This window comes from Choloepus didactylus, chromosome 10 (genome assembly GCF_015220235.1).
Source record: "Choloepus didactylus isolate mChoDid1 chromosome 10, mChoDid1.pri, whole genome shotgun sequence".
NCBI classification, from domain to species: Eukaryota; Metazoa; Chordata; class Mammalia; order Pilosa; family Megalonychidae; genus Choloepus; species Choloepus didactylus.
This window is the reverse complement of record NC_051316.1, coordinates 85,447,621-85,566,532: the sequence shown is the minus strand read 5'-3', so window position 1 is coordinate 85,566,532 and position 118,912 is coordinate 85,447,621. Positions and strand designations below refer to the sequence as shown.

General features: G+C 40.1%; 2 protein-coding genes and 1 pseudogene across 7 annotated transcripts; 1 reads left to right on the top strand and 2 right to left on the bottom strand.

The window, feature by feature from the left end:
- Window positions 1-22,510: 22,510 nt before the first annotated feature.
- LOC119505416 lies at window positions 22,511-23,577 on the bottom strand (annotated as a pseudogene).
- A 15,220-nt stretch (window positions 23,578-38,797) lies between these two features.
- Window positions 38,798-90,145, top strand: GNE (glucosamine (UDP-N-acetyl)-2-epimerase/N-acetylmannosamine kinase). 4 transcript variants are annotated; one of them, XM_037851057.1, is made up of 12 exons: window positions 38,798-38,939; window positions 49,229-49,434; window positions 66,038-66,489; window positions 70,089-70,241; window positions 72,344-72,556; window positions 75,748-75,835; window positions 76,528-76,738; window positions 78,952-79,081; window positions 79,439-79,660; window positions 84,209-84,391; window positions 87,036-87,152; window positions 88,078-90,145. In XM_037851057.1, the coding sequence occupies exons 1-12, from the start codon at window positions 38,889-38,891 to the stop codon at window positions 88,311-88,313; spliced, it is 2,262 nt and encodes a 753-aa protein (XP_037706985.1). In that variant the 5' UTR covers window positions 38,798-38,888; the 3' UTR covers window positions 88,314-90,145. The 4 variants fall into 4 exon arrangements, 3 of the variants coding, with proteins under 3 accessions (XP_037706985.1, XP_037706987.1, XP_037706986.1); XR_005219101.1 differs by having other exon boundaries at window positions 38,801-38,939; window positions 86,982-87,152; window positions 88,078-88,109; XM_037851058.1 differs by lacking the exon at window positions 38,798-38,939 and adding an exon at window positions 43,849-44,043.
- A 1,006-nt stretch (window positions 90,146-91,151) lies between these two features.
- CLTA (clathrin light chain A) lies at window positions 91,152-113,020 on the bottom strand. 3 transcript variants are annotated; one of them, XM_037851060.1, is made up of 7 exons: window positions 112,662-113,020; window positions 106,344-106,381; window positions 104,152-104,269; window positions 98,371-98,482; window positions 93,778-93,831; window positions 92,526-92,561; window positions 91,152-91,589 (listed from the first exon to the last, which is right to left on the bottom strand). In XM_037851060.1, exons 1-7 carry the CDS (start codon window positions 112,876-112,878, stop codon window positions 91,418-91,420), a joined length of 747 nt encoding a protein of 248 aa, XP_037706988.1. In that variant the 5' UTR covers window positions 112,879-113,020; the 3' UTR covers window positions 91,152-91,417. The 3 variants fall into 3 exon arrangements, with proteins under 3 accessions (XP_037706988.1, XP_037706989.1, XP_037706990.1); XM_037851061.1 differs by lacking the exon at window positions 92,526-92,561; XM_037851062.1 differs by lacking the exons at window positions 92,526-92,561; window positions 93,778-93,831 and having other exon boundaries at window positions 112,662-113,016.
- Window positions 113,021-118,912: the final 5,892 nt, after the last annotated feature.

Here is a 118,912-nt window from a genome sequence, read left to right as displayed (position 1 = left end):
ATGTCTGTAAAATTCTGCTTCTTGACCGGTGTGCTTGGTCACACAAGTGCTTCAATTTGAGAAATTCATTGTGTTCTATACTTATGACTTGTGCTTTTTTCTGTATATATCATTTTATAGATTCAACTTAAAAAATACTTGGTAGGCCCTGCTTTGTGACTACCTTAACAGAATTACAGCTATACAATGCATGGAGGCAAACTAATTATCATCTTAAATGAGCTGATATCCCCAATGTTGTCTCCCATGAAACCTAAACAAGCAATCCAAGTCAAATACTTCCTCCACCCCCAAACTTGTATGTTTTAAAACTACTTTCTAAGTTAAACAAAAAGTATCAGAGCAACAATTTCTAGAAAATTGCCTCCATGCTGAGATGCCTGACCTCGACACTAGGGGGCACTGTTGTATAAAATCAGGCCCCAGATAAAAGCCCTTTAATGCACAGATTAGGACTGATGTTATTATAAACATCTGAAATGTGTTTTGATACTGCTTCTATTCACTGAAAAGGATAAATAGGAAACTCTCCCCCAAAACAGTATGGGAGCACAGCAGCTTAGAGACTCATTTCCTCCTGAAGCATTGTTCCATACAGAATAGGGCTTCTAGAAAGTTTAAATGGTTCTTGAATGTTTAACTTTTACAACTGTTTTTCTTTTCTTTTTCTTCTTAGTTCTATTTTAAATTGCATCTTTTTTTTTTTAGGCTTAAAATAAGGCTCCCTCTATATTGAGCAAGACTGGTAACCTGCATATGAACTCAATTCCCATGCTCCTTCCTCACACGCAGGTACTGGTGAGACTGGGCTATTTCTCTCCCAAGACCTGCCTCCAGCAGTCGCAAGTTCACCAGTGACTTCCTAAATGTCAAGTTGTAGCAGACCCTGACCAGTCTTTCATAAACAACACCCCACCCCCTCCACCCCCCACCAAGGCAGCTCCCTCCCTAACTAGGTTGCAAAAGTTTCCGTTTCTCTTTTCTCCAAAATTCCCACCTACTCACCCCATAGATAAGTTCTTGCCTTGACAGTTTTAGCCAGACTAGCCAGACCAGCCATAATTACCATTAACTGAGACCTAGACTTAAAATGACCCCAGGACAGAAAATACCCTGCAAGCAAAATCAGAATGAGCAGAGACAGCAGAAAAGAACAGTGGACCTGGAAGAAAGCAAGGGGTCCGCCCATTACAAATTCTGGCAACGTCACTAGCCCACTCCTCAAGATAACAGAACCCATCAGCCAATGATAATAACCAACTTGCAATCCCTAATTTAAATGTAGCCACAGCCAATGATAGCCAACTTGCAATCCTAATTTGAATGTTTACCAGCCAATCCCAATGTGCAAATAGCCCTAACCTCCCTAGCTCCACCTCCCTTTGTTTAATCCAATAAATATCCTCCACTTATCAGCTCAGGGAGACAGTTCTGAGGAACTATTTATCCTCCTGTCTCCTCAAGACTAGCCTTCGCTAAATCTTGTGTCAAAATCCCAGTGTGTACTGATAGATTTTTGTGTGCCTTGGGTGAGGACTTAATTTAAGCCACAAAAAGTCTCCTAAACAACTTCCTAGTCTTTGTCTTGCTGGACTTCTTGCAGTATATGACTCTGCTCATCCCTCCCTCTGCTTTAAAGTTGTATCGCTTTCGCTTTCATGATACTCTTCTCACTCTGTCCTCCTTGTATCTCTCTGAGTTTCTTCTCTTTCCTAGCTGGTTGTCTTTCCTTTGGCTTGCCCCTTTCCCATTAGGATTCCCTAGCACATGTCCCTCACCCTCTGGTTTCTCATTCTGCATCTTGCTCTGGTGTGACTACATTCTTTCCTACTGATTTAACTGCTTTAATCAATTCTCATGACTCAGATTCCTATCTCCAGCCCCAGGCTCTCCCCCACAGCTTCCTCCTGTGTTTCCAGCTTCATGCTGTACATCTCCTCAACTTCCACCCAAACCCTCACCCCCATATTCAAGCCATGACACAGCCTCCCAAGTGGGTCATTCAAAATACAAATCTGACTATGGGTCCCTTCACCACCCACCACACACCCATGGCTCCACACCTTTAAAGTGCCCTCTGTTGCCTAAAGGACAAAGACCAATCTTATTAACATTTTTCCTTCCCCAACAAAAGCCCTCCTCAAGGAGTGAAGCTGTGAGACATGCAAGGCAACAAGGTGAATGGATCCTATAGACAGCATTTTGAGTGAACTACGCCAGAAACCAAGGCAAACACTATAATGCCTCACCAATATGGACTAACTACAATGTGTAAACTCAGAATTGAATCTTAGAGCACGGCTTATTATGGGAATGATTATTGTAACAGTCCCTAGATTGTTAGCTCTTACAGCAGTCAAATCTATTCTTGAATTGTAATGGCTGTCTCCGAACTCTGAGATGCTGATCCCTTTGTGTATAACCTGATTGGTCTCTAGAACATTGGGTATCCGTTGTGACACCTGAAACTCAGAGCTAGAGCTCAGCAGATATGAATGTCAGTATTAGCGCATACAGCAACTGTTAAAAAAAAAAAAAAAGAAAAAAGAGCCCAGATTTCAGTTAGCAGATCTGGCTAAGACTAGGGCAAATCGGGCCAAAGGGTGAAGGTGGGAAGTGTGTTAAAACTTCAACTTCCATGTGAGACCAAGGGAAGAGATGTTTATTTGGTGTAGGATCTATATTTTCTAAACAGTATAACTTCTACAGTCAGTTTGTTCAAACAGCACAATTACATGGAACTTTGAATAGGAAGTGAGATATGGTAGGTTTGTATAGGTTAGAGTGAAATAGTGATATATCCCAAAGTAATTTGGCAGAGAATAAAAATATATATGCAGGGCCCCCCTGAAGAGCTGGGGGAAAATGCAGAGGTGTTGGGCTTCCTCACCTGGATTGTTGCTGATGTTCTCACAAACATTGAGGACTGGTGGTTTGATGTGCTGAGCCCTCTATCATGGGACTTGCCCTTATGAAGCTCCTTACTGCAAAGGAGAGGGTAAAACTGCATATAATTGTGCCTAAGAGTCTCCCCCTGAGTGCCTTCTTGTTGCTCAGATGTGGCCCTCTGTCTCTAGCTAAGTTAACTCGGCAGGTGAACTCACTGCCCTCCCCCCTATGTGGGACCTGACTCCCAAGGGTGTAAATCTCCTTGGCAATGCAGGATATGACTTCCGGGGATGAACCTGGACCCGGTATCGTGGGATTGAGAACATCTTCCTTACCAAAAGGGGAAGCAAAATGAAACAAAATAAAGTTTCAGTGGCTGAGAGATTTCAAGTGGAGTCGAGAGGTCACTCTGGTGGACATTTTTATGCACTGTATACATATCCCCTTTTAGGTTTTAGTGTATTGGAATAGCTAAAAGTAAATACCTAAAACTATCAAACTGCAATGATTGTATAACTTTGTAGCTTGCATGGGGTGACAGTGTGATTGTGAAAACCTTGTGGATCACATTCCCTTTATCCAGTGTATGGATGGATAAGTAGAAAAATGGGGACAAAAATTAAATGAAAAATAGGGTGGGATGGGAGGGAAGGAATGCTTTGGGTATTCTTTTTTACTTTTATTTTTAGTCTTATTTTTATTCTTTTTGGTGTAAGGAAAATGTTCAAAAATAGATTGGGGTGATGAATGCATAACTGTATGATGTACTGTGAATAGTTGATTGTACACCACAGATGATTATATGATATGTGAATATATCTCAATATAACTGAATTTTTTAAAAAAGCCTGCCTGAGGCAGTGTTTATAACAGCACACCCATGTACACATGTGCACACGTAACATATGCCCTGGAAACCACCCAAATGCTCATCAATGAGAGCTGGTTAAATAAATGTTGGTACAGCCATGTGTGGTTGGATGTTAAGATAGGATTCTTTCTGTCTAAGTTTTGATTGAGAACCCAAAGGCTGAGAATACGTAAAAATACTTAGTTTCCCTCCATCCCAAAGGATATGCTGGTCTACATAAGCAGGGTTGCTAAGATAGTATGAAGCCAGATCTGCCGGCATTCACGCTCACTCCCACCCAGCCTGTAAAAGGAGGGAGCAGTGGAAGAGTTATTGAAGTGAGGAAGGGAAGGTGCTTTCCCCTCACATAAAGCTACGTGACAGGAGCTTTAAGGAGACCGCTAGAAGATTTACATGCCAGCCCCTGGGCTTTGGGGGACGTGAGGGACAGCTGTTGGACACGTGCCTGAGAACTGGAGCTGCAGGGGCTGGGGTGAGGCTGGGCCTGGCTGCGCGGGGAGGAGAGCAAGGGTGCAGAGAACAAGCCATCTGCTTTCGCGTGTCCAGAAGGACACAAGCCAGAATAGGAACACTAATTTTCTCTGCAGAGGGGAGTGGAACTAGGGAGGAACTCTCTGGTATTTTAATCTAAATTTTTCTACATTGTCCCAAATAAGCATTTATATATTACATTAAAAAACAAAGAAAATTAAAGGAATAAAAATCAGCACACAAGTAACACAACACAATAAATGGATAGCTCTAGGGGTAGCACTGGGAACACTTTTGCAGCATTTGCATATTTTTGTTGTTTGAATATTTTACAGTAGGCACGTTTCATTTTTAGAAGCAGAAAAAAATGTCCAAAGTTAGCATTTTGGAAGTAAATAAATAAATAAGTAAAATAAAGCTGCCCGAAGGATCACAGGCCCCTCCCCTTGCTGCGGGAGAGCCCCAGCCCCAGCCCCAGCCCCAACCCCAACAGGACTCTCCTCTTCGCGCATCCAGGAGGAGGCTTCCTGCCAAGACAGGGAACAAACAGGTCCGGCATAGTCTCCCTAGCCAGGACTCAGCCGCCCGCTCAGAACCTCCCGATTCACCTGATTTCCCGACCCCGAGGCCCGCCCACCCCCACCCCCGCCAGCCTCCTTGCATTCACACCACCCACCCCTTCCTCCCTGTCCCCAATCCACGGAGCTCCAGCAGGTGGCTGGCTGACTCACAGATAAGGCGGTTGAAGCACAGAGGGGAGGGGAGTTCCTACTGTCAGGCAGGGGGTTGGACAGGGGCCAGGATGGAACCCAGGCCTCTGATGGGTGGGTCCAATGTTCGTTCCGCGACACCATTCACCTCATAGCCTCAGGGTGACCTGTCCACCCCTCAATATGTTAGTTCATTAGAAAGAAATTAAAATATGTGACATACTCTACAAAAAAAAAAAAAAGTGCAGGCTTTTTCCATGTGCAAAATCAAGTTAGAAGGCAGGGTATGTGGAGCAAAAACACATTTCTTAACTTTTCCAAGCTTTATATTCTTCATGTAAAAAATCAACTTAATGGTGCCCTCCTTATAGCATTTTTTGTGGAGGGTTTAATGTAACATTAATATGTAGTAAGTACATAAAAGAAATGGTAGCTGTTAGTATTTCTATTGAAATCAACAACTCCATTCCTCCACCACTCCAGTGTTCCTGTGGGGATTCGGGGAGGCAAGGAGACAGCTTGTTCACTGACACTTTCCTTAACCCTCCGCCAACCAGCCACTATTTGTTATTTGCTCTTCAGCAAGTAAATGGATTTGGCTTTTTTTTTTTTTAACATCACTGGATTCCTACGAAAAATGAAGAGAGCAGTTTTTATTTACTACCTCCCTATGTAAACCTCTGCTTTACCAGACGTTAGAGAAAACCTCCACGCTCTGTTGACACTGCAATTGTCTTCCTGGAACATTCCTTAATCTATCAATTAGCTGGGGGTTACTCAGGGAAAAATAAATTCCTGGTTCAGTAAATTTGGCAAAACAGCCCTATAGCCAAGAGTTTTGCCCCCTTAGAGGCCAGGGCCCGAGCCATCCAAGCCAGTCCCGGGGCAGCCGCCTCTGCGCAGAGCACCCCCTGTCAGAGCTTCCTGTCGGCCCCGCGCCACACCCCCTGCTCCTTTCCCCTCGGAGGCGGAGAGCTGTGGTTTCCCTGAGATCCGCGTGTCCTTGTCTCCCCGCCAGAGTCGACAATAGCCCTCTTTCAATGCAACAGGAAGATTGCCAAGTGCGTGTTAATACTGAGCATTGGCACATACACTCAGCGGTCAAATACCGGTAGAATCTTCAAATCTTCAAATAAAGACCAAAAAGGTCTTCTCTGCCTGATTGAGGAAAAGCTGTTTGGGGTCTGAGCGTCTTTCAACAGGCGGGCAGCCCCCGGGCAGGTGGGAGAAGCCGCTGGGAGTTTGCAGGCTGACGGCTGCTGACACCTAGAGCTCGCTGGGGCTGGCGCAGCGGAGCCACCCGCTGGGTCCGGGCTCTGCGGATCCGCGCTAGCGCCCGCTTAGACGTGTGGGTCCCTGGGTGTTGGGGGGCGGGGGTGGAAAGTACCAGCCATGACCTTTCTTTTCTTTCTCTCCGTGGCCCACCGCCCATTCCTCTCTGGTCTCCATCCTGATATGTAAGTTGACCCTTGATCAACTTCAGAGGGCAGCAGCCACGAGCAACAAAGGTCTTTGTGTCTTCTGAAAAGGATGTCGAAACGGAACTTAACCTATTTGGTGTTTTCAGAGGCTCTCGTTTGTGGGCTGCTTTTCTGGGTTCTTAACCTTTTTGTGTGCCCTGAACTCGCTCCTTTGGCAGTCTGTTGAAGCCTAGGGACCACTTCTTGGAATAATGTTTTTAATGCATAAAATAAAGTAGAAAGAACTGTATAGGAAAGCAATTATATAAAACAAACAAATTTGGGATATGGGATATATGCTACTTTATACAACTGTGATTTTGAAGAAGTGATGAATCTAAGAGATATTTTGAGGTATTTGCAACAAATATATGATATGAAAGTATTAATGACTCTAGTGGTGTGAAAGGGTCACAGGTGCCTCTAATATAACTATGATTTGTTGCCTACATTCCCTATTCCCTTTTTTTGTTTGTCTGAAAGTGTTTTTATTTCTTCCTTCATTTTTGAAAAATGCAGTTTTATTGAGATATATTCACACACCATCTTCTTTCATTTTAAACAGAATTTTATTGCGATATTATTCACATGCCATACAATTCACCCATTTATAGTGTCCACTCAATGGTTTTTACAGTATTCACAGATATGTACAATCATTGCCACAGTAAATTTTAGAACATTTTCATCACCTTAAAAAGAAACAACATATCCTTTAGAAATTGGCCTCTTTTTTTGCTAACCCCCAGCCCTAAGAAACCACTAATCTTTCTGCCTCTACAGATTTGCCTATTTTGGATATTTCATATAAATGGAATCATAAAATATGTAGCTTTTTGTGAATGGCTTCTTTCAGTTAGCAAAATATTTTCAAGGGTCATCCATGTTGCTTTCCTGGCTTTTTTTTTTTTTTTTTAATGTTTTTCTTTTTTTCTTATTTCTTTTTCTTTTTCCTGACATTTTTGAAAGATATTTTTGTTAGCAGTAGAATTATAGTTTGACAGTTTTTTCTTTCAGTACTTTTAAATCCGTTGTTCTACTGTTTTCTCCCTTGCATTTTTCCACATAGAAATCTGCTGTCACCCTTACCTTTGTTTCTTTTTTCCTAATATGCCTTTCTCCTCATGGCTAAATCTAAGATTTTATCTTTACCACTGGTTTGAGCGATTTGACTATGATGCATGTAGGTGGTGTTTCTTTTCATGTTTCTTGTGCTTAGGATTCATTTGAACATCTTGGATCTGTGGGTTTGTTGCCTGCATTCTTAACTGAAGGAATTTTTAGAGGTTAATGAAAATAAGGGTGCTGTTTTTTTCCTAAATCTACAGACCCTCCCAGTTGTGTATGTGGACCCAGCCTCCTTCCGGTCAAGACTCCTGCCTGGGACATCCTCATGGTGTGAAGACAGCTGATGGGCTGGTAGAGCTGATGGGCCTGGCAGCCAGGCTCCCGCCATTGTTCTCCCAAGGATCCGGGAGGAACAGGGGGTGTCAGACTTCAAATCCAGTCTCCCAAATAATGTTTCTACCAGGCGGGGCTCATCCAGTCCCCAGTGTGCATTTCCCCCAGAACAGCAGCGATACCCCCTTCCTGCCTCTAGCTCCGGGAAGGGTTCATCCATACACAGGGCAACCATTTGGACCTGTGATGCCGAAGCTCTCAAACGCTGCCAGGTGCTCTGCTGGCCTTGGAGTCCAAAAGGCCATTTGGCAAAGATTGCAAGCCCTCCCCTGTCTCAGGCTTTACTAAAACTGGAGAAAGAGACCCAACCCCAAACCTCTTCCTGTCAAGGCCAGACATTTGCTTATGTTTATTGTTGCTGTGTCCTGCAAAGCTTAATAATACAGCCTCTTTGATGGGACATGGGGAAATAAAGGTCATGTTCTCTCCTGTATGTGTAGTGCTGTGTCTGAGCAAAGGCTTGTGCACAAAAGTCAGATGTCTGTTTCTGCATTCTTTCCAACTGATTTAAAAACCTGTCCATCAGAAAGACCACTATCTGGATGGCTCATGTGGACCCCTTACCCCTCAACTGTCACCCTGCTCCAGCTCACTGAAGGAACCAAGATAGCCTCAGGTGTTTCATTCATTTATTCATTCATTCAGCCATACATCAAATACTTGTTGAGTGCATAGCTGTGTAATGAGACCCTGCACTATGTAGGTGAAACCAACCTCAGCGCACAATCACTGATAAGCTATCTCTTTCTTTAAAATGTTTATTGGTAACATATTGTGGTGGATTTAATTGTGTGCCCTTGTTTGGACATGGACTTGGTCCACCTTCTGGTGGGTGTGGACCCACTGTAGATACGATCTCTTCAGATGGTACTTCAGTTAAGCTGCGGCCCAACTGAATCAGGTTGGCTTTAATCCAGATTACCAGAGTTCTTCATAAGCAGAGCAAAAGTCAGATGAAGAGAAAAGCCGTGGGAAGCAGCCAGAAGCCAGAGGTCAATGGAACCCAGAAGAGAAAGGAGAAGATATCACAATGTGCATTACCATGGGATAGAAAAGCCAAGGAACCCCAAAGATTGCCAGCCAGACAGAAGATACCAACCTCAGGAGGAAGCAAGCCGTCTAGCCTCTGAAATCATGAGCCAATAAATCCTTTTATTAAGCCAACCCATTATATGGCATTTGTTTTAGCAGCTAAGAAACTAAAACACATCTATACAAAACAAAATTTCCCATTTTAACCATGATCATGTGTGCAACTCAGTGATACTACCTACATTCAAAATATTGTGCTACCATCACCACCGTCCATTACCAAAATGTTTTATCACCAGAAAATGAAACTCTGTACCCATTAAGCAAAGACTTCCCATTCTCACCTCTCACCCTTGGCCCTCTGGTAACCTGTAATCCATGCTCTCTCTCTATGTATTTGCTTATTTCAGTTATTTTATATCAGTGAAATCAAAAATATTTGTCCTTTTGTGGCTGGCTTATTTCACTCTCTATCGTGTCTTCAAAGTTCATCCATGTTGTCGCATGTATCAGTATTTTATTCTCCTTTATGGCTGAATAATATTCCATTAGGTGTATACACCATATTTGTTTATCCATTCATCTGTTGATGGACACTTAGATTGCTTTCATCTTTTGGCAATAGTGAATAATGCTGCTCTGAACATCAGTGTGCAAATATCTGTTGGAGTCCCTGTGTGCTGGTTTGAATCTGTTATGTACCCCATAAAAAACTATGTTCTTTTTTAATGCAATTTTATTAAAATATATTCACATACCATATAATCATCCAAAGTGTACAACAATTGTTCAAAGTATCATCATATAGGTGTGCATTCATCACCACAATCAAACATTGATAAGGAGGAAATAAAACTGCTAGGATGACTTTAATTAAAAAAAATAGGAAAACGACAAGTGTTGACAAGGACATAGAGAAGCTGGAACCATCATTCATTGCTGGTGGGAATGTAAAATGGTGCTGCCACCTTTGGAAACAATCTGACACTCCCTCAAAAGGTTTAACAGAGTTACAATATGACCCAGTATTTCCATTCTTATGTGTATACCCAAGAGAAGTGAAAACATATGTCCGCATAAAAACTTACACATGACTGTTACTGCAAAGGAGAGGCTAGGCCTGCTTATAATTTACCTAAGTGTCTCCTCCTGAAAGCCTCTTTGTTGCTCAGATGTGGCCCTATCTCTCTAGCTAACCCAACTGGGCAGTTGAACTCACTGCCCTCCCCCATATGGGGATCAGACACCCAGGGGTATAAATACCCCCAGCAACATGGAATATAACTCCCAGGGAGGAATCTGGACCCAGCATCGTGGGATGGAGAACATCTTCTTGACCAAAAGGGGGATGTGAAAGGAAATGAAATACATTTCAATGGCTGAGAGATTCCAAAAGGAGCCGGGAGGTCACTCTGGTGGGCACTCTTACGCACGATATAGACAACCCTTTTTAGGTTCTAATGTATTGGAATAGCTAGCAGTAAATATCTGAAACTATCAAAGTACAACCCAGAACCCTTGAATCTTGAAGACGAGTGTATAAAAATGTAGCTTATGAGGGGTGACAATGTGATTGGGAAAGTAATATGGACTACACACCCCTTTGTCTAGTTTATGGATGGATGAGTAGAAAAACAGGGGCAAAAAAAAAAAAAAAAAAAGCACCAGTGTTCTTTTTTACTTTAATTGTTCATTTTAACTTTAATTTTTATTCTTATTACTTTTGTGTGTGTGGAAAATGTTCAAAAATTAATTTTGGTGATGAACGCACAACAATATAATGGTACTGTGAACAACTGAATGTACGCTTTGTATGACTGCGTGGTATGTGAATATCGCTCAATAAAATTGAATTACTAAAAAAAAAAACTTGTACACGAATGTTTATAGCAGCATTACTCATAATCACCAAAAAGTGGAAACTCCCCAAGTTTCCATCAACTGATAAATGGATAAATAAAATGTTGTATATCTATACAATGGAATATTATTTGGCACTAAAAAGAAATGAAGAAAAGAAATATATATAACATTGATGAACTTTTAAAACAACATGCTAAGTGAAAGAAGGCAGACAAAAAGGCCACGTATTCCATGATTCCATTTATATGAAATGTCCAGAATAAGCAAATCCATCAAGACAGAAAGCAGGTTGGTGTTTGTCTATGATAGGGGACGGGGAAGGTTTGGGGGAAATGGGAAGACTGCTAATGCGTGCAATGTTTCTCTTTGGGGTGATGAAAATATTCTAAAATTTATTGTGGTGATGGTTGCACAACTGTGAATATACTAAAAAACATTGAGTTGTATATTATAAAGGGATGAATTGTGTGGCATGTGAATTATATCTCAATAAAGCTGTTATTAAAAAAAAAAAACTATTGGAATGGCAGGAAACTGCTGCCAGAATTCAGGAAATCAAGGTATATACTTCAGTAACTTGCAGCACTGAAGAGGAAGATGTGATGGTTTGAAGCTGTTATGTACCCCAGAAAAGGTCATGTTCTTTTAATCCATCCCTATGGGTGTAGACCTATTGTGGGTAGGACATTTCGATTAGGTTATTTCAATAGAGATGTGACCCACCTTAAGTCCTCATACTGGAGTCCTTTGCAAAGCTCCTGAGAAGTTTAGAGAGAATGACACACAGAAGCTAAGAGAGACAAGAGCTAAAAGAGAGAGGACACACAGAAAACAGAGAGGAAGCCACTGAAGCCGGAAGCTGAAGCACCGAAACCCACCAGCAGACACCGGTCATGTGCATCGCCATGTGACAGAGGAGTCCAGATATCGTCTGATGATGCTTTTATTTGGACATTCTCATGGCTTCAGAACTGTAAACTTGTAAGTTAATAAATACCCATTTTAAAAGCCAACCCACTTCTGATAGATTGCATTTCATCAGCTTTACCAAACCAAAACAGAAGATTTGCAGAACACCTAGAAGATGCAGCAAAAACTTCACGTCCATAGCCTGCTGCTGTCTGCTCACCTGTCCAGCTTTGCTGGAGGAACGATATCTAGGCTCTTTTACCCTCCAAATCTCACAGACATCCTGCTCACTGAACCCCCGCTGGTGAGGTAGTCTAGACACTGTACTTTCCAGATGTCCAGCTCCTACAATAAAGGGAGAACACAGAAAGGAATGGGTAAGGCACTGAGAAACCACACAGGTAATTCAGCACAGGCTGTGAAATCACCTTCTTTTAAAGATTAGGAAAAATAAATCAATGATGTAGAAGTGACTTGCTAGTGATAAACAGATTCAAAGCAGATCCTCAGCCTTCCAATCTAGGGCTTTCATTAGGAAAAAAAATAGCCATGGATGTGAATTTCAGAAGGCAAGACCAACTGACTATCAAGTTGTTGCTCTGACGTACAACTAGAGAACAAATATACCCTGGAGGGTTTATATAGTAAAGATCCTGGTGCAATAGGAAATGTCAGGGTTATCCAAATATTAAACCTCAGATCAAACAGGTGTCTGACATTGCAAACTAAAAGCTCATCATAGGTTTGGTGCTTTTAAAAAAAAAACCTATATACCATGAGCAAAAAGTCTGATTTTTATTAGGATTTGTTTACTGGGAGCCAGGGTACCAATTACCCATCCTTCCAATCTTTAATTTTTTCATTCATTCAGGAAATGTACCCTGATTACCCTTAAGGAGCTTATGTAAGTGATGGAGACAGAAAGGTTTACAATAAATAAAATACAAGTTTATATATATATGTTTATAACTAAGTATAAAAACTAAGTATAAAGACTCTGGAAGAGGCACTGGTAAAGAATTATGAGAGCATCCAAAAGGAATAATAACTGACTCTTATTGGGCACTTACTAGGATCCAGGCATCTTCTAAGTGCTTTACGTGTATTAATTTACTTAATCCTCATAAAATCCCTATGAGGTGAGTATTCTCCCCAGACTAATATTAGAAAACAGGCACTAGATGGTTTAGTAACTTGCCAAAGGTCACAAAGCAAATAAGTGAATTCAGGCCATCTGTCTCCAAAGCCTGCATCATCATTTCACTGGAGGACCAGGCAAGTGATGTGATAACTTCTAACTGGGGGATCAGGGAAGTCTTCCTGGAAAAGAGAGCATTTGCGTGAAACCCTAAAGGTGAAGGAAAAGAGCATTCCAGGTTGGGAACACAGAGATGCAAAAATAAATGTATTTGGGGTGAGCATCTGGTGTGGCAGGAGGACGTGAACATTATCAAGGGGGACCTTGAGCTTCCTGAGAAGTTGTTTGCACTTTATTCTGAAGGCAATAAAAAGTCAAAGAATTTTTCTGAGCAGGAAAGGACTCTGTCTTCTACCCAGTCCTTAAATCAACAGATATTTATTTAACACAGAATACTGGGTATGGAGGGAAGTATCTGCTACCAAAGAAGTACAATTTAATTGAAGACACAAGAAGTAACATTTCTTCAAATTGTAGATGAGTTAGCAAATATAATACAAGAGATTTCCAAGGTAGCATATGATTAATTATTTAACAAACCATACATACAGTTTTGCAAATTTAAGGACATATTAATTTATTTCTTAGGCTTGGGTCAAGAGTTGGCGAGGGCTAAGTGGAAGAGGATCTGAAAGACTGCTAGGGCAGCTCGTGGAGGGAGGCCTTAATTAACAGTGCTGCTGATACAATTAGCCTCTGGGCTACCAAATACAGACCCAGATGGTTAAGCTGGGGCCATCCCTGGCCCATCATGCCCTGGGGAGAGAAGAATAAGGAGCTGAGTCTTCCGAGAGTAAGAAGCTGGCTATGAACGGAGCCTGAGTATCCAATCCAGGCTGCCCCAGATCGACTTTGTGGTTCCACAATTCAGAGTGAGAAAATTCCAAGGCCTCCTCTTAGACCACATCCCAAAGGTGTAGGTATTGTCAGAAAAAGGTGTCCAAGATTTGGAAATGGGCAAAAGAAATTACCAGGAATGCTGGTCGTTGCCTATTGAACTGCAGGGGATTTTATGATTCTAGAGGGTTGCGCACTTTAACTGACTTCCTATTAGCCAGGCTATTTTACAGCTCTCTAGCGGATGAAGTTAACGTGTAGAAAATTAATAGCGACACAAATGATTCTTGTTCATATCAATACTATAACTGAATTTTGTCTGGTAAAGAGATAATTGATTTCTCCGTATAAAAAAAATTACTCCAAATGTTATATTTTGTTGCATGGTAGAATATTAACAAGTTTTGCATCTCTTAGCAAAACCATTTCATCGTTCCTCATTGCCTATACAACTCTCTGTTCTTCAAACTCTCCTTTGAAACAGTCTTAACATCTCACTGGTGCCCTAATTAATTAATGGGTTGAATGAAATTTTTGACATGTTCATTTTATATTTGCTTGAAAATCATGTTTTGACATTTGTGAAAAATTATATTTTAACAGTGCTAAATTTCTTTAGGTTTTCTAGCATCTAAGTTAACCAGAAGAAAGCAAACGCCACAATTTCCATAAATGGATCAAAAAGTAGTTTCCAGAATCTCTAACTGTGGTGCTTGTTGGCAACACTTTGAGAATTCTAAATGGAGTTTTAAATGGATGCCTTATGAGAAATTAGAAAAGAAGGGTAAAAAGAATTCTGTATTGCCAATTAATGTGCTAGGTGATTTATATACATGATCTCACTTAAACCTCAGGGAATGCTTTGAAATAGGTATCATTGTCCTAATTTTGCAGGTGAAGAAGCAGGAAATGTTTGAGTAAGTATGGGAACGCCCATCCGCCGATTAAGTCATATAAGAGGGAAATTACAGTAATGGTTCATGAACCCCTGTGGTTTAAAAGGCACACTGTAAATAAGGGTGTGAAATTCAATAAAGATGTGACTGAAAGGACAACCAGCAGGATTAAAGTCATGAACAAGAAAAACTGGTTCCTGTACTTGGGTGGGTGCTCTTTATTACATGGGCACAGCTTGAAGAATCCTGTTTCTTTAGACCTCAGTTAACAATGGACCTTCCCACACACACCCACCCTCCACCGTCTGCCTCCCTTCCAGAGCAAGAGGGAACTTGGAGTCCCCTTCAGGGTTCGCTTCCCCACCTAAGAACTTAGGACTCTCAAAGGGGCTTTCACTCCTCAGCCGGAAAGCAGCCCCCCTGACCAAAAGCCGATGGAAATGCAGTCATCTCCCAGGGCTAGACAGAAAGCAGTTCCCTTCAAACATCTATGATGTTTCCTTTCTTAACTACAAGATCTGGTGCTAAAATTTAAAAGCTGGGTTATCTGTTATATTTTTATTTTTGCCTTTATTGTTTGAAATATTTCATTAAAAATACTTTTTAATGAGAACTTAAGAAAAAAAAGTCTGGAGGGGGAGATGTTTAAATTATTTAGTTGGATTTTGACCCATTCTACAACAGTGGAGAGATGAGGAGGAAAAGGGAAGGCAGGGACGGTGCCAGGCGTTCTTAACAACCTGTGGGACCTCATTTGGCTCCCCCTTCCCCTGGGTCATGGGCTCCTCCTATCTGTCTGGCCTCACCGGACCTCATTCCTTTTTTTCTTCCACTTGATGGATGGTCCTTCTCTCCGACACCCTGTCTTGGACAGTTCAGGACAGCTCGCAGAGATCCTGCAAATAAATGATCCGCTGGTTCTGGCCCCAGCTCTTCAGGCCTCACCTCCTCCTCCGGCTCCGGGTCGTGGCCTCAGCTTCTGCTTGACCTGAAGACAGTGTATCTTCTACTGCTCCTCTCTGTGTTTTCATGTTTTATTTTATATTCTCATAAACATATTCCCCGTCGCCACACACGCACACACACACAGACACACACACTCAGGCCCAGACCAGTGCTTTACAAGTTCCACAACTTAACAACTCTCTGTTGGTAATAAACCAGAGATGCAGGAGTCCTGCCTGGTTTGGCCTGACTTGGACATATCACCCTCCTCTGAAAGCTGTCGCCGTAATGGGGTAGACTGAATAGCCCGCCTGCTTCTGTGCCCACTTTACATCCCTGCAGGTGGGCCCAAAGGGTGGGAAGGGCTCTGGCCTTCACATTCCAGCAGCATTTGGTTCTGGGACAGCATCCTCCCACCCCTCCGTGGGTGGACCAGCTGAAGGCTCCGGAACAGTGAGGGGGGAGCCTTCGGCAGGCTGCAGTCACAACCCATCCATGTTTAAAACAGGCATTAGCACCGCCTGATGAAAAGGAGCATCTGTAAGGGCCTCCACGTCTCTTCAGAGAGCACAGGCGGTCAGGGCCGCTGTGTTCCGGGATCCCCTGAAATGGCAGCAGGGAGCAGTCCTGCCCACACCAAGCCTGGAGCAGTTCTCAGCCCTTTGTTTTCCCCTCCACACTGTGACCCAGTTGGATGCCTCAGGAGCCAGTCCCTCTCCCTAGGGGCCTTCCAACAATTCTTTAGGACAAACGGTTTACCTCCCTCTCACCTGGCCCCAGGTCTCCTCCTTGTCCGTAAGGCTATTGCGGCAAGCTTTGATGGACACCTCTCTGAAACTTGGGTGCCTCTGTCTGCACTGGACCAGCTAACTAGAGGCTGGTCTGGTATGTCCCTTACTTTGGGAATCTCCTCCTTCTTCTGCACTGACTCGCTCCCAGAGATCACGCTTCCTTTCTGAAACACTGAGTTGTTCCCACTGACCTTCTTGGGTCCTCATCATGAGGCTTTCCACATTTCTATTTTTAGTTCTGGGCTCAGAGAGGGAATGAGAATGAAAGTAAATGCCGCAGCCTTTCTTTCTTGTGAAGGCCGAAGGTGACGCTGTGTTGTGGGGCAGAAGACGGCACAGATGGGGGCTGCTCCCAGGAGGGATGAAAGCAGGCTGAGAGGAAACAAGGCCACAGGACAGCAGCCTTAGGTACCTGGTGGAGGAGAAGATGAGTCAGGAAAAGCCAAGATGAGCCAAGGGAGGGTCAACGACTTTAGGGTAGCAGTTTTCAGGAAGTTGCTGGGGTCTGAGGACAGACTGGAAAAATTAAGAAATGAGTGGGTGGCTGCCAAGTGGAAACCCTAAGCGTAATGCACTCTAGCAGTACTGGTGTCATGAAAGGGAGGAAGGAGATGGACTGAAATACAAAGGATAGTATGAGAGAGAACTGTTTTTGGGTTGTTTTTGTTTTGACCACGGGGGAGCATGTTGGTAGTAAGAAAAAGCCTGTGGAGAAAGGAAGAGACTGAAAATGCAAAAGACAAAAGAGGTAATTGACAAACCCAAGTCTCAGTGAAGGAGGGGCCTTGGAAAATGGTGATGGAGCCATTTTATTAGTTGTTTAAGCAGCATGTGATACCTCCTGGTGTAAATGTCCCAATAAAGCTGGGTTGGAATTCCTGATAAATTGGCACCTCCTACACTCCAATCCTCAAATCTGAGTCTTGGGATTTTATCAGTAAGTACACGGGCCTGGAGCCCAAAGTAACATTATGAGAAGGAGGTAGGCATGTGAGGAAAAGAAAAGAGGGTGAACATAGCTGGCTTGCCCAGTCACTGCAAGAGTCAATTTACTCATGCAGCTACATGGAAAGAAGAGAAGGGACAGAGAGCAAACACACACGTGGCCACACACCCGCGTGCACGCACACATACACGATGGCCAAACCCACAGAGAAGGCTTGAGTCAATTCTTTCAGTCACCTGTGAGGAAGAGCTAGATAAGAAAACAAGAACAAGATGTTCAAGCCTTAAAATAGACTCCCTCCCCTCCCCCCCACCCCCTATGATCTTCTCTCCCTCTGATTGGACGGAGACAAATGAAGAGCAGAAGAGAGCCTCCAACCTAAGGCCTGGGTTTAGTGCATCCTGACCCAGTTCCTTGGTACACACGGACCAGAGCCTCCCCACCAGTGTGGCAATTCATCCATCATCTCAGCTCAAGGGGTCTGGGGCCAACTGCTTTGGCACGGGTGCCCAAGAGGCTAGACTCACACCAGGCTGTTGAAACATAAATGTGCTGCTGAATGAATGAATAACTGAGTGTATTTATTTAAATGTGTATTAGAAAAAACATATCTAGCAGGTAATCCCATTGAGGGCAGAAAGGCACTCTAAATATCCCTTGAAGGAATGACTAACTAAATGTATTTATTTTACTGTGCATTGGGAAAATAAATAATTAGCATGTTAAACCCATGATTCCACAAATATTATTGGTTAAGGTTTAACTGATTTAAAGTTGATTTCAAGAAAAATGTAAGTAAAATAGTAGTACAAGCAGTACTTACTCAGCCCAAGCAACTCTGGCAGTCCTTGAGACTGAGGTACACTGTCCCCTCACCCCCACCCCACTGCTTGTCACCCAGAAGAGCCTGTGTCACCCTTCTGCCGGGGTCGGGGAGAGGAAGGAGGCTCGCTGTGTGTGCACTTTGTGTGGGTTATCTTCTTCAACCAGGTGAAGGCTCTTTGAAGTGTTATCTCTTCAGAAGTATTATCAACCTTAGCAAAGTTAAGTAGCTTGTCCAAGATCGATCAGCTGTAAATGGCAGAGCCAGAATTCAAATGCAGCTCTGGCTGGCTTCAAAGTGTTGCTTTTTTCAATATCTGCCAGTCAAGGAGAAGAGCGTGAGTCAGTGTATAGAAAGCCTGGGGGAGGAAAGATGAGGGAGTTTCCTTGGGAGATTCTCTGCGTCAGTAAAGTGAATGGTGAGTCCCTCTGCTGAGCCAATGTGGGAAATTTCATAAGAAATCACCCTGCCTGAAGCTTTAATCTTGAGCTAATAGAAAATTAAAAGAAATAAAAGCACCAGAAAAGGGAGACTCTTTAGAGAGTAAATGTGCAACCATCTATGGCACTTTATGTTGGGAACTCATACTTATGGATTTATCCATTGCGTGATACTTTCACACTTGTGCCCATATTTGAGGAAAGTCTCAAGTGTTCACAATTTTCCCCTCCTGCAGGGATGTCTAGCTCCTACCTACTCGAAGTATGGTCTGTAGACTAGCAGTTGGGTAACCAACCATCCTGGTTAACCTGAGCGTGTACTAACACTGGGAGGATCCTAAGCAAACCGGGTCAAGATGATCACCCTAATCAGCAGCTCCAGCAGCACCTGGAAGCTTGTTAGAAATGCAGAATCCCAGGCCCCACCCCAGACCTACTGAATCAGGGTTGGCACTTGAGCAAGGTCACGTGCACATTCAGGTCTGAGAAGCACTGCTCTAGATTAGATACTGGTATAGCGGGTTGAATGGTGGCCTTTTCTCCCAAAGATCTGTCCACGTCAAATGCCTGGAACCTGTGACTGTGACCTCATTTGGAAAAAGGCTCTTTGCGATGTAATCAAGTTAAGGATCCCAAGATGAGGAGCTCATCCTGGATGGATCTGGGTGGGCCCTGAATCTAATGACAAGTGTCCTTAGAAGAGACACACAAGCAGAAGAGGACAGGTGATGCGAAGACAGAGAAGAGCTTCCAGAGATGTGGCCACAAGTCAAGTGAGTCAGGGAACACCAGGAGCCAACAGTCTGGAAGAGGCAAGGAAGGATTCTCCCCTAGAGCATCGAGAGGGAGTGTGGTGCTGCTGGCACTTTGATTTTGTCCTTCTGACCCCCAGAACTGTCAGAATACATTTCTGTTGTTTTAAGGCACTCAGTTTGTGGCAATTTGTTGCGGCAGTCCTGGGAAACTCATATGACTAAGAAATGGCAGGAGGCTCCCTCAACCTCACTTCTGTACTGTGGTTAATCCACATACCTGCACTTACACACAGAATCTTCCTGCCCCCCTCCCTGCTTCTGCTGTTTAGGTGCTTTGATTCCAGGTCCCCAGGTCCCCTAATCGGGACCCTTACCTCTAGTCTCCTCAAACCTCCTGCCCAGGTCCTCCTCTGCCAGAGCTGCTCAATTCAGCTTCCCCCCTGCCGGCCAGCACAGCTGCCTGCTCAGCAACCCCGTCCTGCCCACCTCAAGCCTCACAGGCTGCCTGTCCCAAGGAGGGGGTCCTGATTCTCTCTTTCTTGTGCTTGGCCCCCAACCTACCATGTCTCTCTCCTGCCCAGAGCCGCAGTGGACTGAACCCCACTGTTAAGGTCTCTCAAGTTAGCAAGCATGTGTGGTGCATCTACGATGAGTCAGCACTCTTCTAAGTGCTGGGGAGAGCCTCAGAGTCCCCCCCACTCCAGTAAAGTCCTTTTCTCTTACCTCTCTGAAAACGTGGCCTGTGGCCATTGATTTCCAGCAATCTGCTCAGTGCCTGTGCCTGCTCCGTCTCGCAGGGTGCAAGGATTCTGCTTTTAGAGAATATCAGAACCAAAATCTAGCTGCGCAGCCTCTCTTTTAGATGTGCACAGTGTTATCTGTTGGTCTTTGCTGTGGAGGAAGCCGTTAGCCAAATGAAAGTAAGGCACGGCTGACTTTGACACATGGAGCCATTAACAAAGCATTATTTCATTAAAGCCATAACCTAATGCCAAGCGGTGTTTGAATAAGAAAAGATAAGGAACAATGATGTTATATATTCTGGTATAGAGTAGTTAACGTTTACATAAACATTCCCACAGTCACCAGAAAAAATATGAGGATAGGCCTAATGTCAAATTCTGCATCTTAAAAAAAAATCCACAAGATAAAATCCATTTCAATAATCAAGATATTTAATCAGTATAGATTTGCATTGATTTATCAATTTCTCACACTGAGTATGTTCTCTCCTTATCTGATATTCGTTTAAAAAAAAAAATCCTCTTTCATATCTTTGGGCAGTTTTTCTCACTTATATAGTCCCCAAACATGCTTAATCACATTTAACAGATCAGCTAATCTGTTCTAGACATAAAGTCATAAAGATTCAGACTGAACTGACCATCAGCACTAGAGACTGTTCTGTCTCCCTCAGGAGTCTTTAGTTTCCTGGTGAATATCCTACCCTCCGCTCATTTCAATTTAACTTACACTTTATTGACTGTCTGCTATTTGCCTGGTACTATGCAAGATTCTGGAAATACAAAGATGAACAAAATAGACCTGGCCCCAACCCTTACAGAGTTTCTGGTCTTCCAGGGGTATTAGTCTGTTAGTTATGCTATGCAGTGGAGCCGTGGTTCTCAAAGACGACACCTCTGGGAGGGGTATCTTTGTGGCCCTTTCAGGACTATGTGAAGCCAAAACTATATTCATAATGATACTAAGATGTTATTTGCCTTTTTCATTATCATTTTCTCCCAAGAGATTTGAGAAAATGTAAAACAATGCTATTCTCATTAATTTGTTTTGGAAAATACAGTTATTTTAAATAAAATAAATCATTTATGTAACCTGTAATGGGTTTATTGTTATTATTTTAATCTAAATAAAAATTTAAAATATTTTAAAATTTCTTAGCTTTAATTTCTAACTTCAGTATTGAAATTAATTGCTCATCTAAACAAAAGGTCTTTGAGGTCTTCAATAATTTCCAAGAGTGCAAAGAAGTTCTGAATCCCCAACTGTTGAGAACTACTACAGTAGAGAACCTCATAAAAGGTGCCTAAATTTGAGTTGGGAGATCAGCAAAGACTTCCCAGAAAAGTAACCCTTAAGCTGGGACTTGAAGGATAAGGAGGAGTTAGTTATGCAAAAGTTTTTTTTTTTATTTAAAAAAAAATTTTATTCCATTACCATATGCACAGTCTAATATTTCCCCCTTTAATCACATTCAGATATATATTTCAGTGCTGTTAATTGTCTGACATGTTTTAAAGGCATAACTTGGGCTGCTGGGTTGAGAATGGACAGTAGTGGACAAGGGTGGAAACAAGGAGACAGTTACAAGGCATCTATGGTAATTTGGGTGAGGAAAGACGAGGGCATGGACTGGCGATAACAGAGTAAATGGGGAGAAGTGGTTTGAATTCTGGATTATTTTGAAGGTACAGCAAGCAGGACTTCCTGCTAGGTTGGATGTCGGGCACGAGAGAAGGAAGAATCAAGGATGGCAACGAGGTTTTCCCGGCTTAAGGAGATGGAAGAATTGAGTTGTCATCAGTTAATAAGTGTAAGATGGTAGGAGGCATATGTTAAAGGTGTGTTGGTCGGGGAAGATTAAGAGTTCAGTTATGAACATGTTATGTTTAAAATGTTTCATTAGGCAGTCAAGAAGAGATGCCAAAGGCAGGTGGATCTGCGGCTGAACTGCAGAGAATATTCTGGAATGGGGACAAAAATTAAGGCTCCCTGTGTATGGATGGGGCTTACAGTGAATATAGAAAAGAGGGCCAAGGCCTGAACACCTTGCAGTTAAAAGTTCTGCTAGAGGGAATGAATTTTATCACAGAAACAGAATCTCAGGTTCACCCTGTGGAAGTGCAGACTCTGTACTCTGGTCTGCCATCTGGGAGAGGACTGAAGTGGCTACAGCTTCTGCTTTGGAGGCTGAACTGACTGCACTGGATGTCCTGACGGAACTATGCTGTATAGCTTCAGGATGTGGACTACTCGGCACTGAAATGTCTTCTGAACTATCACCTTTATCAGCAGTATGATAGCCAGATTTCTTCTGCCTGGCGGTTACAGGGCAATCTTTACGAGCCAGAAGAAGCTGGTTCAGCTGTGCCATTTCTTTTCTCAGCAGGGTGACTTCATTCTGTTCTGTAGATGAATAGAGTCCTTCAGTTTCCAAAGCTGTCAATCTGTCACCTTTCACGGGCACTATATTCACTGCAGTTGACCATTTAATGAACTCAGGTCTCTGCTTTCTTCTCTAAAGATTGAACCCAGACTTTCCCTTTTCGTCGACATCTTGAAGCTGCTGCTTTATTTCTCTCTGGAAACTTCCTCCTTTTTTCATCAGGATCTTCATTAGCTGCTCTTCTTTGATGACCACTTGTATTTTGGGTCTGTGTGAGCTAGAGAAACTGGAGTCTCTGTAGTAGATGTGCCTGGTTGTTGTAATGATTGTGGGAGAGATTCCTCTGATTGAGTCCTAACCAGTCCGCAACCATGGCCTTTGACAGTATCTCCATTGGTAACTGTGTCAAAGCAGCTTTTAACCTCATTTTTGCTTCTGATTGTACTGGTTGAGGGAAGGAAGGACCTGGGATTCCTGGCCCACTAGGCACCATGATGACTGGTTGAACAAATGGAACTGCAGCAGGAACATGTACATTAGAACTTGTAATTGATGCAGGGATAGCAACAGGCATGGTTTGTCCATTAGGAAGATGTAACAGAAGAGAATATGGGCCTGCTACAGGGACAGCTGGCCTGTTGCAGGATGGTGCTTGGGTGATTCAGTACTTGAGGTTGGTGAAGGTGCTGCCTGCTGAATAATTACACTTGAGTCAGAACGTGTAAGCAGGACATGGGAACTTGTAATGATGCTGGACGAATGATAGCTGATGTGGGCTGTGCAGTTTGTGCCAATCATACTTCCTTTTCATCACTGGTAGTAGACTCCAGATGAGACAAAGGACTATCCTGGTGAGTTGTTTCTACAACAGAGGGCTCCTCAACTTTAGTTCTCTTGATGGGTGTTGCAAGAGGGGATAAATCTGGAGGCACTTTTTTAATGTCATCTTCAGAGGCTTTCTTGAATTCATCCTCAAATGGACTTGCTAACTCATTAAACAAATCCACTTCTTCACAGCTTTTCAAGAATCTTGTTGGTGTTGGGGTCTGATCTGGTAACATCCAGGGGCAGTGCATAGAAAGGGTTTGTCATCATTCATATTCCACAGGTCCTTGTATTGTCTGGCAGAATTCACAGGTAACTTGAATTTCATAAGTTGAACAACTTATCACATCCTCTTTTTTAGGGCAAAGATACTTTCCAGTTGGTGGGCCATGAGCTTTTTATTCACTCTACTGCCAAGAATCACTCCTCTCTTATCAAATAAGCAGTGCTTCCCAAGTTTCCATTTAAGTATCCCTTTTCAGGTCACGAGCTCATGTGCCTTTCAGTCAACCGAGAGCCCGAGCACAGCCGTGTTTACAAACTACTGCAAAAGTTTGTGGGGAAGAGGCAGGGGTTCCAGGCCAAAGGGACAAAGGCTCGGAGATCAGTCTCAGCATGGCCCACTGAGGAATGGGAAGGAGTTTGGTGTGACTAGAAGATGGAATGTAAGAGGGAAGTGGCCAGGGATAAGGCCAGTGAAGGATTCAGGGACCCGATTGTGTGCTAGAGGAGTCCGGATTCCATCCTCAAGGCAACAGGGAACCACCAGTTTTAAGAAGGAGGTGACAGGCCCAGATTTGTGTTTTAGGGAGCTCATTCTGGCTGAAGAGTGGTGAATATATTGGAGTGGAGCAGCCTGGACACTGGGATATTGGTAGGGGCTGTTGTAGTAATTCAGGCACAAGAAGATGGCAGCCTGGATTAGAGTAGTGGCTGTAGGATGGGGAGAAGTGGACAGATTTTGAAATGTGTCCAGGAGATAGAACTGATGGGGCTTATGATGTGAAGAGAGAAGGAGAAGGAAGGTCACCTCAGTATTCGGGAAGACAGAGTGATGTTCACCGGGAAAGGAAGCAGAGAAGAAGCTGGTTGGGGAGAGGGAGAAAGATAAGGGGTCCAATTTTTGACTTCTTAGGTTAAGGGGGAGAGTCTTTGGATGTCCAAGTGGAGCTATCTAGTCAATAGTTGGATATAAGTTCTGACACTCTGGAAAGAAAGCTGGGGTAGAAGAATCTGTGTTTTGTCTCTGAAAACAACATTTAATGAACAGGTAGAAGAAGTTAAACCTCCGAAGGAGATTGTATTAGTTAGGGTTCTCTAGGGAAACAGAATCAACAAGAGATATCTGTAAATATAAGATTTTATAAAAGGGTCTCACGCAACTGTGGGGATGCACGAGTCCAAATTCCGTGGGGCAGGCAGCGAGCTGGCAACTCTGATGAAGGAGTTTGATGAACTCCTCAGGAAACGCTTCTCTGGTCAGCCAAAAAACAAGTGAAGGTCCTCTATCTTTCTCCCTTAAAAGTCTTCAGCTGATTGGATTAAATCCAGCTGATTGAATTCTCTCCCTGTGGAAGACACGCTCTTCATGTGTGTAATCAGTCACAGCTGCAGCCAATTGACTGAAGATTTAATAAGCCAGCCTTCTGGTTTATTAACCAGCCAAAACTGTCCTCGCAGTAACAGTCAGACCAGTCTTGCTTGACCAGACACCTGGACACCATCACCTGGCCAAGCTGACACATAAACTTAACCATCACAGAGAGGGAGAAGGAGGTGGGGGAAAATCAGAAGTATATGGTGTTATGGAAGCCACAGAAGAAGGAGCTTTAGTAAGGAGAAAATGGTGACTAGTATAAAGTGATCCCGTAAGAGACTGAATCATTCATTGGTAACAAGGAATTAATTCATCACCTTGACAGAGACCATATTCAATAAAGTGGTGGGTGAATAAGCCAGATTTTAATAGGTTGAGGAGTAAAAGAGAGGTGAGGAAGTAAGAGAGGGAGAAAGAGAAGGAAGTCTGGGGGGTTGGGGGCAGGGCGGGAATCTCTTTCAGGAAGTTTATCTGTGACGAGAGAGAGAATAGGGTATTGGCAGCAGTGGGGTTTAAAATTAAAGAAACATGGAAATGCTAGTGGAAAGGACCCAGTAGAGGTTGAAGATATAAGTAGAGATGGGTAATTGCTAGTGCAAAGCTCTAAGGAGAGGGAAATGATGGGAAATAGAGCTGTTGCCAGGAGAAACGGCGTCTCTTGTATTGTAATGTGGGGGAGGAGGAGCAGGTGGGACAGAGATGCTGGTAAGAGGACTGGTGTGATGGTGGGAGGTTGAGGGAGCTCCTGCCTGCCATTACAACAACAAATGGTTATAATAGTTTGTTCATGGGAGTACTTTAAAAAATAGGCCAGACCCAGATGATAGTCCCTAAACTTGACTACTGAAGCTGCCAGAATTAATTATGGTATAGAAAATCTTTTTTTTTTTTTTTTTTTAACATAATCATCAGAATTAACTCCTTTTTCTTTTCCGAGATTTTCCCACTCAGGTCTTTTATATATATACCAAAAGAAAAATTAGACAAAATAGACTTCATCAAAATAAAAAACTTTTGTGCTTCAAAGGACATCATTGAGAAACTGAAAAGACAACCCATAGAATAGGAGAAAATATTTTAAAACTGTATGTCATACCCAGAGTATATAAAGAACTCCTACAACTTGATAATAAAAGCTAAATAATCTAATTAAAAATGAGCAAAGGACATTTCTGCTTTCTGAATAGACATTTCTCCAAAGAAGGTATACAAATGGCCAATAAGTATATGAAAAGATCCTCAACATCACCAGTCATCAGGGAAATGTAAATCAAAACTACGATGAGATACCACTTTATAACCACTAAGAAGGCGATAATCAAGAAGATAAACAAAAGCAAATGTTGGTGAGGACTGGAGAAACTGAACCCCTCATATACTGCTGATGGGAAAGTAAAATGGTGCAGCCAGTTTGGAAAACAGTTTGGTAGTTCTCCAAAAAGTTAAACACAGAGTTACCACATGACTCAACAATTCCACTCCTAGGTGTATATCTAAGAAAAATGAAAGCGTGTGTCCACCCCCAAAATTGTACATGAATGTTCATATCCGTATTATTCATTGTAACCAAAAAGTGGCAACAACCTGTTCCGGTTTGCTAATGCTGCCATTATGCAAAATACCAGAAATGGATTGGCTTTCATGAAGAGGATTTATTTTGTTACAAAGTTACAGTCTTAAGGCCATAAAGTGTCCAAAGTAAGGCATCAGCAATAGGGTACCTTTACTGAAGGATGGAAAACCTGTTAGCTGGGAAGGCACGTGGCTGGCATCTGCTTGCTCCCAGGTTGCATTTCAAAATGACATTCTCCACTTCTTAGCTGTGCTTAACGTGATTGCATAAATGAATGTTCTTGTTTATGGGAAATGTATATGTGAATTATATTGTTTGTTTAAGGATGTGTGCAGCTAGCTTTCATATGTTCAGAAGACAGAGCAATAGATGATGGATGATAGATAGGGAGGGAGGGAGGGAAAGAAAGAAATGGTAGACTGACAAGATGTTAAAGTTGGTGAATCTGGGGTATCGGTGGAGGGGGGTTGGGGTATGCTGGAGTTCTGTGTATGGGCTTTGTATTGTTTTTGCAACTGTTCCTGTAAGTTTGAATTTATTTCAAAATAAAATTCAACAACAACAGCAGCAGCAAAAACCATATTGATAACACTTTTCTTGAGATGTAATTCACATACCATAAAGTTTGCCCTTTTCAAGTGTACAGTCCAGTGGGTTTTAGTATGCTTAAAAAGCTGTGTCATGGAACTATACTACACAGTGAACCTTAAGTTAAACCATGGACTATAGTTAATAATACAATTATAAAAATACGCTATCAGCAATTGTAACAAATGTTCCATACCAATGCAAGGTCTTAATAATAGGGTGGTACTAATATGAACTAATTATAATGAGTAAACTCTGGGAGTTAAAATCTAGAGGAAAGGTTACCAGGGGATAGAAAGAGGTTACAGAATGGGTAGATTATGCTTAAGGCATACAGAATGTTTAATAAGGTTGATTGTAAAGGTTTGGAAATAGAGGTGATGGTAGCACAACACTGTAAGTGTAATTAACAATGCTGAGTGTGAGTGTGGTAGAAGGGGGAAGTCTAAGGTCGTGTATGTCACTAGGAAGAAAGCTAGAGAATAAAACATGGGACTTTATAACTTAGTGAAACCTATTGTGGACGATGACTGTGGTTAATTGTACAAATATAAGAAAGTTCCTACGTGAACTAGAACAAATGTACATCACCACTAAAAGGTGTTAACAATAGGGTGGCATATGGGGAAAAATACAATTAATGCAAACTAAGGGCTATGGTTAACAGTAACATTGTAATATTCTTTCATCCATTGTAACAAAGGTATATATCAAAGCCAAACATCAATAATGGAGGGGCGGGTGGTAATAAGGAGTATGGAAATTTTTTTTCTTCTTTTTGGAACAATGAGAATGTTTTCAAATTGATTGTGGTGATGAATGCATAACTATGTGTTATACCAAAAGCTGTTGACTGTATACTTTGGATGGATTGGTGTGTGAACAAAATTAAAAAAAAAAAATGATGTTCTCCAAAATATTGCTCTTGGGGCATTTTGTCCTCTCTTAGCTTCTCCAGAGCAAAAGTCTGCTTTCAACAGCCATCTCCAAAATGTCTGTCTCAGCTGCAGCAAGCATCTGTGCCTGTGTGGCTTTTTTTAAAGTACTCCAGTAAAACTAATCAAGACCCAGGCTAAATGGGCAAAGCCACACTTCCATGGAAACACTAAATCAAGAGGTCACACCCTAGTCAAAGGTGTCACTCACAGTTGGGTGGGTCACATCTCCATGGAAACAATCTAATCCCAATATCCCATGCGACTGGATTAAAAGACCATGGCTTTTCTTGGGGGACATAATATATCCAAACTGGCACACAACCCAAATGTCCATCAACTGATGAACGTATAAACAAAATGTAGTAGGTACGTACAATGGGGTATTCATGAAGTATTGATACATGCTATGATATGGATGAGCCTTGAAAATATTATGCTGAGTGAAAGAAGCCAGTCACAAAACACCACATATTGTACTATCCTATTTAGATGACATGTCTAAAATAAATCACGGAGTCAGAAAGGAGATTAGTGGTTGCCAGGGGTGATGAAATGTTCTTCCTTTTGGTTGCCTTTGTACGTAATAAGCTCTTCAACCAGTAAAGATATAAGCTGCTGTTAGATTCAGGCAGGCCTTGTCCTTGTCTTTGGCTTGTCTTGTGTTTCCTGGACATCCCTGTGTGACAGACTGTGGGACACATGATGGAGAGGTACACTGCCTGGGCACTCTCCATAAGCAGGCCATCTGATCCCCAAATCCTTGGTCTAATGCTGAGTGATAAGAAAATTCTCCAAGGTTTAGCCCTCAAATATGGCATTACCTCTTCTAGAAGAAGCTGGCACTGCAAATGATTTTTGAGATGACTTCGCAAATAATATTTTATCAACAAATCTAACTAGTCTGTCCATATTGCTATCACAGCAATGCCTAGAAGTAAAAAAGATAGGAGTCTAAAGAGAAGTCGTCACTTCTCCGGAGGCATCTTTGCTCTTACTCTCAGGAAGGAGAGGCTCTAAAGTAGACCACTCAGGGTAGACCACGCAACATGACCAAACATTAGGCTTGCCCGGAAGGCCAAGGCTTGTTCCAACTTCTGTCCTTCCATAGGCTTAAACAGCCAGGACTTTGCATGGTTAAAAGTTGGATTTTCTGCTTTATCCCAGGCTAAATGTATTACTCCAATTCCAACTGATGACCAAATCCAACCATGTCATCCTAGAAGAAAGAAATTTATTATAAGCATACCTAAAATGTATTCACTTTTATTTTTTAAAAAAACTTCATTATTTACTGATTCTCAAAATGTGCAAAAAAAAAAAAAATGTGTAAATAAGCAGAAAAAGAAATCAGCCACACATCTACCATAAGGAAACAATTTCTAATATTCTAATATATTTCCTTTAAGTCCTTTATGTATATTTTTCCTTTCCATAATCAGAACTCTACGTACAACTTTATGCCTTGCCTTTTTATTAGCATTTCATAAACATTTCTTCATGATTTCTCTTTGCAAACATTATCTTGAATAACTGCATAGTATTTTATCGATATGTCAATATTTGCCTAACTCTTTCTCATAGGTTGAGAAGCTTGGTCATTCTTGACACACGCTGCCTGAGTAGAATGAGAGAATTGTTTCCACTTTTTGCTATTATGAATAATGCTGCTATGAAAATTTGTGTACAAGTTTTTGTGTGAACATGCTTCCATTTCTCTTGGGGATATACCTAGGAGTAGAATCACTGGGTCGTATGGTGCCTCTATGTTTAACCTTTTAAGAAACTGTTTTCCAAGTTGGTTTCATTGATGTTCTCTATTTCATTAATTCCCACTCCAATCTTTATTTTCTTCCTCTGTTGAGGTTTAGTTTGCTCTTCTTTTTCTAGTGTCTTAGGCTGGAACATTTGATTTGGGATACTTCTTCTTTTCTAATATACAGGTTTATAGCTTTAAATTTTCCACTAAGCACCATAAGTTTTGGTATGTCGTGTCTTCATTTTCATTAATTTCAAAGTATTTTCCTTTCTTTTTTTTGGGGGGGTGAATTCTTCTTTGACAATGGTTATTTACAAATGTGTTGCTTAATTAGCAAATTTCCCACATTGCTTTCCATTATTGATTTCTAATTTCATTCCATTGTGTTCAGAGAATGTGCTTTGAATGATGGCAGTTCTATGAAATTTACTGAAGCTGTTTATGACTTGTTTATTGAATTGTTTATGGATTGTTTATTGAAGCTTGCATATGGTCTAGAGAGTAACTTTTTAAATGTAAAAAAATGTATTATTTTCTTTTGGAATACTGGAGGATTTTTGTGTTTGTGATGGTCTGATTTACATGGGAAAAATTTATTTTCAAAATTTAAAAGTGTTGGTGGTGAGTGCTGTAATGTACCATCCTGTTCTCTCTGGATGGTCTAAAGAGAACTTCCTCACCCCAGGTCATGCCACCTTCCTGGGGGCAGAGTGCATGCAATGCCTGATGATGTGGGAATCACTCACTCCAAATGGAAATAACTCTGTGGGATGGTCCCAGACTCAGAGCTCCCTGTAGGGCTCTCTGAGGTCTCCACTAATTCTGCACTGCAGCTCAGTTTCACCCTCTTCCCAATCCTGCTTCCTTCCTTTCCCTTTCATAGATGTTGCTCCTCAGAGTTCTCCCTACTAAACCTGCACATTAATCTCTGTGGCAGAGTCTGTTACCCGGGGAACCCAACCTGCTACGATGTTGGTCAATTTTACTAACTCTATGTAATTTCCCTTTGAGAAGCAAAAGATGCTTGATTGTCTTGTCCTTCAATGTTACAGATGGTTTCACTACACAGTACTAGTACTTAAAGTTATGATTTGAAATCAACATTTGTTTCATATTTCTGAATCTCTTCTCAAAACTAAGGTAACAAGACCTCTTGGTACAAATTTTCTTTGTTCTGGGAAGACTGTAATGATTTGTGTTTGAGTCATATTGATGGAAAGCCAATACGCTTTCCTTGGCCCTGGGAGAGGGGTAAACTAGGACCTTTGTGTTTGATGGAGACTGCTCTGCCCCATACCTATGTATATCCGTGGAGAGCTAGTTCCTAGAGAGAAGGTGGGAAATTTTGCCTCAGGGCCCCGCTGTGGTCTCTTGGGAGCAGAGGGATGCTGCCCTTCATCTTTCCCTCTTTCAGGCAGTATTATTTTAATTTCTCCAGTGGATTGAGATGGTCCTGATACAAGTCTGTTCCTGAGAAGAGATACCGAATCCCCTCTAGCTGAGAATTTATCATGTCCCATCAGGATGCCTGGTGAGCTGATGACCTGGGCTCAGTACTAGGACTTAAATGATGGGTGAGAGGTATGGAGCAGGGCTGGTTCTGGCATGTACTTGGGTTGGGTACTCTGTTTAACCTGGCCACCTTGGACTGGTACATGTGCTTTGGGAATAATGGCTGAGCTTTTGAGTGAAAACAAATGCACCAACAGGGCTTCTTAGCATAGTATACTTCTCAAGGGCTTTAAAAAAAAAAATGCTCCTTTAAAGAACCTTTATAGCTGAGATGTGGAACAAGAGGGACATTGTTTCAGCATTGCTTGAGAACAAGAGGCCATTTTTCAACAGCTGTCATGTGGCAGGTACAGAACCACAGGGGCAGCAATCACAAAGAGTGGACTGATAGATTCTCCTATTTTCTCTTTACAAGGCACTTGGAAACAGAATTGGTCTATTTGGATTAGATTCAAATGGTTCTCTGAGGGCAGTTCCTGGACCAAAAGGATCAGCATTACCTGGGAACTTGTTAGAAATGTATGTTCTCATTCCCGACCTACTGAGTTGAAAACTGTTTCGGAGAGCCTACATTTAAACGGGCTCTCCGGTGATTCTGAGGCACACAAAAGTTTGAGAACCACAAGACTAAGTAAATCCTCAGGATTCTAGGACAATTTGAGCAAAGAGAGACCTAATGGTTTTCTTGTTAATTTGGCATTGTGGGGTTTACAGGGGTTTTAGTTTTGAAAAGCAAAAGATATGAACTAATTTATCCCTTAAACATGGCATAGCTCATAACCTGCCTTTGTTCCCACTTAAAATATTTTATGAATATTAGATATTTTGAGCATTATAAATTACTGAGTAATGTTCTATTGTGTGGATGTTTTGTAGTTACCTTAACCAACCCCTACTGGAGACAGTTACGACTTTTATAATAGTGAAAAATTCAACATAATGAATGGAGTGAATAACCTTGGAAAAACACCCTTGAGCGCTTTCTCTTTTCTTTAATAAAAATGTCTAGAAGTGAGTTTTTGGTATACACACTTTAGAGACTTTTGGCATGATTGCCACATTGCTGTACAGAAGATTATCCCAATTTTTACCTCCCTGGCAGGATATAAAAGGGCCACTTTTCCTGAACCCACTCCAGCATTGGGCATTTTAAATTTAATTTTTTACTTTGTCAATTTGATAGGCAAAAGTATTTGCATTTTCTCAAGTACTAATGAGATAGGACTCTGGGGTTGGGTGCTCATTTATTATATATTTCTTTCTTTGTGAAATCTCTATGCATCCTCTGCCCGGTTTCCATTGGAGAGCTCCTTTTTCCCCCTACTGACATGAAAGTCCTCAAGTGAGATCCCAGAGGCAGTCTATGGGTGGCCCATTAAAATACTGAACATTTTTTGGGGGAGTGTGGTCTGCCTAGATTAACATGAGGAAGTGGGGAAGCATAAAAGTTGTCTATGAGGCCAAGTCCTCTCTCTGCCTGAGAAAGGATTCTGTCTTGGCCTACTTAGAAATGCCCACTTCTGCCCCCTCCAAGGAGGGTCCAGCTGAACTTTAGTGATAGAGATGAGAAAAGAAGGGTGGGGGAGCAGGACTTATTTAGTTTTTAGTTAAGAGAGGAGAGGAGAAGGAGCAGTGTGGCTATGAGGAAATGGACTTGGGTATAAAGGGAGGATTTAACAGCAACAAAAAAAAATGTTAAGGGTTATGTATAACCTTCAACCTATTTGAGAAATACAAGAAAAAAATTGAGTTATTTAAAAATTACTCCTTGTGGCCCAACTGGTTTCTCTGATTGCAACATTACTTTAAATTTGGACGTCCGCTTGCTTCATAATCTGTAAATGTATAATGATTAACTAGGAATTTCTGTGCCTGGGATGAGTAACTCCCCTTAACTTCCCAACCAAATAATAGAAGAAGGTTTTATTATTTTCCATGTAATCATAAACCCCTTAAGCTATTTACATGTGGTAAAAAGATTATGGGCCTAATACTCTAGCAGAGTTTCTCTGTAGGAGTTGATCTGCCATTTGGGGCAGAAGAAGTTTTTTGTGGTGCAGTTCCTGGCATTGCAAGTTCTCATCTAACAAAAACCAAATGTACCTGCTCCTCATTGTGACAACTGAACGTTTCATCCTCCTACATTTTGAAACATTCTCTTCTTGGGGGATGGGGATGGTATTGCCACTCAGGAGTAAATGGAGAGTATGTGAGAAATTCAGCTCAGGCTTCCCTCTGCCTAACCGCATGATGCCATTTATTTTACTCCTTGCAGCCACCAGACATTGAGGGTGGGGGAGGGGGAAAGGGACACTGTGAGGCATCCCTAGTACCAAATGGCAAGAGCTGTAAAATCTCTGTTTTTACTGAAGGGGAAGAAAGACAAGTTACACGCATCTGATCACTTTCTCATCACCCTCTCCCTATCCCCATCTTCCTCCCACCACCCCTTGGAGCGGAAAGAAGTGGGCTTATTTCCGCTTACAAGGATTTTCCCTGCCCCATATCCTTCTGTTTCTTGAGGTGGCAGTTGACCTGAACTCTTCCCCGAGGCCACAATGGTGAATGCAGCAGAGGGAGAGGTAAGAGAAAGTAAGTATGGTGGATTTTTAATTTTTTTATTTTCCTCGTTGCATTCTACCTTTAGAAAGTCTTGTTATTGTACCTTCAGGTTGGCCAGGCACTCCCAGTTTGTGAGGCAGGCTGGGAGGCCAGTGAGGTTCTCCTACCCCAGCTCTCCTCCACTCCCAGGTGTTCCCAGGAGGCTCACTGGGCTGAGTGGGCTGAGCTCTCCAGGGCAGCCTGAGCCTGGGGTTCCTGAAGGAGGAAGCAGGGACTGGGAGGGGGTTTCCAAGGTGCTGGCAACATTCCATTTGTTTGACCTGGTAATGGTTACACAGTGTGTTCATTTTGTGGTAATTCATTGAGCTGTACACTTAGGATCTGTGTACTTTCTTTGTATGTGTGTTATATTTCAAGTAAAAAGAAAAGTTAAAAAATTCCTTTATCCAATTGACAAAACGCCAACCTTAACCAGAAGATATTAACTTAACCTAATCACCTGAATTTTTGGAATTAGACAGTAATGCCCTTTCATATTTCCCCAAACGCTTTAAATATTGTGATATTTTCTTTTAGTTAATTATTTTTTCTATCATTTTATTATAAAAGTACTATGTGCTAATTATGAAAAATATAGAAAAGTATAAATAGGAAAATAATAATAATCTATCACTTTGTCACCCAGAGAAAACCACGTTTTTTTGTTTGTTTGTTTTTTTATTTGCTGCTCAGGGTTTGTTTTGGTATGCATACATGAACAGTATATATAGTAATATTAGGGTCATTTTATTTAGACAGTTTTTCACTTAATATGTTGTGAACATTTTCCTGCAATTAATTATACTTCGGAAATAAGATTTTAAAATGCCTGCAAAATATTTTGTTTAGCCATTATCTTGTTGTGTAGGACAGTCATTCATTCATTTATTCATACGTTCACACACCCAACCATTCTACAAATATTTATTGAGCCCTCACTATTTGCCAGGCACTGGGCGAGCGCTGGGGACACTGACGAACAAGACGGACATGGCCCTTTGCCATCCAGGAGCCTTCAGTCTGGAGTGACAGAGACAATTTAAAAGTTAATTAAACCAATAAAAGTCCCTATTGGGGTTTTCTATTGAACTTGGCAAGTTGATCCTAAAATTAAATGGAAAAGCAAAGAACAGGGGAAGAAAGCATAGTACGTGATACCTGGACTATGTATTTAAGTTTTTAAGAGGCATAAGTGAAGATTGGAATTCTTGTTTGAATCGTGCTTCTTTGAATGCTAGCTTGCTTTAGGACTGAAACATGTGGTTCATGATTACAATACAGTTATTTATATATCTAAAGGGTTATAATATTCATATAGTTTTGATGCTTGCTTTTTCATTTTTCAATGTGTCCTAGGAAATCTTCCATACAGACATGTACAGAGCTGTGTATTCCTTTTAATAGCTATATGGCATTTTACAGTATGGATATACAATAATTTATTTATTTAGCCATTGTCCTCTTGAGAGTTATTTAGGTTATCTCCATTTTTTTTAGAAAAAGGTACAGTGATCATAATTGCACATTTATCTTTGTACACATTTGCAAGTCTATATGTAAGACAGATGACTTGAAGTGGAATAGATGAGTCAAAGAGTATGTACATTTACAATTCTGATGGACATTCCCAATTGTTTTCCAAAAAGGATGTAATCATTTATACTCCCATCAACTGAGTATGAGAGTTCTTATTCCCCTAACACCATTACCAGACAAAAAATAATTCCTTGTTTGTTTTCATTTGCATTTTCCTGAGTGCTGGTGAGGTTGAGCATCTTTTCAAACATTTTTTGGAATATTTGTATTTTCTCTCTCATGAACTGTTTTTATCCTTTGCTCCCCCCCACCCCCATTTTAGTTTCCTCGTTGCTAAAGCAAATACAATGCAATGGATTGGATTAAACGAGGGAATTTTTTTGCCTCACAGTTTTGAGGCTAGAGAAGTCCAAATCAAGGTGTCATCAAGGCAATGCTTTCTTCTCGAAAACTGGCCTCCTGGGGCTGGCTGCTGGCAATCTTTGGTCCTTGGCTCCTCTGTCACGTGACAATGCACATGGTGGCCTCTCTGGGTCTCTCCCTTTTCTTCCAGGTTCAATGGAAACTTTCAACTTCTGGCTGCTCCCTCTGAAACTGTTTTCTCTCTCTGTGACCTTCAGAAACATGGTTAAGGCCCATCCTGGGTCACACCTTATCTGAATCTGAAGTAGCCTCATCAAAAATGTCCTATTTACAAGTGTTCTTACTGACAGGAATGGATTAACTTTAAGAACATGTTTTTTCTAGGGTACATAACTCCAAATCCCCTCATCCTCTGTTAGCTTGTTTATTTTCTTATTGCATATTTGTAGGGACTCTTTATATTTTATAGTGATTAAACTTTTATCTATGAATATATATTGCAAATATTTTCTCCCAGTTTTTCACTGGTTTAAATTTCTATTTAATGAAATCTGTCCATTTTTTTCTTACAGCTTTTGAGTTTTTCTTACCTCATGATTATAAAGGCATTGCCCTGTACTTTCATCTAATACTTTTATAATCTGGAATTTATTTCTGAGTGGTGTGAGGTAGGGGTGTACTTTTTCTTTCCTTATGGATCTCTTTCTGTTGCATAACTCTTCATTTTCTCACTATTTATCAATTCCACCTATGTCATATGCTAAATTCCTGTGAATACATGGGTCAACTTCCAGACTTTATTCTGCTTCATTCATCTGTTAGTTTATTCTGCACCAATACTGTATGGTTTTAATTACTGCAGTTTTATGAATGGTTTCATATCTGGTAGGGCAAGTTCTACACCTCATCCCCCCACAATATATTTTTTTTTTAAATCTTCATTTTATTGAGATATATTCACATACCACGCAGTCATACAAAACAAATCGTACATTCGATTGTTCACAGTACCATTACATAGTTGTACATTCATCACCTAAATCAATCCCTGACACCTTCATTAGCACACACACACAAATAACAAGAATAATAATTAAAGTGAAAAAGAGCAATTAAAGTAAAAAAGAACACTGGGTACCTTTGTCTGTTTGTTTGTTTCCTTCCCCATTTTTCTACTCATCCATCCATAAACTAGATAAAGTGGAGTGTGGTCCTTATGGCTTTCCCAATCCCATTGTCACCCCTCATAAGCTACATTTTTATACAATTGTCTTTGAGATTCATGGGTTCTGGGTTGTAGTTTGATAGTTTCAGGTATCCACCACCAGCTACCCCAATTCTTTAGAACCTAAAAAGGGTTGTCTAAATTGTGCGTAAGAGTGCCCACCAGAGTGACCTCTAGGCTCGTTTTGGAATCTCTCTGCCACTGAAGCTTATTTCATTTCCTTTCACATCCCCCTTTTGGTCAAGAAGATGTTCTCCGTCCCACGATGCCGGGTCTACATTCCTCCCCGTGAGTCATATTCCACGTTGCCAGGGAGATTCACTCCCCTGGGTGTCTGCCCAATATATTTTTTTAAAATTTTTGTTCATTTCATATTCTAGAAGAATTGAGCTAGTCAAGTTCCATGAAAAATCAAGTGAAAATTTTCATTAGGATTGCTTTAAATTTATAAATTATTTGGGGAAAGTCAGTATCTTTACAATATTAAGTGTTCCCATCTAGGAACATAGACTTTCTATACATTTGAGATTTTCTCTTAAGTTTTCCAGTAATGCATTAGAGTTTTCTTTATGTCTTGCACCTTTTTTTTTTTTTTTTTTTTTTTTACCACATTTTTTATTAGTCTAATCCCAAGATACTATATTATCTTTTTGGTTCTTTTGAATGGGATTTTTTTTTCTGCTATATTTTCTTATTAGTTATTACTGGGGATTTTGTATCCGGCCACCTTGGCTTTAATAGTTTTTTAGTTGATTCTCTTGGGATGTCTAGGTAGATAACCACACAATCTGCAAATAATAATGGCTTTAAATCTTACTTCTCAATAATGATGCTTCTCATATATGTCTTGTCTTGTTGCCCTGGTTAGAACCTCCAGTACCATGTGAATAGTGATGGTGATAGCATGAGAATATTTTTGTTTCACCATCACGTTTTTCTCTTTTGTTAATATGATAGAGTTCAAAAGATTTTCAATAACTGAACCATCCTTATAGTCCAGAAACAAATGCTGTTTGCTCATTAGGCTTTATTCTTTTCATATATTGTTGAATATTATTTTGTAAACATTTTATTTAGGATTCTTTAAATGTATTTTATACAGCCTATGCTAGCTTAATAATATGTGCCAGCCTATGCTAGCCTGTATGCTTCCCACCCTGTTTATTAGTTTCTAAAAATTGCAATATAAAGTGTTCCTTTTATAAATGTGGATTACTTTTATGATAGCTTTCCTTAAGTGGAATGTAGAGTTGTGGGGTAGATAAGACCGGGCTGCTGATGTGTCCAAATGATTATATACCAATGAACTGGAAAGAGTTGTGTCTGACCACAAGCAATTCATCAGTCTGTGACTCTTGCCTGTGGGAGTTCCTGAGCATGAAAACCATGGGTATAATGTAGCAAGTTTTCTATTCAAATATAGGTTAGACAGAATGCGACAGTATTGATTTTCCTTCAGCCTCATGAAACTAAGGTTCTAAGTATCTTGAGTCTGTGACTATTAAGGAAACTTAAAACAATCTCCTAGTTAAATCCTTTTATTTTACATCTTTGCTCAGAGTAGTATATCAATAAATGTGTTGTGAATATATATTTGTGTGAAAACTATGGAAAAGGCTATTGAGCTTTTTGTGGTCAAGTTTTGTTTCTACTTCAAGAAACTCAGAAGAAAATAATTTTTCTAGTGGAAAATAAAATCACTGGATAGAATGGTATATCAAAAGCAGAGATGTAACACCCAGATACTGGCTGTCCTTCTACTTTCAGGAATACAGGAAGAATTCAGAGCCACATTTTTTTTTCTTCCTTTTCAGAGAGGTGGGGCTTAAGATGAAGACAGGAATTCAGATGCCTATTAATGAGTGCTCTGTGGCAGCTAAACCCAGAGAAAAAACAGCTGCTCTGCTCATTTATTCAGACCACACCGAGGTACAAAGCTTGTGCTACAGGATGGAAACCACTGTGTATCCTCACAGGGAGCAGTGCTTTCAAGGACCTCATGTAAGTAATCTAGCAATTTAATAGAAACTGTATTGTTGAAATTGCAATCAGAAAAGAAGGGGAAATTATAAGGAGTAAGAGGAAAGCTTTGGTTTTATACCTATAAATCCATCTTTTTTTTTTTTTTTCTTTTTAAGTGTAATTTTTATTGCTAACTCAGGTTAGTCATTCTATGGTTACTATTTCTCAGTTACTGTGCTGAAACTTGTAGTCTCCTTGTATTTCCAAAACTGAAGCTGAAAATGAACTCTTTCCTTCAGACTCCTGACACTTTCATCAGATAAATCTGGGTTTATGTCTACTTTTTGAACCCTCTCCTTCGTAAATGCAGTTTTTATCTAAAAGGTGCAATGTTCGCTGGAACTTATTTTATTTATCCTTTGCTTTTGAAACATGGTATACGGAGCTGCCTGGTGTTTACTTCCTTTTCCTCCAGCTATTTGACCACATTTGGGACAGTGGTGTGCTCATTTGGCATTAACTAGTTTCTGAGCCAAATAAAAAGGAAATTATCATATTTATCAACATATAAATGTGTCAAATAGCATGCTATACTATGGTGGTGCAGTTTAATTAAAACTTTTTCTTGAGGCATATGGAAATCAAGATGTTTTAGGAAATTCATCATCACATTTCAATTTGGCATCTATGGTTAAGGAATAGTTTACATGAAGTTTTCAAGCAGATATGTCATTCTTGCAATTATTTTCAACACAGTCTACTTTCAACACAGACTATTAAAAGAGCCTTAAAAAATCTCCTAGTTTAGCTGCACCACTAATGCAGTAACAGACCTAATTTCAACTCGTCTTCTGTGAGAATTTTATTTTGTATTTTTAAACAGCATTTGCACTTAAATTTAAATTCAAGGTTAGACTTTTTGAGCTTCTAAGTCCTCCTGCCCCACCCCAGGTAAATCTACTAAGAAATGGTTCCTTCTAGTTACAAAGGTAATAGTTGCTCTAACCCGTGCCTCTCTCTCTAACCCACTTTTCACATGACTGATCTCTTTCAATGTGGACTGAAATTACCATTTCATGCACCTGCCTAATGATTGGCGGTTTCCATGCCCACTCAATTCTGAAATACTCTCCGTGGCCTTTAAGTTATCTTTCAAGGTAGTCTTCCACTTAATAATCTAATCATATTTTCCAATATTTCCCAACAAAACTTTTCTCCTGTCAGACCGATCTTCCCTATATGTGATTCTCATTCCCATGTTATTGTCTTCAATCACACCACATATTATCTTTAGAAAAAATACTCTTCTAAAGTGTAAAATTGATAGGATTTCATCAAACCAGACTGAATGTAGGAGATAAAGGAGGGGGATATAAGTTAAGGTTTCTTGGTGGATGATAATACCATTTGTTGAGGATCAGAATAGGGGAGAAAGGCCAGGTTTATAGGAAAGAGGAAAACTTCATTTGGACAAGTGGATTTGAGGTGTCTGTGGAACATATCCAAATAGATATGTCCTATAAGCAGATGGATGTTTGGGTTTGAACTGAGAAGAATGGGCTTCACATTCAGATTTAGGAATAATTTTAATGGCTGGTTGTTAAGCCATGCAGGTGGATGAGGTCATGTCAGGTATACATTTAAAATGAGAGGAAAGGAAGGCTAAATACTGAGTCCTAGGAAACAGTAAATTTTAAGTAGGGGTACAGCAGCCAGAGGTTGGACGTAGGCCAGAAATAGGTGATGTCATGAGAGACCAGGAAGAAGAAAGTTTCAAGAAGGAGGCAGTGACCAACAGTGTCACTGCTGAGAGAGGAGAAGCTGGAGGGCAGAAAAGAGTAGGTATATGGGCAATTGGAAAAGTGAGTTAGAAAAGTACAAAAATGACCAGGAAACCACCACTGAAAATTTTATACAAAGCACAACAGCTGAAGTCCCTGGGTTTCCACAGAAACTAACACCATATAAAATTAAATTTAATAATGTCTTACGAGTCTAATTGTCTAAGACTCAGAAAATCACTATATGTAAATATGATAAAAGACTTTCTAAATTGGCTAAAAATAAAAGTATAACAAACTGTGAGACAAGGGCATTAGAAAAATCCAGTGAAACGGGTATGGCAAGAAATGTAATTGGGTGCCTTAAGCTAAGAGTGTACAGTATGCTTCAAAACTATGAAATGGGGATAATAGAATCTACATCTTAAGGTTATTATAAGGACTGAGTGAGTATAGCCAAAGTGTTCAGAATATTAGGTGACTAACACATGGGTAGAATTAACAGAGAGGCAGAGTACTTTATAATAATCAAATCTCCAAGTGAAAGAGCTAGAGGCCCTGTTGGAAGAAAATGTTCGCAAAGTGGAGTAGTCAGATAAGCATCTGTCAGGGATGCTGCAGAAAGGCCTCTTCCTTTGATGGGAAGGTTGAACTAGATGATCTCACCAGGTATAGAATTCTTTGATAGTCAAATTATGCCCTAAATGCTTGAAGTTATATTTCTACTTATGCAGTAATCTATAGAAAAATCTTCAGACCATGTGTAATTTTTTGCAGCTTGCAGAGCCCTCAGATTAAAACCAAATTAAACAAACAAACAAAAATACTTAATCACTTGGGAAGATTTTTGATATGTAATTCACACTGTTAAATAGCAAAGTAACAGAGATCCAGAAATGTAATATTATTTACCCATAGAAAAGTGATCCCAAAAAGCCAAGAGAAAATGCCTCCTACAGGCTCTTTGCTGTAACTTCATCTCAAGAGAACATACGTGAAAAAACTCCCAGAAAATTCTAAAAAGAGTATTATTTCATTTCAGGTTAAGTGATCCCACAGAGAACTACCTAACTATAAGAGAATTATAAAATTCTCAATACGTGTCAAACACAAAATCTGCAAGTGGCTTAATAAGTGTGCACAAATTCTCAAAATGCATTGCCTTTTATGAAATGTATACTTCTAGCTACATTTTTTCCTAGCTACAATCTTAAGCATTAAGTATTTTAAAAACATATTGAAGTACAATATACATGTGAAAAGTATACATATCTTAAATATACAACTCAAAGTTTTACAAACTAAACATATCTGTATAACAATGTGTAATCAGGATCTAAATCAAGAAACTGAAATTAATTTTTCTTAACTTTCAAGAGAAAAAAAATTAATATGCTCTTCCAGATATTTGGTGGTATGGCATGCAAATTTAAAAGGAATATGCCCATACTGAATATCTCCTGGGATTTTCAACCACTTGTGGTAGGCAGAATAATGGCTCTCCAAAGATATCCATGTCCTAATCTCTAGAACCTGTGAATGTCTTACCTTGGATGGCAAGAGACTTTGCAAATGTGATTAAGGATTTTGAAATGGAAAGATTATCCTGGATTATTTGGGTGGGCTCAATGTAATCCTAAATCTTTTTTTTTTTTTAGTGAAGGAGGGAGGCAGGAGAGTCAGGGATGTGACAACAGAAGCAGAGGTCAGAGGGGCCATGAGCCAAAGAATGTGGACAGCCACTAAAAGGTGGAAAAGGCAAGGAAACAGATTCTTCCCTAAAGCCTTCAGAAAGGCAGCCCTACTGACACCTTGATTTTAGCTCCATGAGACCCATCCTGACCTCCAGAACTGTAAGATAATAAATTTGTGTTATTTTAAGCCATTAAGTTTGTGGTAATTTGTTACAGCAGCAATAGGAAACTAATATGCGATCTATAGTCTGATGAGTCTGTGTCCAGATTCATTATCTTATTTGTGATTTAGTATCTTTATGTGGCTATCTTCATAGGCATCCCCAATTAAACGTGGTCACTCCCCCAGCCTTTCTCATCTCAGGTAAATGACACCACCATCCACCCAAATATTAAAGCCAAAAACCTAGATGTCATTCTTGATTCCTTCTTTTTATCTGTTTTCCCCTTATCTAATCCAAGAGCATGTTCTATCAATACTACTGCCAAAATACATCTCATTCCCATCCACTTCAATTGCTTTTCACTGCCAACATTCTTAACCTCCATCCAACCCGTTCTCCATACAGACAAGGTAATATTTTAAAAAGAAATCCTATGGCACTGACTTCAACAAACCCTTGAATGTGTCTGTCCTTTTGTGGCTGATGTGACCTTTTTCTGCAAATTAGAATTTCCTCATTAATTGAAATACATCATTAGCTGAAAAAAGTTTGACTGGATTTGAAATTAATTTGCTTTATGGCAAGAAATCTTCATGAGCTGTTGTGTCGTTGAAATGGTTTCACCTGTGGCAAAGTTTTACATGGTTGTATAAAATGTTTTTAACATTTTGCATCACCAACTCATTCAATGTTTCCTGTCAAATTCAGGAATTTGTAAAGCCCATTAAAAAGTCTTTATGGGAGGCAGCCGGAGCCCTTTCCCGCCACATTTCGGGCACCACTATCATGTTTCTCTCTGGACGTCACTGGGCCGGGCTGGGGGACTGGCTGGGGGTTCCCTGCAGTGGAGGCCGAAGCTGAAATAATTGTAATGATCAGCTGGTGTCCGACTTGCCTTGGTCAACATTCAGCACTCCATCAAAGCCTAGTAGTAGGAACAGTCCTGGAGCTGTGGCTCTGGAATTGACTGGCTACACGACTGTCTTTTTTTTTTTTTTTTTTGCTCCTGGCCTAAGGCGTAGGAAATTCAACTATGGCTGCCAGGCCAAAACACCTACCCCGGGGGAAGACCCGGTTTTCTGATGAGTTTCTGTCGCCAGCGGAGGAGAGCGTTTCTGGGCGGGGATAGAGCCCGTCAGGCTGGCTGCACTCCAGAACGGGCGATGCCACGACAACGGAAGGCTCTCGGCCCGCGTCGCATCCGGCCTCTAGGCACAGGGTGGGGCGGAGGGCGAGCAGCAGCCAATCACAGAATTCCTCTCCCGTGACGTAAGAGACTGTTCTCTGATTCGGTGCTCCGGCTGGATGTGGAGGGGTGTGCGAGAAGCTGGCGGTCAGGGTCGAGCGACGAGTGTATCGACCCGCGCGGCCGACCGGCTGAAGCCGAGGGGTCGGGCTCGTGCCCAGCCTGCTTTATCGCGCCGGGTGCGGCTTTCGCTAGCGAAGCGCGGGGACAGCAGCAGCAGCGGCGGCGGCGAGGGAGGGAGCTTCGTGCCAGCGTGTGGTGAGAGCCGCGCTTCAGCCGGGGACTCAGGGGCGGGCTCGGGTAGAGCATCCTCCCGGCCCCCAGAGCTTCCTCCCACTCCCCTTGCCCGAGGCCTCCGCTCTTCCGCACCTTGCGCCTGGGCCCGCACCCCGGCCCGGGCCTCGCCCTGTCTCCCGCGGGTGTATACGCTACACCTCCTGTTTAGCCCATTTAAGGGATCTCTGCCTGTGGCCCATGCAACAGATAGGTTCAGTGTGCGTCCCCAGTGAATAACCGGGAATTTGGGGGGATGGTGCGGGGGAGTTAGAGGGACACCAAGCATGACATCCCCATGGGCACTGCTGTCCAGCAAGGAAAGGGGCTGTCGTGAAAAACGGGCTGACCTACACTACGGAGGTGTGCAACAGGCTGGACAGCTACTTGGCAGACAGGTTGCGCTGGAGTTTAAAGGGTTGGACTGATCTTGAAGGTCCCTACCCAGCCGTTAGTCTGTATTTTGAGTCTGTGCTTCTCTGGAAGTTTGATACCCCCCCCGCCCCAAACCCCGAGCACACTTGTAAAATTGTTAGAACACAAAAAATATTTGATTCTCTGCTGGAGAGAAGGGGTGTGATACAGATGAGTAGTATAGATGACTGGTTAACCCAACTACAGGGGCTCTAGAAGGATGAGAAGCCAAACCGAATTACAGCTCAGGAATAGGGTTCTGAGTTCCAGACCACTTTTTATAGCCTTTCTTTCTTATTCCTGTGAGTTTCATCCCTTCTGCACTGAGGAAGAGTGGTATATCCTGCTCTCTTTCACACTATGGTGTCTAGCGGGGCCAGGCACAGGGAAGGTTCTCTCTCATGGATGATTATGGAATGAACAGACACATGGCAAACACTGGATGTGGGGCAGTATCCTGAGTGGTAGCCTCATTCACATCTGGGTTTGATCTTTGGTTCTGTCAATAACTAACTGATTTTGTGCAAGTAAATTATTTTCTCTGTACCTCAGTGTTCCTGCCTGTAAATTGGGGGGTAATTAGAGGGCTGTGAGGATGAATGAGATAATGCTTATAAAGCAGGTAGCACAGTGCTTGACACCTTGGAAGTGCTTAGCAGATGCTTACTATTATTATTTCTTCTGCTCAGTGAGGCTGCTTGGGCCAAGGGTTCATCATTTTTAAAGTGATTAACCTAAAAAAGAAACTCTCTTCATGAAGAAGAAATGCCATTTTCCCACGGCTGAGTGGGATGTTTTTTATTTCTCTGGAAAGAGTTGATTGTATTTTGTCAGTTTATAAGGGACAGTCTTGAGTTGAGAGAATGCTGGAAGTGGTCTTCAAGAATTGAGTTTCTCAGAGATTGCCAGTGGCTTCAAGATTAAGGCATACTTTTTTGGAAACCACATATATAATTTTTTTTTGTACATCTGGGTCACAATTATGGAATTGAGGTGTGAAATGGATGCAAATATCTAGTCCCTCCTTCTGATTTTCTGAGCTTTAGAGCTTGAGAGGACTACAGACAACACTTCACAGTATTCATTTAAAAGGCTGCTTGTTCTTAATTATGAAATATGTCAAATACGCTGAAAAGGACATAAGACAATATGACACCCTCTACCATCCACCAAGATTTAACATATATTAACATGTTTCCATGTTTGCTTCAGGTCTCTGCTTATGGTATGATTTTTTAGAAAAAGTTATATAGTCAGCTAAAGCTCTTTAACCCCCATTCTCCTTTCCCTTCCTTCCCTCTCCAGAGGTAACTAATGTCCTGATTTGGTATATATCATTCCCATGCAAATATTTATAATTTTACCAAATATCAGTGAACAGCATATAATAATGTTCTGCACATTAAAAAAAATATACAAAAATGGTATCCTATTGTATCTAATTTTTAGAATTTGCTGTTTTCCAGTAATGCTCTGTTTTTGAGATTTATCAATATTGACAAATACAGACATAATCCATTCATTTGAATTGTTGTCTAGGATTCCACTTTGTAAACAAATGAGTTTTATCTTGTTTGTTTTGCATTGTACTTTATGCAACTTAAATTCTCCTGTTGCAGTTTAAATCCTTTTTATCACATTTACTCATTCCATACTGGTGATGGACACTCTGGTCACAGTTCTCAGTATAAAAGTGTATATTTGGGCATGACATCTTATGCAGAACAAATAGTAGTAATGAATACTGGGTGAAGAAAAACTTTATTAGTTTTGTTTCTTGTACTTCAGTTCGGAAAAGTGAACTGGTTAAAATCTATTGTGTGGCCTGGTGTCAGACTAGATTGTTAAGTTTCTAAAAATCAAGACCTTTGTTAGCTTCATGTCTCCCTCAGTTTTCTTTACAGTGCTTTATACAAAGTAGATACTCAGTAAATGTTTGTGACAATGCATATTTTTACTTCAGGGATCTCGTAACCCTTCACATATTCAAAAAATTGATGGCCAGCAATCTTCACAACTTTGCACTTTTAGGTTTGATATTTCCAAAGCTTTTAAACCTTCCCATTTTATTCAGAAACATAATGAAAAGCATTTTAAAACAGTAAGTATATACTGTTTAATGGGTACAGTTTCTGTTTAGGATGATGACAATGTTCTGGAAATAGATAGTGATAATAATTACTCAACATCATGAATGTGCTTAATGCCATTGAACTATAAACTTAAAAATGGTTAACCTGGTAAATTTTATGTTATGTATATTTTAATACAATAAACAATGTTAAAAATAAATATTAAAAAACAAGGTATACAACAACAGTTTGTAGAATGTTACCAATTACATAATATATATTATATGTATTTATAAATAAGTATAAATATATAGTATTATAAATGGAAGGATAGATAAAAAAACTAGTTTAAGTATTAGTTTCCAGGGATAGGAACATGGCTAGGGAACACAAATGAGAAGACTTTTTGCTACATAGCCTCTTGTTACTTTTCAATTTTAAACCATATGAATTTACTACCTAATCAAAAAATACATTGATTAAAATAAAAAAAAGTCCCCCCCTTTAAAAACTAGGCATTTTATCATTATTTTCTTAAGATTCAACTTCTTTCCTAAAAAAAGAAGAAAAAAAAAAACTTTTGCCTGAAGTAACATTGTTGTATTTTTCATAGTTTATTTATATGGCTAACATACTCTCAGTTTTGATGGGATGACCTTTGAGTTACCTGATAAATACTAAGGGCATTTTACTGCTGCCAGATGGAATGTTTGTTGTTCTTTCAAAAATAAATACAAATTGGCCAACCATGAATGACTTGCTTTGCCTCACCCATCAAATTAAATAACACCAGCAATGTCTTCAACTCAAATTTAATGGCGAGAAGAGGAATTATGTGCAAGAACTCTTAAGACATCCATTTTAGGAAGAATATTTTGACTCTTTAATGATTGGGTGGTGCTTAGGCCTTAAAAATCTCTTGGCAGAGTGCTCATTTCATTATCTTCTAAGTGCTTTCCATTGGGTGGAGTTAGCTTTTACTGGGGGTTGCAAGTTCAGAGTGGGTCTAGTGATGTCACGCTTGGCATGGTCACAGAGTTCTAGCCTAAGAGAGATGAGGTACTTCTAGTGGGCTTTAGCATTTACCCTGATCTAAAGTGCAGATCCCCTTTTATTGGCACCATTACTTAAGGTTCTCTGGATTCCTGATTACAAATACTAAATATTGGTATTCCTCCTGAAACATAAATATTGAGATCACATTTCATGAGGAAAAAATTTACATTGATGTAGAGAAGTTTAAAATGCTCTGTAAAATATATCTTATCCCTTGTCCCTGATGTCTACTTTTGAATGAAGGGTATAGCATAGGGGTAAGGGTTGGGAAGAGAAGTTGAGCGATAGTGTATAGTTCTAAGAGGAGGGAAGCAACTAAGCAGGATGGGATGTGGAGGAGTTGAGATTTATGTGGAGGCTTTCCAGAAGAGGTGACATTAGACTGAGTTTTGATGGATGAGGAGTCCAAGCAAGAGGGCAAAGATAGGCACTTCCATCTTGCATCTGTAAAGGCAAAGAGGTATGGAGATCCACTAGTTGGAAATGCAGGTAATTTGGAATGGCTGGTACTTTGGCACAGAGTAAGGGTTATTGTAGGTATGGGAGAAGCAGTTGGAAAGATAGGCTAGGTCCAGATCAGCAGTTTGGATTTTATTCCCGAAGTGGTGTTTCCTGCTTAGTATGATATAATCAGAGTAATGAACCTTGGAAAGATTGCCATGAAAGTTTGTGGGAGGCAGGGCACAAGACTAGAGATAAGCAAACCATTTCAACAGTTGAACCACAGTTCATACCTAAGGTGAAGGTTTGGACTAGAGAAGTCCTGGAGGAGATGAAGAAGAGGGATAGATTTGAAAGATATTCAAGAGGTGGACTTGATACGGTTTAGGAGGTATGGGATGAGGAAGAGTAAAGACAAGGATGTCAAAGTATTTGGATGGATGGAAGCACATAATTAAGAATTAGGAAGGAGGAACAGGTTTGGGAAAGAAAATGAGTTCCATTTTGGACACTGACTTTAAAGTGTTTAATATATGGGGCATACAGCAGGAGATAGCTAGTAGGCATTTAGAGCTGTCAGTTTGGTAGACATTGGTGTATAGGTGTTAATGAAACCTTGAAAGTAGGATTTTTCTCTTTTCTTCCTGTTCCCTAGCACGATTCACAGTGCTGTATAGTGTGAGGATGAATAGATCTCATTCCTTACAAGATGTGATCTTGAATCTTGGGAAAGTCATTTCCCCCCTTAAGACCTGTTTCCCTTTTGGTAAAGTGAGGGAGTTCACCAGATCAGTGGTTCTTAAAGTTTTGCAGCAGACTGTTATGTTGGGGTCACTTGTGAGTATGGCAAGTAATTTTTAACTAGTGATAGTTAAAGAGTTGGTGTTTGCTTGCTTTTATAAATTAGAGTTTACTTATGTCTCTCTTTCTTAGTTGCATTCCACTATGCTTTCTTGGGTGTGAGAGAAAAGGGTGGAGTTGTAATTAGTCTGCTGAGATTTCATACTCTAGCTAGGCCAGTTGGAGTGTCACACAGGAGTGTCATAATTCATTGGGTAGGGTTAGAAAAAACATTTTAAGAATCATTATATTGAATAGTGGTTAAGGTCTTACAACTGCAAAATTCTGTGTTTATATCTAGGACTTATTCTGATTATAAATAGTAATTTCTATTTTTGCAACTTTAGGAACTCTATTTTAAAAATCTCTCAAAACGAAAAAAGCAAGTCATGGAGAAGAATGGGAATAAACGAAAGCTTCGGGTTTGTGTTGCTACTTGCAACCGTGCTGATTATTCCAAACTTGCCCCAATCATGTTTGGCATTAAAACGGAACCTGAGTTCTTTGAACTTGATGTAGTAGTACTTGGCTCTCACCTGATAGACGACTATGGGTAAGATGAAAGTGTTTTCTTATGATATTCTTTATTGCAACATTGTATACTGGAGAGGTTTGGATTTTTTGAGCCATATGGGTCTAGCTTCAAATTCTAGTTATCCATTTAATTTTTATGTAACCTTGGGGAAGTCACTTAGTATTTCTGAGTCGGTTTCCTTAATTATAAAACGGGGTGATGAATGTTGATAGTGATATGCAGCACCCATCACAGTGATGGTGTTTAGTAGATACTTGATAAAAGATAGTTATAATAATAAGTATTATTATTAATTATTTATTATTATATTCAGAAGAAATGCCACTTATAAATATATATTGTGTGACTATAATAATGTTACTAATTCCATGTGATCTGTTTTATGAGTTCTAATGGCAATTCTACTTTAAAACTGGTATATAGACCAACAGTGTATAAAGTAGTAGACATGGAACAAGATTTTAAAAATCTAATTGATCTACAAGGTGAAGTAGAATGTCACATTGCCATTATCACTGGTATTTGTTATGGCATCATTAGGTTTGTTATTGATCACAATCTACATTTGAAAAATGAAGGTTGGCAAATCATTTTCAGGGAGCAGAATGTATAAACCAGAACTGGACATTGATTATTACCCTATGTACTTGAACTAAGAAAGTTATAAAGTGGCATTTAGTGCACCCTTGTGGCATGAAAAACTTAATGCAGCATTCGAAGATGGTCAAAAATACACTTTTATATAAAAGAAGCTTGTTTTAAAGTAAAATTGTCTTTTTCATACTATTTCTTAAAAATGAAATAACAACAGCAACAACAACAACAAATAAAAACCTGTCTCCAAAAACAGTTTGGCAATTTGCTCTTAGAAAATACTTAAATAATAAACTTAAGGATAGCTCAAGGATCCATAGTTTTTGTTTGTTTTTTTTTGTTTTGTTTTTAAAATGTGAAATGCATTCTGGCCATCTAAAAAAATCCACTTGGATGGGAGGACAAGGTAGAAGAGAAATTTTAGCTTTAACCTGGGATGAAAGTCTGAGTGGGTTCTTTTACTTCTATGAGAAAGGCTTGACAGGAAGACTAGTGGGATAGAAGCTCTCGGGAAAATTGTAATAAGATTTTTATCTGCCTACCACAGTAATTAAGGGTGGAAAGATAGTATTTGTATGGTGGGATTGTTAAATAGGAAATTTGACAAACACTTAAAGGAAATACATGTTTAAAGTACATTCTAACGTACGAAATTTGTTGCCTCTAGGGAGGAGACTGAATGACTGGGAGACAAAAGTGAGAGGTTGATTTTTCACTGTATGTAATCTTTGTACCTTTTGAATTTTAAACCATGTAAATATATTACCTATTTTAAAAGACCTTAATACAAACAAAAAGCATACTGTTTATTTCTATTTGGATTTTTTTTTAAATCAGCATTTTCATACTCATAAGCATTGAGTAAAAGAGGAAATTACAACAAACTACTAAGAAATCCGTTTGTTCATTTATTCAATCAACAAATATTTATTAAGCATTTAGAATGTTCCAGGTGACAAGACAGAAATAAAGTCCCTGCCCTCATAGAACTTACATTCTGGTAGGGGATATAGACAATCTATAGATAAATAATAAAAATAAAAATTACTAAAATAATAAAGGAATCAAAATGATGAAGGGAAACCTGTAGTTAGAAGTAAATTCTTGGTCTTAAGTACTTTTATTATTAAGCAGAAAAATAAGAAATAACTGAGCTAAACATTCAACTCAAGAAATTACAAAATAAATATTTAAGAAAAAGGAGTTCAGGCTCTAATATTGGCAGAGTAGCTTGTATCTGATTAACTCTACCACAGCTAACCCTTATAAATTCTGGACAAAATATTTAAAAAAGTATTTGAAGGCACTGGAGAACAACTATCAGCAGGCAGAAACTGGTGGAGGGGGTGGGATTTGATCACTGAAAGAAGAAAATTTTAGTAGATGAGATCCATATTTATATGGCTTTTCCTCTGAGAGTACCTTCCCCAGTCTACATGGTGTAAGTTGGCTAGAAACTCAAGCAGGAAGTCATAGTAGTTTAGGTTGACGTGTCAGAAATGGAATTCCAGCTACCATGGCAACTAGAAATTGAAGGGAGAAATTCTAGAAATGAGGAAGCCAGAAAGGGCAAGCCCAAAAATGTGCACCTAACTCTTGGCTGACCACTGAATTGCTCATGCTTGGGTGACTTCAAGAAGCCCAGTAGAAAGCAACAACTGGAGGCTGGAAAGCTGAGCAGAAATTTCATCTGCTGTCTACCTCAGGGGAGACAGTTTGGAGTTTGAGTTCTGCCATGTTAGAGGAGCGTAGTAAACATCTCACGCTTTTCACTGAAACCCCAGAAGTTTACACCTTAGTAGTACAGATTGTAGTCCAGGACTGCAGTATTCATCCTAGGTCTAAGAGCAAAACCGAAGCAAATTTGTCCTAGTAAAATGTTAAACTCAACTTCGACCAGGTGCTCACCCTGTAATTTAATTGCCTATTTGAACACATATCAAAAATATTAAGAGAAAGATAACAAGACCCCAAAGTCTCTATAGTATTATCATACATAATGTTCAGTATATAATCACAAATTACTACATATATGAAAAAACTGAAAAATTTGACAAATATAAAGAGAAAAAATTGTCAATAGAAACAGATCCTGAAATAACTCAGATGATAGAATTAGCAGACACGGATTTAACTTAAAGCAGCCATATCAGCAGAGAAATGAAAGCTATAAAAAACCAAATGTAAAGTCCAGAACTGGAAAGTACAATATATGAAATGAAAATTGTACTTGATTTAGTTGCTGAAGATGAGAGGGTCAGTGAACATGAAAACATATATCAGTAGGAATTATCTAGGTGAAGAATAAAAAAATAAGAACAGAGCCTCAGTGACCTTTGGGACAATATTAAAAGCAATCTAACAGACATTTAATTGGTATCTCAGAAAGATAGGAAAACATTGGCAGAAAAATCCTAGAAGAAATAATGGCCAGAATTTTCCAGATTTGATGAAAAACATCAATGTACATATCCAGGAAGGTCAACAAAACCTACAAAAGGATAAATACAAAGAAAACCACACTCTAGGCACAGCATAGTCAAACTGCTGAAAACCAAGAAAAATCTTGAAAACAGTGAGAGAAAAATGATAGGTCCTATAAGGAGCATGATACGAATGATAACTGACACCTAATCTGAAGTAATAGAGATCAGAAGATAATAGAATATCTTTAAAGGGCTCAAAGGAAAAAAAAAACATTAACTGTCAACTCAGAATTTTTTCCCCAGTGGTTATATCTGTGTTGGTTAAGTTCGTGTGTCAACTTGGCCAGGTTATGAAGTCCAATTTGTTCAAGCAAGCACTGGCCTGATTGTCACCATGAGACCATTTCATGGACTTAAATCATCACTAAGTTGATTGCATCTATGGCTGATTACAACTACAATCAACTGAGGAAATTGCCTTCAACAATGAGAGAAGTTTCATCCAAACAGTTGAAGGCTTTAAAAGAAGTGATAATATCAACAGTTAGAAAAGAGAATTTCCATCTCTACTTCAGCCAATCAGCTTCTCCTGGGAATTCATCAAAAACCTTCATTGGAGTTCCCAGCTTGCAGCCTGTCCTATGGAATTTTGGATTTGCCCATCCCCACAGTCACGTGAGATAATTCTTATACAAATCTCATGATATTTACAAATATCTCCTGTCGGTTCTGTTTTCCTAGAGAACTCTGACTAATACAGCTTTGGTACCGAGAATGGGGTAGTTCTTGAGAAACAGAATCTTAAGGATGAGATTTCTGAATTGGTTCTGGGGTTTTGGGAATTGGATCTCTAATTTGATTAGATTCAAAGGCACTATTAATGACTCTATTAACAATAATCAAGATGGCACTGATAGTCCATGGTGTGAGTTGGCAGTAGAAATACACAAAAATATCACCAATGGATACAGATATTCAAATGCTTATAAGAGGCAAGGCTCTGGGTGAGAGTGTTTTTGACACCTTAACAGAGTTTTGTGGAGTTAAAAGGTATAATGATGCTGGCTGGTTGTTCCTAAATACTCTGGATACAGTTATAAAAGAAAGGATGAGCTCAAGGCTTCATATTTACAACTTAAGCACTGCATGAAGGACATGAAAGTTTCTACATGTATTCTGAAAGAAAATCTTTATATTGTGTAATTACAGACTTGAGATTTCTGAAAACCAGACCCAGTCTCATTGTATGAGTAGTTGAATTATGGCACAAACTAAATTCCCAGTCTTGTAGGATGTCTGCTGTTAAAGCGAGGGCATTGATCAAAAAGGAATGGGATCCTGAAAATTGGAATGGGGACATGTGGGTTGATAATGATGGCAGTGAGGACTTTGAAGCCCTAGATTCTGCTGAGTCTTTGCCAGATAAATCTGTAATGGTCTGCCCTGAGGAAGCAGCCTCCAGACCTCCAGTCTGCCCTAAGAAATCAGCCACCCAATGTCCACCTGACGAGATTACCCCTGCTGTGCGTGATAAACCTATAACTACCTCCCCTGAGCAAACAGCCTTCACTCCTCTGTTTTAAGAGGTTAATCCTGTTTCAGTGGATAAAACTGCAGTGGAATGCCCTGAGGTAGATGGCTTGCAGGACACTTCTAATTCTTCTCAGACCTATAACTAGACTGAAGTCCCAACCTGCCTGAAAAGGTGACGTACAAAGTGTGATCCATGAGGAGGTGCTCCATGCTTCAAAAGAACTTCATGATTTTTCCAACTTATATAAGGACAGAAATCAGGGGAATATGTGTGGGGATGAATATATTAAGGATGTGGGATAATGGTGGAAGGAATATAAAGTTGGATCAGGCTGAATTTATTGATATGGGTCCACTAAGCAGAGATTCTCAATTCAGTGTTCAAGGGGTTAAAAAGGACTCTAACAGTTTGTTCAGGTGGTTGGCTGAAACATGGACCAAAAGGTGGCCTACATTACCTGAGATCAAAATGCCAGACCTTCTCTCATATAATGCGGATGAGAGGATCCAAAGGTTTAGAGAGACTGGAATGTTAGAGTGGATTTATCACAGATCTACCCACCCTCCCCAGGAATTTCCAGAGGACACACCTTTCAGCTGGACTGTGAGGAATAAATTTGTGAGACTAACTCTACAGCCCTGAAGAGCTGTGTAGTCACTCTTCTCTGTAGGTCAGATATTATTGTGGGAACTGCTGTCACTGATCTGGGATCCTTAAACACAATGGGGATGATTGGATCCTGGATTGGAGGAAGCCAAGTGGCAGCACTTAGTTGCCAAAGACCAGTGAGCATGGCTGCCATAATAGACACTAGACTCAAAGCAGCATCAGAATAGTCTGACTTGCAGAGACCTATGGTATTGGTTGGTAGATCATGGGGTGCCTCAAAGTAAAATAGATGGGCAGTGTACTAAATTCTTACTTGATCTGTATAAGCAGAAGAGTTCTAGGTCAAGTGAACAAGTGTAACTGTGCACTGGGGAAAGAAAAATTATCAGACATTATAGGGATACAAGCTCAGGAGTAGCATTAATTCCAGGAGAAGCAAAACATCCATTTAGTCCACCAGTCAGATTAGGGGCTTATGGAGGTCAGGTGATCAATGGCGTTTTAGTTCACGTCTATTTCACAGTGGGTCCAGTGGGTCCCCAGACCCATTCTGTGGTTATTTCCCTAGTTCCAGAATGCATAATTGAAATAGATCTACTCAGCAACTGGCAGAACCCTCACATTGTTTTCCTGACATGGAGTGAGGGCTATTATGGTAGGAAAGGCCAGTGGAAGCCCCTAGAACTGCCCCTACCTGGCAAAAAAGTAAATCAAAAGCAATACCGGCTTCCTGGCGGGATTGCAGAAATTAGGACTTGAAGGATGCAGGGGTGGTGGCATCGCCATTCAACTCTATTTGGCTTGTGCAGGAAATATATGGATCTTGGAGGATGACAGTAGATTATTGTAAACTTAACCAGGTGGTACCTCCAATTACAGCTGCTGTTCCAGATGTGGTATCATTGCTTGAGCAAATCAACACATCCTCTGGTACCTGGTATGCAGCTATTGTTCTGGCAAATGTTTTTTTCTCAATTGCTATTAGTAAAGACTATGAAAAACAGTTGGCCTTTAGCTGGTATGGCTAGCAATACATCTTCACTGTTCTACCTCAGGGTTATATTTATTTGCCAGCCCTATGTTATAATCTAGTCCACAGGGACCTTGATTATCTCTCCCTCCCACAAGGTTCATTATATTGATGATATCATGTTGATTGGATCTAGTGAGCAACTACTCTAGACTTATTGGTAAGGTATTTCCATGTCAGAGGATGGGAGATAAATCCAATAAAAATAAAGGGCCTTCCACCTCAGTGAAATTTCTAGGTGTCCAGTGGTGTGGGGAATGTTGAGATATCCCTTCTAAGGTGAAGGATAAGCTGTTGCATCTGGCCCCTCCTACAACCAGAAAAGAGGCACAAGGCCTAATTGGCCTTTTTAGATTTTGGAGATAACGTATTTCTCATTCGTGTCTGCTATTCCAGCCCATTTACCAAGTGACCTGAAAAGCTGCTCATGTTGAGTGGGGACCAGAACAAGAGAAGGTTCTACGATAGGTCCAGGTTGCTGTGCAAGCTGCTCTGCCACTTGGGCCATATGATCCAGCAGAAGCCATGGGTTTAGAAGTGTCAGTGGCAAATAGAAATGCTCTCTGGAGCCTTGGCAGGTCTGTATAGGAGAATCACAACACAGACTCAGGATTCTGGCACAAAGCCTTGCCATCCTCTGCAGATAACTACTCTCCTTCTGAGAAACAGCTTTTGGCCTGCTACTGGGCCTTAGTAGAGACTGAATGCTTAACCTGGGACCACCAATTTCCATGAGGCCTGAGTTGCCTATCATGAGCTGGGTATTGTCTGATCTGCCAAGCCGTAAAGTTTGTTCAAGCAAGTACTGGCCTGATTGTTACTGTAAGAACATTTTGTGAACTTAAATCATCAGTGGGTTCATTCCATCTATGGCTGATTATATCTACAGACTACTGAGCAGGTTGCCTTCAACAATGAGAGAAGTTTCATCCAATCAGTTGAAGGCTTTAAAAGGAAAAGTGATAGTTTTAGCAGTCAGAAGAGAGAATTTCCATCTCTACTTCAGCCAGCCAGCTTCTCGTGGGGACTTCATCGAAAATCTTCATTGGAGTTTCCAGATTGCAGCCTGCCCTAAGGAATTTGGACTTGCCCATCCCCACAGTTGCATGAGACAGTTCTTATACAAATCTCATAATATTTATAGGTATCTTCTGTTGGTTCTGTTTCCCTAGAGAGCCCTTTACAATATCCTTTAAATATGAAGATGAAATAAAGATATTTTCAGATTAAAGCTAAGCAAATTATCACCAGTCGTTATACACTATAAAAAATGATAATGGAAGTTTTTCAGACTGAAGAGAAATAATACCTATTGGAAACTTAGAAGGAGTGACTGGAAATGGTAAATATATGGGTAAATATAAAAGACTACCCTTTATCCTCTTAAGTTAAAAAAAATACTATGTTGTGCAAAAATCATAACATTACATTGTGGGGTTTATAATGTGAGTAGATTTAAAATATTTGACAAAAGGAGCACAATGGATGGGAGGGAAAAATGGAAGTATACTATTGTAAGGTTCCTATTATATATGTAGTCGTGTGGTGTTAGTTTAAGATAAACCGATAAATGTTTATTTCCCTAGAACAACCATACACACAAAAAATACAGAGATATATAGATAAAAATCCAATTAAGGAATTAAAATGGACTACTGAAAAATATTGTTAATCTAAAAGAAGGTAGGAAAGGAGGAACAGAGGAACAGGCATAACAGCAAAAATATAGATGGAACAAATGAGAAACAAAGGGCAAAATGGTAGGCCTAAACTCAGCTGAATCAATAATTACATTAAATGTAAATGAGCTAATTGCTCCAATTAAAGGCAGTGATTGTTACACTCGTGAAAAAGCAAGATCCAACTATATGCTGTCTACTAGAGACATTATAAATTTAAAAACATAGATAATAATAAATAAAGGAATGGAAAAAGATAATAATAAAATAAAGGAATGGAAAAAGATATACCATGAAACAGTAAGGGTGAGAGAGCTGGTGGGGCTATATTTATATTAGATAAAGTAGACTTCAATTCAGTGAATGTTACTAGAGACAATGAGGGGTTACCACTCATACAGACATTTAAACAATGTAAAGGATAATTCATCAGGAAGGCATAATAATCCTAAATATGTATATGTCTAATAACAATGTTTCAAAATACATGAAGCAAAATATGACATAATTGAAGAGGGAAATAGACAAACTTGCAGTCACAGTTGGAGATTTTAACGTGCCCCCTCCCAGTAATTGATAGAATAAGTAACTAGAAAATCCCCAAGGATGTAGGAGCCCAGAACAAAATTATCGATCACCTTGACCTAACGGACATTTATAGATCACTACCTTCAATTACCAAAACATATACCTTCTTTTTTATTTTTTTCATGTAAATTCAAATTTTAAGATTCTTTTTGTGGAGTAAAAAGGCTCTTTACTGTTTGCAAGGCTATTTCTGAGTTGCAAAGATTATCTCCCCCTTCTCATGTTTTTGTGCTTCCTGACTTCCCACCGTTTGGTCTTGGCTGCCGCAATCAGGTAGACAGAAAGCATGGGGATCTTTTTTCTTGCATCTTGCTCCAGGACTGTCAAATATACATTCTTTACAAATGCATATGCACCAGAATAGAGCCTGGGCCATAAATTAAGTTTCAATGAATTTCAAAACTCTGAAATATTGCCGAGTTTGTTCTCTGCTGACAACAGCATAAAGTGAGAAATAAATAACAAAAAGCCCAAACATTTGGAAATTAAATACTAGTCTCAAAAGACTGTGAGTCGGGGAGGGGGTGGGGAGAAAAGCCCAGGTCCAGGGTTGATGTGGACGGAGGAGTCTGGGCGTGAAGAGACCCCCTGCTCCTCCTTGGGCTGATTCTTCTTTCGGGATCTTGGTGTTGAATCTACTGAGGAGTGCATTTCCCCGGGGCTCCGTCACTGGTGCTGAGGAACCTGAACAGAATCTCAAGTGATTCAGCCAGAGCACCGGGAGAGGGTGTGCTAAACCAAGAAAGCGAGAAGCTTCCTGCCCTGGGCACCCATGGCCTCAGGTTCCCCACTCTGTGGCCTCAGACCTCCCCAGAAATTCCCCCCTGGACCCACCTACGAGGCGCTGGTTGCTCTGGGACAAGTCAGTGACGTCCAATTTCTCTCACCCCTGGCTAGCTCTTCTCCTGGTTGCAGGGGCTTACCAGGTGCTAGGTCATCAATTCTGAGGGGTCTGATCTTCTGGTCACAGTGCCATTCTTAGTTTGCTCAACTTCTACTTTTCTTGTAATGGAAGTGCAAGGGTAAGGCAAATGCCACCTGAACTATTGACAATGCAACTACTGGAGTCGTTGGCCTTTAAAGATGTAGCTATAGACTTTCCCCAAGAAGAATAGGCTCTCCTGAACAAAACACAGAAAGAGATCTTCAGAGATGCGATGGCAGAGATCATCAATCATCTGGTTTCAGTGGGATTTCAGGTCTGTAAATCAGATGTGCTTTCCCATTTGGAGCAAGGAGAGGAATTGTGGAGAGAAGGAATAGTATTTTCCAAAGCCAAAGTTCAGGTAGGGAAAGTGGCCTTAAAAAAACAAGAAATGATAACTATATGAAGTATCTGCAGGAGAGAAGCATATATCATCATGTCATTGAGTCCTTTATAAGAGGATAAAACACAGAAGCTAAGAATTAAGAGACGCTCACAGAGAAAAGCCTGGAAGAAGATAAGAGAAGACCCATAGAAAACAGGAAGCCACTGTAGCCAGAAACCGAAAGCAATAAAACCCAAGAGAGAAGGACCAACAGGCACCAGCCATGTGTCTCCCTACATGACAGAGGTGTCCTGAATTCAAGCAGCCTATTTCAGAGTCCAGTTATCAGCCTGTTGATGCCCTGAGTTGGACATTTTCATGGCCTGAGAAATGTAAATTGTAAATTAATAAATCCCCATTGTAAAAGCCAACCCATTTCTGGTATATTGCATTCTGGAAGCTTTAGCAAACCAAACCAGTGCCTAAGTTATGTTTCGTTGCCTATCATTTTCACTGTCTGCACAAAGCAAATTCTTCCATGTGTGGAGATGTTTGTGGATCTCTCCTCCCCTCATAAGGTCTCTTCTCTTTTTGAAATCTTAGTTCACATAGTTCTCTCTGTTTACATAATTCTCTGGTACTTAAAGCATATGTGTTTTAAAGAATTATTTACTTTACTTGTTTTGCTTTTACCACCATATCCTCCCTGGAATCAGAATTCCCTATATTTTGTTTACAAAATGATCACCCTATTTGTCCTCATCCCAGAAAGAATACCTCTTCCTTCTGGGACTTTTATGTATATATATACACACACACACACATATATATGTGTATATATATATGTATATATATGTGTATATATGTTTTTAATTGAGATTGTTCACATAACATACAACTATCTATAGATCCAAAGTGTACAATCAGTTGCCCATGGTACCGTCATACAGCTGTGCATCCATCAGCACAATTAATTGTTTTCCATTTTTAGAACATTTTCATTACTTCAGAAAAGAAATAAAGACAAAAAAAGGAAACTCAAATCCTCCCATACCCATAACCACACCCCCCTCCATTATTGATTCATAGTTTTGGTATAGTACATTTGTTACTGTTAATGAAAGAATGTTAAAATACTACTAACTATAGTATATAGTTTGCAATAGGTGTATATATTTTTTTCCTATATGCCTCTCTATTACTAAATTCTAGTTTAACTGTCATACGTTTGTTCTAGTTCCTGAGAGATTTCTAACATTTTTGTGTAGTTAATCACGGATACTGTCCACCACAAGATTCGCTGTTTTATACATTCCCATCTTTTAACCTCCAACTTACCTTCTGGTGACATGCGTGACTCTGAGCTTACCTTTTCCACCACCTTCACACCCCTTTCGGCACTGTTAGTTATTCTCACTACATGCTACCATCACCCCTGTCCATTTCCACACATTTGTTCACCCTAGTTGAACATTCTGCTCATGATAAGCAACTGCTCCCCATTCTTTAGCCTCATTCTATATCCTGGTAACTTATATTTCATGTTGATGTTTACATATTATAATTAGTTCATATCAATGAGACCCTGCAATATTTGCCTTTATGTGTCTGTCTTATTTCACTCAATATAGTGCCCTCAAGGTTTCTTCATCAACCCATTTCTTTTAAGATGGTTTTGTTCACACACCATACATTCCGTCCTAAGTAAACAATCGTTGGTTTCCCATATAGTCACGTATTTATGTATTCAGTACTATCACAATTGTCTACATAAGGACATCTCCATTTCTTCCACAAAGAAGGAGGAAGAGTCAAAGAAGGCAGAAAGACAAACGACGAAGAAAAGAGAGAGAGAGACACAAACAAAACCCAAAACTTGACAGCTAGAAAGCAACAAAAGGAAAGATAGCATTAACCTAAAGTAGAATAAAGAGTCAGATAACATCATCAATGCTAGGAGTCCCATACCCTTCCCCTATTCCCCACCCCCACCCCCCTATATGCATTTAGCTTTGGTATATTGCCTTTGTTATATTAAAGGAAGCGTAATACAATGTTTCTGTAAATTATAGTCTCTAGTTTGCATTGATTGTATTTTCCCCCCAATCCCACCCTATTTTTAACACCTTGAAATGTTGACATTCATTTGTTCTCCCTCATGAAAAAACATTTGTACCTTTTATTACAATCATTGAGCACCCTCAGTTTCCCTGAGTTACACAGTCCCAGTCTTTATCCTTTGTCTTTTGTTCTGGTGTCCCACATGGTCCCAACCTTCCTCTTTCAACCATACTCACAGTCATCTTTGTTCAGTGTACTTACATTGCTGTGCTACTGTCTCCCAAAATTGTTTTCCAAACCTCTCACTCCTGTCTTTTCCTTTCTGTCTGCAGTGCATCCTTTAGTGTTTCCTGTAGAACAGGTTTCTTATTCACAAACTCGGTCATTGTCTGTTTGTCAGAGAATATTTTAAGCTCTCCCTCATATCTGAAGGATAGTTTTGCTGGATATAGGATTCTTGGTTGGTGGTTTTTCTCTTTCAGTATCTTAAATATATCACTCCATTTCCTTCTTGCCTCCATGGTTTCTATTGAGAAATCCACACATAGTCTTATCAAGCTTGCTTTGTATGTGATGGATCGCTTTTCTCTTGCTGCTTTCAGGATTTCCTCTTTATCTTTGATGTTTGATACTCTGATTATTAAGTGTCTTGGTGTAGGCCTATTCAGATCTATTCTGTTTGGGGTATGCTGCACTTCTTGGATCCATAATTTTATGTCTTTCATAAGAGATGGGAAATTTTCATTGATTATTTCCTCTTTTATTGTTTTTGCCCCTTTTCCGTTCTCTTCTCCTTCTGGGACACCAGTGACACGTACATTCCGGATTTTCGTTTTGTCCTTAAGTTCCTGAAGATGTTGCTCGTATTTTTCCATTCTTTTCTCTATCTGTTCTTTTGTGTGTAGGCTTTTAGGTGCCTTGTTCTCCAGTTCCTGAGTGTTTTCTTCTGCCTCTTGAGATCTGCTGTTGTGTGTTTCCATTGTGTCTTTCATCTTTTGTGTTGTGGCTTTCATTTCCATAGATTCTACCAGTTGGTTTTTCAAACTTTCAATTTCTACCTTATGTACGCCCAGTGTTTTCGTTATATGGTTCATCTCTTTCGCCATATCTTCCCTAAACTTTTTGAATTGATTTAGCATTAGTTGTTTAAATTCCTGTATCTCAGTTGAAGTGCAAGTTTGTTCCTTTGACTGGGCCGTAACTTTGTTTTTCTTAGTGTAGGTTGTAGTTTTCTATTTTCCCAGAAAATCAGGTTTTCCCAGACCAGAGCGGGCTCAGGTCCTGGAAGGAAAAAATATTCAGTATCCGGCTTCCCTGAGAGTGTGTCTTAGAAAATTGGTACACCCTGTGATGCCTCAGGTCACTGTGCTTTTCTGCTCAGCAGGTGGCTCCTGTCAGCCTGTAATTCCAGACTGGTTTAAGGAGGTGTGGCCTGTGGCTGTTTTCCCCCAGGTTCTGGGGTCTGGTTCTGAATGGAAGGCAGGTAGTAGAGCTGGGCCCCACCCCTTTCCTCTCAGGGAAGATAATCCCACTAGGGAGAGGTCATTAGCATTTGAATAAACTCTGCCTGTGCTGTCTCCACCCTTGTCTGGGTCAGAGTGCTGGGAATTGAAAATGGCTGAGGCTTTCTCCACTGAGCCAAAACAGGGACAGAAAGACAGTCCGCGGCCACCTTCTGGCTCTCCAGGGTCAGTTGTCAGCCAAAGCCTCTGCTTGTTGGAGATTCGTAGCTTGTAGTGAGCAGTTCACACTCGCTAATTAAAACCCCACTTGGAGCTCAGCTGAGCTATATTTGCCTGCTGGGAGAGAGCTTCTCTAGCACCATGAGGCTTTGCAGCTCAGGCTATGGGGGCAGGGGGCTCCCAGCTTGGCTCCACAGTTTTTACTTACAGATTTTATGCTGTGATGTCAGGCATTCCTCCTGATTCAGGTTGGTGTATGATGAGTGGATGGTCATGTTTGTCCCCCTGCGGTATTCAAGATTATTTACTAGTTGTACCTGGTTGTTTATTAGTTGTTCCAGGGGGATTAACTAGATTCCACGCCTCTCTATGCCTCTATCTTTTTTGTCTCACTTATTTTTGTATTCTTATTGCCTAGCACAGTTTCACACACACGGTAGGACCCCTGGCTCTCTGTGGGTGGTGAGAGCGGAGTAGACACAATGGATCCAGTGGCCATTACACTTGGCCACTCACCAGCAACAGGAAAGGTTGGGGTGGGAGTGGGATTTCCTCTCCGGGTCCTATTTTTTACACAAAAAGTATAAAAAGAAAAAAAAGGAAACAAAAACTCACCAGTGTGACCAAAGCTGCAGTTTTATTGAGGAAGAAACTGCTCAAGCAGGGAGGACTCAAACTTGGGAGCCTAGTGAGAGTCTCCTTCTGGGACTTCTAATCTCATTCTGAGAATTGTCAAATGCCTCAGCAGAAGAGCCATGTAGACTTGGTGCTCACATCATCACACTTCCCCTTTTCTCAGAGTTTGTACCATCACAAATCCTATTTGTACTGGTTGCTCTCCAATGCCTTCAGTTTTTTGACAGTTTTTTCCAGGTTTTATCATTGCATGTGGGGAATGTCTAATAAAGGGCACTCAATTGTGAAAAAAAAGAAAAAAAAGACCATGGGTCATGATTTAATCATAAGAGAATTTTGAAAACATTTTGAACTGAATAATAAATATAATATTTCAAAATTTGTGGAATGTGTTTATATTAAAGGACAGGAAAAGTTTAAAGTCAATGATCTGCATTTCTATTTTAGTAAACAAACAAAAAAATGAGAAAATTGAACCAAAGTAAGTAGAAGGAAGGAAACAAAGAACAAAAATCAAAGAAATAAAAATAGATAAACAGTAGAGAAAATTAATAAAGCTAAAAGTTGGTTCTTTGAAAATACTCATAAAATTGACAGACTCCTAGGGAAACTGATCATGAAAAAAAGAGAGAACACGTAACTTACCATTAAAGGAAAGACAGCGAGGATATCACTACCGATCCTACAGACATTAAAAAGATAAAAAGGGAATATTAATTTAGTTAATTGGACAATGAATTTGGATGAAATGGGCAAGATCCCATTCACACTGTGCTTTCTAAAACAGACACAAGAAGGAATAGAAAATCTCAATAGTCCTATATCTGTTAAAGAAATGTAATTCCTTATTGAACATTTCCACAAAAATAGTTTCCCACAAAGATGGCTTCATCTATTATACATTCTGTCAAGCATTTAAGGAAGAGATAACTCCAGTCTTATACAGACTCTTTCAGAAAATAGAAAGCAGGGGACTTTCCCAACTCATTTTATAAGACTACCATAACCCTGATATCAAAACCTGACAGATATTATGAGAAAATAAAATTGAGACCAGTATTCTTCATGAATACAGACATAAGAATTTCTAACAAAATATTAGCAAATCACATCCAGCAATATAAAAACATAATACATCATGACTTAGAGTGTTCATATTGGGAATTAAAAATTGATTAAACATTTGAAAATCAGTATAATTTACACATTTACAGAATAAAAGGGCAAACCCATATTATCATCTCAGTTAGATGTTGAAAACTATTTGACAAAATTAAACAACCAGTTACGATATGTCTTGGCAAACTTGGAATGGAAGGGGAATTCCTCAATCTGATAAGCCCATCTGTGAAAAACCTACAGTTGACAAAATGTATGCATTTCCCCTAAGACTGGGAACAAGGTAAGGATTTCCACTTTCACCACTTCTCATTAACTTATGTTGGAGGTAACAGCCAGTGACAATAAGTAAAACAGTACTCAAGGCATAAAGATTATCTTTATTTACAGGCAACATGTAGAAAATTCTGAAGGGATATACAAATTGACTACTAGAATATTCATGTGATATATTATAAAATGATGTATGTAAATAATTTTTAATGATCTGATATTATGGTGTTAAATGAATGAGGCAGACTACCAAATTGTACACATGATGTGTTCTCAATCCTGTTAAAATAGGAGACATAAAATGACTAGAAGGAAATAAATAAAAATAACACTTGTTATTGCTGAGTGGTAGGTTTATGGATGATAGTTGTTTTCTTCTTTATATGTTTCTGTTTTCCAATGTTAAATAATAAGTATGCATTATATATTTAGAAAAAAAGCCATATCTTTTAAGATTTACTCATAACAGGAAACTCTGAAGCATTGAGTTGCAGTTGTTATTGAAGCATAAAACAGACTTAAAACTGCATTTCACAGCCACTGTAATGCTGTAAAACCTATATTTTCACTCTAAACAGAATAATGCTGCATTTAATGGTGCCATACAAATAATTCTGGAGATAATTTCCATCATTCAGAAGTTTAAAATATTATGCTGACACTTTTTTTTTGTTAAAAAAATGAGCTTTGTTTTTATAAGTAATATTCTTTTCTATTATTAAAGTAGCATATTTATTTTTTAAATTTGGTGATTTTTTTTGTAAAAAAAGGAAAGAAAAAGTCATGACCAATGTTAAGTTTGATCTTTTTCTTCCTAATAAAAAACTCCCTTGAATATTTTTCCTTCCAAGTAGTGACTGGGAGGGAACATATGTGTGAGCCTTCCAAGGAGCTGGAATTGTTCTGGGTAGAGGATACAGGTATATTCATATAGAGAAATTAATCAAGTGGTACATTTATGATCTGTGCTTTTTATTTTTGTATGAAGTTATACTTCATTTTATTTGTTTATGTTAACAAGTAAATTTTAAAAAAATGTTTCTCCCTTCAGGGTTGGTGTTAGATTGCTTTTCCCACATGTTGTTATGGCCTTGCATGTAAGAACATGCTCTCAGATTCTTTATTTCTCTCTTGCTTTAGAAACACATATCGCATGATTGAACAAGATGACTTTGACATTAACACCAGGCTACACACGATCGTTAGGGGGGAAGATGAGGCAGCCATGGTGGAGTCGGTAGGCCTGGCCCTGGTGAAGCTACCAGATGTCCTTAACCGCCTGAAGCCTGATATCATGATTGTTCATGGGGACAGATTTGATGCCCTGGCTCTGGCCACATCTGCTGCCTTGATGAACATTCGAATCCTTCATATTGAAGGTGGGGAAGTCAGTGGGACCATTGATGACTCTATCAGACATGCCATAACAAAACTGGCTCATTATCATGTGTGCTGCACTCGGAATGCGGAGCAACACCTGATATCCATGTGTGAGGATCATGATCGCATCCTTCTGGCAGGCTGCCCTTCCTACGACAAACTTCTCTCAGCCAAGAACAAGGACTACATGAGCATCATTCGGATGTGGTTAGGTATGCATTAAACTTTTCAGTCTAATGATGGTTTTTGTCAGAAAATATTGGCTATATTTCAGTCCTTTTGGAAACAATATTGTGGATAGACTGTTCCATCAGCAATCAGAAGACTAAGGTTTCTATTCATAGCTCTTGCCCTAAGATATGACTTGTCCTCTTTCCTGGGTATATTTCAGGGTATAGGCTTAATGGTTTGATTCTTTAAAAATTTGTGTTATATTTATACAGTGGAATGCTTTTAATCCATTAAGTATAATTGATATGGATGAATATTTAGTGACCAGGACAAATCCTGACCAAAGAGGAAAAAAAAAGCAAGCTACAAAATTATATGTATTATATGTAATTTTTGTTAAAACTATAACATAATGGAAAGGTTACGAAGTATGTACATCAAATCATTTATAATATTTTTTTTCTGGTTGGTGGGATTATGGGTGTTTTTATTTTCATTTTCTGTATTTTGTTTTTTACTACAAATGAAAAAACTGTTATTTTTTATTTCAATGCCTGTCTTATGAGATTGTTGGTATAATCAGATGAGATAATGAATGTAAAAGCAATTAGTAAGCCGTAAGTACTTATTAATGTAAGGAATGATTATTATTAAAAAGCAAAAGTCATACTTGTACATTTAGAGTTTGTTATCTCTGTATCTAAATAAGTCTTAAGGTCTGAAATCTTCAAAATCAACTGATCAAGCTTCCTGGAAATTACCTTTTGCTAATCACAGGCAAAGAAAACATTGTAAACCAGAATCTCAATTGATTAATTTATAGTGAGAGTACTAACTAGGGGAAAAATCAGGACTAACCATCTATTTAGCCGCCTCTCCCACCCCCTCCACTTTTCTACGAGGTAAATTTATTGAATAAATGAATTAGTGAATAGAAAATTGATTTGGTGATTGTATATATTTTTAATCCAGGTCACATTGGAATAAGAAAAGAATTGGGCTTTCCTATTGTATGTTACTCTATTCTATATATGTTTTATCTTTGGACAGATTTATAGTTATCAGGGAACCTAGGCTAGTGGAATGGACTTCCGTCTCTTCAGTCTCCCCTTTTTTGCATGCTTCTCTGTAAACACTGTGACATTCTGTTCTGATTATTTGCTAGCTTTTTATGTATTCCGAAAAATCTTGTATTTCTGAAAAACTTGTAGTGAGTAGGAAGTAACTATAGTAAAGCAGAATGCAGAAAGATTGTACTTAGGATTCAAAGATCCTCTATGAAACCATTTAAGCAGTTTCTTTCTGAAAAGAGGATGACAAAAAAGCAGAAACTGGATTTTTTTTTTCTTTTTTAAGCACTGTAATGGAAAATACAAGACATTGAGTCAGAGCCATCTGCGCCTGACAGTAATACATTTGTACAAAGCCTACATCTGCTTCTCCACCTGCAACTTCTGGTGTTATCATTCTGCTTATAGGAAAAATAGGGCTGGGTATCCAGATCTTTAATAAATAACAACCCTAATAAAAATTTAACAAAGTTGAAAAGACATGTTAAATTTCTAGAAATGAGAGAAATATCATAGTAAATAATAGATTATACAAAACAAAACAAAGTGATAGTACCTTTATGGAAGGGGTTGTACGGAGGGACTGGGTCTGCTGAGTCATGGAGATTAAGAGCAGAAATAACATTGGAAGTTTCAGGTTGAGAAGCAGGTGCAGGTTTTGCACAAAACATGTTATTGACTAGGATGGATGGCTCTGGACCATTGTCCATTTTCTTTTTCACAGGTTGAAAAATATCTAGTTTTTTCTGTTTTGCCATTTTTCTTTCATAAAGAAACTGCTTAAGTGGCTCCATGTAGAATCTTAAGTTACAGAGTGCAGTCCTGCTATATTCTGCATTATAATGGGTATTTTCTATCCACCACAAATGTTTCTTAATCACCTCTAAAGTAGAAGATAATGAGAAGTGGAAAGTTCTCATAGGGTAGACTGCAGGGATTTTTCTTCTTTTCAGCCTTCATTTACCCTTTAGCAATAAGTCCTTAAAACTCTTGTGTAGAATGACCCTCTGCATGGAACTGAAGAAGCTCCATTTATATCCTCACTCTCAAAGAAAAATTGCCCTCCCACACTCCATGCACAAAGGTCAGAGAGGCTTGCCCAATAAATGCTTTTAAGACAGCGCACATGGGCAAACTGAACCAAGAGAAAGAATGTGGGGTGAAGGTCCTCTGTGATGGGCACTGTATTTCTTCACAGCTTGTATACATTTACCTTAGAGTACTCTTCACTCAGCCATGAGGACTCATGTGTGAATAACTCAACTACTACATTAGAGGCTGACATCATTCCTCATTTTATCAGTGACAGAAGAGTTAATTCACATTATAGAAGCATGCACTATAGCAGAACTTGTGGTCAGATTACAGCACATATACATAGTAATTCATAATGAAGACACTTCTTTTCTTGCTACTCCCCGTCCTCCTCAGTTTTTAATTCTCTTTGAAACAGTTGCTTTCTGATGGCCCTGATCTGTATTTAGTAGATTGCCTGATTTTAAGTTGATCTCTTTCTAGAATTACTGTGATCAGAGAGAGTTTTCCTTTTGAACTTTGATCCTCTCATGTTTTATCAAATTTCTGATAGATTCTTTTACACCTTTAGATCTTTTTCCTAGTTTGTGCAAAAATTTAATAATTATGTCTTTACCCAGTTTAGAAGCTAATATGGGACCAATAATTTTTAAAATAAAATTTTGGAGCCAGAGTATTCTTTTAAATCAAATAGTACTGTGGATGGTAACTTAGTGAAAATTCTCTGTTACCATTAAACCATAAAAAAAAACTGTCATTGATTGAATTTGGAAATTAATGATAAACTATATGATATATATAATGATATAATGATAAAATTGATCATGAAAATTAGTATCACAGGGAAGAATATTCTTTCATTAAAAGTAAGAAAGTAGAGCTGATTTTCAGTTTTATGGTATAATTTAGGCCCTGTTGATAAATGTCTTGTGTTGTTTGGCATAGCACTGTCCATCCAAACTTTCACACTTTAAAGTTTTGCTGAGAAACTGTCCTTGGGATTCATTCTGGTGATGAATTAAGTCTTTCTAGTCCTTTGAACAGAGGTAGAAAAAACGTGTTATTTGTTGAAACTGGTAGGTGATGGTATGGGGGAGCAGCTTGTATTACATGAAATGTGTTTAATGCTGATTCATACTTTGACTGCCCTGATTTGCAACCTATTATTATTCACTACTATTGTTTCTATTAATATTCATTAGAAACATTAGTGAGAAATTGAGAAGAGTCACATATTTTGTAATGCTTTGGAATATGTTGGATTTTAAAACATAATGAATCTCTAATGCCTATTATTTGAAGTTATGTTTTATGTTTGTGGTGGTAAGCACCTTTGTAGAAGTTTCTAAATCCTCAGGCTTGTTGTTATAAGTTCTCAACATTTGATTCTAATTTGAAGGTTTAGAATCTGATAAACTGTTTCACCTTAGAATTTTTAAAAGCATAGACTTTGAGGTCTTGCTTTTAGAATTTGCTTCTTTCTCTTTTAAGATTCTTAACTAATGAACCAATGTGGTTTGATTTTCTTTAAACAGGTGATGATGTAAAATCTAAAGATTATATTGTTGCGCTACAGCACCCTGTGACCACTGACATTAAGCATTCCATAAAAATGTTTGAATTGACATTGGATGCACTTATCTCATTTAACAAGCGGACCCTAGTTCTGTTTCCAAATATTGATGCAGGTAACTGAAATGAAAATGAAATTATGTCACCTATCATTTCAAATTTTATGTTTCTATTACCTCTTTTGATTTTCCTTCCTATTCTGCTCATGATTGAAGGCCACTCTATTCGGAAATGCATTCCAGTTTTCAGAGTATCACCAATTATGCTGTAGGTTGAAGAGTTTGTGATGTTTTTATCAAGTCTAACAGAAACTTAATAGGAAAGAAATAAATGTAAAAAAATGGTCTTTCCAATCTCCACTTTAGTCTCATGTTTAGTCTCTTCCCTCCAGTTTCCACCAAGAAAAAGCAATAACCAAGAGACATAAACCTGGACGCTGAAGTGAAGGAGTAACCCTTGGAAAGCAGAGATCCCACTGGCTGCAGTAAAATAGCCATTATTGTTATATCTTGCTCTCTTTCTTATTTTTGTTAGTTATACCTTAAGCAATATAGATTTGGAGTCTCCAACCAGTTTATCCTCAAACCCGACCCGGTTGATCCCTACTGGTGGACAGTTCTATGGTGCTAGTGAGACCTTGGGCAAGTTAATGGGGATATGACATATAAGTGAGAAATGTCAGAACAGGACACTACAAAGGGAAATTTCCAATTACTGATTATTGTTTGCTGACACTACTTGATGCTGAGCTGTTAAGTTTTTTTCTGTAAAGGAGGCAGGACTCCTTCCCTGCAATGCCAAGTCACCATGTTACTCTGAAAGAATCCCACTTTTGAATAATCCCTTGAATAATCTTTTCTGATAGGGGAAAGAAAGTAGGGTGTTAATTGAAAAAAAAATCTAAGAACTCCTAACCCAGATTTCATTCAGGTAATGTATCAGTATTTCAAAAACTTTCACATTTATTCTTTTCTAATCCTTTAAATTTTTGTATAAATATTCGTAATGTAATTGTCTATCTCTCTTGTTCAGTTTCACTGTCAGCTATATTCTGCTTGTAATACACTTTCCTGATTGTATGCAATTTAGTATTAGAGACATTTTTCCCATATGAAAATTGTTAAAGGGTCCCAGGAATATCTATATCATGCCTGCCATTTGCTCCTTTTCCCCATGGAGTTTTTGATGAGATATATGTAGGGAACAATAGTGAAATAAGATTAAAAGCATTAGTTTATCCTTATATAGCTTAGTGCCCAGCTCCCCAGTCTAGGACTGGTGGCATGTGGTATAGGATTAAGGCCAGTGAGGATCCTTCACCTGAATCTAAATCCAAATCTTGGATTAATAGTACCTTCTGGCTTGCCACATGCTACAATAACCATAGGTGATGACCAGCATGCTCTGGCAAGATTAGATATAGAGAAAAGTGGCAAGGCCTGCCCCAAGGAGGCAGACCCTGACTCCATTTACTGCCACATAGAGAAAGTTAAAAAGAGAGAGAACACATGCGTGTGCATCTTCTGTTAACTGGTGCAGCTCATACCCACCGGTGAGCACGGAGCGGTCCTCGTCGTGCCTCATAACAAATCTGATTAGCAACATTTCCTCCCTTGGAGAAGAATAACTGGGAAAAGGGTAAGTAGAGAGGCAAGCACAGAGGCATTAAATATTGTCTTCCCCTCATCCTTGTTTAAAAAGTATGTTAAATCATGCATTTAAAATAAAATATCAGACACAATATCAAAATCTGTTTGTGTTTTCTAGGGGTTTAGTCCACATAAGTCGGAGTGCTATCCAGTTGAGCTGTGGTTAGTGTAAATGTGAGCATAGCTGAGGCAGAGGCTCTCCGATCAGCTTCTCTTGTAGGAACTCTCAGCTTAAGAGATAGAAACCACTGACCTGTCTCTAACCTTTTCATTGTTTTAAAAAGTAAAGGTTTTTACTGAGGTATTAATGAAAGGTATTTGGTTTGCTGAGTTCTCTGAGAAATTCCAGCTCCTGCTGTTTGCATTGAAACAGAGAGCTGGCTAGACATTTGAGATACTCATCATTCATGAAAAGATGAGTAATTAAAATTGCTGTTTCCCTAATAACCAGTGTAAGTTAATAGGGAGATTTCTTTAAGTGGGGCTTAGTAAAGTTAAAAAAACACAAAACAATGAAAATGGTTTCTTTATCTCATAAATTTAACAATTGGTTCTTTTCATTTTCACAGGGAGCAAAGAGATGGTTCGAGTGATGCGGAAGAAGGGCATTGAGCATCATCCCAATTTTCGGGCAGTTAAACATGTCCCATTTGACCAGTTTATACAATTGGTTGCTCATGCTGGGTGTATGATTGGGAACAGCAGCTGTGGGGTGCGAGAGGTTGGAGCTTTTGGTACACCGGTGATCAATCTGGGAACACGTCAGATTGGAAGAGAAACAGGTATTTACCTTTGCTTATATTTCAGCTGATGAAGCTTTATACATATGTATGAGTTATTGTAAGGCATGCATGTATCAGTGCTGGGTATACATATTTATGAACAAGTGAGTGAATGAGGTTAATGATTAATCGTAGTCTAAAGTCTATAAATAGCCCATAAATAGCACACTGATTTTACCAAACTCTTTAGAGCTCTGCCTACATTTTTATTGTCTTTGTAACATCAGTTAGAACTAAGAGCTTCTTAATTGTGGTTTTTGGTGACTGTGTTTAAAAGAGAATGTTGTTGAATGTGTTAGTAGTATATGAGTGCTCATGTTTCATTGTCTTGGTCTAGGAGAGAATCCCTTCGTCAGTATTTTAGAGCATGGCAATTCTAAGTAAGGTGCCCCTTTAATATCTAAAGTATAAGTAGGATTATTATTAAAGAGTTTCCTAACTGAGCTAGATCCTGTTATTAACATTAGTCCAAGTTCTAATCCTATCTATATTCAAGTATGTATGTGTAGTTAATGGAAAAAAGTATGTAGTTAATCGAAAAAGAACTGGACTAGAACCAAGGAGATTAGTTCCTGCTTTGCTCTCTCCTTTTCTTCATAATTGCCACCCTAACTTTTTCCATTATCTTTAGACCTTCTTCCTTTCTCATTTCCAGCATATTATTTTGCTTCCCACTTCACAGAAAAAAATAGAAGCCATTAGATGGAAAGTCTTTCAACTTCATTCATTAAGAACATATTTAGTAAGCATACACTATGTGCTAGGAACTAGAATTTGGCAGAAAACTAGGCAAACTGGAACTGAGCTCTCATGTAACTTATATTCTAGTGGGAGATGATATAAATGATAGACAAACAGAAAACAAATAGAAAAATATCAGGATCTCTGTGTGCTGTGCAGATTTTAACACGGGGTAATGAGATAACTGGGTAACTACATTGGATTGGGTAGTCACAGAAGGCCTCTTTGAGGAGGTGACACTTAAGCTAAGATCTGAATGACAAGGAGTCAGCTATATGGGAGGATCAGGGGGAATTGGAGGGAATAGCCGAGTATGAAGGCCCTAAGATGGGGAAAAGCTTGAAATATTTAAGAAACAGAAGGGCCAGTGTGGCTAAGGAGTGGGCAAGAGGAAGAGTGATACAAGATGATATTCGAGAAGAAGGCAGGCCTTTGTAAGCCAGGATAACAGTTTGGAGTCTTTCCTAAGTATGATGGGAAGCCATTTAAGAGAGGGAATGGCATGATCTGATAAGATCACTCTGGTTGCTGTGGAGAGTGGAATGTGGTAGGGAAGAGTGGAAGCATGGATACAAGTTAAGGGGCTGTTTCAGCTATTCAGATGAGAGATGATAGTGGTTTCAGTTAAGTGGTATTATTAGAGATGGAGAAAAGTTAGATGGATTTGGGGTATGTTTTAGGACATGCTGATGCCAGGAGTAGGAGGACAAAGGAAAAAAGGAATCAATAATAACTCCTAGATTTTTGGATTGAGGAACAGGTTTGGGAGAGGGTAGAATTAAGAGTTCTCTATGGTCAAGTTAAGTTTGAGATGCCTGTTAGATATCAGAGTGAAAATGGCAAGTAAGCAGCTAGACAGTTCCAGAGACTTAGAGTTAGAATATAAATTTGAGAGTTATTGGCATATAGATGGCGTGTTGTTAGGATATCACTTAGCTGCTACAACAAAGAGATCATAAATAATACTGGCTTAAATAAATTATATGTTCTTTCTTTCTCACTGGTTGGCTGTCTGGAGCTGGTATAGCAGCTCCTCAATCATCAGAGATGTAGCCTCCATCTACCTTGTTTATGGCTGCGCCAGCTCTTGCCATGAAGTCTACATATTAGCCAATAGAAAGGAAGAAAGAGGAAGATGCCTTTCCCTTTAAGTGCATGACCTGAAAGTTGCAAATATTTCTTTCCTATATCCCATCAGAACTTAGTTACATGGTCACATCTAGCTGCAAGGGAAGCTGAGGAATATATAGTCTATCTGGGTGATCAGGTACTCAGCTAAAAATTCTATTACTAGCATAGAGAAAGAATATAGAGGACTAGTGGCACTCTGTGTTATGGATGGTATTTAAAACCAAGAGACTAAATGGGGGAGAAGATTTAAATAGGGAAGATATTGGACTCGAGGACCAATCTCTAGAACCTGTCACCATTTAGAGTTCTGGTGAAGAGGGAAGAGACAGCAAGGAAAACTAAAAAGGAACTGCCAGTGAGGTCAGAGAAAAGCTAGGAGAGGGTGATATTAAAAGCCAAGAAAAGAGAGTTTCAAGAAGGGGGTATTGAATGCTGCTGAGGGTTCAAGTTTGATGTGAACAGGGAATTGACACTGGATTGGGCAGCCTGGCCTTTGTCAAAAGCAGCCTCTGTGTTTTCTGCTACCACATTTATAAATGCACATGCCCAGCCCTTCTTTCCTTCTCACCTTCTTTACAGTGGAGAGGATTCCTTGGGCCTGTCCATTGCTCATTCTTCTCTCTGTGTTCTGGATCCCCACCCTTCCTGCCTTCCCAGGGACCTCACTCCATCAGTCATCTTTTCTCTTGCAAGTATCTCTAGCCTCCTCATCATTTAAACATACCTCGGTCTTTTCACTTCTTTGAAACAAAACAATACAAAACGACCCTGCCTTAACCACTCACCTTTCTCCAGCTACCACCCTTCTGGTCCTCTCCTCCTTTTAGCCAAGCCTGTTGAGAAACATAGGCCATTTTTGGTGTGTTTACTCCCTCACATTGGTTAGAAAATGTATAGCTTGATATGATGGGAAGAAAGTGACTGACCAACTGACTAACTGACCAGCTGATTCAGTGACTGGCTGAGCAGGTGGAAAGCAAAGCAGGCTGGAAGAGAGTAGATTTGATAAATGATGAGAGGAGTGGCAAGTGGATGATAGATCAATCCCCCTTATTTCAATAAGCAAACAAGAAATTGATTTATTCTCTTTGGGAATAAAGGACCCTAGTGCCCTTTAGTGTTTGCTCTATGGGACTCTTGCCAAGAGTGCTTTAAAAGGTATAAAGTAGAAAAGTTGATGTCTCACTAATAGACGAAAGCTCACATTTGAAGTCCCTTAGGTTTCAGGGCTAATTATGCGCACAACACACTGCTAATTTCTTCATTCTTTGTATATCCCCATTTCTAAATCATTGTAATATATTACTGGATTTACCTAGGGGAGAATGTTCTTCATGTCCGGGATGCTGACACCCAAGACAAAATATTGCAAGCGCTGCACCTTCAATTTGGTAAACAATACCCTTGGTGAGTATCAAACCCTTTTTTGGGTGATTTAAAAGGGAAACTGCCTTGGGTATCATTTTAAAGTTGTGCTCACTGGCTAATCATCCTAACAGAGCTCTCAGTCTCAATGTCCAGGGCCCCCTCACCACTGGTGAGACAGGGCTTGCTAATACCGCATCAGTTAATGCATATAGAACTTACGCTAAGAAGTACTTCTTTAGCCTAAATTGAATTTCTGTAAGTATTAGAAAGTAATGTAATTGATTTTCTTTAAATATAGTCTAGTTCAGCATTTTACTTAATTCGTACTTCTCTGTATTTGAATATCATTTTTGAAAATAATTTTGTTTTCCCAGAGATGTAAAGATAAAAGCTAAAACAGCAAAAGAAAAATTTTTTCCACTGCCTCAAACCGTGTTGTAGTCTTAAATTGGCTTAATAAAGATAATGTCTTTCTGATGATATAGGCATTTTATTAATGGTATCTCAGGCTGGAAACTGTTATATTTCAGTCAACTAGGAGAACTAGGCATTGCATTGGTAAGGTGTGGATACTTAATTACTTTGTTGCTGAAGAGATCCAGATGTTATTTTAAAAGGACGAAGCACTATTTTTTTTTACCTGAAGTCTCAGATTCCATTAATACCATGTTCTCAACATAATTTAAGATGTATGGTAGCAGCATTTAATTTACCCTTTTTGTATACTGCAGTTCAAAGATATATGGGGATGGGAATGCTGTTCCCAGGATTTTAAAGTTTCTCAAATCTATTGATCTTCAAGAGCCACTACAAAAGAAATTCTGCTTTCCGCCTGTGAAAGAGAATATCTCTCAAGATATTGACCATATTCTTGAAACACTAAGTGCCTTGGCTGTTGATCTGGGTGGGACGAACCTCCGAGTTGCAATAGTCAGCATGAAGGTAAAATAAATCCTAAGCACTAACTTCATAAGCCATATAAGTAATTAAATTTAAAAAAAAAAGTATGCTTGGAAGGTAGGACTAGAAATACACACAAGAGCTTGTAAATCATTTGCCCATAATATTGATTCTGGGATCTTTTACAATGTTTGTCTCACCACTTTCTTAATCACTAAAATTACAAAGAAGTAAGTTCAATGAATCCAGGGTAATATTGCCTCAAGACTTGAGCTGACGATAGAGAGACCCCCTTCGGCACCTGAGATGGCTTTTGTCATGCAGGAGACCTGTACTCCTGTACTTGGTAACAACTTGGAGCATGGAATATGCTGATTAGTTGAGGGTGTCTGCATATGGTAAAGGTAATCGCACCTCCTTTAGGACATAGTAAGTTGTACTGGTTCTTCATTTTGCATTTTTGAAATTCTCTTCTTTACTGAGTAAAGTACAGGTTATCTATTAACCAAACCATCACTACAGGTTGACAGAGGTTGAGCGCCTTCATAAAAATACTAAATGGTCCACCTTAAAATGATCTCTAATGACTTAATGAGGAAGGATAAACCTGCCACAAAATTATTTAAAGTATTTCAGGAATCCATGAAAAATAATGTATTTTAAACATAACGCTGTAGGAAATTTGTTACTATAAGACTATTAGGTGAAATAAGGGAAAACAAAACAAAACATGATTTTCTCAAGAAAAGCTGAAAGGCCTCCTTTATAAATACTCTTTAAGTATTAATAGAAAAACATTTTCTTAACATAAAGATCATCTATTCCATATCAATGGCCAATATCCTTTGTAATGGTGAAATTCTAGAGGCATTCCTATTAAATAGAAAATAAGAAAAAGAGAAGGACATTTTCTGCAACATTATTTGACATAATTCTGGAAGTTATGAAAGTAATAAAGCAAGGAACAGCAAAAAGGGAGATTGTGGACAGAGAAAATAAAAATATTTTATACAGACAATATGAATAAACCAAAAAGCTTGTAGAATTAAAAAGACAATATTGTGATAAATATATAAATACTATCTTCTACTTATATGAAATTGTAGGCGAAGATTTTTTTCCTCTAAGTGAGTGGCTGTCAACTCTGATCACACATTTGCATTACCTGGAAACTTAAAAAATAAAAACAGGTGCTTGGATCTCACCCCGGACTAATTAAATCTGAATCTCTGGGGGGTGGGGGCCAGGCATTAATAAGTGTTAAAAGCTGCCCATGTGATTCTGATGCCCAGTGAAGGTTGAGAAGCACTATTTTAGATTTATTTTTAATGGCAGTCATTAGTGATATCTTTAACCCTTGTATTTGATGTATAAAAATCCATTAATAACCAGAGAATATAATGGAAAAAGAGATCCTATTCAGAATAATAACAAAAATTCCTAAGAATAACCTAAATCAGAAAACTATGTGATTTACATAAGAAAATTATAAAACTTTACTGTAAAACATAAAGCCTTGAAAAAATATCTTGGATGGACTATTTTTAAAATGTCAGCACTTTCCAAATTGAATTATAAGTTTATCATAATTCTAGTCAAAATTTTAATGGGATTTTTAAAAAGTTTAAATAAGTGTTCTAAACCAATGGGATTTTTTTTAAAGTTTAACAACATTATTCTGAAACTTACTTAAAATAATATATAAGTGAGAAAAACAAAGAAAAAAAAATTAAAACAAGATAGGGAAGACTATCCCTGTGTGGTATTAAAACATAGATAAAGCACAGTATTTTAGACTGTGCAGTACTTGTGCCCAGCATGGACTGAATAAATAGGGTATCCATACCATTGCTGGCTTCAGTTACTAGAGCTGATTAAAACTCAGCTACTTGGGATATCTATTTAGTTGCCTAAGTTTTTAGAAAGAAAATTCTGTCAACCTGAAAGGAAAGAATATGACTTTGAACTGGATTCAGGTTAGCCAACATCCACCTTAAGCATAGGAGAGGGAGCCATCCGGTTGGCTGTGGAGTTGCCGATGCTGTGATAGCCATGTGCCAAGATGGCTTCCCTTGGAAACTACTTGTGCTTATTCTGGGGCCAGCCAAAGCCAGACAGTGGCTCCCTCCCTATCGGTCATCTAAATCTGCAGTAGTGTCTGCAGCAATGTCTGATTTATCATGAAAAAGGTCAAAAGATTCATGATATGCTCTTTAGCTAAGACCACTGAGAAGGACTTGTTTTTCCTCTTTTAGGGCGAAATAGTTAAGAAGTATACACAGTTCAATCCTAAAACCTATGAAGAGAGGATTAATTTAATTCTACAGATGTGTGTGGAAGCTGCAGCAGAGGCTGTAAAACTGAACTGCAGAATTTTGGGAGTAGGTGAGATATGAATTACAGGTCTAAGAAATTTCATCTTAATGTACAAAGTATACTATGTTCTGATGCAGGACTGAACATCAAGTCATTGTTGGCCCTGTGTATACATGGCGCCAGGTCCTGTCTGTGGGCCCGAAGCATGTGGACTGCCTGGAAACATTATAGGGGAAGCACTGGTGTACTATATGCCTGTGGGGAGTTACAGCCTTAGATCAGAACTGCCTCATGTTTCCTTGCAGTCCTTGGGTAATGTTTGTCTTAGGAGATCTTGGGTGAATTAATTTGTGTTCTCAGCCAAGAAAGCTGGCACACTTTCCTAAAATTGCTAACCCGAAATATTTTGTTTGTGGTTGAGTTTAGGCATTTCCACGGGTGGCCGTGTAAATCCTCGGGAAGGAATTGTGCTACATTCTACCAAACTGATCCAAGAATGGAATTCTGTGGACCTCAGGACTCCCCTGTCTGACACTTTGCATCTCCCAGTGTGGGTAGACAATGATGGCAATTGTGCTGCCCTGGCAGAAAGGAAATTTGGCCAAGGAAAGGGATTGGAAAACTTTGTGACACTCATCACTGGTACAGGTAAGAGAATAAGAGAGAAGTTTGCTTCAGGAGCAAGAATGGTAGAGTCGGGATAAGTTGTTCCTTCCTATTCAGCCTTATGATTTCTTGTTGGAAAAGTATTGAAGTTTAGCATCCTCTTGAGATCAGTGCAGCATAGTGGTTAAGAGCCCAGGCTTTGAAGAAAGTTGAACTTGAGTGTGAATCCTCGCTCTGCTACTTAGCTAGCTCCATGACTTTGGGAGTAGTACTTAACCACTCATCCTTAGTTTCCTCATCTGTAAAATGGGGATTACAATAATACTTCTTACAGTGTGGGAAAATCATTATTCACTAGCAAAGATAATAGGTACTTTTATCCATTAAGTGGTTAAGGTTAAGGTGAAAAGCTCTTTGCTCAGCATATTAAATGCATTATTTAGTTTAATCCTCATTCTCCTAAAGTAGATTTAAATTTATGAAAACATTTTTTATTGAAAAAAAATTTACGATTTTAACCATTTGAAAACGGACAGTTCAGTGGGTTTTGGTATATTTACAATATTGTGCAACCATCACACTATGAATTCCAGAACATTTTCATCATCCCAAAAGAAACCCTGTACCCATTAAGAAATTAATCCCCAGCTCCTGGCAACCTCTAATTTTCTGTCTCTATGAGTTTGCCTATTCTGGACATTTCATATAAATGGAATACAATATGTGGCTTTTTGTGTCTGACTTCTGTTACTTTGCACAGTGTTTTCAAGGTTGATTCATATTGTAGCATGTATCAGTACTCCATTCCTTTTTAGGTCTTAATAATATTCCATTGTATGGATATAACACGTTTTCTTTATCCATTCATTTGGGGTGCTTCCACTTTTTGCTATTATGAATAATGCTGCTATGAACATTAATGTACAAAGTTTTGTATGAACATATGTTTTCATTTCTTTTGGGTATATACCTTGGGGTGGAATTGCTAGATCATGTGGTGACTATGTTTAATCACTTGAGGAATTGCCAAACTGCTTTCCAAAGCAGCTGCATTATTTAAAAATCCCATTAGCAGTGTTCGAGGGTTCCAGTTTTTCCATATCCTCACCAACACTTGTCATTTTCCATTTTCGTTTGTTTTAGTTCTAGCCGTTCTCATGGGTGAGAAGTAATATTTCATTGTGGGTTGTATGTTTGATTTGTATTTTCCTAATGACTAATGATGTTGAGCAGCACTCTTCCTGAACAGTGGGGCTGAAGGCCCACCCTTTCCAAGCTCCAGGACACTCACCCTTTCCACACACATGGGTGGACCTGCTTTCTTGGCCTGAGAAGATGTCTTCTATCCAGACCTCAGTTTCCATGGTTCTGCCCTTGAAGTGATTTTTCCTTCAATCTGTCCCTTTTCTGTCCTTTTTAGTCCAGACTGGCAGTGGTTCCATTCATACAAATCTTGCAAAAAACTTGTTGGTTTTGCATATATTATGCAGGGGTCCAAACCATCAGACAAAAGGACTTTCCATAGATCTTTTCTGGGTAACTGTATTTCCAATTCTGACTTGCTCTGAAATGGTTGGCTAGATCCATGCTCAGTTAAACCCTCACGTGGAGCACTGGTCTCTGGCGACTTATTTTCCAGAAGCCTGATCAGAGTTTTCTAAACCATTGATTTCTGGTTTCTTTGTGCCTAGGAGTTCAGTTCTCAGCTTATCCCTTTTCTCTCACATTTTACTATAAGCTGCAAGGAGAGACCAGGTTGCACTTTCCACACTTAGCTTGGAAATCTCAACTAGATATCTAAGCTCATTGCTTTTTTTTAAAATTCAATTTTATTGAGATATATTCACATACCATACAGTCATTCCTGGAGTACAATATAATCATCATTATATAGTTGTGTATTCATCACCACATTCAATTTTGAACATTTTCATTACCATACACAAAAAAGAATAAGAATAAAAGTTAAAGTGGAAAAGAACACCTAAAAAGCTCATCACTTTTAAGTTCTCCGTTCCATCCAACATCAGAACTCAATTTTGCCAAGTTCTCTGCCATTTTAAAACAAGGATAGCCTTTCTTCCAGTTTCCAATAACACATGCATCATTTCCATCTGAGTCCTCATGAGAAGTACCTTTAGCATCCATATTTCTACCAATAGTCTCTTCAAAGCAATCCAGGCATTTTTTTCTATCAAGCACCTCACTGGTCTTCCAGCCTATACCCATTACCCAATTCCAAAGCCATTCCTATACTTTCGTTATTTGCAATAGCAGCACCCTGCTCTCATGGTACCAAAATCTGTTTTAGTTTCCTAGGCTGCTTAATGCAAATTACTGTGAAATGGTTTGATTTAAACAATGGAAATTTATTCCCTTACAGTTAGAATTCAGGAAAATATCCAAATCAAGGCATCATCAAGGCGATGCTTTCTTCCCAAAGACTGGCTGCTGGCAGTCCTTCACTCCTCTGCCACATGGCAACATCTCCTGGTCTCTCCCTTCTCTTTCTGGGTTTCGTGGCTTTCTTTCTCTTTGTCTTGCTTCCATTTATAAAGGACTCCAGTACTAGGATTAAGACCAACCTGATTGAGGTGGGTCACACCTTAACTGAAGTAGCCTCATCAAAAGGTCCTACTTACAATGGGTTCTAAACCACAGAAATGGATTTACCTTAAGAACATGTTTTTCTAGGGTATAAACAGCTCCAAACCACCAAAATGATGGAGTCCTTGATGCACAAAAGATTTTAATTTTGATAAAGTCCCATTTATCTATTTTTTGTTTTGTTGCTCATGCTTTTGAGGTAAAGCCTAAGAAACCATTGCCTAACATATGGTCCTGAAGATGCTTCCCTAATGTTTCCTTCTAGGAATTTTATAGTTTGCTTATTATATTTAGGTCTTTGATCCCTTTTGAGGTAATTTTTGTATATGGTATGAAGTAGGGGGTCCATCTTCATTCTTTTGAATATGGACATCTAGTTTTCCCAGCACTATTTGTAGAAGAGACTATTCTGTCCCTATTGTGTTGACCTGGCACTTTTGTCAAAAATCATTTGGCCATAAATGCTAGGGCTGATTTCTGAGGTCTCAGTGTGATTCCATTGGTCTATATGTCTGTTCTTGTGCCAGTACCATGCTATTTTGACTTACTGTAGCTTGGTAATAAGTTTTAAAATTGGGGAGTGTGTGTTTTCCAACTTCGTTCTTTTTCAAGATGGCGTTGGATATCCAAGGCCCCTTACTCTTCCATATAAATATGATGATTGGCTTTTCTGTTGTTGCAGAGAAGGCTGTTGGAACTTTTATTGGCATTGCATTGAATCTATAAAATGCTTTGGGTAGAACAGATGTCTTACCAATATTTGGTGTTCCAACCCATGAATGCAGAATGTCCTTCCATTTAGTTAGGTCTTCCTTGTTTTTTTTGTTTGTTTGTTTTTAAAGCAACGTTTTGTAGTTTTCATGTATGCATCCTTTATGTCCATGGTTAAATTTATTCCTAAATACTTGATTTTTTAATTGCTATTGTAAATGGAATTTATTTCTTGATTTCCTCTTCAGATTGTTCATTACTAGTCTATAGAAACACTATTGATTTTAGTGTGTTGATCTTGTACCCCACCACATTGATGAATTTGTTAATTAACTCTAGTAGCTTTTTTGTTCACTTTTTCAGGACTTTCTCCATATAGGATCATGTTATCTGCAAATAGGGAAAGTTTTACTTCTTCCTTTCAATTTGGATGCCTTTTATTTCTTTTTCTTGCCTGATTGCTCTGGCTAGAACTCCCAGTACAATGTTAAATAATAGTGGTGACAGTGGGCATCCTTGTTTTGTTCCTGTCTTAGAGGGAAAGCTTTCAGTCTTTCACCATTGAGTGTGAAGTTAGCTGTGGGTTTTCCATATATGTCTTTTATCATGTCAAGGAAGTTTCCTTCTATCCTAGAATTCCTAATTTTCTAAGTGTTTTGTCATTTTTTATTATTATTATTATTTTATCAAGAAGGGGTGCTGGATTTGGCCAAATAGCTTTTGTGCATCAAGATGATCATTTCTGTTTTTTTTCTTTGTTTTTTTAATGTGTTGTGTTATAGTAGTTGATTTTCTTATGTTGAACCACCCTTGCATACCTGGGATAAATCCCACCTGATCATGGTATATAATTCTTTTAATATGCAGTTGATTCCCATGATTGAGGGTTATCTCCAGGCGCTGTGCTTGCATGGCTGACTGGGATCTTACTGTCTTGGAAAAGGCTTTGGTGCAGAAAGTAGAAAGATGGGCAGCATGTGCTTGAGGTGGAAATGCTGTCAACACAAGGCGAGTCTGAGCTTGCACTGAACTATCCACCATAGCTGTGATTGAAATTAGAGTGAGCCAAGCAGATGTGAGTTGGCTAAAAAGATTTCCATTCCAAATGATCCCAAATAACACTTTGGCATTTAGTAGGTAAGCTTTAACTATTTAGAAAAACACATTTTATAGAGCTTCACATTCCAAAGGTATGCTTAATAGATGAGGAATTGCCATATTATATTTTTCTATATCAGGTGAACAGCCATGACAATTTCTGTTTCACTGTAGGAATTGGTGGTGGAATCATCCATCAGCATGAACTGATCCATGGAAGCTCCTTCTGTGCTGCAGAACTTGGCCACCTCATTGTGTCTTTGAATGGACCTGATTGTTCATGTGGAAGCCATGGGTGTATTGAAGCATATGCCTCTGGAATGGCCTTGCAGAGGGAAGCAAAAAAACTACATGATGGTTGGTTTCTCTTTCCTAAGGAGTTAAATAGCCAAATGGTAGATAAATACTTCAAAATAGAAATTCTGAGGAGAGCTGAACACTGAAGCCAGAGCTTTTAAAACCCTTTTACCACCTAGAGGAAAGGCTAGGCTTTCTCATGCCAATGCTGCAGCGTCCTTGTTCCTGACCCACATTTACACTCTTCCTCTTCAGGAGAGGAGGTGACGGGGGGGCAGGTCTTGGGCTCCAAGAAAGCAGGAATGAGTTTTTTTTCATCTTTGTTTTCTCAGCCCCTAGTACAGAGTAGGCACTTAATACATGTTTTAATGAAGGAATAAATGGATGAACATGTTACATTGTTAAACCATGAGAGATATATTTGAATCAAAGCTGTTTCTGGACATGTTATGAAAATCAGGACAGTTTCGTCTAATACAAGAGTCAGTTAACAACATTATAGTGTGTCAAGTGCAATGAGAAAAATTGCTAAGGAATGTAAATTTATAAGGACACCAGAGTTCCCTCGCTGCACTCTCCATACAGGACAGGGAGATGTTAGGGTGCTGTCTTGGAGACTGAGAGTCAGAGGATGAGTAAAATTAGCCTGGCAAGTTTGTATGGCTAAGGGAGCTCCCTCCAGCCTGGGAAACCGTGGTGGTACACATAAAGGGCCAGGCAGGGTACAGAGTGGCAAGGAGTAAGTAGCACTAGCAGGTAATAGAGAAGCACTGAAAAATTTCAGCGGAAGGACGTGGTCAAATCTGAATTTCAGATTCTTCACTAAAGTGTAACTTTGTGTTTTTTTTGTGGGGAAATGATAGTTGAATGGAGGATGGCTTTAAGTGGGACTGTCCTAGAGGCACTTCCAGTTTTCTGGTTGGACAACTCAAGGTTGGGAATTGAAGAAGAGGAACAGGTTTAGGCAGAAGATAATGGTTGGTGCCAAGTGGAAATGGTTGGTGCCAAGTGGAAATGCCTAGGGGACTTTTGCTCAGGAGAAATGACTGGGCTTCAGATAGGGATTTGAGATCAGCCTTGGGGTGGAAGGTTAAACCTATGAATAAAACCGAGGGAGTGAGTCAAAAGGTAGAGTTAAAGATGGAATCCTGAAAAACATCAACATAAGAGGGGCAGGGAGACAGATGAGGGGAAAACGAGTAAAGTGCAATGACAGAAGCTAAGATGGGAGAGTATTTCAAGGAGGGAGTAGTCAGTACTGTCAAGTATTGTAAGAAAATCAGAAATATTCATTGGATTTGGCCACGGGACATCTGAATCCCTTAAAACTGTTTCTCAGTTGTTTCTTTCATTATCACCCTCATAAGGAGCCTGGTTAGCCTTTTCTTCCTAATTATGCCCCCCCCCAATGGATTTTTAAAAGCACATCTGTGCTTTATACATAAAAAGAATAAGTTTTGTTTTGTTTTGTGCCCAAGAAGCAATTTTTGTCCTTGGAGGCAAATGTATGCCTTAAAGAAAGAAGTTCCAGTCAAGTAGTGGGAGCAGAAGCCTAACTACACTGAAGTAGATGGGAAGAGTGCCTTGAGGATATGGAATTCATGAGTACACGCTGATGGAAAGCAGACAGCGGGGATGAAAGCAAAGGTTGTGAGAATGCAAGAGAGAAAGGGTGGTATAGTCCTGTCCTTGTGTTCCAGAGCCCAGACAGGGAGGCTATCTTGGACAGGAGAGGGAAAGGAGGAGCAGACATGCAAACAAAGATGGGTTCATAGGTAGAGGGCAGAAGAGTAAGGGAATCCCTGCCTGGTGTCCTCCTTTATCTGAGAGGTAAGAAGTGTGTGTGTTGGATGGGGTGTTTTGAGGGGAAGTGGGTAGAAGGTTTGAGAAAGTGGTGAAGGTTTAGAAGAGCAGCAAGGGAGAATGAGAGGGCAGGGCAGCCTTTGAGAGCCCGAGGAGGATAGGTGTCTAGGTAGCAGTCTTCATGACTGGGGAATTTTCTCCTACCAGAGCCCAAGTGTAACAGCAGATTAGAAAGGTAGATTGATCTGGGTTGGTGACTGGTAGAGTGAGTGTGACAGAAAGACAAGGACTATAGATAACAACAGAAGTACCTACTGTTTATTGAGCATTTACTCTGGTTAGCACTTAACCAAGTAGTTTATGTCCATTATCTCATGCAATCCTTAAAACAATTCTGCAAGGGTAGGTATTTTTACTCCCAATCTTATAAAAAGGAAAAGAGACACATGTAAAGGTTAAGTGGACAGAGTCATGAAGCTAATCATGGCAGCACAGGGCTACACTGTCATAAAATGTGGGACAGTGGCAAGTCCTGTAACACTGCATTTGGGATGGATGAGGAAGGAGGTGAATGGAAGACAAATATGATAATTTGAGGAAAAAGAACAGTTTAAGGACTGTTTGTGTATTGGAAGTGAGAAGTGAAGGAGCAGAAGGGTAGGTCAGGGTTGAGGATGTTCGAGTTAGGGAAATTCTGGATTCGATAGAACTAGGTAGCAAGAGGACAGCAATGTATATGGATGTTTGAGACTGAGAAAAGTCTTTGCCACTGTGAAAAGAAAACTTTGTCTTCCTACTTGGGGTCTTGCTGCCCAGAGGCAGCCCTGTAAGCTTGGCCTCCCCACAGGGCTGCCCACAGCTCGTTAATGACTGCTTCACCTTCTCACCTCTGCTCAAACAGAAGATCTGCTGTTGGTGGAAGGGATGTCAGTGCCAAAGGAGGAAGCCGTGGGTGCGCTCCACCTCATTCAAGCTGCAAAACTTGGCAATGCCAAGGCCCAGAGCATCTTACGAACAGGTGAGTATGTGGCTCTGGGCAGCTCTGGTGCAGGGTGGGCCTCACACATCCCAGGGTTCCCGCTAGGCTGGAAAATACCCAGCTTCCCAGGGGACCAATGCTCTGGAATGTCTGATCAGAGACATTTTTCCTACTTAGAGAGAAAAAGGGAGTTACATTCAAGGTATTTGGCAGCATTGCCTTTTTAAACAGGTTTTGTGTTTTGTTTTATAATTTTGAAAACAATACTTATTTTATAGGAAATTTAGAGAAATACGGAAGAGTAATAAGAAAGTATCACTTAGTGTTTTACCAAAGATATCCACTGTTAACATTTCCTTCCAGTCTTTCTATTCATTTTTTTATGTAGTTGAAATCACATAATATAGTATATATACATATACAACTCTATACATTGCTTTTTTCCACTTCAAAGTATAACATGATTTTTTCATATTAAGAATAAATCATGAACTGTATAAAAATGTAGCTTATGAGGGGTGACAATGTGATTGGGAAAGCCATTATGGACCACACTCCCCTTTGTTCAGTGCATGGATAGATGAGTAGAAAAATGGGAGCAAAAAAAAAAAAGGGCACCCAGTGATCTTTTTTACTTCAATTGTTCTTTTTCACTTTAATTTTTATGCTTATTATTTTTGTGTGTGTGGTAATGAAAATGTTCAAAAGTTAATTTTGGTGATGAACGCACAATAAAATGGTACTGTGAACAACTGAATGTACGCTTTGACTGCATGGTATGTGACTATATCTCAATAAAAATGAATTAAAAATAATAAATCATGAACAGCTTTTAAAATCCTGCTTCCCCTTACCTAATGTGAGTGTACTTAACCACTCCTGGCTGCTGTCTGTTTTCCATTTTCCTCTGTGGTGTTTTTTGATTTGACTCTTTCCCTGAAACTTAATTTTTGTTTTTCTGTAGCTGGAACAGCTTTGGGTATTGGGGTTGTGAACATCCTCCACACTATGAATCCTTCCCTTGTGATCCTCTCCGGAGTCCTAGCCAGTCACTACATACACGTTGTCAAGGATGTCATCCGCCAGCAAGCCTTGTCCTCAGTTCAGGACGTGGACGTGGTGGTTTCGGATTTGGTTGAGCCTGCCCTGCTTGGTGCGGCCAGCATGGTCCTGGACTACACAACTCGCAGGATCTACTAGGCATCCCAGGAGAGAGACTCCACAGCTTCTTTGTGAAATCAAGTTCTTGTGTTTTTGATGAACATTTTTAAAAAAGCAAATCTGGAATTTAATTGCAGGTGACTTTGGCAGAAAAATGGTACTTTAATGTTTTGTTGCCTCTTCCAAAGTCACTTTTCTGAATCCACATTTTTGTAGATGCTGCTCTTTCTGACTTTTTCCTAATAGGGATAATTTCAGATCAAACCTTGTAAGTACCAGTCACAATTCTCTGTGCCAAAAACCGCTACAATAGTGATGAGGAAGCCTTAGAAATCTGCTTACTGGATGTACTGCTCAGACCTGCAGGCCTTGCTTGGAATGTGAACTTGACAGTGGAGTTTGGGTTGATACTCCTTACCCCTCAAACCCCAAACTTGGATCAGAAAGAGGGGTCAGGGGACAGAAGGAAATCTTACCATGGAAAGGCTTGAGTAATTTTTTTGTAATGCTTTATTAAGGTATTTTTACAGTGTACAATTTGATAAGCTTTGACATATATATACACCTGTGAAATAATCACATCAAGAGATCAGACTCATCTGTCAACTCCCCCTCCCTCCCGTGCAAATGTCATTTGTTGAAAGATGTTATTTGGTATTACTCGAGCAGAATTCGTAGACTTTACACCAGGGATCTGTACTATTGTCTTTGGTGACCCTGTCTTATCTTCTTAGGGGTGGGTGAAAACCCACTGGGATTTACAGCCTCTGCAAGGAGATTTACCCTAAAAGGATCTTTGCTATTGGCAAGCAGATGCCTTTCTCCCCAAAAGAATTTCATACTATGTTGAAAAATCACCTTAGATTTATTAAGTGCCTACTGTGTGCCAGGCTCTGAACTAGGGTGCTTCATATACTTTATTCTAAATTCTCATAACCCATAAGGTAGATAGTTTAATGCCCATTTTATAGAGCCAAAAATCAAAGGCTTAGTGTGTTTAAGTGTTGTGGCTAGTGAGTTTTAGAGACAGGATTTGACTCTGATCCATGTGTGCTTTTTTCTGCTAAGCCACACAAGCTCTTATTTCAAAAACACTTTCAAAATGCAAATTTATTCTGATGTATTCCAGGCTACCAAAAGCTTTAATGAGAATACTTCACTTGCAAATGACTTGATTCATCTTCGACCCTGTCGGCTGTGAATTTAAGCAAATTATTTCTCTCTGCTATAGAAATTATGCCACCACAGTATTTGGTCTAGCAACATTACAGGTTTTTATGGGTACATTTAGATTATCTAAAAAACCATATGCTTGTTTCCAGATTGTTTATTTTAGGGAAACTTGAGGGTTTCCACATTGTATTGCTTCAGCATTAATATATAAAATAAACTGAAGGAATCAATATTGCACTTGAGCTGCCTTCCTTCTTGGTGGGTTAATGTGAAAAATAGGTTGGTTGATTCTTAAGAGCTCTACCAACCCTTAAATAATTTATCTCTAGGTCCTGGTGATTCATGTTGAAACATTCCACAGTAACTCCCGAGAAGAAAGCTAGTCTGCTCAGCCACCACTGTCTGGGATTAAGATCTTGTACTGTGAAGGGCACCTGTCATTCCTTGGTGAAATCTACGATTGCTCTAGACACTCAACAGTTGCATTGCTAGCAGGTTTCATACCAAATATTTGAAAGGATGGTTCTGAATCTAAAACCACATCTTGTTTTTATTAAATATGTGGAAAGGCTAATATATTCCAGCATAAATTATTATATGGTTAAATAATCACATCTTAATTTATTTTAATGTATTATTGTACTGTTCTGAGCCAAATTCTAAAGAAAAAATAAATACATTTCTTTGGGAAATCCTAACACTTGTATTTTGTTTTGCTCTTAACTCACTAGCTAAAAAACATTTCCCTTCTCAGAAGAGATTTATGTTGTTTTTGCTTTTTGAAGGTTACAACTTTCTTTAAAGCATCTAGTATTATTTTCTTAACAAAAAAAATCTTTGATTAATAAATAAAAAACATTGTTAACATTTAAAATCTGAAATAGCCAAGTGGTCCCAAGAAAGGTCTGATATTAAATGCTGAACACTCACTGAGTCCTTAGACCACTCCCTCCTTTTTATGAAGGAGGTGTGTGGGGTATATAGGTGTGTTAGACCCCACCGCAAGTTGTGGAGAACAGCATGGACCAATGGAATGTTCTATGATGATATAAATATATAACCTACACTGTCTAACTTGGATGCCACCTAACCACATGTGAGTTTTGAGCATGTGAAATGTGACTAGGACTAGAAATGCTATTTTTAATTTTTTAATTAAACAAATAGCCACATGTGGCTAGCAGCCTACTGTAAGGACAGCACAGGTCAAGATGAAGGAGTTTATAACAGAACATGAACAAAGTGGTAGGGATGGCACAGACCCCCACAGGTGCTGAGGGAAATCAAGGGTAAAGGGGCCACACACTATGACTCAGGTTTACTGGCTGAATCCAAAGGCGTGAAGGTCCTACTACAGCCTCCACAGCCCAGGCAGACCCCTGGTGAAACATACTTAATGTTCCTAAGATCCTAGGCTAAGGGACAGTGACAAACAAGAGCCCACCTGGGAGAAAATGTCTAGGTTGGTGAGGGAATTCACAGCATTGTTAGGTGGGAAATAAGGGGTTTTTAGTAATGGACCCCCTTTTTCAAATGAAAATTACCACAAAATAAGAAACTTAGGGCTGTTTTTGTTCAAAGCAGGGGTGGGAGCCCCATGGCTGTGCCACTTCAGCCCCAGAAATGTTAAAAAAGAAATCCCTTATCTCTTCAAACCTCACTCTGAACTGCAGAACACCCTCAGGTCAATAAAGAAGCTTTATATTTATGGTTTGAAACAAATTTATTCTCAGAATGCACAAAAGCTCAGGTGAGGCTACTGTTGGGAGGCTTCCCTCCCTCTTCCCCTCCCTCCTCTCTGAATGTGGGGAGAACGCAGCTGAGGAAACATGCAATCACAAACAATGATCAACTCTAAAGACAAAAGGTTTGGTCCAAAAAAACTCAACATAATTAATCCAATTACTGTGAACAGCTTCACTGAGTAGGATTAAGATATTGCAGATGTAGTGTTTCCACAGGGTGGCTCTTCAGTGCACCAGGGGGGCTTGCTTGAGGGAGATGAGGACTGAACGCATGCGGGAGACGTCTTTGGCCTGCTTGCTGGACTTAGGGTTAAAGTCACACAGCCGGGCCACCCGTTCCCACTCAGTGCCTGGGGAAGACTCGTCAATGTCGTTTACAAAGGCTTCTTCTGCTGCCCTGGAAGGAACAACAGAATATGTTGTAGAATTTAATGTAGAACCCCCGTGAGCTACCTGGCTGCCTTCTTATAAAAGTGAATGCCTTTTCATGCCTGACCTAATGGCATCCTGGCATTCCAAAGAGTGACAGCCCCTGACACAAGTCAGACTCAGGGCAGACATGTAGCCAGCTCTCCTAGGCACAAGTGTGCCCCGACTGCTGTGTAAAATGGTGGAATACAGGTGTTTGGTTCAGGGCTCACTCTCTCTCTTGCTCTCTGTTCATACAGAGGTTAGAAAAAAGCAAATCCTTAGCCAGCTATGCATTACTTTTATTAACAAGTGCAAAACAGGCTGGTTATGAACTTGAACAGTAGTTTATACTGGACTGCCCTGAGTTTCAAGCAAATTTAGAGACTTCTAAAAAGCACAGTAGCCTATGGATTCATTCCTAAGGCTGGAGAGAAACAGGGCAGATCAAAAGGAATTCAAGACAAAGCTTCCATGCTAGCAGGCACTAGGGACTAAAGCCATTCTGGAAGGGGGTTTGTTAGGACATTTTCCAGTTCAGCCAAAAGTTTGCCATTTTCCCTCCAGCCAGGTGTCTGGGGCCACTCAGGGCATACTCTGGCAGGAGAGCCACTGTTAGTTGCTTTTGGGCAGGTTGCTGCTCCAACATTGTTTCATGTCAAGGTCAGCCCACCCCACCCTCAGATGGGTACTATCTAACTGGTGGGAAATACAGGGGTAAGAGGACGGAAGACACACTATATTCGTCTACTTCAACAAGCATCACGGGCAAAGCAAAAGCAATGGAGATGACTGGTCTGTGGGGAAGGAGGGGTGGCACTATCACAGGGATGGCTGTGGTAAACACCGCTGAAGCCCAGAGCCACTACAACACTGCGACTTCATGGCACACACAGTTAGGGGCAGTGAGAAAGGTTTACTTAACTGTTCTAGGCTGTAGCAAGGATGGTTTATGTTTGTGCTTAAAGGTGAAGAGAAGAAAAGAAACAAGGAGAGAAACTTTAGGTCAGATACAGAAAATGAGAATGAGCTCAATGCAGATGGTCAGTAAGCTAGACATGCCCTTGCCACTCCATCTATGCTTGGGAATGTGCAGCTGGTTTTGCTGGGCCACCCTGCTGCCCAGCAAACCCAGACTCAACCTTTGCAGTCTCCATTTCTACTCCAGAGAGAATGCAAAATCAAATTAAACACCACCTGTAAGTCCAGCATTTCACAAGTCTCTTTGCAAATGCACCTGGGGGCCCAGAAACCCAGTTCTGTCTTCTAACAGGATGACAATCTCAAGGTCAAAGGCCTTAAGAGGTTCTATAGGCCCCAGTCGCTATTGCCCACCGTTCTCACAGGTTCCTCTCCTCCTCTATTCCATCCCTTTATATAGAAGCTGATCCTAATTTTTAAAGGAGAAAACCATGATAAAGGTTTCCAAGTCTTCAGCAACACTACTTTGATATCAGGAATCCTTTAAAAACAAAAACAAAGAAACAAAAAAAAAACCTTATTTCAGAACACAAAGATGCAGTTTTCTTGGTGGGGAGCTGGGGAACCAAAGCGGCCTGTATCAGACAGCTTTGACTATTTTGACCACAAAGTGGGGCCTCTTTTTGTTAGGATATGGGGCAGGGCATCAGGAGCTGATGACTCAACAATTTCCAATGTGGAAGACCACAGAGAACCATTACAGAAACCCATCAGAGACAATCCCCTCTGCTCAGAAATCTACCCCATGTTCTTTGAAGGCACCAAATGTAGAAAAAGCAGCCTTTAAAGCTCTGACTTTAGATATGCAAGTGCTGCTGCTCTCTGGCTCCTCACCTCCTCCCAGGCAGGGAGACTTCCCTTCCTACCCAGTACCAGCAGTAGTGGGAGCAACAGCAAGAGGCCAGAGTCCACCCACGTCCCAAACCCTTCCCGGGCAAGATCACATTTTGGGAGGGAGGAAGCTTTCTTCCCTGAATACAAAAACTGGTCATCAGAGGGGGCAGGAAGCCCTAATTCTGCAAGACCTGTGATGATCAATGGATCATAACCCCAGCTTATCAACTCTTAGGTAGCCCCACCATGCCAGTTTGAAACAATTTAAAAAGCAAAGCAACTTGTGACATGAAAGGAGCATTAACTCTTAACATAAAGTAGAAAGAATCAAAACAAGAAAAGGAATTAGTTTTGCAACATACACATAACCAATCACGTCAGCGAAGGGTTGTTTGTAGAAAGCTTCATCTGCCACCCTAGACAGCAAGAGGTCCAAAAGGCAGGCAAGCAGGCAGGAAAAAAGAGAGAACATTGAGAAGCAGAAACATCTAAAATCCGTAACAATGGAGCAACTGTGCTCTGGGGAGCACTCCCAAGGCTCCATCCTAACCCCGGCAAGGCTTCCAGTGCTGGAGACTGACCTCGGACCAAGTTTTCCAGCTGGCCATCTGCATAGGGAGTCCCTGCCTTCCTCCCTGTTGGGTGGTTTACCCCAGGAACCATGAGTACTTACTAAGCTCCCATGCTGGGCTAAGCCCTTGCAAATTCATGTTAATTCTGTCCTTATGACAGTGTTCTGACCCATACTTTACATTTACAGATGAGGTGACTGAGGCTTAGAGATGAAGCATCTTGCTCAACTATACAACAGTGGCACCAAAACTCACAACCAGGGATGGCTGTCCAGGGCTCTTTTTACTGTACATTAATGATTCTTCGCAGCTGGTGTATGCCCAGGAGACCATGCCACCTTCCTAATGCATTCAGTGAATTTCACCAGGCATGGAATGCTGCCAGACACCAGATGTATTAAGGCCCCAAATCAGCACTATCTTGGATTATTTAACTACTGCTTCCCCACACTGACCAAGTGGGATAAATTTTCAGTATCCTGGGAACACTTATAATCATTTCAAAATCTCTACCTTAGAAAAAAGACAAGTGTATGGTGGAAAGAACACTAGACTAGGCATCCTGGCTCTGGCACTGGCTTACTGTGTGTCCCTGAAGAAGGGCTGCTCAAAATACTGGTGCAGTTTCTGAATATTTCCATGCCAGACTTGATCGGCTTTGCAAAGGTGCAGCCAAGAAGCCAGAACATCCTTCCTTAACTCTCATTCAGATTAGGAAGTGGATCAAAGGGGCAGGGCTCTCAGACAAGAAGGAAAGGAGGGCACATTAGGTGGAATCTGCAATGCAGAGGCGAGGCTGGCTTTGACTCCCTGCTGCCTCAGGCCAAATCCCTGGGCCCAGCCAGTCCACCCTTGCCTTTTGTGGCTGGGCCCAGAATTCCTCGGAGGAATCTAACCCTACCATTTGCCAGGTAGGTTTGGTAGTGAGGGTGGGGGTGGGAAAGTGGAAGGGACATTTCTTTAAGGATAATCATGGTTGCTCCTTACCCAAAGTGTACATATTTATTTGAGGAAAGTTCTGGTATTTAATGTTAATCCTCAATTTATTTTTAAACTCACAGTACCCTTCCTTCTTTCCTATTTTGGTTTATATAATGGAGGTATTTTGTGGAAATTTATAGAAAGCACAAAGAGCAGCCTGATTGGAACTTAAAGTGACTCAGCAAGAAAACAGAGAGTTGTTTGTGGGCAGAATGAGTGGGAGGGAAAGGAAAGGGAGGCCAGCTTGTAAACCCATAATCCTTTCAGTCTACACAAAGGGATAAACCTAATTGACTTCAACTTGAGCTTGCTCCTACTGAAAGAAAATAAAGGTTTAATGACTCCTGTCAAGGCATCACTAAGACAACAAAAGCTTCTGCTCCTTTGCAGCTAGTCCCAAGACTAAAGAGCTTGTCAGTAACAACCACAGCCCCTGTCAAGGTTACAGACCCAGAACAAACAGAAAATTATGCACACCAAACACAGGCAACCCCTTCCACCTGTCTGTTCTTCATTCAGCAGACAGATGGGCCCGCAAGCAGCAATCCTCGGCCAAGACAGGAAGGGGCCTAGGGAAGCTTGGGAGAGGGAAAAGAGGAGGAAGGCCTTTGGTCCTAACCACAGGGCAAGCTCAGGAGGCCTGAACACAATGCAGAACTTCCATAAATAGCCCACAGTGGGCATAGAAATGAATGCTTGCCATCGTCGAGAATTCATGGATTCTCCAAACTTTAACAAGCCTTGAAAGAGCTGAAAAGTCTCAGCAAAGAAGTTTCTGTTTTGGTCTGGAAAGGAATATGTTCTGGGGTTGTTCTTCATGAGTAAACTCATCCAACTGCAGGAGCCAGTCACTACTCCTATTGCAACTGACTCCTAGGAAAAGGGAACTCTCTTCCACAGGCACCTGTGCAATGACATTTAGGCCCAGACTTGGAGAAAGAGAGGGAGACGCATCTGAGGACTGACCCAACCAACTACAGATTCTGTGAGGGCAAGGACCATGCCTGCCTGGTGACTGCTGTATGGAAGTTCTGCCTGCCATGGAAGTTCTGCTCCTAATGCTTTGCTGACGAGCTGGTTGGGGACATCTGGAAGGCAGGAGTCCTGATGATACACTCCCAAAACTAGGCCCTTTCTATCCCCAAGTCACCTCTTTTGAGCTTCTCTGCTTTTCTGCCTTATCTTGCTGGGTCCCCTTAACTATCCAGCTGCTGTGGGAGTCATCCAAGAATGACAACTGCTTAAACTGAACACCCCAATTCTCTTTCTAAAAATTTTCACTATTTACCTGTAGATGGACGATGAGAAAGATGAGTCACTTCATGCATATAAATACAACCTATTCCATTAGACTCTGAAGTTTAGAGTCAAACATAGATGGGGGAGGAGGAGTAGTCAGCAATATCAAAATATCCAGGAGAAGGCATATGCCATTGGAAGAGGTTCTCTAAAGTGATTCTAAAATGGCTCCCATCTCCACCCACTGAAGAATCAATGGAATAAATGTAAAAACCATCCCTTCAGCCCCAGAATGCTGGTGAGAGTGGCAAGTGTGCCAGTAACTGTGCTGTAAGGTTTCCGCAAAGCTAGTGCTCTGGTTTCTCATCACAGCTCTTCATTCTCAATGTGTGGTAGTAAGTCTCTTCCCCTCTCTGGGATCTCAGGGGTTCATTTATGAAACTATCTAACCCAACACTCTACAATTCCAAGTTAAAAAAGGTACTAAAGCCAGAAATCAATGCCTGGAGGGACTAGTCAACCTTTAAGGCTGAGCTCCTAAAAACAGGTGTGTTTACCTTCTCCAAGGACAACTGATTCTATATACAGACAGGTATCCCTTTCTTTACAGAAGAGACAGAGTTCAGCAAAACTGGCTTCACAAAATTTCTACAAAGGGAAACCTCCCTTGTATAATCATTTTTTAAGCTGAAAATCTGTACATTGCTTAAGTATCAGGGAACCCATCCATACAGGGTCAGCCTGGTTATACCAAACATTTCAGAGCAGATTCATTTGCCGAGGCAGCTTACTAGGGTAATATCACAGGCAACCACTCTTTTTTTTTTTTTTTACAGATTTGAATTTGCATCTACAGGGAAGTTATTTTGAATGAGCACAGGATAAAGAAGACTGGACCTGTCAGCAATTCACACTGACCACAAGCTCAAGAGAAACCCTATGTAGTTGATGCTACTCAACACCCAGGCCAGAAAGCAGTCCCCACGCTACTTGCCAAAGAACTTCAAATGGAACGCAGCAGACACTCCAAGAGATTCCATCCCCAAGAGGAAGGGGGCCAAGAGAGTGGTTCGAGCATTGCAACTGAAGGGCAGCTAACAAAATTAAGTGTGATCAAAGGGAGACAAGTAGCTAAAGGGCTACTGTGTAAGAGAAGAGTGAATCTGCTCTGTGATAGCTCCACAATGGAACAGGTAGGATGGCAAAAGAGTTGGCTCCCTCTTTCTGGGCAGACCCCCACCTAATAGAGCTGTTAGAGATAGGGGCACTTAGCCCAACTGCTGCTTCCCTTCTCTCAGTATAGGAGCCTAAGAGACTCTGCAGTGATAATTCAAAAACATTCCCAGGCACAGCCTGGCCTGTCTTTATACTGAAGTGAGGAGGAGTTGACTGTTGAGTGCAGGTTTGGCTTTCCTTCCCTGCTGGGTTCAGAGCCCAGCTGCCGACAGCCAGGTGAGCAACAATGCTCACACCTCTTATCTCTAAGCTACTTTCAAGATCGACTCTAAGGGTGGAGTGTTAAAGACCATAGCTGCTCTTTGGTGGTCATACAAGAATAAATAGGTTTTCTCCCCACAACTACTTAACCTTCAAGTCAGTGAGTGAAATACATTCTGAAAAGAGCATTTAAAAAAAAAAAAAAGTCAATTCAGGATTTTTTTTAGGCACAGACAAGTATCCAAAGAACCTTAATTCTGAAGTTACTATCTTAGAATATCCTTCTTCCTAATTACAAAGCACATTTCCCAGCTAATGGGCCCCTTTTGTGAAGGAGCTGTGTCTTCAGGGGAGGGCAGGATTGTATTTAGGGTATGCAACTTGGCCAAGTCTATAATCACCTCCTAAGTAATGGAACTGGTATATCCATTTAGTGACCTTTCATTTCAGGGTTGTATTTTACACATAGATATAATCTATGAAATAAATTTTCTTTTAGCAGTAACATTACAGGTGATGTAAATTAACCAAGGTCTTACAGAAGAGCTAAACTAACTACTGACTGAATTATGCTCACAGGACTAAAAAGAGACTTGGAACCCTTGTGTTTCAACACTCACTTGGAAACTTAAAAGAGACAGCAGCTGAGACCTAGACTGTGTGCTGACAAATGGATTTGATTCAAATCACAGAAAACAAGCTGTGCTAGAACCACCATGCACTGACCTGTTGTTTGCTTTTGTTTTCTGTAGCTGCTCGTCCTGCCTTGCATACCACTCTTCTAGCTCCTTTATTGCTTTTTCTTTCCACTCTGCTTCTTGCTTCCGAGAATTAGCATCTTTGAAGGGAGGGAAAAGAAATACAATACAAATGAGGCAAAACACAAATTTAAATTAGTTTCATATGCTTATTTTGATTTTATTAAATTTATGGTAGGTACATGCATGTGTTGGGGAGGAGGGTGGTGGAGACAGATAAAATTCTATTTTCCCCATTTATACAACCAACTCTTGATCTCACTGATTCTACTCCTACTATTTTACCACATTTATCCCAGTCCGCTGACACCTTAGTGGAACACTAGTTTTCTGTTTGTTTTAGAGGGAGGGGGGCTATTCCACATCCCAGGTTTAACAATTAATGGTTTTATAAAACACAGTGGCATTCTTGTAACTAAATACGGAAAAGTACTTTTATGATGAAGCAATGAGCTATTAGAAAGATTATCAGAAGTCGAGATGATCCAGGACCAGAGAGTGATGGAATATAGAAAACAGAGTTAAAGAGGACCACAAGACATCTATTCCAAGCTAGAGTGAGTTTGTGGTTTGTGGCAGAGTCAGGACAGGACTAAAAAAGTCCAGTGGAGAGAACTGCAAGGGATAGAGTAAGTAACAGTTAACCAAAAGGTTTTAGAAATGAGTGAGAAAATGTACACCCAGCAGGTTTGCCAGATTGGACTGATTCTCAATATTTATCAAGACTGCAAATTTTTCATGACAACTCTACACTGGTTTCTCTCACTTCCTCTTCCTGAAGGCTTTAGGCAAAGATAAAGTTTTTTTAGGACTAAATCTGGGTTTAGCCAAAGACACAATTAGCAATAGACAGTGGGAAATAAATATAGGCCATAAGGCCATAGCTTTTGGTGCAGCTGGCAACTGAAGTTACTCTGACAACAACTTTAAACACACTTCAGGATGTCCTCTCTGGCAGGCGGCTTAAAGACGTTTCATTTAATCTTTACAACAACCCCGAGAAGATAAACTCTTGTCCCATTTTCAACAGTGAGAAAACGAACACTCGTAAAGTTTGAGTGACTGTCCTAAAATTATAATAAGTGGCAGAGCCATGATTCAAACCCAGGTCTGACTCTAAAGCTCATTCATTACTTACATCATTGTGCTGCCTCCAAAGGAAGAGATGGAAAGGGAAGCAAGTCTAGGAGTAATCACAGGATGTGGCTAGAAACTGGTCACTAGTGATTAGGACAGACTTTTGAAAGTGCAGAGAAAGAGCCCAACTTGTAATTAGCATCTTCAGAAGAGAGCTGAAAGCAATGGCGGTGTCAAGTAAATACTTGAAGAGAAGAAACAAAGGATTTCTGGGCATTTCTAGGGCCTTGGCGAGAAATGTCTTATAGTTACAACCTGCAGAAGGCAGTGTCTAGAACAACTAGAAACAGCCCAACAGCAGCTAGCAACTGAACCAAAGTTTCAGATTATAAAGGACTTTTTTACCCTGTTATCTAACTTATCAGAAGGTGACCCACCATCAGAAGGAGAATCATTTTATGCAGATTTTCCATTGATGACAGCTGGTATATGAAGACAGCTGGTATATGACCAATGCAATGTATGTGTGGAATGGAGGATGTTATAATGCAATGAGGAATGCTGTGGGTTGACACAGCATTCAACCCACAAAGGACTGGAAAATAACAAATTTTAAAAGTAAGGTCTCTGGGAATGCAAAATGGTACAACCACTTTGGAAAACAGCCTGGTAGTTTCTTACAAAGTTAAACATAGGCTTACCATATGATCCAGCAACTGTGTTCCTAGGCATTTATCTAGATAAGTTGAAAGCTCAATCGACACAAAAACCTGCAAACCTGCACATGGATGTTTATAGCAGCTTTATCCATAATTGCCAAACACTGGAAGCAATCAAGATGTCCTTTGATAAGTAAATGGGGAAACTGTGGTACATCCATACAATGAAGTACCATTTAACAACAAAAAGAAATAAGCTATCAGGCCATGAAAAGAAATGGAGGAATCTTCAAAGCATATCGCTAAGTGAAAGAAGCCAGTCTGAAACGGCTACATACAGTTTGATTCAAATTGTATGACACTACCAAGAAGGCAAAACTATAGAGTGGAAGAAAGATAAGTAGATACCAGGGTTTTAGGGGAAGGAAAGGAGGGATGAATGGATGGAGCACAGGGCATTTTTAGGGCAGTGAAACTATTCTAGTACAATGGTGGATACATGATATTACACATTTGTCCAAATCTACAGAGGTGCACAATACAAAGAGGGAACTCTAATGTACACTATAGACTTTAGTTAGTAACTGGCTGTTATCTGGGTCAAGTCCCCTCCTATTTCTGGGTTTCAGTTATCCCATCTGTAAAATAAGGAGTCTAATTCAGTGGTTATTAAGAGAGATAATATAGTGCTGGCACTGCGGTTACGTAAGGGGAATGTAATTATCCCTAGCAGATGTACAATAAAATATTTAAGTGCAGAGTATGTGGTGTCTGTATTTTAAAATGGATCAGAAAAAAATTACATCTCTCTGAATGCGTGTATACACACACACATATACATACATGCCTTATTTATGCCTTAATAAAGATAACCCAATATGAAAAAATGTTACTTATCAAATCTAGGTGGTGCTGTTATTCAACATTGTGCTGGAAGTGCTAGCCAGGGCAATCCGGCAAGACAAAGAAATAAAAGGCATCCAAATTGGAAAAGAAGAAGTAAAACTGTCATTGTTTGCAGATGATATGATCTTATTATCTGGAAAACCCTGAGAAATCGACGATACAGCTAACAGAGCTAATAAACAAATTTAGCAAAGTAGCGGGATACAAGATTAATACACATAAGTCAGTAATGTTTATATGTGCTAGAAATGAATGAACTGAAGAGACACTCAAGAAAAAGATACCATTTTCAATAGCAACTAAAAAAATCAAGTACCTAGGAATCAACTTAACCAAAGATGTAAAAGACCTATACAAAGAAAACTATATAACTCTACTAAAAGAAATAGAAGGGGATCTTAAAAGATGGAAAAATATTCCATGTTCATGGATAGGAAGGCTAAATGTCATTAAGATGTCAATTCTACCCAAACTCATCCACAGGTTCAATGCAATCCCAATCAAAATTCCAACAACCTACTTTGCAGACTTGGAAAAGCTAGTTATCAAATTTATTTGGAAAGGGAAGATGCCTCGAATTGCTAAAGACACTCTAAAAAAGAAAAACGAAGTGGGAGGACTTACACTCCCTGACTTTGAAGCTTATTACAAAGCCACAGTTGTTAAAACAGCATGGTACTGGCACAAAGACAGACATATAGATCAGTGAAATCGAATTGAGAATTCAGAGATAGACCCTCAGATCTATGGCCGACTGATCTTTGATAAGACCACCAAAGTCACTGAACTGAGTCATAATGGTCTTTTCAACAAATGGGGCTGGGAGAGTTGGATATCCATATCCAAAAGAATGAAAGAGGACCCCTACCTCACCCCCCTACACAAAAATTAACTCAAAATGGACCAAAGATCTCAATATAAAAGAAAGTACCATAAACTCCTAGAAGATAATGTAGGAAAACATCTTCAAGACCTTGTATTAGGCGGCCACTTCCTAGACTTTACACCCAAAGCACAAGCAACAAAAGAAAAATAGATAAATGGGAACTCCTCAAGCTTAGAAGTTTCTGCACCTCAAAGGAATTTCTCAAAAAGGTGAAGAGGCAGCCAACTCAATGGGAAAAAATTTTTGGAAACCATGTATCTGACAAAAGACTGATATCTTGCATATATAAAGAAATCCTACAACTCAATGACAATAGTACAGACAGCCCAATTATAAAATGGGCAAAAGATATGAAAAGACAGTTCTCTGAAGAGGAAATACAAATGGCCAAGAAACACATGAAAAAATGTTCAGCTTCACTAGCTATTAGAGAGATGCAAATTAAGACCACAATGAGATACCATCTAACACCGATTAGAGTGGCTGCCATTAAACAAACAGGAAACTACAAATGCTGGAGAGGATGTGGAGAAATTGTAACTCTTATTCATTGTTGGCGGGACTGTATAATGGTTCAGCCACCCTGGAAGTCAGTCTGGCAGTTCTTTAGAAAACTAGATATAGAGTTACCATTCGATCCAGCGATTGCACTTCTCGGTATATACCCGGAAGGTCGGAACGCAGTGACACGAACAGATATCTGCACGCCAATGTTCATAGCAGCATTATTCACAATTGCCAAGAGATGGAAACAACCCAAATGTCCTTCAACAGATGAGTGGATAAATAAAATGTGGTATATACACACGATGGAATACTACACGGCAGTAAGAAGGAACAATCTCGTGAAACATATGACAACATGGATGAACCTTGAAGACATTATGCTGAGCTAAATAAGCCAGGCACAAAAAGAGAAATATTATATGCTACCACTAATGTGAACTTTGAAAAATGTAAAACAAATGGTTTATAATGTAGAATGTAGGGGAACTAGCAATAGAGAGCAATTAAGGAAGGGGGAACAATAATCCAAGAAGAACAGATAAGCTATTTAACGTTCTGGGGATGCCCAGGAATAACTATGGTCTGTTAATTTCTGATGGATATAGTAGGAACAAGTTCACAGAAATGTTGTTATATTAGGTAACTTTCTTGGGGTAAAGTAGGAACATGTTGGAAGTAAAGCAGTTATCTTAGGTTAGTTGTCTTTTTCTTACTCCCTTGTTATGGTCTCTTTGAAATGTTCTTTTATTGTATTTTTTTTTTTTTCATACAGTTGATTTAAAAAAGAAAAAAAAAGTAAAAAAAAAAAAAAATCTAGGTGGTGTACACATGTTCATTTTATTCTTCTTTCAATTGTTCCGTGTTTGAAAAACTTATTAAAATGCTAAGAATATACCATGGAATACATTCTCACACTCTGCCATATCTCTTCAACCCACGCCCCCATATACTGATACCAAGTTTCTCCTAATCTTGAATCAACAGTGACAGGGGGGCCAGAATCACTCCATAAGTACACATCTTGTCACCAAAGGCCAGGCTGGCTGGCACTGATCTTGGGCTTTGCCTGCCTTGCTAGATGGTCATGTACATTAAATGTGTTTAGAAAGCAATGAGGCTGAAGGGATGTACATGGACCCTGAAGTAGGGCAGACTTAAGGTGAAATTCTGACTACCATTTCTTACCTTACAAGGATATTAAGGTAAGAAAACAAATCATGCATGTTTCCTAATATATCTCACATTTTTCTCTTAAATGTTATCTTACATTCAGCCTTCAAATGCTAAATGGACTGTGTGAAAGTCCCTCACTCTGATACAATACTTTACAAAGCACTCTTATAAATACCTTCTCAGATGAAACAACAGCTCTAAAATGTTTGAACAACCAAGTGCCCAGAGCTGGTAGGAGTTAAGGCTGGGCCTTCAACCCAGTATTTCTTCCACTCCCAGTCCAGTGTTCTTTCTACAGCACCACTTTGCTCTTCCTGTGAGCAGACAGGATGCACTTGGGGACTTTTAAGGCTGCCCTACTCCTCGCAGGATGGTCTGTGACTAAGCACCTCCATGTGGATGACCTGTGACCTTCAGGTTGAGAAAGATTTCTTCTCAAAGACCAGAAAAAGACACTATGGCTAATTTAAGTTAAAAAGTAGAGTCAAGGTCAATTATTCCACTGAAAACAGATACCCAAAGACACAAAGGGATTCCTTACCAAGAGCTTCCAAGCGTTCTGTTTGCTCTTCTCTCCATTTACGAATACTTTCAGGCTCTGACTGCAATCGATCCACTTGCGAAATAGCTGCATAACTGTCTGTCGGACCATTACTCTCCTTAACACAAAACACAATTGTGCTTCATCAGTACCAAAAACACCTTTCTGAAATGCACTTCATCCAAGTTAGAACAGAATCTCTGGTGTATACAACATGGATGGCTGCTGTACAATGTTAAAAGGAAGGTGGAAAATAAAGGTTTATTACTCTAACAACACAACCTTACATGCCAATAAGGTGCTTTCAACATGATTGCATTTGATACTTATAATCACATAAAGGAAGCAGAGATGTTATTATTCTACCTGTTAATAAATGGGACTTGAGTGGGAGATAGGAAAGTTTTGGGGGGTTGGGTGGGGTGGACTTATTAGGAAATAGTGTTATCAGTTTTCGTTTTCTCCTTTGACAGAGATTAAGTGATATTGTCAAAGTAATAAAGATAAGAACACAGCAAGGCAAAGCCCCAAACCCAAGACTTCTAAATGCTATTACACTATGTAGGAAAAAGGTTGCTTAATACCACCTAATCATAATATAGTGAATTCTAGAAAAGAGAGTCCAAAAGAAGATATATAATCACTACAGTCATAGCAAGGGAGAGAGAGGTTACAAAGGCAAACATGAGTCACAAAGTGGTGGGTGTGACAACGACTCTTCTTTGTACTGGGTAAGATTTGGAAACTAATAAATAAACTGATAAGCATTCAAATAGATGTCAATCTTTAGAGAATTACTTTACCTTTTGAACTAGTTAAGGAATACTATCAGACTAACCTAATCAACCTAGAAACAAAAAAAGAGAATAATATAATAACTAAATTATTAGCATTTTTCATGTGCCAAACACATAAAAGCTTTACCTCCCCAATCACCTCAAAGATTAAGTTTTATTCCTATTTCACTGTTGGGAAGTTAAACTAAGGGAAAAAGAAACAAATGACATGTCCAAATTCACAGCTAGTAAACGGTAAAGCCAGGATCTGAATCCAGTTCTGTCTTACTCTAAAGCCTAAGTTCTAAACTGAGGATTAGAAACTACCATCCAGGCCATCCACCTATTTTTGTAAATGAAGTTTTTTTGCTGCAAACAGCCACGCCCATTCATTTATACACTGCCTATGGTTACTTTCATTTTACAGCAACAGAGTAGTTTCTAGTTCCAACATACTATACGCAGCCCATAAAACTTAAAAATTATTTACTACCTGGCCATTTACAGAAGAAGTTTACCCATCACTGGCCTAAACCAACTAGGTTAATATTATCTCTCCTGCCACAGTTAATCGGTTCAGGGACAGATAGAAACCAGATAAGCATATCACCACATTATTCCCCTGATTGTGACTGGTCCTCATGGATGCAAGACTTTTGTTTGGGGGCGGGGAGGAACCCCATCTTATTCTAGATAACATGATGTCTTTATGTGAGGCCTGGAACCACTGCAATCATTTGGCTACTGTGAGAAGAGTCTGAGTACAAAACTGCCTTACACAGCTGGCAGAGCCAGAGTCCTGTACCAAGCACACCTAGCCTATCTTGGAGTTCTTTCAATCACATGAACCAGGGTGTTCTCTTTATTGTTTATGCCAGTGCAAATTGGGCTGGCAACCGAAAGCTCTGTGAGACAGAAGGAAAATAATGGTGGTCATCACAAATACCAAACTCCCTAAAAATAAAATCCAAAAGGTTCAAATTCTGGCTCTACCACTATAATACCTTTTTACCTTAGACAACTGGTTTAACCTCTGTGTGCTTCAGTTTAGTCATCTGTAAGATGGGAACAACAACACTAAATGTCCCTCAGGTCACTGTGAGAATTAAAATAAAATTAAGTTAGCAAAGTGCTTGACACAGTACCTGGCAGTGTTTAAATTAGCTATTATCATTATCTCGGAGAAACTGAGAACAAGATTGGTAAACCTGGGTCAGGTCAGTAACATTTTAAAAGAGCATTCTTTTTGTCAATGCCACTTGTCTTCAAATCTTTCACTCTGGTACGTAACATACCAGCTACTAATATTCCCAAGAGGTCAAAGGATTGGGGCATCTCCCTAGGTAAGCCAAATCAAATTAGAGGAAAGGAAGACTCTTAACCACTATCATTTGACATAATCAGAGTACTCTGTACCTGATAGTATTCACCATTCATCACTCCATCAACAGCATCTGTAAGACATAAGATTTCAGTCTGTCAGTCAGGGCTGGCCAAATGCTGGGCCAAAGGGTTATACAGTATAATATATTATTGTATGCTGTGGGTACCATAAACTACTAAATGCTATCCCTGAACTAGGTACTAGATATAAAAGTTCGATTTAATGAATCCAAGATGTGCTTGCTTACAGTCAAATGCCAAGTGACTTTACCAAAATGAAGACAAATCTGACCCCAATCTCCCAAGCCCAAAAGCTTTTGAAATTCTGTTTTTTTGGCTTCAGAGAGGTGAGAAATGGAAGACTTGGTAGAAGAGTCTCAGGAAGCAACCATGTTTCTCTATGGATGCTCTGAAGAAAGCAAAGGAAAAGTGTAGCCTGCAATCATCCAAGGTGTGCTCGTCTTTGCAATCACAAGCAGACCCATGCAGCTCATTTTTCAAACCAAGGGGCTTTCTTGGGGGTCATACTACCCACTGTGGCCAGAATAGACTGGGCACCCATGGGTCTACAGTCAAGAATTCTTACTAACTCCTCTAGCCCAACTGGAATTAGTCCAAAACAGTAAGGTTCGAACAAGCCAAATTAAGTCAGTGCTTTAAGGATGAGAATTACAAAAACTCTGGGTGTGACGTACAATCGTCTTTTTGACACAATTAACTATTCATGTGCTAAATGAGAAAGTCAATCTCAAAAATATGAGAAATATCTAAGTAAGACCTACAGACCATCTACCCATAAGGTATAAACTAGTGGTTCAAGGGCCAAACATATTTGATTTAAAATACAGAGTACTAAGTTAGAACATTTCACAAAAGCAGGATTTCCAGTTTTTCTGGGAGGAGGTAGAAGGGCAGGGAGAAAAAGATCTGGTAATACTGGGCCTGCATTCCTGAAGTGGTGATAAATAATACTTAACATACTAAACATAAATGGTAAAACCCATTCTGTCTCTCACTAACTCAGTTTCCTGACTGGCCCCTGTAAGCACATGCCCATAACACCTACTCTGACCCACCAGCCCTGACTAAGAGGGAGTTGTGGAAGGAAGGGCCACATACCTTCCCTCAGGAGCAGCTGCTCCTCTGTCCCTTAAGAGTCACAATGTAACCACAAAAATTTTAACTTCCACCTATTCTGTATCTCTACTAGTAGGACTTCCCACTACTTCGTACAAAATTTTTCAAACTTCAGTGACTGTCTTATTGCACATGGTGGGAGGGGGAAGATGAGAGGAGAAATGAACCAGAAAAGATCAAAGCAACTCAGATAGTAAAAAGAATCCCAAGTAGTTAGTGTGGGCCATTACAGCTTTCCTAGAGGCCTTGTACAGGATAATCTGTTTCATTCTTCTAACAGGCAAAGAAGTCATCAAATCAACTCCTCTGGCTCTCTTGGTACCTAACTAACTAAATCCAATGTGAATTATTTTCCCAAATCAACCCTAACATTTAATCCTTTCTTTTGGTCTTATTTCTCCCAGTTCCCCTTCCTTTAACTTTGTATTTTTAAATTTTTATAGATCATTTCCCCAACATGTTCCCAATAACAAAATATTCAGTTTGTTACACAAGGAAAATGGAGACAGAAGCAAATGCCATGTAATTCCATCGCACAGCCAAAGCACTTCAGTTTCTTTATCGTTTGTCTAATGCAGATACGTAAAACTTCTTTCAGCAAAATTGGACTCCTACAACATATGTTTTCTAGCAATCCATTTATCTGTATCATTAAATTCTCAACTGCTTTTAGTATGAGAAACACTAGACACTAGTGGTTAGTATGTTAAATACTATACATACTACGTCAACATGTTTGATACTTTTCTTAATTTCCCTTATTGTTTTATTCCTATGAGTCATCTCTTAAGTTTTTATTTTGTCACTGACTTTCTAATAGGTTAAGCTATTTGTTTGCCACCTACCCATTTAAGTTTTAATCATTCTGTCAAATTTTGGGAATACAAAGTTTACCAAAAAACTAATTAAAATATTTTGAGGGCATATTCATTTACTCCTCTATAATAAAACCTTCCTTGATGTAACTGCTGAGGCACAGGATATATATTTTCCTAACTTCTAAAACACTGACTATTTGCCCCTAACAGTCTACCAATTTATATTACTACCAGCAGCATGAGTGCCCCACTTCTCACCCCTTCATTGATGCTGGACACTGCTTTATCGTGTTTAAGTTTTGCTAATTTGACAGGCAAAAAATTTCATGGTAGCTTTCTTTGATGTGCAACTTTTATTCCCTGTGAGGTAATCACGTATCTGACATTTGATTTTCTTCTTTACCAAATGGTCTGAGTTTTGCCTCTTATCGGTTATCTTTTGATCTCCACCTTAGATATCAATTCTTTCATATTGCAAATATTTTCCCCAGTTTAGCTTTTAATTTGGATTTTGATTTTAACACCTAGAACTACTTATCAATTTTTCATTTATGGTTTTATGCTTACGAACTTTCCTACTCTAGGACACTCACTTTCTCTGTACTTTAAAAAATGTCTCTCTAGCTCACATGGAATTTATTTTTGTTTGAGATTGGAAAGAATGAAATAGTTTAAATTCTAGAGCCTACAAAAGCTAGTCTGGTCAGGTCTACATTTCAGTTAATATATTATAGCTTAGACACTAACTATTCAGTTAATATATTCCAGCCCAGGGCCATTTCCAATAGGACAGAGACTTTGATCATTTCTCCATACACAAAATAGAAGCAATCCTTGTCTTAATATCTCCTTCTAAATCACATGTTGCCTGTCCTTTAGTCTGAAGAAATCCAGACACACAGGCATGTGCTTTGAGCTCTTTACTGGACTGACATTCTTATATGAACTGTTGCTACAGAAACATGCAAAAAGGCATCCAGGGCTAAAAGCTAAGCAACCTGATGCTCCAGAAGGAAACCTGCTAGATTATTTTTCAGGAACTCCAGCCAGAAACAAGGACCAGAGTAAGTTTCCAAAGGTGCAAGGCTCTGTCCCAAACCCACCTAAAACTTCCCATATTCCCCAACCATTTGTAGTAAGGCAGACCTGAGTCTGAATTTTTCCAGGTGAGCTATTTATTAGCTTGCTACCTTAGGAACATTGCTTTATCTCTGCAAGCATCAGTTCTCATCTGAAATATGGTATCACTTAGCTTACAGCATTAAGGCGTGGATCTGAAAGTATATACAGAGCACCTAGCATACAGTACCAAGTTATTATTCAGAAACTTAGTAAATAGTGCCTCACTGCTATACTCTTGGTTGCTCCTCAATCATCTCTCCGATTCTCCTGCTCCTTCAGCCTTCATGCTGAGGGCTTTTTAGTTGCTCTAGACTTGTGTTGCCTCTTTATTGACCATTTGTTCTTCTTCAATATTCCTCAAGCCACATCACCCAGCTGGTTACCTCCTGCCTATACACGTTTTTCTCTTCCAAGGGTCTCCTAACAACTGAGGGAGTCATCCAGGGCTCAGGCCTAACCCCTCTGGTTTTTGTCTGTCCCCACCCTCCACAGGATGAATTTTCCCTAAGGCTGGGGTGAGTTTAGATATTCTCCCCTCTCCTTAATCAGTTACAGCCTGCTGTCTATATATCTCTTTATAAAACTTCAGAAAAGAGCACCCACCTAAAATCTCTCACTATGCTTAATATACCCTAAGGCTTATAAACCTTTTAATCCTTAACTCCCCTTACTCCTAAGGAATAGTAGTAGCTAGAATTCATTGGATGTTTACTATGTAACAGGAACTACGTGTAAGAACCTTAAAGGTATCTTCATATAATCTGAAAAACTCTATGTGGCATGTATTAGGCACCTTTTACTGAGGAGAAAGCTGAGGCAGGGTGGTGCTTACATAACTTGCCCGAGACCACAAAGCTAAACTCACACTCAAGCAGTCTAGGATAGCACACATTCTTTTCTTTTTTTTTTTTTTTAGCTATTTTATGTCACTTTTGTATTACTCAAAACCTAGAACAGCATCATTTAAAAGAAAGTGCCAATATACAATTACCAAATTGAATTTGATGCTCTACCTCTACTTGCAGGAGTCCAGGTATTCTGACCCTTCTAAGCACACATTCTTAACCACTACATTAAAACATTAAGAGTGCCTCTTAAAAAACAAAACAAAACAAAACAAAGCAAAACAAAAAAAACAGAAAGAGAAAAAGGGTCCAACCAGTTCTCTAATCCCCAAAGGAAGTGCTGACCACTGCACTATTAACAACCTCAACTACACTGTCAGGGATCTGGCTTAAAGCAACTAAATGCTTAGTTCACTAAGAGTTCTTCCTAGGAACTAAGTCAGCAATCATCCCTTCCTTCCCTTTGCTGAAAGCTTGATGCATAAGGGACCTGAAGATCCAACTCTATACTCTCCCTTTACCTCCCCAAACTGCCAGTTCTATACAGGATCTGTGGATCTGACACTTTTGCCCATTCCCTTGGCAAGCACGTGGGAACCTACCATGGGCCAGTCACCCTGCTAGGCATCAAGGATACAACAGTGAGCCAAGAGTAACACTGTCCTTGAGTCAGGACGGCCAACTAGGTGTCCTGCTTCTCCCAACTCTGTCCTGCCCAGGGCAGCCAAAATTACTTTTCAGAAATGACAATCTCTTATTCACCAGACCCCTGCTAAACAACTGCAACAGAATGTGAAACAATCTAAGTGTGGGGAGATTTGGGGCTCAGTTATTAATCTGCCTTTTTTTTCTTATTTAAGCAAATCACATCTCTCTAGGACTGTTTTCTCTTCTACTTAAGAGGGAGGTAAACTAAGGATCCAAAAAGCAAATTTTATTATTCTCAGGCAAATGTTAAAGACAACCCAACGAAAATAACACCTAACCACTTAAAAATCAACTTAATCTCCCAGCCACAGCCCAGTTCAGTCTAACCTGCTTGCTATAAACTGCATATGCATGGTCCAAGCAACTCTAGAGAATACCAAAAGCTTGCTTCTGGGAACATATCCCTGACCCCCATTCTTTACGGTACTACTTTCAGTTCTCTCTTAGGTTCTTAATGGGAAATTTATTTGTTTAAGAGGCAGTATGGTATATTATAAAGAATTTAGAAGCTGCAAACTAGCAGCACCCCATCTCCCCTGGACACCTCAGATATTCTGCTTGGCTGGCACAGTAACTGAAATTTTTGAGTCTGAATGTTTTTAAGCAGAGCACTACTCTCTAGTGCCCCAAAGCATCAGTCTCCAACACCCATTATTTTACTCCCAGCCTGCTTCTCATTTATATTGCCTGCCTACTTGCTTAAAGTTTGAGTTTGGGGTAAAAGATACCCCTATTTGCTCCACCAGTGTCCCATTCTCCCTTAAACATAATGCTTTTTTTAAGGAAATGACAAGCAAAGTCTCAGTTTTTCTGGCTAGCCTTCCTACTTCCCTATACCACTGAACAGGTCTCTCCCACTCATCCCTTCCTCCCACAGTCACAACTAAGCATCACACAGGTAAGGCATTCAAAAGGTCAAACTGGCATCCTACCAGCCCTAGCACCCACCCACCCACTCCCCTCCCTTTTGCTTGACTTTGGCTGAAAAAAGTCACACTGTAGTCTCTATTCACCAACTCTTTCCTCCCGGACTGGTCCTGGCTAGTTTTAGGTTCTACTTAGGCAACAAGCCTACCAAAGCTGTTTCCAGGGAAAGGAGAGCACACTCTAGAAGTCCTGACTCAAATACCACTCAATGAACGCTAAACTCCCATCCCTCTTTGGCTCGAGTTTTTTTCTCCAGAGCTAGAACATTTTTCTTGAGTTCCCTATGCACTCTTCCTTTCCTCCCCATAACCCAAGATTCTGTACACCTTAAGTGCTTAAATGCTGAAGAGCAATGCCATCTTTTGTTTACATGTTTCAAAAACTATATGACTTCTCTAAGTTTTTCTGCTCCCCTTTCCTAGTAATCTGTTCTGTGCTGGACTCACGCTTACAAGTGTGGCCAAACTGCGCTAATTCAGAGGTCAAGCTCAAGGCACGCGCGAGTGCTTAATGAAAACTTGATGAATTGAACAAGCTGCCTTGGCCTGAGTGTCACCCTTTATTCTCTTTGCCTTCTTCGCTCTACCCGCGTGTTGCAGCAAACACACTATAGAGCGGTAGGCTTTTCTCGACCCCAGGCTTCTGCATGACTGAGCAGGGTCTCGTTTCCTCTTTCCCCTCGGCCCCTCCCTCCCTGTTCAACAAAGAACAGGAGTTACACAGAAGCTCTAGGACCCACTCTGGTCCCAATTTCCAGTTAAGTTCTCCCGCCCCAACCGCGCCTGCACTCTCACCCGGACCCCCCGGCGGCTCGCCGTGCGGCTGGGGCCCGGGAGCGCCGCCGTCCAGGATGGCGAAGGCCTCGTCGTTCTCGATGCCCGCAATCTCGCTCTCTTGCTGGGCCAGGAAGGCCGCGGCGGGGTCTTCTTCACCTGCGCCGACCACTCCGTTCCCCAGCGCGGGACCGCCTGGAGTGACGGCGGGAGCACCGAACGGATCTACCTCAGCCATGGCAGGTAGTTCAACGGCACGGACACTGACGTTGAGAGACAAACCAACCGACTCACAGACACCGCACCCAGCAGCGGACGCTGTGGTGGCAGCTGCGATCCGAGGACAACCAAGAGGAGGGAGAAGACGGAAGCGGAAATCCTGCCTCTATATCCGGTTGGTCTAGGCAGTCACGGAGAGCCGGAAAGAGAACAACCAATCAGAGTCCATAAATGGTTCAAGAACTACCCAATCAGCAGGAGGGGGCGGGCCCCTGAGGAAAACTCGTGACTCCAGCCGTGCTGGAATTGAGAGGCGTGAGTCCCGCGGGCTCCAGAGAGGCGGAAGTTGGTGTTTAACTTCAAGCGCTCTTATCCGCCGCGCACTTAAGAGCCGAAATGACTGAAGAGGGCTACCAGCTGAGGATTATAGTTCTGTGCTGGTAGGTGAGGTGGAGTTAGGGCGGTGATGATTGGTCGATTACAGAAGAGGCAAGCCACTGACGCTTTTTGAAACTCAGTTTCCTCGTTTGTAAAATGAGGACAAGAATCCCTGCACTGCCTCTCTCCCAGGATTAATGGGAAAATTGAATCCGTTAACGGATATGGACTTATATATGGCTTATATAATTTTTTTTTTTTTTTTTTTTTTTTTTTAGTATTGGTTAACCCATTCATCCAGCCTGTAGTTTTTTTTCTCCCTTAGAGTCGACTGACTTAAATGCAGTTGATTCAAATCCACTCTGATTTTTCTCCCAGTCAGTATTTTTATACAAAGGCGAATGTATCCCGTTTTACTAAGCACTTTTGCAGACAGGACGGCTTTTTAGCGCTAGATAGAAATTTCTAGGACTGGAAAATTCCTTAGGGGTGTCAAATAAAAAATCCAGACTTGGTAGAGAGACTTTATTTGAAAACATTATTGCATGGTGGGGAAAGGGACTATTGCACTAGGAGAAGGCTCTGACCCTTAGGTCTGCAAGCGACTCAAGAGATGGGCAAAAGTTTTGTTCTTTTATAGAGAGGAAAACCGGGTGTAGGGAAGTGGAATGATAAGATAGTAGCTCAGAGAATATTTCATGCTGAAGCAGTTTTCTGAAAGGTGTCCTTTAAGTTCAGGGGTCTGGAGGAAGGAAAGAAACTTAAACTTTTAGTTAGCAAGTGTTTTCTTCCAGCTGATCAGTGGGAACAAGCAGTTCAGCTAATTATGAGGCAAAGAATGGGAATGTGGAGGGTCTGTGTCTGGCCTTGTCATAGGTAAACAGAGGGACCACCTCTGAATCTTATCTAAGTCATATGGAGAAGGGTGGTTTTTTGCAGTATGCTGTTTCCTGAACTACAAAGGTTGGAGGTATTTATCAACCTTCTCTGTTTTCTAGAATCGCAGGGCTCTGGTAAAAAATTTAACATTGTCAGGGATCATCTGGTTCATATGGAAACTGAGACCCTGGTTGTGGGAGGGGTCAGTCATACAGGGAGTCACTGGGCAAGAGGAGACCCAGGTCTCCTGGCCACCACAGCATCTCCGTGATGATACTAGCCACAACCTATTGTATGTACAAACATTCCCTAGCTAAGGGAGGTAGGAACATCCTTTTTTTTTTTAAAAAAAAAAAAAAAAAAGTTCCTTCAGTACTTCTTTGAAATCAGGGACGTGTTAATAACATGGCTAGTTAATTTTTTCTGCACCATAGAAACAATAATGGGTGATTCCAGTTACTCATGCTCTTGTTGAGGAGGGATACTTATGCAGTGGCCAACGGAAGGACCATTTTCCTTCACCACCACCACCACCCTGAAAATTAAAAACATAAGCAACCAGAGATCAAAGATGCCTCCAGACGTAGTCAGCAAAGGACAGGAAAGTGTTTTGCTTTTAAATACACATATCTTTGATGATTAAAAAAGGATAATTATTTTACTTAAAGCATGTATTTACTTTTTAAGTCATTGTAAGTATGGAATGTAGAGAGTTTTGAAGAAAATATTTAAGAAACTTAAAATAATAGGGCCTGCACCTGAAGTCTTCTGCTGCTTAGTATGTTAATCTAGGCCCCTGTGGGCAGGATGGGTGGGGGCACAGACTGTGGGTAGAGAAGTCCAGGAATGGCATGATGGAGGTCTGGGCAGGGCAGTGGTGTGGAGCTGGATGGGGAGTATTGATCAGAGAGTGGGTCCCAAGAAGAGCAACTGACTTGGTGACTGACTGGAGGTAATGGATAGGAGAGAGGCAGGGGACATGAGGACATGAGTCTGTGAAATTGCTGGGACCAGGAAGTAGGTAGATGTGCACTCAGGAGAACAGTGAGATGGCAGATAACGAGTGGAGAGGGAGAACTCAGGGTGGCTGTGTGTGAAGGAGACAGAGATGTAAGTCAGAGAGATTGGAAGGAGATCAGTATAGGGCTGGGCCATGGAAGTCAAGGAGAAAGAGTTTGCAGGATGGAGTGATTGGCAGAACAGTGAAGATTGTGAGTACTGAGCAGATGCTGTTGGCCATCAAGATCACTGGTGATCTTGGTGAGAGGCATCAGTGAGTATTTAAGTGGAAATCAGAATGCACTGGATTGAGGAGTGTAGTAGACATTGGTTGAATTTTCCTGCCTACTATCCAGTTACCCTTCTGATACCAGCACCTTAATTTTCTCCCTCGTTTTCAGTTGTGTGTTTTGGATAGAGCTGGCCACCCCATGTGACTTAGGCCTGACCAATTAGAATATTCCATCACCTGGCTCAGGAGTGGACAAGTGAGTCAAGCCAAGCTCGTGAGACTCAGTTTCAGGACTGTTGCTAGAATATCTGGGAAAGAAGTGCTCTTTCTGCTGGGGCTGACAAGTTGGCAGAATGTAAACTTGGAGCTTCTGTGGCTATCTCACTATCAAGTGGAGAGAGACAGACTGAGAATGAAGCCAACAAAGAGGAAAGTAGAAAGTGAGAAAGACAGCTTTCTGTCAGCATCACTGAGCACCTGGTTTAGCCATGCTTGAAGCAAGAGATCTACTTCTGTACTTTTCAGATCTGTGAAGAATTTTTTTCCTTAAGACAGTTTTGAATTGTGTTTCTGTCACTTGCAACTGAAAGAAATTTGCCTAATATGGTATGAGATGTGAGGGCAATTGTGAATGTAGAAGACTTAAGAGTTGTCAGTGAAGAAAGAAGAGAGAGCTATAGTTAGAGAAGCCTATAAAGTTGTGGGAATATATGTTAACATAGGAGAAACTTCAGTACATTTGTAGACTGAAGATAGGGGGAGGTTGAAGTTACAGAAGAAGAAAGAGGTGTTAGCAAGGATGGGCTGGGGAGGGAGGATTTTAAAAGCAGAGGCAGGGGTGAGGACATACTCCCCTAATGGTCTCAATTGCTCAAAATGAGAACCAGAAGAGAGAGAAGAGGGAAGCCAAGGGGAAACCCAGTAGATATGGCCAAAAAAGATATAGGAGGACTATTCCATTTTAGACCTTTTCTGGATGCAGAGTGAGCCCAGCTAACAGCCCCAAGACTCTGAGAGCAGAAAAAGTGCAAAGGGTGAAGGTTTGGAATTGGAATTGCAAAGAGGCCTAGCCAGGACCTCTGGAGCAGGAGAGACGTGGAGAGATAGAGAGAATAGTGGTTAGGGGAGCTCCTGGCCTGGGTGGGAGGGGAGGGATGGAGAGAGGGAAGTACTGGGTTGTAGGTTAGAGAAGAGCCCTGGACTCTAGGGGAGGGAGAGATCAGGCCTGTGCAGGATTCTCTGTCCTCAGTACTCTCCCAGACCCAGACCAAGGGGGCCACACAGTTGTTTCTGAAGGATCCTGGGTGAGAGATTAAGACACAGGTCCTACCCTCTAAAGCCAGAAAAGGATCTGACCCAGGATAAGGGCAGGAGAAATTGGTACAAATTACTGTAAGTGATGGTGAAGCTGGGGTGAGGTGGGGTGAGGTGGGGTGAGGGATTAGGGAGGCATGGTAAGCAAAAAACTGAAAAGACATAAGGCAGGTTAGATCATATTTGTTTGAGAGGTCCTGAAAAAGCTTCATAGAGGAGATAATTACTTTCTCAGTGTCTGTGTCTCCCACTAGACCTTTAGATGGGGGCCTGGACTATGTCTTGGTCACCTTTGTGTTCTCAGAGCCTAGCACTGTGTCTGGCACATAGCAGTGCCCAACAAACATTTGTTGATGGAATTAATGAGGTAGCGTTTGAGACAGATCTTAGGGGAAGAGGACTGGGAAGGAGATGGGACGGTGGGGAAGAGAGAAGACTCTAGGCAGAGGATGGTGCTATGCTTGGGGAAGTGATTTGCCTAGATGATGTAAGAATCAGGAGAACAGATGGATAAGTCTGAAAAAAGTATGTGTTGGAGCCAAATAATGGATGGCCAGATACAATAATACACAGGTCAGGGTTATTCCTTAATAAAAGAGGCTGTGAGGAGCCTTTGAAGGACTTTAAGCAGGCAATAACTTGGTCAGCACCCTGTTTTGGAAGAAACTCCTGGCAGCTCATTCTGTTTAAGTATAAGGGAGGGTTCTGTTAATTAGGAAAGACACTAATTCAGTGGTTCAGGAAGGAGATGAAGGTGGCCAAGGATGATATTCTAGGGAACTGAGCAATGAGCCCAGGTGGGAGGAAAGCAAAGGAGGTAATATACAGTATTTGGTAAGTGATAGTGTATAGGAGACAGCATCACAGATGAAAAGGTTTATAGCTTGTAAACCATGAAAAAAAAAATGCCCCAACAGGTGAAGCAGGTAGAGTGGGATGGGGTGGGGAGTGAGGCAGATGAATAGTTCAGTGAGAACATATTGAGCATTAGGGACTTGTGGAATATTCAACAGGATATTGGAAATCTAAATGTGAAGTTCAGGAGAGAAGAAATTCTACCAGCAATGGTGGACAAAATTGTTTAGGACCACCTCTTCTACTGAGATCAACTATGAAAGCTGTACAGAATATTTTAAAATTCTTTTTAAAGGCATCAAAGAACTACCAAAGCAGTAAGAAATTGTGGGCCCAAGTCTGGCAGAGGAGGGGAGCTGAGAAAAATGAGGCTACCCATTTGGAGCCATTTTTCTTCTCAAGGAGGTTGTTAGTTCTAAAAGTGGAGACTGAGACACTGGGATGACATTTAAACAAAGAAGGCCAGGGTGGGTGGGGGGTGGGAATAGGAGTTGAGGGCTATGATGGTCTGAAGCTGTTTGTATCCCAGAAAGGATCATGTTCTTTTAATCCATTCTTGTGGGTACAGACATACTGTGGGTGGGACCTTTTTTTTTTTTTTTTTAATCATCATTTTATTGAGATATATTCACATACCACGCAGTCATACAAAACAAATTGTACTTTCGATTGTTTACAGTACCATTACATAGTTGTACATTCATCACCTAAATCAATCCCTGACACCTTCATTAGCACACACACAAAAATAACAAGAATAATAATTAGAGTGAAAAAGAGCAATTGAAGTAAAAAAGAACACTGGGTACCTTTGTCTGTTTGTTTCCTTCCCCTACTTTTCTACACATCCATCCATAAACTAGACAAAGTGGAGTTTGGTCCTTATGGCATTCCCAATCCCATTGTCACCCCTCATAAGCTACATTTTTATACAACTGTCTTCGAGATTCATGGGTTCTGGGTTGTAGTTTAATAGTTTCAGGTATCCACCACCAGCTACCCCAATTCTTTAGAACCTAAAAAAGGTTGTCTAAAGTGTGCGTAAGAGTGCCCACCAGAGTGATCTCTCGGCTCGTTTTGGAATCTCTCTGCCACTGAAGCTTATTTCATTTCCTTTCACATCCCCCTTTTGGTCAAGAAGATGTTCTCCATCCCACGATGCCGGGTCTGCATTCCTCCCCGGGAGTCATATTCCACGTTGCCAGGGAGATTCACTTCCCTGGGTGTCTGATCCCACGTAGGGGGGAGGGCAGTGATTTCACCTTTCAAGTTGGCTTAGCCAGAGAGAGAGGGCCACATCTGAGCAACAAAGAGGCATTCAGGAGGAGACTCTTAGGCACAAATACAGGGAGGCCTAGCCTCTCCTTTGCAGCAACCGTCTTCCCAAGGGTAAAAC

Coding starts and splice junctions, on each gene's coding strand:
- CLTA (XM_037851060.1), bottom strand. CDS start 112,878: ATGGCTGAGGTAGATCCGTTCGGTGCTCCCGCCGTCACTCCAGGCGGT. Junction 106,382..112,661: donor CGAGCCGCCGGGGGGTCCGG/GTGAGAGTGCAG, acceptor TATGTCTTACAG/ATGCTGTTGATGGAGTGATG. Junction 91,590..92,525: donor CCTTGCTACAGCCTAGAACA/GTTAAGTAAACC, acceptor TGTTCCTTCCAG/GGCAGCAGAAGAAGCCTTTG.
- GNE (XM_037851057.1), top strand. CDS start 38,889: ATGGAAACCACTGTGTATCCTCACAGGGAGCAGTGCTTTCAAGGACCT. Junction 49,435..66,037: donor CACCTGATAGACGACTATGG/GTAAGATGAAAG, acceptor CTCTTGCTTTAG/AAACACATATCGCATGATTG. Junction 76,739..78,951: donor TTGCAATAGTCAGCATGAAG/GTAAAATAAATC, acceptor TTCCTCTTTTAG/GGCGAAATAGTTAAGAAGTA.